The sequence below is a fragment of the Muntiacus reevesi genome, chromosome 1 (genome assembly GCF_963930625.1).
Source record: "Muntiacus reevesi chromosome 1, mMunRee1.1, whole genome shotgun sequence".
Taxonomy (NCBI): domain Eukaryota; kingdom Metazoa; phylum Chordata; class Mammalia; order Artiodactyla; family Cervidae; genus Muntiacus; species Muntiacus reevesi.
Genome location: NC_089249.1, coordinates 198,187,185 through 198,328,277, shown reverse-complemented (window position 1 = coordinate 198,328,277; position 141,093 = coordinate 198,187,185). Strand labels below are relative to the sequence as shown.

At 51.2% G+C, this 141,093-nt stretch overlaps 3 protein-coding genes, 1 long non-coding RNA gene and 4 other non-coding genes across 13 annotated transcripts; 6 read left to right on the top strand and 2 right to left on the bottom strand.

Moving 5' to 3' along the window:
- The first annotated feature begins 18,013 nt into the window (after positions 1 to 18,013).
- TNFAIP8L1 (TNF alpha induced protein 8 like 1) lies at positions 18,014 to 38,637 on the top strand. Of its 3 annotated transcripts, XM_065918001.1 has the most exons (4): positions 18,014 to 18,121; positions 18,408 to 18,635; positions 29,135 to 29,368; positions 34,996 to 38,637. In XM_065918001.1, the coding sequence occupies exon 4, from the start codon at positions 35,001 to 35,003 to the stop codon at positions 35,559 to 35,561; it is 561 nt and encodes a 186-aa protein (XP_065774073.1). In that variant the 5' UTR covers positions 18,014 to 18,121; positions 18,408 to 18,635; positions 29,135 to 29,368; positions 34,996 to 35,000; the 3' UTR covers positions 35,562 to 38,637. The 3 variants fall into 3 exon arrangements, with proteins under 3 accessions (XP_065774073.1, XP_065774072.1, XP_065774071.1); XM_065918000.1 differs by lacking the exon at positions 18,408 to 18,635 and having other exon boundaries at positions 18,016 to 18,121; XM_065917999.1 differs by lacking the exons at positions 18,408 to 18,635; positions 29,135 to 29,368 and having other exon boundaries at positions 18,021 to 18,121.
- Positions 38,638 to 39,692: 1,055 nt separating this feature from the next.
- MYDGF (myeloid derived growth factor) lies at positions 39,693 to 51,598 on the bottom strand. Its single transcript, XM_065917998.1, has 6 exons — positions 51,357 to 51,598; positions 49,927 to 49,977; positions 44,447 to 44,508; positions 42,854 to 42,935; positions 41,281 to 41,353; positions 39,693 to 39,965 (listed from the first exon to the last, which is right to left on the bottom strand). Exons 1-6 carry the CDS (start codon positions 51,531 to 51,533, stop codon positions 39,886 to 39,888), a joined length of 525 nt encoding a protein of 174 aa, XP_065774070.1. The 5' UTR covers positions 51,534 to 51,598; the 3' UTR covers positions 39,693 to 39,885.
- A 72-nt stretch (positions 51,599 to 51,670) lies between these two features.
- LOC136155843 (uncharacterized) lies at positions 51,671 to 60,203 on the top strand. Of its 2 annotated transcripts, XR_010660871.1 has the most exons (5): positions 51,671 to 51,764; positions 52,462 to 52,623; positions 54,100 to 54,476; positions 58,750 to 58,802; positions 59,454 to 60,203. It is a non-coding gene; the product is annotated as an uncharacterized lncRNA (long non-coding RNA). The 2 variants fall into 2 exon arrangements; XR_010660870.1 differs by lacking the exons at positions 58,750 to 58,802; positions 59,454 to 60,203 and having other exon boundaries at positions 54,100 to 55,842.
- DPP9 (dipeptidyl peptidase 9) lies at positions 55,945 to 94,231 on the bottom strand. 3 transcript variants are annotated; one of them, XM_065917991.1, is made up of 22 exons: positions 94,068 to 94,231; positions 93,077 to 93,129; positions 90,101 to 90,188; positions 85,752 to 86,005; positions 80,417 to 80,529; positions 79,186 to 79,359; positions 78,875 to 79,043; positions 77,990 to 78,103; positions 75,559 to 75,687; positions 74,021 to 74,082; positions 72,369 to 72,469; positions 71,291 to 71,468; positions 70,888 to 71,050; positions 68,999 to 69,078; positions 66,320 to 66,493; positions 65,825 to 65,960; positions 63,663 to 63,808; positions 62,756 to 62,902; positions 61,721 to 61,873; positions 60,990 to 61,132; positions 59,664 to 59,775; positions 55,945 to 57,073 (listed from the first exon to the last, which is right to left on the bottom strand). In XM_065917991.1, the coding sequence occupies exons 3-22, from the start codon at positions 90,154 to 90,156 to the stop codon at positions 56,981 to 56,983; spliced, it is 2,697 nt and encodes an 898-aa protein (XP_065774063.1). In that variant the 5' UTR covers positions 90,157 to 90,188; positions 93,077 to 93,129; positions 94,068 to 94,231; the 3' UTR covers positions 55,945 to 56,980. The 3 variants fall into 3 exon arrangements, with proteins under 3 accessions (XP_065774063.1, XP_065774064.1, XP_065774065.1); XM_065917992.1 differs by having other exon boundaries at positions 66,320 to 66,472; XM_065917993.1 differs by lacking the exons at positions 55,945 to 57,073; positions 59,664 to 59,775 and adding an exon at positions 61,468 to 61,602 and having other exon boundaries at positions 60,995 to 61,132.
- On the top strand, positions 92,178 to 92,250 carry TRNAG-CCC (transfer RNA glycine (anticodon CCC)). The gene has a single exon. It is a non-coding gene; the product is annotated as a tRNA-Gly (tRNA).
- Positions 94,232 to 94,490: 259 nt separating the features above from the next.
- TRNAG-UCC (transfer RNA glycine (anticodon UCC)) lies at positions 94,491 to 94,562 on the top strand. The gene has a single exon. It is a non-coding gene; the product is annotated as a tRNA-Gly (tRNA).
- A 3,221-nt stretch (positions 94,563 to 97,783) lies between these two features.
- LOC136156390 (small nucleolar RNA SNORD116) lies at positions 97,784 to 97,876 on the top strand. The gene has a single exon (XR_010660955.1). It is a non-coding gene; the product is annotated as a small nucleolar RNA SNORD116 (small nucleolar RNA).
- A 346-nt stretch (positions 97,877 to 98,222) lies between these two features.
- Positions 98,223 to 98,329, top strand: LOC136156594 (U6 spliceosomal RNA). Its single transcript, XR_010661089.1, has one exon. It is a non-coding gene; the product is annotated as a U6 spliceosomal RNA (small nuclear RNA).
- Positions 98,330 to 141,093: the final 42,764 nt, after the last annotated feature.

Here is a 141,093-nt window from a genome sequence, read left to right as displayed (position 1 = left end):
CCTCAGACTCACTTCTCAGCAACAGAATATAGCAAAATGTGATGGGATGGTACTTCTGAAGTTCATTAAATTACATGAGATTGTAAATTCAGCTTTGCTATTTCTTTCTGTCTCGCCACAAGCCTGCCCCAATGGAAAAGGCCCCTGGCAGGACTCTGAACACCACTAACAGCATGCAACCAGTCTGCAGGGCTGAACCTGTCCCAGTTGTGCTGCGGATGAGATGGGGTCCTCAGGTGTCTCCTTGAAGGAAGTCTCACCAGGCCCTAAAGAAAGGCATCTGGTTAAGCCGAGCTGGGTTCCCGACCCACAGAAACTACAGGCAGTGACGTGCGTTGCTTACAGTCTTTACATTTGGGGTCATTTCTTGGTCGCCAGCATGTGTGGTTTCTTTAGACTGGAAGGCGGTTTTCCCAATCCGGGGCGGGAACACAGCGTGGGGCGAGGAGAGAGGAGTTTGTGTCTTGCTGGCAAGGGCAGTGGGGAACCTTGGGCGTTTGGGGGCAGCGTGGGATGGGATGGAGCTGGATTTTAACTTGGTCATTCTCATTACTCGTTATGTCTGTGCAGGGACAGAGCTGTCAGTGGGGCAGCACTGGAGAAGGTGGGGAATCCAGGATGGGACCCCTGAAGCCTTCTGTCCCTGCAGGCCATATCGTATAGTTCCTCTCGGAGTTTTACATCTTCCTCATCCTCCAACCCACCCCACCTCCATCTCTCCCTGCTCCACTCCCTCTGCTGCTGCCCATGACGGAAAATGGAATTATATTTTTATAACTCCTTGTTTTTCCCCTGAACTGCGTTCCATGAGCACTGGGCTAAATTTAAAATCAGATGGATATAGGGTGATCGTGTTCACGCTCGCTCTCCTTTGGGGGAAAAAAATAAGCGCTTCTATTCAGGTGCTGTTTCTCTCAAGAATGTGGGGAAGTGGGAAGGGGGCATTTTTGCTGTGGTGGGCTGAATTGCCACCCCTAGAGACCCCCAGCACGGCCCTGCTCACCGTGTGCTGCAAACCACCAGTTTATATGTTTGTTGCTTCCTCAGGGCCTCCGCCCTTGCTGTTCCCTCTGCCTGGCACACATTTCCCACACATCTCCAGGGCCAGCTCCCCCTTCAGGTCTCAGCTCAAGTGTCACCTCCTCCGGGAAGCTCTCCCTGACCAGCTGGCTCAAAAGGCTGCTCGGCTGCTTCCTATCCCATCATCTTCTTGCATTTTCTTTCTTTCTTTTGTTAAACAATTTAACAAGAACAATTTATTATTTAAAATGTTATCAACAGACATTGAAGAAGATATGATTAATTTCATTATTATCTGCATTTTCTTTACAGCACTTGTTATCACCTGGAATTCTCTTAGGTTGATGATGGCCTCTCCCAAGTCCAAATGACAGGCTGGCAGAGGCCTGTCCATCCCCCTCAGCTTCTCTATGACTCTCAGCAAACAGGTATTAAGTGGCTACTGCACTAGACTGTGTATTCAGTGGTTCCCAACAATGTGCGCATGCTAGAATCACCTGGGACATGTTAAACGCTGCCACTGTCCTCCACCCCGCCCCTGCTTGCCCTCAGATTCTGAGTTAATTGGTCTGAAGTGGGGGGTGGGTACATGATCCAAGGGTGCCACCAGGGTGTGGAATGAGAGGTTCTAGGTTTCCTCATTGCCCCAAAAGACCAAGCTCACTGCTGCCTTCAGGCCTTTGTGAAGCTGGTGCCTCTGCCTGGAACCTCCTTCCACTTGCTCCTTTCCCATTTAAGTCCTCCACCGCTGACTTTCTCTCTTCCTTATAATCATTTATTTTTCATTTTGAGAAAAGTGCAAAGATGAATATAGCAAACACCTGTGTGTCTCCCACCCAGGGCTGACAATGGATGGTTAATGTTTGTCATATTTGCTTCAGGTCATTTTTCATTTTTTAAGAAACAAACAAAATGTGGGAGTGCTTATATCTGTATGTTCTCTCAAGCACACTTATATCTAGGAACAGTGAATAGGATTATTTTGTGCATTTAAAAAATGCAGGGAATTCCCTGGTGGTCCGGTGGTTAGGACTCTGCATTTTCACTGCCAAGGGCCTGGGTTCAATCTTTGGCTGGGAAACTAAGATCCCACAAATTGTGCAGTGCTGTGAGAAAAAAAAGACATTAATGTACTCATGGTATATATAATTGTGTGACTTATTATTATTATTTTACTAATGTTGTATTTTTGACTGCCTGGGTTCGAATTCAAGCTCTGCCATGTGAAGACTCTGCGACTTTGGGAAAGTTTCTTAACCTCTCTGTGTCTCGGTTTCCTCACCATCTATTGCAGAATAACGAAATATTCTGAAACATAACAGTTTAAAACAATAAACACTTATTATTGTCTCATTTCTAAGGGTCAGAAATCTGAAAGTGGTTTAGCCAGATGGTTCTGGGTTGGGGTCCCTCATGAGGTTGCAGTCAAGACATTGATTGGGGCTGCATCATCTGGAGGCTCAACTGGGGCTGAAGGAGCCACTTTCAAGGCAGTCCGTGCACACCGCTGCTGGCAGGAGGCTTCAGTTCCTCTCCACATGGACCTTGCCATAGTGCTGCTTGAGCATCCTCACAATATGGTGGCCGGCTCCCCCCACCTGCCCGCATCCATTGTGTGATCCAAGAAAGACACCAAGAAGGAAGTCAGAGAGTCTTTTACATCCTAGTCAATCCTGCCTTATTTTATGCATTAAAAGCCAATCAGAGTCCACTCACCCTCAGAAAGAGGAGGATTGGGCTCCACCTCTTGAATAAACTGTCAAAGAGTTCATGGACTTATTTTAAAATTGCTACATTTGGAAAAATACAGATAGTAATACTCTCTCCTTTTTAGTGGGTATTTTTTAGTAGTCGTTTCAGGATTGCTTTCTAAGAGTTGCTATGTGTTATCACACATAGCGTGCTTAGCGCAGTACCTAAGTAGGTGCTCAATAAATGTTAGAAATCATTATTTTTAAAAAATTCTTTTTATTTATTTAATGAATTTATTTGGCTGTACCAGGTATTTGTTGCGCCATACGGGATCTTAGTTTCCTGACCAGGGATTGAACCCAGGCCCCCTGCATTGGGAGCATGGAGTCTTAGCCCTTGGACCACCAGGGAAGTCCCTAGAAGTCATTACTGTATGGATTTAATTATGTCCTTTTTGACTATTCCACACTATTGTATTGTTAGAATATGCCCTAATTTACTCAATGGATTTTTTAGGTCAATTTCTGCTTTTCTGTTATTGTTGTTTTAGTTAATGAAGTTCCTTTATTATTATTATTAAACCTTTTATTTTTCTATTGGAGTATAGCTGATTAATGGAGAAGGAAATGGCAACCCACTCCAGTATTCTTGCCTGGAGAATCTCATGGACAGAGGAGCCTGGTGGGCCACAGTCCTCAGAGATGCAAAGAGTCAGGCACAAGTGAAACGACTTAGCACACACACCTCTCTTTATGTATTAGGCCAAGTGTTTCTCTGAGGACTATGACTAAATATGGAATCAGCGGGTCATTGACTGGATGCACTCGACAACATCAACCCTCCTCCATCATTTCCCAAATCCATGGCTCACCAGTGTTAATGCCTCAAGGCCTTTGCACATGTGTTGCCTCTGCCCGGATGTCTACACAGCTCCCTCCTCACTTCCTTTAGGTCTCTGCTCAAATGTCATCTCAGAGAAGCCTTGCATAATCACTCTGTCCCTCCAGCAATCGGCTTCATGTTTGATGAGCGAACTTGCCATTGTATTGTGCATTTTATTGGACTGTTGATTATATGTCTTCCCCACTGGAATGTCAGCCCTTTGAGGGCAGGGATTTATCTTTGTTTCCTCCACTGCTGCAGTCCCAGCATCCAGAACAACGCCTGGGAGTAAATACTGGCTGAGTGGACACCAGTTCTGGGTACAGCTCTCCCAGGTCCTGACTCCTCTTCTCTTTCCACTGGGTTCCATCCTAAGCTCCCCTGAACTGAAATTAAGGATTTTACTCCTTCTGGAGGCTCTAGGAAAGAACCCACGTTCTGGCTCTCCCAACTTCTAGAGACTGCCTGCATTCCTTGGTCCATGGCCTCTTTCTCCATCTTCAAAGTCAGCCAAGACTGATCATGTCTCTCTCAAACTATTGCTCTCTTTCTCACTTTGCCTTTGTTGCTTCTATTATCACATCTCGTTCTCAGGCTCTGGCATTTCTGCCTCCCTCCTGGGGTGACACTGAGCTCACCCAGGTAATCCTAGATCACCTCCCCATCTCAAGATCCTTAACTTAATTGCATCTGCAAAAAGTCACTTTTGCCACATAAAGTGATATATGCAGAGGTTGTGGGGATTAAGATGGGGACCTCTTTTTTGAGGGGGAGTTATTATCCTGCCAGCCACAAAGAGATGCAGACATGGATACATTCATTAATTCCACCAACGTTATTGAGCACCTACTGTATGCCAAGCTGTCTTGGGTACTGAAGACAGCAGGTGACAAGGCAGACAACCATTCTGGCCTTTGTGAAACATAAGTTCTACTGAGAGAGACAGAAAACACAGTCAGGGAAGCAGACAGAATATCTGATGTTTGCTACCAGGATGAGTCTGCCTGAGGGAGTGATATCTTGGCACCTGACCCTAGAATGGGGGGTCAGTGTTGCCCAGAGCTGCATGCCCCTTGTTCAAGAACAACATGACTTCAGAGGGTGCTCAGCAGAAATAACCTCAAACTCCAGTTGCAAAGAGACTCTTCTTAAACGTCATATCCATCTTCCCCAAGTCTCAGTTGGGCCCTGGGGGAGGGGGTATCTGTAACACATTTTCTACCTGCTAATCCCGTCACAGGATCTTGCAGGCATCAGTAACCAATGAGATTCAGATTAAATTGGATTTTCAGTTACCTTCTAGATATGATGAGAAATGCTGATCTTTCTTTTATGTTTGTGATTAAGAGAAAAGGACTTTGAAAAACTCATACAGGGAATTTCTTGGCAGTCCAGTGGTTAAGACTTTGCCTTCCAACGCAGGAAGTGCTGGTTCGATCCTTGGTCGAAGGAGCTAAGATCCCACATACCTTCTAGCCAAAAACATAAAACATAAAACAGAAGCAATACTGTCACAAATTCAACAAACATTTTTTAAAAAAACCTTAAAAAAATCCATACAGGTATTGATGTTTCCATGTGAGTGGGTATAAAGGAAAATATTAATCAAACACTTATGGGTGTAGGGAAAATTGAATATGTAAGAAGTCATTGGCACAGGTTTGTGAAATATTACCTGTCCATTTTACAGATCCCTATATTAGAGATTCCCTGATAGCTCAGTCGGTAAAGAGTCTGCCTGCAGTGCTGGAGACCCAGGTCAATCCCTGGGCTGGGAAGATCCCCTGGAGAAGGAAATGGCAACCCATTGCAGTATTCTTGCCTGAAAAATCTCATGGATGGAGGAACCTTACAGGCTACAGTCCACGGGGTTGCAAAGAGTTGAACATGATTGAGTGACTTCACTTTACTTTAACCCTATCACAGATCCAATACTTCGGCTATTGGAAAAGACCCTGATGCTGGAAAAGACTGAAAGTAGGAAGAGAAGGGGATGACAGAGGACGAGGTGGTTGGATGGCATCATTGACTCAATGGACATGAGTTTGAGCAAACTCCAGGAGATGGTGAAGGACAGGGAAGCCTGGTGTGCTGCAGTCTATGAGGGCGCAAAGAGTTGGACACAGCTGAACGACTGAACAACAGCCTGCCCATTTTACAGATTGAAAAAGAGAGTCCTGAGAAAGAGGAAGGACTTCCTATGATCACAACCCACTGGTGGGCGGAAGGTCTTTTCTCCAGGAGGGGAAGGGTGAAGGAGCAAGAAGCTTGGGCTTTGACCTCCGGGCGGTGTTGGACCTGGAGGGCTGTGGGCAGAGGAGCCGAGCGGCCTCACGCAGGTGCTCATGGGCGCCCTCTAGCAGGCGCGGGGGAAATGCATGGAAGAGGAAGCGCAATGGCCGAGGGGAGACCAGTCGCAGCTCTGTCTCATTTGCTCTGTATCCCCAGGCGAGTGAAATCCCTCTCTGGGCTCAGTTTTTATCTGCTGACGATGGACCATAACAACTCCTCCTTCCTGGGGCTGCGGCAGGGACTCTGAGATAACGCGCAGAAGGTGCCTGTTGTCCCAGATTCCGGCTGGGTGTGCTGCCACTGAGTTATTTTAGGGTGTCAAGGTTATGCTCACACACCCTCCCGAAGGTGGGAGGATGAGGTCAGCGGCACCCCCAGCGCAGGCCCCGATGAAGTCACCAAGACAGACGGGTGGGTGTAAGGACAGCGGTGGAAATAGATTTCCCACCTGCGCCCCGTGTCTGCCGGAGAGGTGAGGATGAACAAACATCACACCCCACAGGCTGTGAGACGCACCCTCAGCACACTTCGCTGCCCAGGAGACCCCTCCTGCAGGAAGCCTTCCCAGTTGCCCTGACTCTCAGGGGTCTTGCAGGGAGCTGTTAGGGGGAGGATCTCAGAGAAACAGTAGGGACCCAGAGGCTGGTCAGATGGGGGAAAGGATAGTCAGAGGACCGCGAGAAGTGCCCAGAACGCGGGAAAGCAGGATCAGAAGTTAGGCAGGTTTGAGTTAGAATCCTAGTTCAGACTCATTCGCTTTGAAACTCCAGACCAGTCCTTTCTGGACTCTGCTTTCTCAGCCACAAAGTGGAAAGAAAAGTCTCCTTAAGGAGCTTAACAAATATTTAGTGAGTGCCTATTGTGTACTAAGCGCTGTTGTGGGCACCAGGGACACAGGAGTGAACAAGATAGACCCAGCTCTGCCTTCCCAGGGCTCTCAGGCTGGGGGAGACAGACATGTCACTGGGCTGCTAAAATACTGGGGGACTATGGTTGTGGTAGGGGGCACCTAGGGTTCTGTGAACCCCAGCAGAGGACCAGATTCAGCTTGGGGAAGGAGATCAGGGAAAAAAGCTCCTTCTAAGATGACCCCTGGGGAGTGAACAGTTCTCCAGGCCAAGGGGTGCAGAAGAGGGTATCTGGCAGCAGGCTCAGCATGGGCAAAGGCCTGGAGAGGAGAGAGAAATTCTGGATGATGTGGTGATGTGAACGCACCTGAAAGAGAGCAATGGATGAAGTTGTGCCTGGTCACGGACAGATTTTTTTTTTTTTTTTTTAACTGTACTGGGTCTTCGTTGGGGCACATCCCATGGCATGTGGGATCTTAGTTCCTTCAACCAGGAATCAAACCCACATCCTCTGGCTTGGAAGGTGGAGTCTTTTTTTTTTTTTTTTTTCTTTTTTTAGTTGGAGGCTAATTACTTTACAATATTGTAGTGGTTTTTGCCATACATTGACATGGATCAGCCATGAATTTACATGTGTTCCCCATCCTGAACCCCCCTCCTACATCCCTCCCCATTCCATCCCTCTGGGTCATTCCAATGCACCAACCCTGAGCACTTGTCTCATGCATCCTTCCTGGTCTGGCGATCTGTTTCACACTTGATAATATACATGTTTCAATGCTGTTCTCTCAGATCACCCCACCTTCGCCTTCTCCCATAGAGTCCAAAAGTCTATTCTATACATCTGTGTCTCTTTTTCTGTCTTGCATATAGGGTTGTCGTTACCATCTTTCTAAATTCCATATATATGCATTAGTATAGTGTATTGGTGTTTATCTTTCTGACTTACTTCACTCTGTATAATGGGCTCCAGTTTCATCCATCTCATTAGAACTGATTCAAATGTATTCTTTTTAATGACTGAGTAATATTCCATTGTGTATAGGAAGGTGGATTCTTGACCTCTGGATCACCAGGGAAGTCCTCACGGGGCAGATTAAACAAGATCATCCTCAAGTGCCCAGCTCACAGCAGCAGCCCCGGTTTCTAGGCTGTGAGCTTGCCCAGAGCAGAGGCTGTCCCCAGCTCTGTCCCCAGAGACTGTACTTCCAGCCAATACCAGGCCTAGCACACTAAGTGCTCATTGTACAGATGAGAAAATTGAGGCTCAGAGAGCACAAATGATTTGTCCGGGACATACAGCAAGTAGCTGGCAGAGCAGGGATTTGAACCCATCTAATGACGGTTTGTTCAGGGAAGAAATGATTATGGGTTCACGGTGATTATGGGCTGTACTTGGTGCCCATTTAGAGCCCCTAAATGATTATGGGCTCTACTTCCATTTGAACTCCTTTGAGGCTCCCTTTTGTGTTGAGATTAAATCTCAGGTCAAGAGTTCTGTGGTTCCTGTGGATCATTTAACTCAACCATTGTGAGTGAATTGCTGTTTTCACACCGTTAAGCCTTTTGCCTGGGATGTCCCCTCTTCCTGGAACACTCTCCTTTTCTGCTTCTATTTTATCTTCAAAAACTCCTATTCAAACATCAAAACCCTAGCTCCCATGCCCCTGCTTCCTTGCAGCCCACTAGAACATTCACAAACTCTTTCTCCCTTCTACCACCTGAACTCTGGAGCCTCCCTCTGCAGGAAGAGTCTGAGTAGAGCTCCATTTTCCCCAAGAGTGGGGAATCTTTGAAGCCTACGTCTGGAGAATAAAGCCACTCTGGCTCTGTAATCTCCTAGCACAAGGCTGGGTACATAAAGAGAAAGGGAATTTACAGTGTGAAAATGAAATGAATAAAGACAGTTTTAAGGTTTTTTTATTCTGGAGGTCTATAGTGCTACCAACCTTTTCCCTGATTCACAGCTCCTGCCCTCTACCCTATGCATACATCCTATGAAGTGCCAAGATGATGTCCTTGGCTGGATCTACAGGTTCTAGGTGCTAGAACGTCCAGGGCCTTCAGGCATAGTTTGATCAAGAGCCTCAGAACTCGGTCTCCTTCTCTGCCTTGCTTCTGCTGTCCTCCATTGGCTTCTGTGTCTAGCAGACCAGCCTCTCAGCTGACCTTTAGCAGCTCCCAGCTCTTGTTTCCCCAGTTTAGAGATTCCCGTCTTATAGTTATCAATCACGTCCTAGGGTGGGTTCCCCTTGACTAATACTGAGCTACAGCAGATGCCCTTGGAGCCCTATGTCTCCGCGGCACTGGCAAACACTTATAAAGCTCATCCTGGAGTTTTCACTCTGCCCACAGCCAACATTCCTGGCAGCAGCCCTCAGGCAGTGCTGGTTTAGGGCTGGAAGATGACTATCCCAGCTCCCTTGCTCTTGGGGTGGAACAACTCTGTGGGGTAGTCTACATTGTCTTCCAGAAGCTCAGCACGACTGAACCTCAAGTGGCTCGTGACAAGCCATGTATCAACTGACCTCTCTATCTAATTTTCTACTCTCCTACCAGTGCTGAGCAGACACCAAGGCAAGGCTGCAGGCAGTTTATGTGGGAGGTGGTGGCGTTTTAAAAATATGCCCGAAGGGACTTCCCTGGTGATCCAGTGGCTAAGACTCCACACTCCCAATGCAGGGGGCCTGGGGTCTATCCCTGGTGGGAGAACTAGATCCCACAAGCCGCATCTAAGAGTTTGCATGGCGCAACTAAAGATCCCACACGCTGCAACTAAGACCCGGTGCAGCCAAATAAATAAATAAATAAAAATATTAAAATACACAGTTACTTTTAAAAATAAATTTAAAATGCCCCCAAATTCTTTAACACACCTCCCTTCAGAAAGTGAAGCTTAATTCCCCTCCTCTTGAGTGTAGGCTGAATTGAGTGATTCACTTCTAAAAAATAGAACATGGCAGAGGTGACAGTGTGACTTCTGAGATGAGGTCACACACACAGAAAACCAGGGCTTTCTCTTGGCTCCCTCTTGCTCTCTTTCTGATCATCCATTCTGGGGAAAGCCAGCTGCCATGTTGAAAGGACACTCAAGCAGCGCATGGGATGCGCAAGTGGCAAAGAATTGAGGCCCTCCTGCCAACAGCCAAGTGCGGAAGTCAGCTTGGAGGCACAGCACAGACACGGGGCCATACACACCAGCCATGTGACACGCTCTCATGTGTGCACACAGGCCACCTCCAGCCTCATATCCACCCCACACCAGAGACATGTCATGACATGGACTGCCAGATCAGGGTCTGTGGGGAGGCCTGGAGGTCCCAGAGGAGCAGCTGACATTGAAAGCTGAGGGTGTGCCCAGGCAGGAGAGAGATCATCTGATGAATTTCAGAGTCGCACCTACCTCCCCACCCCAGCCACACCAGTGCTCTGCTAAAAGCACTCACGGCCCCCTGATCTTTGCCTTTCTTTTTCTCTTCTGGCATAATTTAGATTTACAGGAAAGTTGTAGTGATAGTACAGACAGTTTCAACTCGTCACTCAGCTTTCCCTAATGTTAAAACCTTAACATCTGTCCCAATGAACAAAGCAGCCTGGGCACGCTCAGATGCACAGATGCTCCCGATGTCCTTTGGATGTCTCCCTTTATTCCATGAGTGCCCTTTTTTCTGCTCCAGGTTCCAATCCAGGATCCCACATTGCACTGAGTGTTCACTCCCTTTTAGAATTGCACGATGCAGTTTTTTTGTTTAAGATATATTTATTTATTTTTATTTTTGGCTGTGCTAGGTCTTCCTTATTGCCCACAGGCTTTCTCTAGTTGCAGAGTTTGGGGACTATTTTCCGAGCAATGTGCAGGCTTCTCATTGTGGTGACTTCTCTTACTGTGGTACGGGGTTAGTTGCACCGTCAAGTGAGATCTTCCTAGCCCAGGGACTGAACCCGTGTCCCCTACACTGGCAGGCGGATTCTTAAGCACTAGACCACCAGTGAAGCCCACGATTGCAGTTTTGAAATGCTTCACATTATTCCTATTTCAAGCCCCTCTGGGAAGTCAGCTTTGTGAAGGCGGTGGATAAAAGAAACCGAGGCTGATGGGACTTCCCCAGCAGTCCAGTGGTTAAGACTCCAACACTTCCAATGTAGGAAACACAGGTTAGATCCCTAGTCAGAGAAGTTCTCCATGGCCACCCTCCCCCTCCCCACCCCACTGGAAAAAAAGGAAAAGAAAGGAACTGAGGCTGATCGACAGATAGGAAGCCACTCCAGTCTGAGCCAGAAACAGCTGGGTCTGTGTGATGATTCAGGAGCTACACCTGCTCCCTTGCGGAGCTATCTCACCCGCCGAGGAGAAGGCTGCGAGGAGGGTTCTGAGGGTGGAGAGAACTGCATGAGCACTGGTGTAGCAGTGTGTCCTCGGCAAACCAGGAGAACACTATCAGGCGGCAGGGTGATGGGGGGTGATGGGGTGGTGGGTGGGGGGAGGGGAGGGGATGCGCTGGGCACTCCGGGATAAGGTCTGTAGGACCCTGTTACAGCGCTGCAGGTGATGATCTGAACAAGGGCGGTGGATCTTGGGAGTTTCTTATCTTCTTGCTGATCAGGGCCAGTCTAGATCTCTGGGAGGAGGGAGTAACGGGAGGGCAGGGAGGCAGATTCTTTGGATGTGGGGTTGACACAGCCCCGGGAGGGAAGTAGGTGGCCTGCGACGATCTGGAAGAGGTAAATCCTGGGGAGATTGTGGAATCTGGGATCCCTAGAGTCTGGGACCAGGGGTGGGTGGTGGGGCGGAAATCACAGAGGAAACAGGCTGAGCCCCAAACTCCACCCTTTACCTCCCTCTCTCTGCCTTTACCTTATCCTCACCTCCAGTCATGTCTTCAAACATCTGGATTCCAAATCTTGCCAGTGACCTCCCAACTGTCCCTCACCCCAACTATCTCTCCCAGGAGAGACAGCTCAGACAGGTCCTCTGCACCCTGGTGCTGCCTGCCAGCTACCCTCCCCAAGATCTCCAGCAACTTTTCCTCCTCCCCTCGGGTGCAATGGGGGCAGGGCATCCCAGGGCAGCCCCCTTCTTCCCCACAGCCCCCTCCTTCCTTGCCCCCCAACTCCAGTCTTGCACACTGCTGTCTACCCACACTGGCCAGTAGAGAGATATTCCAATATTCTCATCTCACCCAAGCTCTGACATCTTCTGAGGCTCCCTATTGCCCTCAGGATGAATTCTGGATTATTATTATTATTATTATTTATCTTTTGGCCACCCGCGTGGCATGTGGGATCTTAGTTTCCGGACCAGGGATTGAACATGTGCTCTCTGCCTTGGCAGCGAGGAGTCTTAACTACTGGACTGCCAGAAAATCCTGAATTCTGGATTTTTATATCCAACGTTGGATGTCCTGAAGGTCTCTGTGGTCCCATCAGCACACACACTTTTCCCTGTCAGCCCCTAGAACTTCCTAACCCCCTCTCCCTTGTTCACACCTGGGGAGCCTTTCCATCATCAGCACTTCAGCCCTTTCTACTGTCCTTATTCCTCCTGAGCCTGGGAGTTCCTGGGGGCAGATGATTATCACCCATCCTCACACTGGGTTGAGTACATCCCTACATCCTCTCAGGACAGTCTTGGCAACTGTCCTGCAAGGTGGGTATCATGAGTCTGATTCACAGATGAAGACACAGTGGCTCAAGGACTTCCATGGTGGTCCAGTGGTTAAGAATCTGCCTTGCAACTCAGGGGATGTTGGGGAACTAAGATCCTACATGCAGAGGAACTAAGCCTGTTCACTCCAATTACTAAGCCCTTAGGCCACAACTAGAGTCCTGTTCCACAACAAAAGATCCTGCATGAGGCAATGAAGATCCCTCAGGCTGAGACTAAGAACCCGAGCAAACCAAATAAATGAATAGTTAAAAAAATAAAAACAAAAACAAAAACGGGGGCGGTGGGAAGAAAGTAAGAGAAACAGAGGCTCAGAGTGGACCTATGAGATGCCCAAGATCAGTAAGCCAAGAATAAAAGAGACCCTCCTTCCAGTTTCTTCCCTGTGACTGACTCCTGCTTTCTTTTTCAGCTCAGCTGTCACCTCTCCCTGGAAGCCACCCTGGTTGCCAGATGGGGTCAGGTACCTCCTGTGGGCCCCCAAAGCTGCCTGTGTTTCCCCATCACAGCTCTGACATGATTGCCCGGGGCTGTGACTCTGTGCACCCGTCTTCCAGATGGAGCAACTGAGACTCCAAGAAGTGAAGCTTCCTCCAGCCGAGAATAACGGAGGGAGGGTGGGGCTCACCACCCTCAGAAGCAGCTGCAGATCCGGCCCTCCCCTCCCCCACTACCCGCGTACCCACAGACCCACACCTGACCGTTTATCTCCGCAGACGCCTGCCTCCCACACGCAGGCGGCCGACTGGCGTCTGAGCGGCGGAAGCTTGTAAACACATGCTAACGCTGGGACCGACTCGTTGCTGCGCTCCTTCACTGCCACGGGGAGGGAGATGCGGGGAATGCGGGGTGGGGGGACGCAGGCAGAGGGCTGAAATATGGTTCTTAGGACCTTGCGGTCCCACTTTCCTTCTGCTTCCCTGATAGTTGGGCCGGGGGTGGGGGGTATGGGGAGACGGGCCCTGAGCCCCCACTCCTGGCTGAGCCCGTGACCCTGGGATGAAGACAGCTTCCCACGCTCAGTGCCCTTGGAAAAGTTCCACGGGACTTCCTGGCCTGGTCTGGAGGCTCAAGTAAGGTACGCCCCTCCTCCCGTCCCCCATCTGTGTCCGACCACCCTCTCCCTTTCCTAAGTGGCGTTGGGAGGGGTCTTGCGGGGACAGATTGATAGGTTGGGGACAGATGGATCGCGGCACGTGGGAGTTACGCCTGTGTTTGGAGCGGGGAAGGGTGCCGCGCTGGTCACCGCCACCATCGGCCCCTGGAGCGCTCCGGCTGCGGGGAAATCGCCAGGCGGAGGAGAAGGGGCTCCCGGAGGTTCCTGGAGAACAGGCTTTCCTACCTCCCATCCTTCCATCGCCCCCGCCACTACTGTGGTCCCATTGCGCAGGCGCGAGGGAGAGGCCCAGAGAAGGGGGTCGGCCGTCGCGAAACACACAGCACCGCCGGGTGCGAGGTCTGATCTCGGGGTGCAGATGACGCTGGGTGGGTCTAGGATCTGGGATGACTTAGACTTGGGGACCCTGTGTCGTGCATTGCGTATCCCGCCCACCAGGGCGACCCATTCCGGGGAAAGCCAGAGCTCAGCCCGCCCTGGCTGTGGGCAGAGCACGCCCCCTGCTGGGCACGGCCGGAATCCGCGCAGCTACGAACATTGGTACCCTGGATAGAGCCCCCCACTCAAAATTGAGCACCCACCCAGCTCCCCGTTCCCCGGCTGAAACTGACCCCTGATACAGAGTTCCCGACGCTGCGCTGAGCCCAACTCTGAGCTAAGCTCTAGACCCCGAGTCAGTGGTCCCCAGGCTTAGCCTCCAACCCCGGATAGAGACCCTGGTCTGTTCAGACCATCGCTCCCTAAGGATGTCCGACCACCTAGAGGAGCTGTACCGATTGCTCCCAACTCACTAATTCCACCTCTGCCATGACCTGTCTGAGTGGCCTGGGACAGGTTGCTTGTTTTTCATCATCTGTGAAATGAGACACCTGTAGGGTGTCACAGCATTGTAGGGTTGCTGTGAGAATTTGGTGAGTTAATGCATGTAAAGTCCTCACAGTGACTGGAACATACTAGGTGCTGAGTAAATATTAACTATAGTAGTAGTAATGTCAGTCACTCTGTCGTATCCAACTCTTTGCGACTCCATGGACTGTAGCCCACTAGACTCCTCTGTCCATAGAATTCTCCAGGCAAGAATACTGGAGTAGGTAGCCATTCCCTTCTCCAGCGGATCTTCCTGATCCAGGGATCAAATTCAGGTATCCTGCACGGCAGGCAGATTCTCTATGGTCTGAGCCACAATGGAAGTCATCAACTATAGTATTGTTATTATTGCCCGATATACTGCTAGGCACTTTAAAAGAAAAATAACTTTGTCGAGACATAATTTATATACCACACAATTCGCCCACTTAAAGCATACAATTCAGTGGTTTGGGATGTTACAGTATTCATTTTCTAAAATTATGGCAAATATATAATAAAAATTACCATTGTAAGCCTTTTTAAATACACAGTTCAGTGGCATGAAGTACCTTCACAATGTCGTGAATCCCCACCATCATCTCCAGAACTTTTCCATCAGCCACAACACAAACTCTGTCCTCATGAAACCCTAACTCCCCATTCCTGTCCCCCCAGCCTCTGGTCACCTCTATTCTACTTTCTGTCTGTGGATTCTCTCCTTCAAGGACCCTCATATAAGTGGATCATACAATATTTATCATCTACTTTTTTTTCTTAAAATTTGACTGCACCTCACGGCATGCAGATCTTCCCTGACCAGGGATCGAACCTGTGCCCCATGTAGTGAAATCGAGGAGTCTTAACCACTAGACCACCAAAGAAGTACCGAATGTTGATCATCTTATGATTGGCACCTTAAACCTATTTTTAAGGTTCATTCATGTTAGCATGAATAACTTCCTTCCTTTTTATGACTGAATTATATTTCACTGTTTGGAGAAGGAAATGACAACCCACTCCAGTATTCTTGCCTGGAGAATCCCATGAGCAGAGGAGCCTGGCTAGCTACAGTCCATGGGGTCATAAGAGTAGGACACGACTTAGTGACTAAACCACCACCACCACCATATTTCACTGTATGGATGGATTGGGTTTTCCAGGTGGCTCAGTGGTAAAGAACCTGCCTGCCAATGCAAGAGACGTGGGTTTGATCCCTGGATGGGGAAGATCCCCTGCGGAAGGAAATGGCAACCCACTCCAGTATTCTTCCCTGGGAAAGTCCATGGACAGAGGAGCCTGGTGAGCTATAGTCCATGAGGTCACAAAGGCTTAGCAACTGAACAATAACAAATGGATGGATCACATTTTGTTTATCTATTCCTCTGTCGATGGACATTTGGGTTATTTTGTCTTTAGGCTAGTGTAAATCATACTGCTATTAAAATTGTTATGAAAAAATATACTTGTTAAAGTCCTTCCTTTCAACTCCTTGGGGTATATACCTAGGAGTGGAATTGCTGGATAATATGGTAATTCTATGTTTACTTTTCTGAGAAATGACCAAGCTGTTTTCCACAGAAGTTTCACCATTTTGTATCCCTACCACAAAGTATGAAGGTTCTAATTTCTTCATATCCTCCTGGACACTTTTCTTTTTTAGCTGCACTGCCCAGCATGTGGAATCTTAGTTTCCCAGGATCGAACCCATGCCCCCTGCAGTTAAAGTATGGAGTCTTACCCACTGTACCACCAGGGAAGTCCCTCCTGGGCACTTCTTATTCATTCTTTAATTTTTTTGGCCTCATTGCTTGTGCGATACTAATTTCCTGACCAAGGATTTAACCTGTGTCCTCCTTTGTGAAATCACGGAGTCCTAGTCACTGGACCACCAAGGAATTCCCTTTATTCATTCTTATTTGTGGGCTTGTAGGCTTTATTTTTTTTTTTAATTTTATTGTTTTAAATTATGAAAGTATGATAACACATTTATAGGAAACTTGGAAAATGAGAACAAGGTTACATATAGTTCCACTATATATTACAATTATCTTTTTAAGTAGATAAAGATTTTTAGTTGGAGTTTCAATATCAAACTCTCAAAAATTAACAGAATGAATATACAGAAGAGTAGAAGGATATGAAGTGAAGAAGTGAAGTGAAGTCGCTCAGTAGTGTCCGACTCTTTGTGACTCCATAAACTGTAGCCTACAAGGCTCCTCTGTCCATGGAATTTTCCAGGCAAGAGTACTAGAGTGGGTCGCCATTTCCTTCTCCAAGGGATCTTCCCAAGCTAGGGATCAAGCCTGGGTCGCCCGCATTGTAGGCAGACACTTCACCGTCTGAGACACCAGGGAAGCCCCTGTAGAAGGATATAATAGACCTGAAAATCTATGAACCAATTCAACAGAATTAAGATTTATACAATTTCCACACAACAGTAGGATGCAAACTCTATTATTATTTCCATGTCAGTGCATAGGAACGCCAATACAGAGCGTCCGGGATGAGAAACTAGTACCTGGCTGTGAATTGGAGAGGTGGGACAAAAATTACTGGGTTAAAATCCTGGACCTGCCACTTTCGCTTGCAGGTCCTCATGCAAGTCACTTCCAGTCTCTGGGTCTCAGTCAACAACAAAACAACAACAACAAAAAAAGGATGGGATAAAGAGACATTTCATCTCTTTTTGCCTCCTGAAGTCCGTGCCAGGGTTGTGTGTGCCCCATGTAGAGGACAGAACTCAAGCTGCACTGGTTGTGCAAGCCTGCTCTGGCTGTCCCTGGTCCTAGCTGCAACTGGGACCCAGGGGTTGGAGATTCAGGGAGGAAATGGAGCGGCAGGGGCTCTGGGAGCTGCTCCTGGATTCTGTTCCCAGGACTCACAGCTGCATCCTCTGGGGGCCCCAGCTGGCCCCACCGCCCCACCCGCCAGCGGCCTGGAGGCTCCTGCAGATCTCGCTGGCTCATTCCCACGGACATCGTGCCTGGATCTGGGAAGTCCCCTGGTGGGATCTCCAGGGTCCATCCGCGTAGCGACTGCATTAAACTTAACCTGGAGAAGTTATCTACAACCCCGAAAGATGTATCTTTAACATTGGGTTAGATTCAGCCCGTCTGGAGGGTACAGCAATCTACAATTTTTATCTACTTTTTTTTTTTCATTTTTTATCTACATTTTTAATAGACTCCCTGGTCATTCTGTAGTAAAGGGTTCCCCGGGGCCGTACTTTAAACGGAGTCCCAGTGGGAGAAAGGGGCAGTCCCAGAGCCACAGAGTTGTTTTTCTTTTTGGCTCGCTTTGTCTCCATGGTCCTTATATCTCTGTTTTTGACTCTAAGACTCCTTCCTCTCCTTTCTTGGACTGGCCCCGGGGTTGGCCTCTCCCCTGGCATCCGGCCCCTTTCGTGATTCCGGAGGAATCCCCCGAGCCGCCTGGCCCCGCCCTAGGCCCCACCCCCGCCGCGCGGCGATCTGCTTCCATTGGACTCTTCGTACACCGCCCGCGCTGCCATTGGCTGAGCCTACGTCCTCGCTCGCCCCCACCTCTGCCGGCCCCACTGCCGTCCTTTCCGGGCGGGCGGGGGCGGGGCGGGGCCGCAAGAAGGGCGGGGCAATTGGAGGGCGGGACCGAGCTTCCTGCTCCGCCCCGCCGGGTCCCAGTCCTCAGCCACGAGTCTCGCAGCCACAGCAACGGCCTCTCAGAGGCGGCCGGACAGAACCTCGACGGTCGAACCAACGACTGAATCCCAGAGAACAGGTAAGCGAGAGGTGCTGGGGCGCCCCGCATCTCAGCATACCTCGGGGGCCACTTGGTCTCTCTGTTTCTGTCGCTCCCTCTACTCTGACAACCCCCCGTCGATCAGTATTCCTGCCTCAGTTTCCATCTCCCTCTCTGTTTCTCCCTTTCCATCTGTCTCTTTTGCTGTGTGGGTCAGGGGAGGCGGACTGGATCTGATCTGCCTCCCCCCACCCCCCGCATGGGTAGTGCTCTGAGACCAGAGCACACCCAACAAGGACTCTGATGGACTCTGCCCGTTTCACAGTGCAGGGCGCCAAGCCCCAGGGCCAGATTTCAGAGCCAGGAGGGCATTCCAGGTGTGGGCAGCCAGGCCAAAGACGTGGAGGTGAGGATGTGTGTGACTTCTGGCTGATCCAGGCAGCTGAGGGCGTCCGGAGCCAGGCCTACCCAGACTGGCCACCTGGGAGTTCCCCAATAGCCTGAAGCCTTGGGCTCAGTTTTGTCAGCTGTGAACTGGGACTTCGTCACTGAGGTAATTGGTAGTTGACCTGACCCAGATCTGTGTGCATCACAACCCCCTCTATCCTGGGGGGGGCTCAGCTGGAGGAGGGGCAGCCCCATCTGTAAACAGGCCTCTGAGGTTACTTCCTGAGCAGGTCTCAGCCCAGCTGGGGGAAGTGAACGTCCTGGGTTTGGGGGTGGGTGGGTAGCATGGGTGAGGGCAGTTCAGCCCAGTGGTTGGGGAGCTAGGACTTTGGAATCAGACAAACCGGAGTTCCTGCTCGGCTGCTCACCACCAGTACCTTGAACAAGTTGATTCCGTTCTCCCAGCTTCAGTTTCCTGTCTGAGGGACATAACAACTCCCCCAGGGGTGAGGGCAACTTGCAGGATTAAATGCAGGAACATGGGCCCTGAGTGTCTCTCCCCTGATCCCCACCTCCTCCTTCTCACCCCCCTCACTCACTCTGCTTCAGCCACACAGCCGCCACACTCCACCAACGCACCAGGCACTCTCCTGCCTCAGGGACTTTGCAGGAGCTGTTCCCACTACCTGAATGCCAGGTGCCCAGGAGCCAACTTTAAAACATAACAAGTTGCTAGATGGGCTGGGCCAAGGGCCGGCGGGGCCAGGGCTGGGCAGCTGGGTGGCTGGGAGGGGCGGAGGAGGAGCCGACCCAGGGACGCTGTACCTATGGAAACCAGAACAAAGAACTGTCATCCCAGCCACAGGAACACCTGGGCTGAGCTTCTCCCACTTGGCAGGCCTAGTGGCCTGGGACGCCAGTGGTGGGTGAGTGCCCAGATCTCTTGGGGGAGGCAAAGTGGGGACTCAAACCCCACTCTGATGGAGGGTGGGGGTTCCTAAGTTAAAAGACCAGTCAGGCAGGCCCCGTGGAGGCCCCATGGTATCCCCTTCTGCTGTGTGGCCTTAGGCAGGTCAGGGGCTGCCTGAGCCTTAGTTTCCTCACCTGAGACCTGGGGAGGGGAGGAGCCTTTTGGTTGCTTGGTGATCTGAAGTGATGGGTTCAGAAGGCCTCAATGTCCCTGTCTGTCAAATGGGGCCACAGCAGGGTGCCTAGGACATAACTCCTGCTATTGTCATGGAAATAGCTCCAGAGGCAGGTGCTGAAGAAATGACTCATGCTTGTGCAGGTGTTACAGACTGAGATGACCTAGAGACAGGCAGGACTTGGCCTTACAGAGAATTCGTGCTTTCACCCCAGAATCCGCGACATATACCCCTCCATCAGATGACTTCCTCTAGCATCTCACCATGTGAGGCATTCAGGACTGGTCTTGGCATCCTCTGGTCAAGTCCTTGGGATCTTCCAAGGCTCTATCCTGCAGGTCTCACTTTTCCCTTCTGTCCAAAGGGGCGGTGGAGGTTGGGGAGTGTCCACCTGGAAGAGACCCTTCCAGAAGTGTTCGTGCTTTGCTTCTATGTGACCTTAGGATATCTGTCTTTCTCTTTGCCTCAGTTTCCCTGGCTGGATAGTGGGGCCCTTGGATGACATCTCTGACTTCCTTTCTGGCACTGAAAGGCCATCTATTCATTCAACAACCTGGTTCTGGGTGCCTACTGTAAGCCAAGCCTGGTGCAGGGTGCCCAGAACCCAGCAATGACCCAAGTCCATGTGGTGCAACCCTTCCTGCCCCCCGGATTCAGCTCACATTCATCCAGAGAAAGTCATTAGGCTTAGCTGTAATTGCATGAAGGACTGGAGAGGCAGATGGATGGGGAAGTTAGTTGAGATGGGGAATTTGGGAGGGACTCCTGAGGAAGTGACATTTGAATTGAAGCTCAATGGCAAGAAATAAATAGCCATGCAGAGACGAGGGGCAATCCAGGCAGAGGGCACAACCCATGCAAAGGCCCTGGGGCAGCACCAGGCTCCATGTGCTGGTGGAACAACCAGGAGGCCTGTGTGTCAGGAGCAAAGTGAGTGAGGGGGAGAGAGGAAGGAGGGGAGGGCAGGGAGGGGACGGAGTAGGTCGTGCATGGCCTCGTGGGCCCCGGGAGGACTTGGGATTTTACTTTGAGGGAGGTGGGAGCCCTGAAGGCCTGTGGGCAGAGGAGGGGAGGACTAAGGTGTTCGCTGGCGCCCTCTGGCGGCTTCTCCAGAGAGGAACCCGGACCGGGGACGAGGACCAGAGACAGGATGGAGGCTGCGGAGAGGTGAGAAGTGGGTGGAGCCAGGACTCTAAAGGGCTGTGTTCACAGTCCTGCCAGGTGACCCTCGGACCTCTGCTACTTGCTGTTAAAAATCAACCTGAGTCCCAGCCTCTCCTGTCCTCTGCAGTGGGGTGGGCTTCGGTCTCCCAACATTCATTTTTGCCCATCCGTGCCTTACCCCCAACCCCCGTCCCTCGCCCAATCCCTGCTCTTTCTTCAGTGGAGATCTGACCACCATGGAAAGTCTCCTAGTTCTTGCCGCTGTCTGGCAGGCAGGCAGACCCTGCCCATCTTTGGGGTGGCCCCCGAAGGCTCTGGAAAACCCCGTTTGAGAACCACTGGTATCCCCTCCCCCACCCCCACCTCAGACAAACAGGTAGCCCCCAGCCCCGCTTTCTCCATATCCAAATGGGCGCCAGATGTGAGGTCTGAGTGATGGGTGATAAAGGGCTGGAAGCAGCGGGTACCCTGGTGTTGGCTGGAAGCAGCAGGTGCTCTGGTGTTAGCGAAGAGTATGGAATGGGAACAAAGACCGTGGGGCATTTACCATGGCGAGCAGAGACCCGGAGTCCCCCGCCACCCAACCCCACACCAGGCTGCCCTGGGCCCCTGCAGCCAGGGCTGAGGGAGAAAGGTGGGGCGGCAGCCCTGGCCCCGCTGAGCGGGCCCATCAATTATTGATGCCCTTTGTTGGGACATGAAGAATTCATGTGGAGGGCAGGCTGCTCCGTGGACCAGTGGCATGCCGGAGCCGGCCTCACCCCAATCATCAGTCACGTGCTGTATTGTTGGGAATTTTGCCACCCAGTTGTTAATATCCCCGTTATTAAAAATGACAGACTGTCAATAAAACTGGAAGAAAAAATAAATTAAAAAAAAAATGACAGGCTGTGAACTTACAGTCAAATACATTATGTTTAAAATAAAGGTATGGATGGGAATTCCCTGGTGGTCCAGTGGTTAGGGCTCCCAGCTTTCACTGCAGGGGACCCAGGTTCCATCCCTGGTGGATAAATGAATCGCACAAGGTGTGTGGCACTGCCAGAAAGAAGAAAAACACCCACAGAGCTACAGAATACTGTCCATCCATAAAAAGGAGTGAAGGGCTGACACTCGTTACAATGCTGATAAACCTTGAAAGCGGGATGCCCAGTGAGAGAAGCCAGACACAGAAGGACACAGAGTGTGTGATTCCATTTATATGAGAAAACAGGCAAATCCATAGAGATGGAAAGTAAATTAGTGGTTGCCAGGACCTGGGGGAGGGGATGGGAAGTGACTGCTGATGGGGATGGGGTTTATTATTTTTTTTTTAAATGGGACTTCCCTGGTGGTCCAGTGGTTAAGAATCTGCCTCTTAATGCAGAGGACACTGGTTTGATCTCAGGTCCAGGACGATCCATATGCCTCAGGGCAACTAAACCCGTGCACCACAGCACTGAGCCAGCTCTCCAGAGCCTGTGAGTGGCAACTACTGAAGCCTGAGCATCTAGAGCCTATGAGCCCCACCAAGAGGAGCCACTGCAGTGAGAAGCCCACGCCCTGCAACAAAGAGTAGCCCCCGCTTGCCGCAACTAGAGAAAGCCGAGGTGCAGCAATGCAGACCCACCATTCCTTCCCCCCAGATAAGAATAATAAATAAAATATATAGATATTTTATTTACTGGGTTGCACTGGGATCTCTGAACTTTGTTGTGGCTTAAAGATTCTTATATGCCATGCATGCGGGATCCAGTTCCCTGAGCAGGAATTGAACCTGGGTCCCATTCTTGGAATCTTAACCACTGGACAACCAGGGAAGTTCAAGGGATGGGGTTTCTTTCTGGAGGGATGAGAATGTTTTGGAATTAAATAGTGGTGATGGTTACCCAGGTCAGTGAATATATAAAACCCACTGAATTGTACACTTTAAAAGCATGGATTTGATGGTATGTGACTTAAATACTTCAAAATAACTTATAAAAAAGCAAAGGTCATAAATGGTCAAAAATCCTAACTTTCAGGACTTCCTTGGTGGTCCAGTGCTTAAGACTCTGACCTTCCAATGAAGGGGGCACAGGTTCCATCTCTGGTCTGGAAACTAAGATCCCACATGCCAGGCAGTGCAGCCAAAAAAAGAAAAAATATATCCTTTCTAATTATTTTACTGCATTGCACAATGACCTCTATGCTCTCGAGGTTATTTCTGTTTGGTGGAAATGGTGAGCAGTTTGTTCCAACTCCGTGGTCAAGCTGGAAGCTTGAAACTGGCCATGGCAAGAGAATTTACACCATGGATATTGGCAGATGCTACAAATCAGGGTTTGATATATTGTTCAGTCATCCTCTAATCCAGAGGCTGGCCAGCCTTTTTCTATAAAGGGCCAGATAGTAAATATTTTTGGCTTTGCAAGCCACACGGCCTCTGTTGCCTCTATTCAAGGCTGTGCTTTGATATGTACACAAGTGGGCATGGCTGAGTGCCAACAAAACTTTACAAAAACAGGCAGCCAGCCAGAGTTTGCCACTCCCAGTATAATTCCAAGTAATGTCAATAATGAAAATTAAATGTTAAAGGGTGGTGTGTCTCTATCTTTTGAATAGCACAAAAAAACCTTGAGGGGATATTCCCTCACTATTGGAAAACCACTGTTGGATTCTGCAAAAAAAGTCACTCACTTGGCCAATGAGTAAGTGAAGTCCAAGTTTTCTCTTCTATGAAAGAGAAGATCCAGCGACATCCATGTCAGAACTGCTTTCATTTATCCATAGCAACCATAGATTGGCTATTGGAACCAGTTTTACAACTGGGCTTCCCTCGTGGCTCAGTGGTAAAGAACCCGTCTGCCAATGCAGGAGACATGGGTTCAATCCCTGGGTCAAGAAGATACCCTGGAGGAGGAAACGGCAACCCACTCCAGTATTCTTGCCTGGGTAATCCCATGGACAGAGGAGCCTGATGGTCTGTAGTCCATGGAGTCACAAAACAGACACGACTTAGCGACTAACCACCACCACCACCACCAGTTAGGCAAAACTCACTGAGAACATTTATCAAGCATCGATTGGCTGCGTGAAATTTACAACGAGGTTTGCTATTTTCTTAAGTTGCACGGCACACATCCTTTATGTCAGTAAAGTTTATGGAAAACATACGTATGTACCTACATGCCTACTTCCTGCCCCCCGGAGAGCTGGTGGCTAAGAACTTTTCAGCAGGTGGTGAATGGGATGAGATGTAGCATTCCCAGTGCACCTGGGGAGAGTGGGGCCCCTGGGAGTCGGGGTGGAATCCCCATCACTCCTACGCCTAGCGTCCAGCACTGGGAATGTGTGGGTGGAGAGGCCACCCCCACCTGGTGGAGACCCCGAGGCTGGACCATGCCTAGCATGTTGCAGGGACAGTGAGAGAGGAGATGAAGTGGGGAAGGTCACTGATGGGGCAGGGGTGGGGGTTGGCCCTCCCCAGAGTTTGGGGACTGAAAGGATTGGGAGGAACAGATCTGCTGGGCCGAGTGCCCTTCCCCTCTGGGAGGGCTCACATAGAGTCCTGCCTCCCCGCCTCTGCCTGGGCAAGGAAAGGATGCTGTCATGTCTAGAGCAACCCGAGGCTCCAGGTCAATGTCTGGTCAGTTTAGGAGCTGGAGTGTCCAAAATGGGGACAGGGACAAAGGTCAGAGCCGAAGAGACAAAGTGGGGTTGGCAGACGGCAAAAGTCTGAGGTGGGGATGGAGGCCAGGGTTCTGGGAAGAACATGGAGTATAGGAGTTGACAGAGTCAGAGATTCAGCAACTGGACACACATTTCACAGATGGGAAAGCTGCCCTCGGGGGCTGGGGCTGGTCTGGGGTCTTGGTGGGGAGACTCAGAGCTGTGGGAGACTTGTACAGTGGGCTCCTGGGAGGCTGGGGACCATTCTCCGGTCTCCTCTCTGCACTGCCGTGCCCCAGGGCCTTTGTACCTGCTGTCCCCTCTGCCTGGCTCATCTTGCCTCAGGCCCCGCCCTTCCAGTCCCAGCTACAGGGGCTCCTCCTCCAGGAAGACCTCCTGACCGCTGGCCTAGGTCACCTGCTGTCCCTGGCTGTCACTGACCCCCACCCAGGCCTTAACTGTCTCTGAAATTATCCTGTTTATTCCACATTCATTGGTTCCTGCTGTCTCCTCCTTCCAGCAGGGGTGACCCCTCTTAGGCGGCTGTTTTGGAAATTCAGAGGACTTTTTCCCCCACTTGTGATAATAACAGGATGTGCTTGCATTTCAAGGGCAGGGGCTAGGGACTCTAGGCATCCAGCTATGCTCAGGGCAGCCCCTCAGCCCACAACTTCCTAATGTCCTGCCAGAAATGTAAACCAATGACCGGGAGTTTTAATTTTCAATGAACATACCTGAAATGCAACTCCTGGGCAAATCAGGAGAAGATGGAGTTTTGGTCTGTTTGTTTGTCTGTTATGTTTTTGTATTATGGTACAAGTCACATAATATAAATCATACTATTTTAACCACGTTTAACTTGTACATTTCAGTGCTACTAAGTACATTCACGTTGTTACGCAACCGTCACCATCATTGGTCGCCCGAATCTTTCACTTTTCCTAAACTGAAACTCAGTCCCCATTAAACACTAAATCCCCATTCTGCTCCCCACCTCCCTACTCCATGGCCCCTGGCATCTACCAATGTACTTTCTATGAATTTGACTATTCTAGGTATAATGGAGTCAAACAGTATTTGTCTGCACCTGATGTATACTGGAATGCATTTTTAAGGTTAACCTGCGATATGTCCTACAAACAGATGGTACCTTTGGAGTTCTTTCTGTGATAGAAGTTTGTATCTACATGTTCACTGCAATGCTCCATCAAGGGGCAAACCTCTGACAGATTCACTCCGTCATTGAGTGCAGTGGGCCTGAGGTTTTCTTTTTTGAAGATTTCTGTTCTCTTATGTGGACCATTTTCATTTATTTTATAATTTTATTTATTTTTGGCTGTGCTGTGTCTTCGTTGCTGTGTGGGCTTTTCTCTAGTTGCTCTAGTGCTCGGGCTTATTGCAGTGACTTCCCCTGTTGCGGAGGATGGGCCCTGCGGCGCTCGGGCTTCAGTAATTGCAGTGCCCGGGCTCCAGAGCACAGGCTCGATGGTCATGGCTCATGGGCTTAGTTGCTTCGCAGCATGTGGGGTCTTCCCACACCAGGGATCAAACCCATGTCTCCTGCATTGGCAGGCAGATTTGTTATCACTGAGCCACCAGGGGAAGCCCTTAAAGTCTTTGTTGGAATTTTGTTACAATATTGGTTTTATGTTTTGGGGTTCTTTTTTGGCCATGAGACATGTGGGGTCTTAGCTCCCCAGCTAGAGATTGAACCCACATCTCCAGGATTAGAAGCACAGAGTGTTAACCACTGGACCTCCAGGGAAGTCCCAATGTATTTAACATTTTTAAAAAATTATTTATTATTTTTGGTTGTGCTGTGCCTTTGTTGCTGTGTGGGCTTTCTCTAGTTGGGGCAAGCAGGGGCTCCTCTCTAGTTGAGGTATGCAGGCTTCTCATTACGGTGGCTTCTCTTGTTGCAGAGCACGGGCTCTAGGGCACACAGGCTTCAGTAGTTGTGGCTCGTGGGCTCAGCAGTCACAGTTCTCAGGCTCTAGAACACAGGCTCATAATTGTGGCACATGGGCTGAGTTGCTCCCAGATCAGGGATCGAACCTATCTCTCCTGTATTGGCAAGCAGATTCTTTACCACTGAGACATCAGGAAAATCCTATTTAACATGTTTAAAGTGAGGCATTATATATATATATATATATATATATATATATATATATATATATATATATATATATATATATATATGCTTCCCTGGTGGCTCAGCGGTAAAGAATCCGCCTGTCAATGCAGGAGATGCCGGTTTGATTCCTGGGTTGGGAAGATCCCCTGGAGAAGGAAATGGCAATCCACTCCAGTATTCTTGCTTGGGAAATCCCCTGGACAGAGACACCTGGTGGCCTATAGTCCAGGTGTCACAAAGAGTCAGACACGACTTAGTGACTAAACAACAAATATACAGTAAGGGGCACAAAGGTATAAAATATGTCCACTGGATATAGGTGCAATGAGTGTCAGCTTGATGATGTATAATTCACATATTGTAAAATTCACTAAAGTGTTCACATCCCAAAATATTCTTCAATTGCCAAAAGACATCCTGTCTCCATTAGCAGTCAGTCTCCATTCTGTGCTCCCCAGCCCCTGACAACAGGAACCCACTCTCTGTGTCTGTGGATCTTCCTGTTCTGGACGTTTCCCGTCAGTGGAATCACACCCTGTGCGTCCTTCTGTGTCTGCGTCTCTCACTGAGCATCATGTCCTCAGGGTCAGTCCATGTGGTAGCGAGTGTCAGGGCTTCACCGCTTTTCAGGGCTGAGTGATGCTCCCGTGTGTGGAGGGACCACATTTGTTTGTCCGTCTATATGTGGGTGGGTGTTTGTGTCATTTCCATGTTTTGGCTAGTACAAATGTGCTTCTATCTATGCCCATGTGTGTTTACGTTTTTATGCGGACATATATTTTCATTTCTTGTGGGGGTTGATGCTTAGGAGCGGAATTGCTGGGTCATGTGGTAACTGTGTTTGTTTGAGGACCTGCCAGAAAACTGTTCCCCACGGTAGCTGCACCATCTTCTGTTTCTACCAGCCTTGGATGAGGGCTTGTTTCTCCCAACCTCGCCAGCCCTGCTTCTTGTCTGTATTTCTGGCAGTAGCCATTCTTGTGGGGTAAGGTATTATATTATTATGAGCTCGACTTCCATTTTCCTCCTAGCCAGTGATGTTGAGCATCTTTTCACCTGCTTATCGGCCATTTATATACCTTCTTTGGAGAAATGTTAGATTTTTTTAACTGAGATCTAATTCATACACCATAAAATTCACCCCTTGAAAGTTGACAATTTGCTGGGTTTTAGTGTATTCGCATTGCTTTGCAGCCACCCAGCTCGATGACTTTTTACATTTGTGTAGACCCAGATCAAGGCACAGAACTGGAAACACTCCATGGACTCCCCTGGTGGCCCAGTGGCTAAGATGCCAAACTGCAAACGCTGGGGGCACAGGTTCTCTCCCTGTTTGGGGAACTAGGGTCCCGCATCCTGTGTGGCATGGCAAAAAAAAAATTTTTTTTTTTTAAAGAAATATTCCAGAGTTTGCCTGTACAATCCTGCTCATTGTTCTCACCACCTATTAATTTTATTTTTATACCGGCAGGTGGAGATAGACAGTGCTGCCTGTGGACTCTGTTTCAGGGAAGTGAGGGCACCCAAATTATTTTGGAACAAGGAGGTGGCATGGGGTCTAGCAGGCCAGGATCCCTGGGGTGGCGGGGACCCAATCTCTTTTGGTCCAGGTATAGAAACTGCCTGATGAGCAGGAGAATCAGGTTCAATCCCTGGGTCAGGAAGATCCCCTAAAGGAGGAAATGGCAACCCACTCTAGTATTCTTGCCTGCAAAATCCCCTGGAAAGAGGAGCCTGGCAGGTTACAGTCCATGGGGTCACAAAGAGTCAGACACAACTGAAGTGACTTAGCACACACATATTCCCAGCCCTGAGACACAGCTGGTGCTCTATAAACACTCATTGAGAACCTGAATGAGCATCCCAGCCGAGCCCTGGAAGCTTCATCGGGCATTTCTGGCTCGTGACGATAGTGGGGTGATCTGGCATTGGGTCCGCTGGGCAGTCCCTGGGAAGGCCCTGCCCCCGCCAGGCCCCTCCCGCTGGCCTGCCCTTGGTCCTGGATGAGCACAGCTGGCAGGAAGGAAGGCTGGGGTCTATTTTGGTCCCCAGAGTGCTCCCCCGGGGAAGCAGTCATCTCCCTGCCTGGCTGTTTGGAGGGGGGCGCGTTTCTGATAGAACAATGGACAGAGGAGAAGAGGGGTGGGCCACCGTGCAGCTGGGCTGGTCCAGGTGTCACAGATCCGGGGACTGGCCCGAGGGGCTGAGTGTGGAGTTGCCCCCTCCACCCCCACCCCTCTTCCTCCTATGCTTGGCAGGGTGGCGGTCGGGCAGCGCTGCTGCTGTGGGCCCAGGCTCTTCCTAAAGCCAGTCAGTAGGACCAGCCTCCCCTCTGAACCAACACGCACAAGCTCAGGACTTGCAGACGGGAAGGTCAAGGCCCAGGGAGGGGCAGAGCCCTGCCTGGGGCCACACAGTAACGGAATAGGGCAGAAAGACCTGAGCGCCAGGGTTCTTGGGATCCAGGGAAAGGCTTTCTCCTCTCTCTGAGACTCAGTTTGTCCATCTGTAAACTGGGGGACCCAGGGTGTTGGGAGTTCCCTCCGGGTTTCAATGTCTGCAGACATCCCCCCCCCCTTATTCATTCAGCAAACACTTAATGGGTGCCTGTTGAGTACCAGGCCCCAGGCTGGCCACCAGAGCAAGAAACATACAGCTGCTGCCCACGCCGTCAGGCCTGGTGTGAAGGACACTGAAACCAAGTGCTCAGGACTGCAATGGAGGACGGACGCCGGGGAACCAGCACAGCCTGGGACATCCGGAAGTCTTCCGGGAGGAGGTGACAGTCACTCTGAGACTTGAATGAGGAGCAGGAGTTTACAGGTGATGAGACCAGGAGGGGTCCACATAGAGGGAACAGAATAGAATGCCCTAGGGACTTCCCTGGCGGTCCAGTGGTTAAGACTCTGTGCTTCCAATGCAGGGGGTGTGGATTTGATCCCAAGTTGGGAAGCTAAGATCCCATATGCCACCTAGTGTGACCAAAAAGAAAAATAAAGAATAGAATGTTCTAGAGAAATTGGTGAGAAGGCATCCTTGCTGAGAACATAGCGGAGAAATAGGTCTGTTCAGAGAGCTAAAGGACGCAGAGCCTGAAGGTCAGAAGTCGGGACAGTGGTCCAGCCTCTTGCACAGGGAAGTCTCACAGCCTGGGGGGCCCTCAGGTTGGCCACACGTTTCTGTCCTGAGATGGAGTCAGTTCTCTATCCTGACAGTCACCATCCTCCATTTTACAGATGGGAAAACTGAGGCATAGGGCAGTTATGTTGCTTGACCATGTGGTCAGAGCCAGAAGCAAGCCCCAGATATCAGGGCTGGTTTTCTCACGGGGGATATCTCCCAGCGCCCCAAGACTGAGGGCGACTCCCGGGCATCAGCTAGGGAAGGCAGACGTAGCTGGGGTGCAGAGAGGGTGGGGCAGGCGGTCCCTGTGTTGCTGTGTGGCCTTGGGGAAATGGCTAAGCCTCTCTGAGCCTGGTCTGAGCCATTCTGCAAATGGGCAGCCAGCTCAGGACAATATCAGGCAGAAGTGATGAAATAGGCACCAGCCACTGCTCAGGGCCTGCCATGTGGTGCTGAGTCACCCGCACCCCGCTCTGGCCCCAGCCTGTGGACAGGGTCTGGGACTGGTGTAGGGGGCAGGGAGGCCGGGATCATTCATCACCAGGCCTGTCCTGACCTCTGTGGGCAGCAAGAGGGCGGCTGAGGGTTGGGACTTCTCCCAGCATCTGAGTTCACACAAAGAGGGGCTTTGTGGGGGCTCCCATGGCTGAGTGGGCACCCACATGGCATTCCTGGTCTGGCTGGCCCGCAGCTGGGGTGGCGGTAGATTCTGACCAGAGCCTGGGGCAGCAGTGGGGGAGGGCTGGGGGTGGGCCTCAGGCTCCCTCATTCATTGGGCAGATGCTTCTGGAGTCTCCAGAAACAGAGTGGATAGGGAATCAGGCCATTATCTCCCCTGGGGCCTGTGGTGACGCAGACCACTGAGGCAGCAAAGCCAGAGTGTGGGGCAGGGGTGGGGGATGCCTGGGGTGCTGGGTGACTCATAGGAGGTGCCTCACTGTCAGTTTGGCTGTTCAGGGATGGCTTCCCAGAGGTGGTGTTCAGGCTGAGTTGAGGGATGAAGCTGCCAGGGGAAGAGGCAGGGGCTTGGAGGCCAGGGCTTTGGGGCATATATATGAGTCTGCCAAGGAAGAGGCAGGGGTTTGGGGGCTAAGGTATTGAGGGATGTATAGGAGTTCACCAGGGAAGAGGCATGGACACAAATGGAGTGTGGGGCTTGGTTTCAAGAGCCATGAGGAGCTTCCAGCTGGTTCTTAGAAGGAAAGGACTATGCCCAGATGTGCAGTTTAGGAAGAATTCTGGTGCTGAGGGGGAGGCTTCAGAGCCTGGGAAATCTGGAAGACGGCCATGGCAGGAAGGACATAAGGGACAGGCAGAGGTCCAGGTTTCTGCAGTCGGAGGCGTGGTTGCTGTTCCAAGAGCACCAGCCTGCCACTCACCTCGGCCACCTGCCCAGTCCTTTCCTGGGCGGAAGCTGATGCATGTCAGTGTTTCTATATCAGAGGAGTCATCAGAACACTGTGCTTCCCAAAACCCCACAAATGGCCCTGGGGAACCCCCACCCAGCTGCTGCCCCCCTGAGTCATCTAGGGCTTGACTAAAGCCTCAGGGGTGTCTGCTATAAACTCACGGGGCTGGGGAGATGGGGGTTGCTAACTGCGCTCCTCCTCCACCCTGAACAGCCTGAGGCGGGGGCTGGGACCCTGTGTCATGGAGCTGTGGAATGAGGCCAGGACCCCCGGTGCTCACGCAGCCTGAGCCCTTCTCAGCTCAGAGCAAGGCTACAGTGGGTTTGCGAGGCTGGAGCCAGGGCCCACACGTAGTGGGATTCAGAAAGCCCTACTCATTAATATCCAAAATATATAATCAGTTCATACAACTCAGTAACAGAAAAAACAAACATCCCAATCAGAAAATGGACAGACCTAAATAGACATTTCTTCAAAGACATACATATGACCAATAGGCAGAAGAAAAGATGTTCAACATTGCTAATAGAAGAGAAATGCAAATCAAAACTACAGTGAGGTATCACCCCACACCTCTTAGAATCAGTTCAGTTCAGTTGCTCAGTCGTGTCCAACTCTTGGTGACCCCCATAGACTGCAGCACGCCAGGCTTCCCTGTCCATCACCAACTCCCAGACCTTAAACTCATGTCCATTGAGTTGGTGGTGCCATCCAACCAACTCATCCTCTGTCATCCTCTTAGAATGGCCATCGTTAAAAAGTCTATAAATAACAAATGCTGGACAGGGTGTGGAGAAAAGGGAACCCTTCCATACTATTAGTGGAAATGGAAATTGGTGCAGTCACTATGGAGAACAGTATGCAGGGTCCTCAAAAATCTAAAAATAGTACTGCCAAATGATCTAGCAATCTCACTCCTGGGCATATACCTGGACAAAACTATAACTCAAAAAGATACATGCACTCCTATGTTAATATCAGCACTATTTACAATAGCCAGGACATGGGAGCAACCTAAATGTCCATCAACAGATGAGTGGATAAAGATGTGGTGTATATATATAATGGACTGCCACTCAGCCATAAAAAGAATGAAATAATGCCATATGCAGCAACATGGACGGACCCAGAGATTCTCATACTAAGAGGACTAAGTCAGAGAAAGACAAATACCATATATGATATCACTTATATGTGGAACCTAAAGTATGGCACAAATGAACTTATCTACGAAACAGAAATACCAAAGGAACATTTAGAGATACCAAGGGAACATTTCATGCAAAGATGGGCACAAAAAAGGACAGATCTAGTATGGACCTAACAGAAGCAGAAGATATTAAGAAGAGGTAGCAAGAATACACAGGAGAGCTATACAAAAAAGATCTTTATGACCCAGAAAACCACGATGGTGTGATCACTCATCTAGAGCCAGACATCCTGGAATGCGAAGTCAAGTGGGACTTAGGAAGCATCATTACAAACAAAGCTAGTGGAGGTGATGGAATTCCAGTTGAGCTATTTCACATCCTAAAAGATGATGCTATGAAAGCGCTGCACTCAATACGCCAGCAAATTTGGAAAACTCAGCAGTGGTCACAGGACTGGAAAAGGTCAGTTTTCATTCCAATCCCAAAGAAAGGCAATGCCAAAGAATGCTCAAACTACCATACAATTGCACTCATCTCACACTCTGGTAAAGAAATGCTCAAAATTCTCCAAGTCAGGCTTCAACAGTATGTGAACTGTGAACTTCAAGCTGGATTTAGAAAAAGCAGAGGAACCAGAGATCAAATTGCCAACATCCACTGGATCATCGAAAAAGCAAGAGAGTTCCAGAAAAACATCTACTACTGCTTTATTGACTATGCCAAAGCCTTTGACTGTGTGGATCACAACAAACTGTGGAAAATTCTTCAGGAGATGGGAATACCAGACCACTTTACCTGCCTCCTGAGAAATCTGTATGCAGGTCAAAAAGCATCAAGTAGAACTGGACATGGAACAACAGACTGGTTCCAAATCAGGAAAGGAATACGTTAAGGCTGTATATTGTCACCCTGCTTATTTAACTTATATGCAGAGCATATCATGTGAAATGCTGGGCTGGACGAAGCACAAGTTGGAGTCAAGATCACCAGGAGAAATATCAATAACCTCAGATATGCAGATAACACCACCCTCATGGCAGAAAGTAAAGAATTCAAGAGCCTCTTGATGAAAGTGAAAGAGGAGAGTGAAAAAGCTGGCTTAAAACTCAACATTCAGAAAACTAAGATCATAGCATCTAGTCCCATCACTTCATGGCAAACAGATGGGGAACATGGAAACAGTGACAGACTTTATTTTGGGGGCTCCAAAATCACTGCAGATAGCGACTGCAGCCATGAAATTTAAAAGATGCTTGCTCCTTGGAAGAAAACCTATGACCAACCTAGACAGCATATTAAAAAGCAGAGACATTACTTTGCCAACAAAGGTTTGTCTAGTCAAAGCTATGGTTTTTCCAGTGGTCATGTATGGATGTGAGAGTTGGACTATAAAGAAAGCTGAGCGCCTTTTGAACTGTGGTGTTGGAGAAGATTCTTGAGAGTCCCTTGGACTGCACGGAGATCCAACCAGTCCATCCTAAAGGAAATCGGTCCTGAATATTCATTGGAAGGACTAATGCTGAAGCTGAAGCTCCAGTACTTTGGCCACCTGTTGCAAGAACTGACTCACTGGAAAAGACCCTGATGCTGGGAAAGACTGAAGGCAGGAGAAGGGGATGACAGAGGATGAGATGGTTGGATGGCATCATTAACTCGATGGACAAGAGTCTGAGCAAGCTCTGGGAGTTGGTGACGGACAGGGAAGCCTGGCAGTGCTGCAGTCCATGGGGTTGCAAAGATCGGACATAAGTGAGCGACTGAACTGAACTGAATGAAACAGAAACAGACCCACAGACATAGAGAACAGGACTTCCCTGGTGGCGCAGTTTAAGAATCTGCCTGCTAATGCAGGAGACGCAGGTTCAATACCTGATCTTGGAAGATCCCACATGCCACGGAGCAACTAAGCCTGTCTGTCACAACTACTGAAGCCTATGCGCCTAGAGCCCAAGCTCAGAAACGAGAGAAGTCACCACAATGAGAAGTCCACGATCCAAAACTAGAGAGTAGCCCCCACCTTCTACAACTAGAGAAAGCCCACGTAGCAACAAAGACCCACAACAACCAAAAATAAAGACATAGACAACAGACTTGCAGTTGCAAGTCTGGGATTAGTTGGGAGTTTGGGAGGTGCAAAGTATTGTTTACAGAAATGGCTAAACCACAGGTCCTAGGGTATAACACAGGGATCTATATTCTGTAATAAACCATAACAGAAGGCCCTGTCCAGATTTCACCACTACACATTAATTCCTTTAAGAAACAAATTCCCTTAGGTCCCATCATCTCTTCAGTATGAATGTTGTTTGTTTTTACAAGCTTTTCCTAAAAATAGGTTTTGCTATTTGTTCATAAGTTTCTGCATCCGGTCCTCCAACAACTCTGAATTTCCCTTCCCTAGGCCTTGGAGCCTGTGATTCCTTCCCCATCTCGTTACCTGTCCTCTTGTCCAGGGCCTTCCTGGGCCTTCTTGATCTGCTCGGGAGTCCCTGCTAAGGGCTCTTGCAGAATCTCCGATGGCGGCACTTGGTGTTTGGTGGAGGGGGGCGGGGGGGGGGGGGTGTTGGAAGGGTCTAGAGGTCAGCTCTGCGACCCAGTACGTCTGTGGAGTGGGCACATGGGCTCCCCTGGGGATAGGCTGGTGGCGCGCGTGCCCATTTCTCCCATGAGGAAGACAGAGGTCGCCAGCATTAGCCGCCCACCCGTGCAAGGCCCCCACAGCTGGGCACCGTGGGCTGATGGCGGGTCTGTGTGTCTCCCCACACAGGACAGATGGACACCTTCAGCACCAAGAGCCTGGCCCTCCAGGCCCAGAAGAAGCTCCTGAGCAAGATGGCCTCCCGGGCAGTGGCGTCCGCCTTCATCGACGACACCAGCAGCGAGGTGCTGGACGAGCTGTACCGCGCCACCAAGGAGTTCACCCGCAGCCGCAAGGAGGCCCAGAAGCTGGTCAAGAACCTGGTCAAGGTGGCAGTGAAGCTGGGCGTTCTGCTGCGCGCCGGGCAGCTGGGCGCCGAGGAGCTGGTGCGGCTGCAGCGCTTGCGGCAGCAGGCGCGCCGCCTGGCCATGACCGCTGTCAGCTTCCACCAGGTGGACTTCACCTTCGACAGGCGCGTGCTGGCCGCCGCCCTGCTTGAGTGCCGGGACCTGCTGCACCAGGCGGCCGGCGCGCACCTAACCGCCAAGTCCCACGGCCGCATCAACCACGTGTTCGGCCACCTGGCAGACTGCGACTTCCTGGCGGCGCTCTACAGCCCCGTGGAGCCCTACCGCTCCCACCTGCGCCGGATCTGCGATGGCCTCACCCGGATGCTGGATGAGGACAGCATATGATGACCTCCGACCCCGCTGCGGTTGCCGGCGGGGGGGCGGGGCTCGAAGTGGGGCGGAGCTAACCCTTTCCTTCCTGTCTGACTCTGGCCAATCACCCCTCCTCCAACACATACACAAAGGTGACTGCAGCTCCAAGGACCCGGGTCCCCATCCTCGGGCCCAATCTCACCGGGCTCAGAGCCCGGCTCAGTCTGCCTGTGCCTGCGGCCTCCCCCAGGCACCTGGAGACCTCTGCCTGCTGTGGCACCATCTGAACAATGCCCCTTGAGCCACTGTCTGTATCCCTCAAATCACTGGGTGTATCTGACAGCTGGGGATTTCTCACTTTTTCATTCCCGCAGAGAGGGTTACAGGGAACCAGGAGGGGATGCCACAGAGTGAGCTGTCTCACCCTATCCCACCTCCCATTTCCCAGATGGAAGTCCTAACCCCTGGGACCTGTGAATATGACCTGATCTGAAAATAGGGTGATTGCTGATGTGATTGGTTGTAATGAGTTCATATCAGAACTGGGCGGCCCCTAATCCACCATGACTGGGTCCTTTTGAGAAGGGGCCATGTGGACACAGGCTCACAGGGAGAATGCTATGTGAAGGTGGACGCAGAGACTGGGCGGATGTGTCTACAAGACAAGGAATGCCAAGAGCTGCAAGCCAGCACCAGAAGCTGGGAGAGAGCCTGGGACACTGGCCCGGCCCACACCTTGATGTTGGGCCTCCCGAGCTGAGCAAACAAGCTTCCGTTGTCTCAGCCTCCCAGGCTGGGCACTTTGCTCCACACCTCAGGAAATGAGGCCAGGGAGCCGTGGTGAGAGCTGTGGTGGGCTCAGGCCTACTGGCGAGGATGCCCCTCTGTCTCCTTGGCATCGTGGCCCTGACTCCCAGGAGGGAGGGGTTGGAGTGCACCTCTGATGGGAGGCCGTCGGGAAAGCCATCTTAGACACATGCCTGTTTTTAAAGGATCATTTCATATTTGGGAAACAAATACACATAAACACTTGTTTTTATAAGACAGGCCTCAGAGACAAAGCTCAACAAACCTTGGCTTTGGTAACACCCGGCAGGTGGGACAATGCTTAACTTGGGGCACGGAGGGACACGTGGGGGTGTGGGGGGTGTATTTGCAATTTGTCGGTCAGAAGTGGGCAAAGGTTTTAAAAGATTGCAAAACCCCGCTGCAGGTCTGGCTGTGTCAAGTGGTTCTGAGCACCCTGGGGGGAGGGGGGAACAGTGTCCGTTTCTGTAGAACCTGGTCTGTTTTTACGGGGAACGTTGCCAACAGGAGGTCCGCAGGCCGTATCAGGTGAGACGATGGGTTTGCTTAGCCTCAGTGTTTGAAACATTTGGAATTAGTTGCCAACACCTGAAACCAAGGAAATTGCATGTCCCAGTCTATCAATAGATCATGAAAACTAGAAAACCGACCTGCACTGCCCACTGGTGAAGCTGCAGAGGTGGCCCATCTTTGCTTCGCCACAGTCCTCACCACTCCCTTTTGCCTTTCCATGGCATGCTGGGCTGACTGGTACATTAGGACCCCAGATCCAGGGCAGCATTTCTGTTTGGTTTCAGCTGCCTTGAAAAAGCCAAAGGCTTCCACCCAATAGTCAGCTGTTCCCCTACCTTCCACTTCCAAAGCAAACTTCCCCTCTTCTTGTGTGTCAAGAGATAGATCCTCCAATTCAAGAACAAACGTGTATTTTGATTACACCAAGAAGCCCCAGATGAAATCCTTTGCCCTCTGCTCTGCTGGCTGAAGGACATTCATGTGACAAGGCTTTGGACTTGTTGTCTTGACTCTTTTCATACACTTGAGATTTAATTTAGGGAAAAAAAAAAAAGAACCGGGACTTCCCTGGTGGTCCAGTGGCTAAGACTCACCCTTCCAATGCAGGGGGCCTGGGTTCAATCCCTGGTCATGGTACTAGATCCCACATGCCACAACAAAGACCTGGTGCAGCCAAATAAAAAGAATTTTTAAAAAAAGAACCAAAGAGAACTATGTAAATAGAAGAATCTTATAGCTTTTTCTCACCTGCCCAGGGTTTCCACCTATTAAAAATCAAGGTTGGGGTCTTCCCTGGCGGTCCAGTGGTTGAGAATCTGCCTTCCAATGCAGGGGACACAGCCTCCATCTGCGGTCCAGGAACTAAGATCCCACCTGTTACGGGGCAACTTAAGCTTGAGCGTGGCAATGAAGATGCAGCACAGCCAAAATAAAAGAAAAGAACTCCAGGTTGCACACAAATGTTATAGGTTTGCAGCCTGCTGGCAGGCTTTATTCCTGCTGAGCTTGATGACAGCCTAGCAGCGGTGGCAGAGCTTGGCTTTGGCAGCCCAGAGGTGGCTTGGTCCTGCTCCTCATCGTGACCTGGGGCCGGGCGGCTCTGTTCACCAGGCCCTTGGAGTAAAGGGGAGGCTTCTTTGTGTCCAGAGATGCTCTGCCCTGCCCCACCACATCATGCCCACCACTCTGCATCTCTGCCAGCGCCCAGGATGTGGAAGTGGTAAGTGATTCCCAATGATGGTATAAAATCAATATTCCTCTTGGCTGGGGTCTGGCCCTCACACAGCTCAGGGCCCAGGGAGCACCACTGCCTCTGCCTGTGTCCTGCTGCCTAGTTTCTGCAGGCAGCCCCAGGCAAGCATCTCCTGGGCCCTGTTGAGACCTGTAGGTTGCCATGCTCGGTGGAGAGAGCGTCCCCTAGGACATGTGTGCGTCCAGAGCTGCTCTGGACTTGTGTGCTGTCCAGCAGGCAAGACAGGACAGAGGACGAGATGGTTGGATGGCATCACTGAATCAACGGACGGGAGTTTGAACAAGCTCCAGGAGACGGTGAAGGACAGGGAAGCCTGTCATGCTGGGGAACGTGGAGTCGCAAAGAGTCAGACATAACTGAGCAACTGAACAAAAAGAGGGCTGCTCCTGAAGTGGCGCAGGTCGTGTGCACTTGACCACTGAGGCTGCTGGTTCTTTCCTCAAGTCCTGTGGGCCCAAGGTCCCTGTCAGTTATTACTGGTTCTGAGCGCAGCTGTTTTTCTTGCTTGCGCCTCCCCTGGAATGGCTCCTATACCCGTAGTGCTGGAGCCCTGGGGCTGGACCCCATGCCCTTGGTCAGCTGGCTTCTTCTCTGGCTGGCGGGGTCCCAGCAGCACCTGACTCCTTGATCGCACGAGGGGCGGGCCAGGTGAGTGACAGACACAGAGAGGCCTCAGCCAGCCCAATGCGGTGACTCTGATCATCAAGGACCCAATTCACAGCCACAGGTTTCTTTCCTCCTGGTCAGAGGCCAGGCAGACAGTCCACTGGGGGTCAGACTCCCAGGCCCTGCTGCTAGGACTGGCTGAGGCATTTGGGGATTTCATTTATTTATTTTTGTTTGCCTGTGGGTTTTTCGTTATTTTTTTTAAGTCACCGAGTTTGCAATCCAGCTTCAAAAAATTAGCAGAGCCAACTATAGGGTGCAGAACAGTTGGTCTGGGAACTTCCCTGGTGGTCCAGTGGTTAAGACTCCACACATCCAAAGCAGGGGACGCTGGTTCAATCCCTGGTTGGGAAAGTAAGATCCCACATGCCATGCCAAAAATAAAAAGAGCCAGGCTTCCCCAGTGCGTTCCCCTTCGGCTAGGAGTGGCCCCACAGGTGAGGCCATGTGAGCCTTGGTGAGGCTGCCTCGGGTCCGGCATGTCTGCGCCTGCAGGAAAGTCTTGCCAGAAGGTTCCCTCTGCCAGGGAGTGACTCAGTTCGCCCGTCTTCAGCAGCAAAGAAAAGTAGGGGACCCCAGCCCTGCAAGCCCAGTCAGTGGGGGGGGCACCAGCGCCAGACGCCAAGACTGTGGGTGCTTTTTAGTTGTCTTATTTATTTAAATATGAAAGAACATTTCATTTCTGCCCAGTCTGAAAGTTGGTCCCCTGGGGAGTGAGAAGGCGGCTGGTGTGGGATCACAGGCGGCGGGGGGCTCCCCCGCAGAACATCCTGGAGCCTGGCCTGATCCCAGCGGGGAGGAGGGGATGCTCTGGCTTCAGAAAAGCCATGATCCTGGGAGACGCCCCCCCCGGCCCCCCACTATGTGTCCTGATGCCTCTTCTGATGAGAAGAACTGTGGGTCTCAGACCCACAATCTTCGGGGTGAGGGAAGGTGGGAGCCAGGTGAGTCATAGCCCTCCAGACTCTACCCTGGGGCCTTAGCTGTCCTCCAAATGGGGCAACGTCAGCTGGGACAGAAAACCAAGAGCCCCCCAATCCCACCTAGAAAACAAGCACTGGGCCCTCTTGGGGTCCAGCACCTTGCATGGAGAGGAGCCGCCCTCAGAGGGGCTTCAGGTCACAGTTCACTGCGTGCTGCCTTGGCCACGATCACCAGCTTGGACAGCTCAGCCTTGAAGGCCCCAGGCCTGTGGGACACTGCAAAGGAAGAGACCCTGGGTTGGTGCTCGCCTCTGCAAGACCTCTGGGTCCTGAGTTGGGGGGTGGGGTGGGGGCAACGATGGGGGCAGGGCAGGGGAGGGGCCTCCAAGTGGACTCCATAAGGAAAGGCTCCTGGCCCTGAGAGGCTTATGGGTGATGGACAGGGGAAAGGTGGCGAAGTTGAGGGCCTGTCTGGAGGGCAACGAGAGGCCACGGGAGAGGCTGAGGTGGGAAGAGTTGTGATCACTTCTGCCACGTTGAGAATAGCTGAGGGTCGGAGGTTTACCCTGACAAACTTGTCTGGCCGTGCGCTGCTCTGCAGCCCCAGCCTGTCTCCCGCTCCCTGTCTATCCTCCCCATTTGCACTCCCTGGGGCTCAGGGTCTGCCAGCATCCTAGGCCCCTCTGTCCTTGATCTACACTCGGAACAGGCCCTGTGCCCTGGAGGACCTCAGGGCAGGGCAGGCCTCCTTCCAGGCCCTCCTAAAACCCCCAATTACACTACCACCTTCCCTCCCCTCCCACTTTCCACTGTGGTGTCTGGTGACACCCATGGCCACATGGGTTCCTCATCTCACTTCTCCCCTGTCCCTCAGGACTCTCAGGCTCCCTGACTCAGCTCAACTCCACATCCACTGTCTCACTCACTCATCCCCCATTGCTCTCACCCCTCCGAGCCCCAACTCTAGCACCTACTCTTTCTGCTCTGCATTTGGCCTGCATGGCGGTAGCTGAACAGGGGTCAGAGGCCACAGGGGTCTCAGAGCCTCAGGATGTGACCCCCTGCCTCTCCCGTCACGTGGCATACACGAGGTCCCAACTTCGATGCCTGAACCTGTCACAGGGCCCAGGACGCCCCCTCCCCCACACCTCACTGTAGAGCTGAGCAGACTTTCACACCCTCTGTTCTCTGCAAGGGACAGGCCAAGTGTGCCTGCCACCTGTAAACAAAAAGTGGCTTCTACGTTTATAAACAGAAATCAAAGGGAAAACTGCATCCTGTGATACGGGAATGTAGTATGACATTCACATGTCAGTGTTCACAGAACAAGGTCTCATTAGCATGCAGCCACCACATGCACTGATGTGTGGTTCATGCCTGCCTTGGCCCTGCGGGGGCAGGCCGAGTTATTTCAGAGGGGGTGTCTGCCCCTAAAGCTGAAAATATTTACCAGATGGCCCTTTTTACAGGAAGTATAGGAGCCTCCTCTCACCAGTGGCCCCTGGATCGACCCCTCATGGGGGTCTTGTCCCCTCTCTCACCTTCCCTGCTGGAGAACCTGGGTTACAGCCCCACAAACTCCTCCACCTACCTGCTGTTTTGGTCACCTCAAACTCCTCATTTTTCAGGGGAACATCGCTCTCTTTCTCAAAAGCAGCTTTCGACTGAAAGGGAACAAATGGAAACTTTTCTAATCAGGAAAGAACATGGCTCAGTTTGCTTCCTGGAGCAACAGAGATGACAGACTCGAGATGCTTTTTTAAGCACAGAAAAGAGAATCCAGTGGAAGTAGCGGGTTAATCCACTTACGAGATCGTCAACTGGCTTCAAACCTCATGCCTTGCTGCAAATTCGAGGAGGGAGGCATCTAATTCAGTTTTTCCCTTTAACTGATGTATGGAAATGGCATACAAGCGTGGCAGTCTTTTGAATATAATTTTTACAAATCAGAACTGTGTCTTTCTCAGATCAGTTAGAGTAATGGAGTTTTACAGTAAGAGTTTTACAGTAAGAGTTTTACAGTAAGAATAGATTACTTTAGACACAATTTTGTGGTTGTAGTTTGGTTGCTAAGTCGTGTCTGACTCTTGCAACCCCATAGACTATAGCCTGCCAGGCTCCTGTTCTTTAAGAAGTGGAGATTCCCAGGTGACGCAGGGGAAAGACTCCACCTGCCAATGCAGGAGAGGTAAGAGATGTGGGTTCAATTCCCTGAGTCGGGAAGATCCCCTGGAGGAGGGCATGGCAACTCACTCCAGTATTCTTGCTTGGAGACTCCTCATGGACAGAGGGGCCTGGCAGGCTACAGTCCATGGGGTTCCAAAAGATTTGGACATGACTGAGCGATGGAGCATGAATGCATGCGAAGTAAGAAGAGACCCAAGAGAGTGATGAATTAACAGACTGATGGTCAGTCTGATGTGTCAACTGGGAGGAGCCATGGTAGCATTAGGCAATCAGACCCTGGTGGGGGCTGCTGGGGGGGCCACTGCTATGACAGAGGTTCATCCTGAGCTGACTTTAAGTCAAAGAGATGGTCCTTGATGACCTGGGGATGCCTAGGGGAAGAGCTGAGGCTTCCCTGGACGAAACCCCACCAACAGCCAGGCCCCCACAGTGGAAGCTAGTTTCTACAGTGAATCTCTCATGTCTGTCTCTTGTTGGTTCTGCTTCTTGGGCTGATAAAGTAGTTTTCACACTGTTCCTGACTCAGATGCAGAAGCAGGCATGGGCTCTGCAGAGTGGCCGGGCTCTGAAGGGGGTTGTGGGGGTCAGGAGCATGGCGGAAGGTGCTGGCAGAGCTGTGAACCACAGGTCACTGGCGCCAAAGGATGTGGGGCCCTCCCAATACCAGTGAGTCTGCCCCCTGGGCCCACTTCCGCCCCATCCCCAGGGCTGAGCCCCCCTGCCTCCTGGCTTCCTGCCAGCTTGGCCAGCAGGGGACATAAGTGGGAGGCTGGTAAAGCCTTACTGGAGGAAGATCGGTCTCTAGGGGCCAACTGGGATCCCCTCTGGGTACTGCAACCTGCAACCCCCAGGCCTCCCTCTAAGGGCTTGGTATCCATCTCCTCATTATTGCCGCCTCCCCACCCCCAACCTGGGGGTCTTCAAGGCACAGTCCATGGTGGGCCAGCCAGGAAGCCCCCAGTCTGGGCAACACTCACGTAGGCCATGCCGTACTCGATCTCGGCGCCCCGCACCTCTGCCCTGAACTGTGTGAAGTACAGGTAGGACTTGCCCTGGGGCCTGCGAAGAAAGGTCGGGAGACAGATCAACCTGGGGCTACGTGTCCTCCATTCCCTAAGAATCTACTTGGGGATTCCATTTTTGGGAAGGACAGACTGGGTGCCCTCAACATGATCTGCTCTTTGCCAGAACATTCTTCCAGCTCCATGATGGACAAGCCTCTTCCCTTTCTGCACGGGAGCTGTTTGAGGACAGGAACACTTGCGTCCATTTGCTGAACACTTCTCATCCCTTGGACAACATCCCAGGTTTGCAGTGGGGGCGGGGCAGGGCAACATCCCCAGAGGGTGAGAAGTACAGCGGTTACCTAGGTGGCAGAGGAGGGTGCCTACAGCTGAGTGTGCCCCTAAGGGGGTGCTGCTGGGTGGGTCAGCTAAGAGGCGGCAGGATGAGGACCCTGCTCTGGGCCTGTGTGGCCCAAGTCTGTGCCACCTGGAGGGCTGGCACTCCCAAGCCCATGTGAGATGATGGTCTACAGGCAGGGGGATGCAGCTTGGATGACTAACCTGTAATGAGGGGGCCCCACCCCAGCTCCCCTCCTCTGGATGCTTTCCTCTGAGGCCAGGAAGGGGCACAGACAGGCTCTCAACAGGGCTGGCGGTGGCACATTGAGGACGTGGGGCTCCCACCCTCACACTGCTCGGTACCCTGCAGTGGGGTGCTACTGCTGTAAGGTACCTTGCAGGAGACGGGGACTGTGCACTGAGGCCAGCACACATTTTCTTAGATTAAGTGTCACCCTCCCTGTTCTCTATCGTATCCCATTTCTTGATCTGTCCCCTGCATTGACGCCGGTCCCTGAGGGTGAGAGCGTAGCTGGGAATTCTGCTGTGTCGGACACGTGTCGATGCTTGAGAAATCGGTTCTGTGGGACCTCTCTGGAAGTCCAGTGATTAAGAATCCACCCGCCAATGCAGGGGATGCCGGTTCAATCCCACATTCCATGGAGCAACTGAGCCTGTGTGCCACAAGAGAAGCCCCCGCACCGTAACAAAGATCCTACATGCAGAAACTAAGACCCAACATAGCTAAATAAAAAAAAAAAAAAATCAGTTCTGCTCAGGCGATCCATTCCAGGCCATGGGGCCCAGAGGAGAAGGGCCAGGATCCAATGACACTGTAGACCCTCCTCCCCATCAGGGGGCTGAGCGCCTCCTTCTCAGGCTCCTCAAGCTGGGCTCCAGGCCGTGGGGTTACGAGAAGGGTGGGCATGGTGTCAGCCCCAGGGTGGGAGGTTAAGCCCTTGAATGATGAATGTAACTGAGGGTGATGAAGAAGGGGGCGGCGTCTGCGGAGCCCGGCCCCTTTCCCGGGACTGCGGCCACTGCCTGAACGCTCCTGCCCCCCCCGCCCCCCAACCCCCTCTTGGCCTCAGTGTCAACGTGATCTCCTGGAGAGCCCCCCCAGGGAGCTCTCCCCACCCCAGAAGGTCTCAGGACTCTGTGGGCTGCCTAGAGCAAAGGTGCCTCATCTGAGGAGGGGGAGCTCCCACCCCCAGGACCCTGGCTTACCTCCAGATGGTGCAGGTAAAGTGCTGGTGGTCTTCGCTGGTCCCCAGACTCATCTGCCACTTCTGGGGAGAGAGGACAGCAGGTCAACCCAGGACACGCAGCCTCACCATCACGCACACAGCCCGGAGCGCACTGGGAATGAACCCCGATGGACTTGGGGCGCTGATGTGTCAGTGCAGGGTCACTGGCCCTCACAAATCCAAGTGGCTGCACTCTGATCAGGGGTGATGGGTGAGGGGAACGGGCATACGGGAAATCCCTGGGCCTCCCGCTCAATTTTGCTGTAAAAAATAAAGTCCATTGGGAAAAATAAAAACAAAAATAAAAGAAGGAAAGACTATGCTCATGCTTGCTTGTGTAAGTGCAGAGCAGTTCTTAGAGAAGATGCAAGACTGTGATAACCATGGCAACACGCAGGATGTGGGTGGGGGCTGGGCAGATGGAAGGTGCCAGAGAGCTTTTCATGTTTTTTTTCTTCTTTTCCCTTTCTGAATGACATGTATTAGCTTTTTTAAAAAATTTAATTAAGAAAATAATACTTTAGGGACTTGCCTGGTGGACCAGTACTTAGGTCTTTGTGCTTCCACTGCAGGGGCACAGGTTCCATCCCTGGTCAGGGAACTAGGATCCCACATACCACTCGGTGTGGCCAAAACATTTTTAAAATTAATAATAATACTTTATGACGGTTCCAAAACATACCACTACCAGTTTATTCTCATTTTCAGGGCCTCCAAAAAGTTGGCCAAATGCAAGGTCTGGTGGCCTGAGGTGTTTCTGAGCTTAGTAAAATGAGAGTGTCTTGTCTTTCCGAAAGAGTAAAGATGGACTCCGATCACTGATAATTTGTTTTAACACTAGAGCTTTTCCACTAATAAAAACAAGGCCGTTTTTATGTTAATTATGATGGGAGTAAATGGTCACTTATAAGCTTCCTGCCTGCAGCATGAAGGCCTGAGCCAATTACTTAGGTGGGGCAGGCAAGGCAAGTGGACCCATATATTTATTTTCTATTTAAAAACTACTGGGACTTCCCTGGGGGTCCAGTGGTTAAGACTCTGCACTTCTACTGCAGAGGGTGTGGATTTGATCTCTGGTCGGCAAACTAAGAACCCTCATGCTGCACGGTGTGGCCAAAAAATAAAATTGAACAAAAAAACAGAAAAAAAAACTCCTGCTCACAGTTTCAAGGGCTCACAGTTTTATGCTGTGAAATATATCTGGGATGGTCTTCCATAGCTCTTAAAAGCTCCATGACAAGTAAATCTTTAAACTTTTTTTAAGACTATGAAAGCAAACTAAATTAAAACCAAGAGTTTCTTAGCAATACGGCCAACCTCCCTCTGAGTGGTCTGTTAAACGAACTTGACTGTGGTCTTGAGGCTGCAGGCTAGGGTGGGCGGTAGGCGCCCTTGGTGAGGCTCAGATTTTGGCATCAGATACGCACATGAGGGTGTGTTTTGGGGCAGTCTGTTCAGACGGAGACTCTGTGACCTTCTCCAGGAGGCTGCGGAGATCACGATCTAAGTGACCGGGTGTAAGTGATACACGTAAATGGTCACTGCTGTTGTTTTTCATTAAGCTATATTGATAAGTAACAGATGGTGAAATGGACCCCTTTGTGTATTTTTTTTTTTTTTTTTTTTAGTGGAGTGCAGTTTATTACACCGGCGGGGCCAAGGCAGAGTCACTTCTTAGCCAAGGACCCTGTCCACCATTTGTGTATTTTTTAAAGATTTTTTTATGTAGACCATTTTTAACCATTTGTTACAATATTGCTTTTGTTTTATGTTTTGGTTTTTTGGTCAGGAGGCATGTGGGATCCTAGTTCCCCAACCAGGGATTGAACACTCACCCCCTGTATTGGAAGGCGAAATCTTAACCAGGATCACCAGGGAAGTCCCTGTGTCTGTTCTGAGTTACCCTACTGCGACACAGATCAGTTGTCTCTGCAGTTGTCTATTCACCATCCCTGTGGAGTCAGTCCCTTCCTGCAAATTCCCAGTAATCACTGATCTGCTCTCTCCTCATAGTTGTGCCTTTGCACAATGCCGCCTGAGTGGAATCACAGCCGCGATCTCCTGAGTTGGTCAGTCTCACTCCGCCTAACACATGTCTGGTTAATCTGAGTGGCTGCATGTGTATCAACAGTTCACTTACCTTTAACAGCTTTATTGAGAAACAGTTTATATAATACACAATATGCTCTTTTTAATTGCACACTTCAGTGTTTCCTAGTACTTTCAGAGCTGTGCAACCATCACCTGTATAGCCACTCCCTTTTCCCAGGGATCTTCCCTGCCCAGGGATCAAACCCAGGTCTCCTGCATTGCAGGCAGATTCTTTGCTGTTTGAGCCACAAAGGAAACCCCTACCTAATTCTCATCATCCCCCAAAGAAGTCCTGAACCCATGAGCAGTCAACCCCACTCTCTCCCCCAGGCCCTGACAACCAGGAAACCACTGTGTCTGTGGATCGGCCTGTTCCGGACGTTTCCCATCAGTGGATCACACCTTGTGTGCCCTTCTGTGCCTGCTTCTCTCACTGAGCGTCGTGTTCTCAGGATCTGTCCACACGGTAGCGAGCATCTGGGCCTCACCCCTTTCCATTGCAGTGATGCTCCTGTGTGTGAAGGACCACGCTGTGTTCATTCATCACCTGCTGAGGGACACTTGGGTGGCTTCCACTTGTTGGCTATGACGAATCATGCTGCTCTGAACAGTCACGTGCGAGCTTTGTGTGGACTTAAGTTCTCATTTCTAACAGGCGGATACAGAGGATCCAGTGGGCTGTTTCCTGCCAACGGGGCAGTGGGCCAGCAGCCAGAGAGCCGGCGGGTCACACTGCCGTGTTCCCGTGCTCCGCTGGTGGCCCATGGTCTCTGATGATCATAGTTCTGGCTGGTGCTGCTGGAACAGGTCGTGCTGGACACGTCTGCTCTGAGGTGTTTCCCTTGGGAAGAATTCCCTCATCCGAAATGGAAGAACTGAGCCTGTCGCTGGCTCAGAATTTGTGACCTAGCCGCTGTCCCAGGAGTGAGCCTGGCTCTCCCGTGAACTGTCCACCCGCAGGATCCTGTCAGGGAGGCGCTGTTGGTGATGCAGGCTGTGTCCTGCCTCAGGGTAGTGGTCAAAGGGCTGCACCTTGGGGACTTCAGTCACATTCCAGTTGAGGGGACCTGGGTCCTCAGCCTCAGGGGCTGCCATGTCCTTGTGTGCGAAGTGGGGGTAATGACAGCCTCCCAGGGTTCTGAAGATGAAACATGATATGTGCCTGGCTTAGCACCGCTCGGGGTGCCTGGTAAACTGCAAGGTGGGTGGGGATATCATGTTTTTATTATCTGATGAACTGACCATGGACACAACCATGGGCTTCCCTGGTAGCTCGGATGGTAAAGAATCCACCTGCAATGCAGGAAATGTGGTTTCGTTCCCTGGGTCGGGAAGATGCCCTGGAGAAGGAAATGGCAACCCATGCCAGTATTCTTGCCTGGAGAATTCCACGGACAGAGGAGCCTAGCGGGTTACAGTCCATGGGGTAGCAAAGAATCGGACATGACTGAGTGACTAACAGTTTCACTTTCACAACCAAAGAGGCAGGGAATGCGCTGATGAGGAGAAGGTGCTTTGGGACTAATCAGGAGCCCGAGATGGGGCATGGCTCTACCAAGAGGTATGGACCGGGGTAGAATGTTCTACCACCTGTCACCACCCCACAGTGGACTGGACTGCTTGGAGAAGCAGTGAGGCCTGGAGGTGTCCGAGGGAGCGGTGAACAATCCCAGGATGCCTGTGGTCCTGGTGGCAGGAGGAAGGGCTGCAACAACCCTTGGTTCCATTGGGAAGGGTGTCACCAGATGTTCACTACATTTCATTACAATACTGTTGCTAGGAGTCATTTACTTTTATTTACAAATCGGATGTATCCAAAATAAGGAAAGTGGATTTCATGTCACTCTTTTATTTTAATTATCTATTTATTTATTTGGCTGCGCTGGGTCATAGTTGGGGCTTGTGGGATCTAGTTCCCTGACAAGAGATTGAACCTGGGTCTCCTGCATTCAGAGCGCAGAGTCTTAGTCACTGGACCACCAGGGAAGCCCCAACTTCATATCATCCTTGCCCAGTGGCTTTCGCCTGGGGGTAATTTTGTCCTCCAGCAGACACTGAAGAACACTTAGACATTGTCTAAATTCACAGGTTCTAGGAAGTAGGATGTGAACACATCTATTTTGGAGGACCTCATTCAACTCACTACATTATGTGAAGAATTACCACAAATTTAGTAGCTTAAAAGCACGCCCATTCATTAGCTTACAGCTCTGTAGGTCAGAAGTCTGGGTGTGGCAGGGCTGGGTCCTTTGTTCAGTCTCACAAGCTAAATCAGTGTCAGCCAGGGGCTTCCCTGATGGTCCAGTGGTTAAGACTCTGCCTTGCAATGCAGGGGATGCGGGTTTGATCCCTGGTTGGGGAACTGAGATCCCACATGCTGCATGGCATGGTCAATAAAAAAAGTGAAATAAAAGTGGAAGCCAGACTGCATTCCCACCTAAAAATCTGGAGATTGGGGTCCTCTTCTAACTCACCTGGTTGTGGTGGGGTTCAGTTCCTTGTGATTGGAGGGCTGAAGTCCCGATCTCCCTGCCACCAGCCAGGGGCTGCTCTGTGCTTCTAGAGGCCATACATCCTACCTCCTCAAAGTCAGCTGTGGTGCTCTGGTGCACTACGCCTGTCTTATGCTTCCAATCTCTCTCACTCCGTCTTACCAACCAGCAAGGAACTGGGGACCTCAGTCGCACACCGAAAGGAATTCTGCCAACAACTTAGATCAGTCTGGACGAGGGCTCTCCCCAGAGCCTGCAGGTGAGAGCCCAGCCGGGCTGACACCTGGATCTTGGCTTTGTGAAGCATCCAGCTGAGCCGACAGGGACTTCTGACCTTCAGAACTGTGGGATAGATACTTCCTCTGTGGTCCAGTGGATAAGACTGTGCTCCCAATGCAGGGAGCCTGGGTTCCATCCCAGGTTGGGGAACTAAGATCTCACACACTGTAACTAAGTCCTCATGCCACAACTACTGAGCCCTCGTGCTCCAGAGTCCATGCACCACAATTAGAGAAGCCCATAGGCCCCAACAAAGACCCAGGGTAGCCAAAATAAATAACTGGAAAAAAAAAAAAGAATGATGCGATAATAATTGGGCACTGTTTTAAGCTGTTCAGTCCGTGTTACTCAACACAGAAGACAAACATGATACTGCTCACAGAGGCTCATGAGAATGGCAGATTCAGGTCTCACATCCCTCTTTCTGTCCATATGTCTGTTCACTCTATGGAATTATGAGTAGAATCTGCCATCACCATTGGACTTGAGCACTATCTTTTACTGCTTAGGCAAGAATAGTCCAGTGTCCTCTAGAGAGCAGGTCTGTATGACAATGGATGCTGTTGTACTAAACTACATGGAGTTTTGAACAACTCACCTCATTGGTCCCTCCTTGAGATGCATAGGTGAACACACAGGAATATTTGTCCTAGAGAATTGAAGGGAAAACGTCTCAGTAGCAGATAACTCAGCAGTAAATAGCATTGGAGGTTCAGGGTCTCAGAATGTCCCTCTGAGATCCAGAATCAAGAAGATCCTGCTTTTGAGTATCTACACTCAGAGGAAGGAGGCAGAGTCAGAGCCTTCTGGCTGATCTCCCTGGAGGCCAATATCCTTGGAGACCTGGAACTTCCCCACCAGCCTCCCCACTTGGGGAGCTTCTGGCTCTGGACAAACAACCCATGTGGCTTCCAGAAGGGGGAGATCACATCCCCTCCACCACCCACCCATTTATGAACATAAAATCCGGAAGTAGGGACACCTGGGGTCCATCTCTGCTCCACTGTGGGCCTTGGGCAAGTGCAAAGCTTTCTGTTTCTTCACCTGGAAAATGGGCCTCACATAAAGAGTCTGGCACAATATCGGGTTGTAAGGAAGTAATAAACAAATAATGACTATTGATACTGTTGTTAGACTGGAAAGCAGGACTGGGAGAGGAAGCAATTTCTCCAACAAGCTGAGGATCGGCTAGACTAGACCTAGGCCTGCTGCCTCTAGATAAGGAGGGTCTGGCCTCAGATTTCAATGAAAAAGATGGGGGACCTTGTGCAATGGAAGAAAAGAGCAACATCTGTCTACTTCCTTCCTGGTTAGAGCTGAGGCAGAATAACCTTCTGTGGGGCCTGGAGGCATATGCCCCAGGACTTCCAGCTCTCCTCTCCCCACCTCTGGATGCATCATGCCCTCCAATAAGGAGGGGCTCACTTGAGTCTAAACCAGACAATCCTGAAGGAAATCAACCCTGAATACTCATTGGAAGGACGAATGACTGATACTGAAGCTGAAGCTCCAGTACTTTGGCCACCTGATGTGAAGAGCCGACTCATTAGAAAAGACCCTGATGCTGGGAAAGACAGAATGCAGGAGGAGAAGGGGACGACGGACGACGAGATGGTTGGATAGTATCACTGACTCAATGGACAAGAGTTTGCGCAAACTGCGGGAGATCGTATAGGAAAGGGAAACTTGGCATGTTGCAGTCCATGGGGTCGCAGACTCGGACACAACTGAGCGACTGAAGAACAACACTTGGGTCTGAGGGATGGGGCTGCTTGGGCACGATGGGCAAGTGAGATGAGTTAGGGACTGAGGTTAGTGACCCAGCCCCCTCAAAGAAGCCAGCCCCCAGGAGCCTCGCCTCCTCTTCATTCATTCCAGCTTCCCTACCAAGTCCCGCCCCCTAACCTCAGGCCCTGCCCCTACCGGGGCGCCCCTCCTGGTCCCGCCCCCACCGGTCAGCACCCCCTCCCCAGGCCATGCCCCACCTAGCACCATCCCTCAAGCCCCCGGGGTGTCTGAGGCACGTACCCCAGGGCCCACGTTCTGGGAGAAAGAATGCACCACGCCGCCAGGCCGCACGTCAAACGCCACCGTCGTGGGCTCGGACACCGCCTCCACCGGCCTCAGCGCCACGGCCGCCAGGAGCAACGAGACCCACAAGTTCGCGCCGCCGCTGCCATTCCTTCTTCCGCTGGGCGCTGCCATCTTGGGATCAGGTTCACGGGGGCAGGGACGGCGGACGGAGCGCGGTGAGGGACACGTAGGGAGTCTGGCGGAGGCCACGTCGTCGTCGGCGCGACCACGTGATCTGGAGGGCCCCGCCCCTCCTACCCGGGCTGCCATCTTGGGGGCGGGGCTTGGAAGTCCCAGGAACGTTCTGGGGTTGATGGAATTGAAACAGGTTTCTTGGTTTGGGGTCCATTCGTCCCTCACTAGGTAAGTGACTGACCCTTCAACTCTTCTAGTTAGTACGTGTACAACGAATGAAGGATATAAAGGAGCACCACTGAAATTCAGGTTAATGCATGTAGGCAGAATGAGGGAAATGGAAGATCACCATTGAGCAAACAACTCTTTGATTGTTACTCCGAGATTCGTGGATCCATGCTAAAAACTGGTGGGGAAGAGGATTTTTGCATTATCTCAAAGTATTTCCCCCCGAGATATATGATAGCTACAAAGAGAAAAGTAATTTTAGAGGGGCTACACCATCTTTAGCCCACTGAGCAAAGTCAACGTCGTTACAAAAGACAGTGACTTCATGGAGCCACCATGGGATACAGAGAAGGACATTCTGAGTGGCATCTCCGTGGAATTTCTGTGCAAAATGCACGGCCTCAATCTGATCAGAGCAGATACCAGAGGGACCCAAGTTGAGGGACATTCGACCTAGGTAGCTGGCAGTTAGTTCTCTTTAAAAATGTCATGAAAGACAAAGGCTGAGGAACCATCACAGAATGAGGAGACCAAGACGTCGAAAGGCAACTGGGATCCAGGATTGGATCCTTGCCTTAGTCTGGGTTATTACAACAATATCTTGCAGACTGGCTGGCTTAAACAACACATTTATTTCTTACAGCCTGTTCTGAGTGGGGGTACCTGCTCATGTTAAGAAATGCTTCCCTCTTTGCAGCTGGCTGCCGTGGACCTGTTAGGAATTGGCTCCATAAATCGGAGGACAGCAGACTATTTGGTGTTTCACACAGCGCAGTTCTTTTGATGTCTCTATTTCCCTACCTCCTGTGTTTGACCTTCAGCATGTCCATATGAAGGATTCAATTAGTGGCCAAACGCTGTAGGTAACAAGGTATTTGGTTGTGAGTAGTTTTGAGTTTCCTACTCAAGAGGGGTAGGTGTGTGTATGTGTGTTGTCTTCTCAGACTGAACCCCAGGCTCTTGTTTCTGTTTTTCCTTTTTGCCTATAAAGCAAAACCCAAAATAGAAACAAACAAAAAACTAAAGGGATTTAAAGAAAAAAACCATCATTCCCAAGATTCTGCTTTTTAGTCATGACATGAAATCTAGCAGTCAAAAAAGATTTGGTAACACAACTGCCATGGCTTCTGTCTCCATGGTCAGGACACCATAAACAGGGTGAGTGTGGACATCATAGAGGGTGCATGAAGGAACTCCTTTGTGGTAAATTAACAGCTCTGTGTGTGTGTGTATATATATATATATTTTTTTTTTTTTTTTAATTTTTTTTCTGGATATGAGGCATGTGGGATCCTCGTTCCCTGGCCCAGGGATCAAACCTGGGTCCCTTGAAGTGGAAGCTCAGTCTTAACCAACAGACTGACCACCAGGGGATTTCCCAACAGCTCTGTATTTTGACTGTGGTGGTGGTTCTAGGAATCTGTACAGGTGACAGAGTGAAATAGAACTACACACATATATGAGTGCCTGTGAAAGCTGATAAAATCTGAATAAGGTCTAGAGTTTAGTTCATTGTGCTGTATTCACATCATGTTCTTGGCATGACAGTGTATTAGGGTTAGGTAAGATGTAAGCTTAGTACATGAGACTCTGCACTGTTTTTTGCAAATTCTTATGTGTCTATGGTTAATTTAAAAGAAACAGGAACTTCCCTGGTGGTCCAGTGCATAGAATTCGAATGCTTACACTGCAGGGGGCACTTGTTTGATCCTTGGTCAGGGAACTAGGATCCAGCATGCCACAAGGCAGCACCCCCCCCCCCCCAAAAAAAAGTTTCTGCTTGAGATGGTTGTGGGTTGCCAACTGCCAAGCCTCCTGGGCAACCCTAGTGACTCCTTTCTCATCAACTTCTGTCATTCTGTGACTTGTGATTAGTTGCCTCTCCACTTTCACAGTGGATTATGGGCAAGATATATTCTTATTCCTGAGATGATTCTTAACATTCATTGGCTGAGCTTCCTACCCATCAAACATTTTGAAATCAGCAACATTGTTCAGTTTGCAACATGTATGACAGTGTGCTTATTTCCTTCATATATGGAGAGTGTCTACAAATGAATGAGGCCAACATATCAAAAGAAAGATGGGCAAGGAATTCCCTGGTGGTCCAGTGGTTAGGACTCTGAGCTGTCACTACCAAGGGCTTGGATTCCATCCCTGACTGGGGAACTAAGATCCTGCAAGCCAAAAAAAAAAATTTAAAAAGGTTGGCAAATGATTAGCAGTAAACAAGTGCCTTAAAGCATGAAAATATTCATACACACATAAAAGAAATATGAGTTCAGATTACAGTGAGCTGCTGTGTTTCACTCCCTAAGCTTTTCAAAAATAACAGGTGGTACTGAAGACTCTTGAGAGTCCCTTGGACTGCAAGGAGATCGAACCAGTCAATCCTAAAGGAAAGCAACCCTGATATTCACTGGAATGACTGATATTGAGGCTAAAGTCCCAGTACTTTGACCACCTTTTCCAGCCAACTCACTGGAAAAGACTCTGATGGTGGGAAACATTGAAGGCAAAAGGAGAAAGGGATGATAGAGGATGGCATCATTGACTCAATGGACATGAACTTGGGCAAACACCAGGAGATAGTGAAGGACAGGGAAGCCTGGCGTACTGCAGTCCATGGGATCACAAAGAGTCAGACATGACCTAGTGACTGAACAAGAGCAACACTGAAGGAATGGAGCAAGGGGCGCACTTCACCAAGAGGTGTGTACATGGAGGCATTCTCCTTAGAAGGCAATGTTGCAATATTCTTCAAAATTAAAAATGAATATGCCTTTCAATAATTCTAGGAAATTACCCTATAAATTCAGACATGCCCAAAACATGTATAAGGCTGTTTGTTGCAGGATCTTTGGTAGTAGAGGTTGGTCAATGACAACCTGTGGGCCAAATTTGGCCAGCTGTGTGGCTTTGTAAATAAAGTTTTATTGGCACACAGCCACATCCACTCATTTACACATACCCTTGGCTACTTTTGAGTTGCAAGGGCCAGAGCTGAGCAACTGGAACGGAGACTGCCTGGCCTACAAACCGAAATATTTACTCTCTGGTCCTTGACAGTCTGTTGACCCCTGATTTATACAAAAAGCCCAGAATAATCCTATCCCTTGATAAGTGCCTGGCAAAATAAATTATGGCATTCCTAGAGCAAAACAGAAGGCAGGTATTAAAAAGAGAGACTGGGGGACTTCCCTATGGTCCAGTGGTTAAGAATTTTCCTGCCAATGAGGGTGACACAGGTTCAATCCCTGGTCTGGGAAGATTCCACGTAACATGGGACAGCTAAGCCTGTGAGCCAAACTGCTGAGCCCAGGTGCTGCAACTACATAAGCCTGCATGTTCTAGAGCCCATGCTCCACAAGAGAAGCCACTGCAACTAGAGAGTAGCCATTGCTTGCCACAACCAGAGACACCCTGAGCACATAAACAAAGACCCAGCACAGCCGAAAATAATTTTTCTGACGAGAGACTGGGGAGGGCATCGTTTTCCTCTCTGTACCCTTTTGTACTGGTTTATTTTTGGCCACACTGCAGCATGTGGAACTTCCCCATCCAAGGATCAAACTTGTGCCCCCTGCAGTGGATGCATGGTTTCTTAACCACTGGACCACCCAGGGGAGTCCCTGGTTTATTCTTTAAGCCATTGAAAATAAAAGTGGACCTTCGCAAAGGATGGAGCGGGTGGTGGCCCTGGGGCTGAGGTCTTTGTACCATTAGACACTCAAGTACCACGAGTGCACTCGGCACGGGCAGGGTCTCCAGCCTCCTCTCTCAGCTGTTGGGACAGACGAAGAGTCTGCCCCCTGCCCCCACTTGTCGGTGTGTCCTGATGCTCCAACCACCAAATCAAGCCTTTGGACAAGAAAAGATGCAAAAGGAAGTCAGGGCCAGGCTGCCCATGACAGCCTGGGCTGGGTCCCTCAGTGGCACCCACGAGCTGCCTCAGGACCTCTGAGACTGTCCTTTGGGCATCTTCTAGCTGTGGCATGGGGCCCCCTGCTATTTTGTGCCAGGGCAGCAAGGCTGAGCAAGCAACCCCTCTCCCACCACTGCCAAGACTGCCCTGCCCTTGGCTCAGTCGCCTCCTGGGACTTCCCTGCCCACCCACGGAACCCCCATCACCAGCCCTGGGGAGTTTAGCTTGGAAGGAACCTCAGGCAGGTGGCAGCGCTTCCATCTGGAATTGTTTAATGTGTCTACTTCTTACACGCATAATTATAAAAGAATAAGAATTGACAAAAATATTTTCTTTCCATAATATGTAGAGGTGGTTTGTCTCTCTGGTGGGATTTTTTTTGTTGTTGGGTTTTCTTTTTTTTTTTTTTAACCCGCCCCTGGCAGAACTCTTGGCGGGAGGGAAAGGAAGAGTAAGGATAACCCTGAGGCGGGGACGGTTCCACTCCCAACCCTGGAAGCCCGGTTAGTGCGGGCCAGGCAGAAACGTGGGACCAGATGGCCGGGCTGGAGAGGGGGCAGCAGTTGCTGGCTAGCAGAGCCCCAGCCGGTCACATTTCAGAGCCTGCCTAAAAGCCGAGGGAGAGCCGGGCCGAAGGGCTGCCTGCTCCCCTGCGCACTACTTGCGCCTGTTGGGTGCACGGCTCCCGTTCTGAGTGCTGGATGGGGTGAACCCAGCAGCCAGCGGCAGACCCAGATTCTAGATTTAGGCACCCCTAGCTTTCTGTCTTTTAAATAATAAAACGCGCCCCACACCCCACCAAAGAAAAAAAAAAATCACAAGAAGTGGGCGCAGGTGGGGAGGACAGGCAACTGCATACTTCTGCACCAGTGGCTGGGCGAGCCAAGGCCTGGCCACCCCCCACCCGACCCTGCCCCTGGGGTGAGTGGTGCAAAGGCCAGGCTTCTCTGAGTCTCTTCAGGCCTCCAATGCCCAGTGGAGTTGAGGCTCCCAGACAATGGGGAGTGGAGGGATGGCTTAAGGAAGTGCTTTGTGGACGTTGGCCTCAGTGCTCCATCCTGGCAACCCAGAAGCAGCAGGCAAAAAACCCAGGAGCGTGAACAAAAACGATCAAAGGTGTGGGGGCGAAGGTGGTGGCTCCCGGGGCAGGCAGTTCTGCGGGCTGGTGGGAGGAGGTGCGGTGCGGGGCCTGCGAGGCCACTCGGTCCCTCCTGCCCCCAGCATGCGCGATGGCGGCTGCGGAGCCACTTGTGCTCTGACTGTGCAGGCCCCTCCCAAGGCGGCCCCGGGCTCAGAGGTGTTCCTGAAGAAAGTGCAGCAGTGTGACTTCATAGTGCTCGCCGGACTCGGGGCAGCGGATGCTGTGTCTCTCGTTGGGGTATATCTGGGTGGAAAGAGAAGGCAGGCTGGTGGCACCGAGGACCCTGCACCCCAAACCTCACCCCCTGAGTCTGGCTCCCAGCATCTCCCCTCAGGGCCTTGGTCCCACCCTTGCCACCCTGGGAAGAGGTGTTGCTCTGGAACTGAGGGATCCAGGTTCGAATCCCCCCTCCACAGACAACTTGCTGGGCAAGTGATTCTGGGCAAGTGACAGCCTCCCCCCATGAGAGCTGAGTGAAAAACTCAGACCTTGTAGGGTCTGTGTGGCCTGGGCCAGCTAATGCAGATACGTAAGCACACATGAAAGCCTTGAGAAGCTGTGCTGCTCCTCTGTCCCCCAAACCCAGGGAGCGTGAGGAACTCATACCCGCAGAGGGGCTGGGGCTTCAAATCATGGAGACATTTGCTGCCCTGCACTTGAGCCACTGCATTTTACCAACAGGCCCCACTGGGGATTGGACACATGGAGGCTACAGGAAGGCCTCGCTCTAGGAGGGCCTCCCCCCAGGCTTTGCAAAGTGCTTCCTGGGCCCTCTCAGTAACCAAGGGTGGGGCCATCCCCTGAGAGAAGTGGCAGTGTGCTGGTGACAGGGGCCATGCCCAAGGAATCACCCAGTCCAGACCTGGCTGAGTAGCAGCAGGTGGATGGTGACAGCAAGGCGGATCTTGCCTCTCTGGCCATGGAGTGAGGGTTCCTGGGGCAGGTGTGAGACCTGCTTCACACCCTAGGAATGCATCTAACTGCTCAGAGATCTCCCCTCCTCCACCCTTGCCTTGAGTAATCCATCCTGGATGAGTCACAAGTCTTATCATACTGTCCCCAGCTCAGAGGAGTTGCCAGGCTGAGATCAAGACCTGGATTCCTGGGTCCTACTGCTCCCACAGCTTCATAGGTCCCACTCTTTCAGGGCCCAGGGCAGTGGCATGCCCTGGGACAGACACCCACCCCTCTACGCCACCCTGGGTCCTGGGTGCCTGGTCACTTCCTCCTCCTGGGCTGTGAGGGCAAGGAGAAGCTCATCTGGTTCCCCACTATGCTCCCAACCCCCAGTCACGGGCCTGGTCTGTGGCAACAATGTGACGTGGGAACAAGTTTGGCCTGTCAGCCTCCAGGCCAAGTGTTTCTGGGTGTCTGAAGTGGAAAGTGGGTATGCTCCATCCCCCCTCTCCCACCCTCCAAGGGAGCATCCTGTCTCACTTTCAACTTCCCCTGGGAGGCAGAGGCACAAGTCTCCAGGCCCCCATGTGCCAAATGTTTTTCCTGAGAGCACTCATTTGACCCTCAACACTTCTCAGAGACAGGGATTATCAAGCCCATTTCATAGATGAGGAAACCAGGCCCAAGGTTAAAGGACCTGTCACCTGTGGTCACTCAGGGAGAGAGGGGCTACCCCAGCCAGGAGACTCAGGCCTTCAGGCTACGAAGGGACACTTGAGGATCCACCCTGGCCCTGCCTGACTCCTCAGCTCTGATGCGCAGCTGCCGCTGGCCTGTGCTGGAGGCGCATGTGAGGCTGGGGTGGGGCTGCTCCCAACAACTCTTCACCCTGTGGGAGCCCCGCTGCCCCCTGTCTTGTAGGCCCGCGCATGCGCAGCCACAGATCCCTGAGGCCTGTCCCTCCTGCCCGGGGACCCTCAGCGTTTCCATCTGTTGAATGGCAACGTGTCCTCCCCTGACAGGACTGAGCACGTGAAGGCGTCCAGGAAGCAGAAAGACTGCGTGGCAGCAGCAGGTAATCAAATCTGTCCTCCTTACCTCCAGCATCAGGCCTCCGCCAACCAACCCCTCGACCACATTCCGCCCCTGGAGTCCACCAGGCCTCTCGCTCCCCACTCCCGGCCCCTTTCCTGCCGGGACAACTGACTGGTGCATGTCCCACTGGCCCCATGGGCCTGTCTACATGGCTGCCTGAAAGATGACCCTCTTTCCCTCACCCTTAGGAAAAAACACAGCCCTCCCCTGAGACCCACTCCCAAAGCCCAGCCCTTTACCACAAAAGCCCCACCCTCTCGTGAGGCCCCGCCCTTACTGCTTAAGCCCCGCCCACCACCAGAGGGCCCACCGGCCTGGTCACCTGGCCCTGGTCCTCAGCTCTTCTGCTGGCTGCAACCACGCTGGTCTCTTGTCCCTGAGCTGCTCCCTTTCACTAATTTCCTGTGTCTAGTGTCCTCCACAGCCGACCCCTAGGCCTAGCTGAGTCCCCACTCATTAGCATCCTTAAATGTCACCTCCTCAGGGAATTCCTCTCTGACCCCTGTTCAAGGTAACCCACCCCCCCACCACCATGTCTCATACTTTCTGGGTGGGGTTCTGAACTTCAAAGCAAGCTTCTTGGTTTAAAATAACGCGTGTGCTCCTGCAGTAAGAGCGTGTGCTCCCCCAGTTCCCAGAGGTGGCCAGCAGAGGGCGGAGTGGACCGCGAGACATCTACTGAATGGACTCGGGGACCCAGAGGGTCAGGGTAATTACCAATTACCGTGAGGAGCCAGGCAGTCAGATGTGAGGATGGGGCCAGGGACATGGGTTCCCCCTACTGCCCCCTCCCCACACACGCTGCTGCCCACGCTGGGAGCTCCTGGAAGGAGCCACTCACCTGAAGCTGGTAAGGCTTTCCTGCGCGGATCAGCTGGGAGACAAGGAAATTTGTATGGAAAAAGTGCACGTTCTCATCCAGGAAGCCGTGCAGGATGAGCAGGCGGTTGGGCCTGAAAGACAAGGTTGGGGTGAGGGTCTGAGGCTGAACCCCCTTCTCCCACCCTGCCCCATGGCAGTGAGGAGGCAGCAGCAGCAACTTGGCAGCAGATGGTGGAGCAACCCAATGATCTGGAGTGACTGGCACGTCTGGGAGATGCTTGGCCAGGAGGGGAGTGTGTGGCTGGTGGTACCTGGAATGCCCTGAGGTCCCAGAAGCTTCTGGAATGTGCTAGGCCTGCCAAACCCAACACCACCAGTGGCTACCAAGCACTTGACATGTGGCATGGGTGGTGAAGGATTTTTTTGAAATTTTGACATAAAAATAGCTTACTGAGGTGACACATGATTTAAAATTCACTCATTTTAAAGAGAACAATTCAGGGGCACTTGGTGCATTCATCATGTCATGTAGCCATCACCTGGATCCTAAGTTACAGGACATTTCCATCACTCTGAAGCAAACTCTATGCCCATGAGCAGTTGCTCCCAGCCCCTGGCAACCACCAGGCTTCTGTCTTTTATTATTCCATGAAGTGAGATGAACGCAAAAGTGAATGGAAGTGGCTGCAGAGCTGTGGGTTCTGAGCTTGGCTGCACCATGGCAGCCCCTGGGGTCCAGGTCACCCTCTAGACTGAAGAGAATGGCCTCGCAGGGAGAGAAGCCAGGACGGGGTCAGTCTGGGACAAGAACCTTGGTACTAAAGGTGGGGCCAGGGTGGACGTTCACCAGACAGGAGGCACATGAGAAATGGCCCCGCCATTTTCTTTCTGATGGGAGAATCAGAAACCTGTGCCCAAAGCACACATGGCATATCAGAGCTGGGCCAACACACGTAGGTTTTACAACCATTGTGGATGTGGGTTCTGAGGCAGAACCCGCAAGACAGAAGCAGTTAGGATTCAAAACCGACGCATGGGGCCCACGGCAGGCCACGTGCTTAGGAGGTGAGGGGCGCCAGGGCAGCCAAAGCAGTGTCACTGTAGATCTTCCTCTCCATGTTTCTGGGGGCAGGGCTGGGGGGCTTCCCTCCCTCCTTGGTCCAAGAGGACCTGGGGGCCTGCTTTCTGTGAGGAGCGGTGAGGGAGGGAGGATAGAGGAAGGGGAGGGGGCAACGGCGCAGACAGAGAGGGGGTGTGGAAGCCATGCCCACCCGGCCCCAGGAGAACCCAGCTTCAGTGGAGGGCCGGCCTTGGTGACCAGGCAGGCGGGCAGAAGGGGCCTTACTCATTGGGCAGCTTCTCCACGTGCAGGGCCACAGAACCCGCCTCGTAGCCAAGCTGGTTGTTCTCTGGGACATCCATGTAGCGTTCTGTGTAGCCCGTGTCGTAGGCCATCCACACTGTGACCGGGGCGCCTGCGATGGCCACCTGGGGGCCACCGTGGGTGAAGGGGTGGCGGGAGAAAGAGACACACACACAGAGGTCACGTCCTGGGAGCCTGCGTTTGGCCTGTGGTCCCGGGGCCTCCCCCGGAGGACATGAGGAGCGGGCATGCACACGGGGGCTGGCGGGGAGGGGCCCTCTGACGTGTCTCCCCCGTGGACCGTGCACTGTCGTGGGAGGGTGGGTGAGCTGGGCGAGCGCTCAGGCTGGACTCGGCCCCTCCCTGGGCCCACTGCCTTCCTGCCTCCTCCTCCTCATCGCCCTGGCAGCGCCGCCGGCCTGGGGGCCCCTCCCCCGACGCTCTCCACACCATGCCCCACCTCTGCCCGTCCGGGGCCGGGGTCCCGAGCTCAGCCTCCCACAGAGAGCTGCTGGCGGGGTTTTGTGCAGCCGGACGCCATCCTGGGGTCAGCAGTGGCGGGCAATGAGGAGGGGGGCTCGGCCCCGTGGGGCTGCTGCGGGGAGAAACAGCCACGTGGCAAGGCCCCTGCCGAGATGCCTCCCCCAGGGGGGGCGGGCTCCAAGGGGCACGGGGGCGCTGGCAGATGGGGGAGAAGGCGGTGCGGGACCCACCTTGAACACCTGGGGCTTGTGGATCAGCCCCATGAGCGAGAGGAAGCCTCCGTAGGACCAGCCGTGGATGGCCACCCGACTCAGGTCAATGAAGCCGTACTTCTCGGCCACAAACTGCAAGCCTTCCACCTGGTCCTCGATTTCCACCTGGCCCTGGGGGATGAGGCCAGGTACCCCTCAGTGGCCTCCTCCCAGGCCCATGCCCCACTGTCTCCCTTCCTTCGCAGGAGGCCCTCTCTGGAAGTCACCCTCTCTCCAGGCCCCATGCAAACCTCTCAGGGTGGTGGTCAGCCAGACCTGGCACCAACCCTGCCCTGCCATCTCCTGGCTGGCTCTGATACAGTCACATCCCCTCTCTGGGCCTCAGTTTCCCCATCCCCAAAATGAGGAGGTTACCATGAAGATTTTACAGTGGGTGTGAGGATGAAATGAAATGCGAGGTGCCCTGTATTCAGAGGCCTGGTGTGTGCCAAGACTCAAACAGCTGGTGTTTCAGCACGACCACCTCCATCCTCACCACCACCTCCATCCTCATCACCACCACTATCACCATCAAATTCCTCATCACCAGCATCACCCCCACCACCATCAGTACCCCCACCATCACCACCACTATCACCATCAAATTCCTCCTCATCACCACCATCAGTACCCCCACCACCATCAGTACCCCCACCACCATCGGTACCCCCACCACCATCTATCCCCACCATCACCACCCTCGCCACCACCGCTAGCACCACTTCCACAGCCACCAGTGCCTGTCTGGCCTAGCCCTTGGGGCTTCCTGCTGATCGGGCCTATACTGACATGCCTGGCTGCATCTGGGTCTTAGGCACCAGGTGGGGCATATGTGTATCTGTCTCCCCACGGGGCACCGCTCAGAGCTGAGCATCGGAGTGGACATTTCTCTAGTTCCATAGGCCGCCACTTAGGACTGACACCCTGTCCTTGAGGAAAATGCCTCAGGGCCGCCCCCAAACCCCAGGTCCCCCCACTTTCACCACACAAGAAGGGAGTGGGAAGAGACATTACCATCTGGTTTTTCAGAGCCCCTTCGAATCGAAGCCCTCGCTGACAGGAGCCCCTGCCGTCAATCACAACCACGGCATAGCCCAGGGAGGCCAGGGTGTTGAGCCGCAAGTACTTGATTCCTTTGAAGGAGTTATTGACCAGCTGCACCTGTGGGGAAGGCAAGGCAGATGTGACTCTAAAGAGGAGGCCTGCACTCCATCATGAAGCCTGTGGATGCCCTGAGAGGAGGCCGCTGCCCCGGGCCCTCCCTGGGATTACCCCCTCTTCTCTTCAGCTACGTTTGCCTCCTTTCCACCCCCGTTATATCTAGAAATAGACACAAAAGCTGAAAGGGAGGCTGGCAGGCTGGTGGTGCCGGGCGGTGTATCCCTCAAGTAATGTGGCTTATGCTGGTCCCCTACTTCAGCACAATTCATGTTTGGGCCTCATCAAGTTCTGGGTGGTGTCCTGCTGGCTGTAGGGTGTTGACAGCACCTCCAGCCTCTACCCACTAGATGCGAGGAGCACCCCCACCCCAGCTGTGATGACTACAAATGTCCCCAGATGTCACCAAGTGTCTCCTGGGGGACAGCCACCCCAGCTGAGAACCACTGTCTTAGATGCACCTGCTTGCCAACCTGCCTGCCTGGCCTGTCCCCTTCTCAGAGGGCTGGGCCCAGGGCTCCAAGCTGGTGACCAAGGGTAAGAGTGGGTCACTGCTGGGTGGGTGGCCCAGACACATAGACAGGGTTTGGGGGGCTTCCCAGAGGGACACAGAGTATCAGCAGGTGGAGGGTGGGAGAAGGCTGTGCAGCGAGCGGATGGTCCCCAAGAATCCCGTGTGGCCAGTGGGGACGGGAAGCAGCACTAGGAGGGGCCCCTCGAGCCCTGGGTGGAGAGGGGGAGTACGGGGGAAGGGCGTGCCCACCTGTGGGCCTCCATACACAAAGAGAACAGTGGGGTGCTTCTTCCCCGGCTGCACGGCGTGGGGCTTGTAGATCATGCCGTAGAGCCGCACGTCTGACCGCGTGTGGAAATGGAAGATTTCTGGAGGCACATAATCCGGGGGGCAGCCTGTGGAGACAGAGTGGCTGTGGCTCTGAGGGCCAGCATGAGCCAAGGCAGGCTCAAATCTGAGCGGGGCCCATGTCTGGCCAAACCCACCCTCCCCCAAACCCAGAAGGTGGGCCAGAAGCACCCCGTCTTCTGTGCTTCCTGGCAGTTACAGAGTCTGTAGGCTGGAAGTGACCTGCACCCTGGGTGCCTGCTCAGGCCAGGCCACAGTCTGGTCTGGGACCCTCTCCGGAGCCCCCGACACTGGTCCCTCTCCCTTGGAGGTGACAGCAGCTCTGGGATCTGATTAAGATCAATTTTATGGTGGGGGGAGGGGTCTTCTCTCTGATTTTTATGGTTACCTCTGTTTTTGCAAAGCAACACTGGCTTTTCAATCCAGTGGTGAAGAGATTTTAAGTTTCTTGAAGTAAATAGGGTGTCAATTTAAAAGGCAAATGAGTCAACAGTGATATAGGCCAGGGGTCCACAGTGTTTACTACAAAAGGCCAGGTAATATTTTTGGTTTTACGTGCAAAAGAGACATTCTTTGTGTCTGGGGTGTCACCACACTTGTCCCTTTGTATCCTCAGGGGACTGGGTCCAGGGCAACCACCCCCCCAATACCAAAAGCCACAGATACTCAAGTCCCTCATATAAGATGGCATACACACACCCTCCCGTGTGCTTTCAGTCACCTGAGTTACTTATTATACCTGGTACAACACAAACGCTATGTAACTAGTTGTAAACACAGTGTAAGTGCACAAGTCAGGTTTTGCCTTTTGGCATGCTCTGTGGCTGGCTGAATCTGTGGCTGGCGGACCTGTGGCCATGAAGGGCTGTGTGCACTTGACTCTGCTGCGGCAGCCCAGAGCGGCCACAGATGAAGCCGAAATGACTCAGCGTGGTCAGGTGTGGCCAGAGGGCCAGTCTGCCCACTTCTCACAGAGGTGACCCACAAACACAGCCAGATTAGGCTTTGGGGGAAAACAGTGCCCCCATGGGCCTGCCTGCACATCCAGGGCTGGGCATCAGGACGCCTGAGCCCCCTTCGTTGCCCCTGTTCAGTGCTGGGTGGCACCTTGTCAGGCCCCTCTCTTCCCTCAGTTTCCTCATCTGTGAACCAGGGCCAAGTTCCGGGACTGCGCTGTCAGATGGAGGAGGCTGCTTATTTACTCATGTTTTGGGAGCAGTGATGGTAAGAGACTGCTTTCCAGCCCATTCAAAGTGTTGAAAGTATTAGTCGCTCGGTCGTATCTGATTCTTTGTGACCCCATGGGCTATGGCCTGCCAGGTTCCTCTGTCCACGGAATTCTCCAGGCAAGAATACTGGAGTGTGTTGCCATTTCCTGCCCCAGGGGATCTTCCCAACCCAAGGACTAAAACTGGGTCTCCTGCATTGCAGGCAGATTCTTTACCGTCTGAGCCACAGGAAAGCCTGTTAACACCCACAACCCCCAGGGATCTTATGTCCTACGGTGTCCTGGAAATCTACAAGGGGCAGCCCTGCGCAGGAGAGGGCAGCCTTATTAGTGAGTGATCCCCATGGCGGGGTGCTCTGCAGAACGTTGTTTACATCTCATGGGCTGCCACGGGGCCACTCAGTAGGTAATGAAGCATTTAAGAGAGATGAACTGAACTGACTGGCCTTTGCTTCTGCAGCTAGAATTGGAACCCGGGGTCACCCAGGTGGAGGCCTGGCCACCCTGGAGGCTCCTGGGTTAACTGACCAGCTGCCTCCCACTCCCTGAGGCCCCTAGTGACCAACCCCAGGTAGGGGCCATCTGCTCTGCACAGGTGTACTTGGCCCTGTGTAGGGACCCCTCCGCCTGGCAGAGCTGTGTGCTCTCTCTGCGACAGCAGCACAGGAACTTGAGGCTGTCTTGGGGGCCCCACGGGACAGTTCGGGGCTGTGGTTACACTTGATCGGTTCTTGGGGCTCTGGGCCGCTTGCTGCCTTGCGCTCACCCACGTTATTCACCAGGGCTTGGGCAGCGATGCACTCGGTCAAGGTCTCGGGGGTCTGGGGTTACTCACTGGCTGCCTCCATCATGCTGGCCCAGAACCGGGGCTGCTTGTGCAGAGGGTCATCGTCAGGGCCGCTCAGCTTGTAGACGTGCACGCAGGGTGGCGTACCCACACTGCTATAGTGGCTGATGAACATGTCGAAGTTCTGCAGGCAGGATGGGGCGCTGAGACCGCGGGGTGCCTCGCATCACCCACGCTGTGCCGGCACCTTCCCCCATCACCCCCACCTGCATTAACTGCCTGCCATCTATACCCCGTGCGGTGTGTTTGCTCGTGTGACCCTACTGTTACCACCACCCCTACCCTGAGAGGTGAGAAGAGCCTGTCCCCTGATCAGGGGGGCCCTGGGTGCTGACTGAGGGACCTGCCCATCTTGCTGGTCCTACAGCCAGCAGACTACACTGGCTACTTGTCTGGGTCAAGGGTGGCCCTGTGGTCATGTTCCAGATTGCTGCCTGATATCCTGGAATGTTCCAAGGGAGGGCACATTGGGGAGGGGCCCACCTGGCTCATGGAGCAGCTGTGGGAGAAGCCAGGCGTGGTGAGGCGCACGATCTCGCCAGCCACCTCGTAGCTGACCACATAAAGGTGATGCTCCAGGGGCGTGTCCTTCGTGCCTTGGAAGTACACCAGCTTCGTCTCCTCGTTGACCCAGATCTGCAGGTGGCACGGGGGCTCCTGGTGACATGGCCCCCGGGGCCTCCCTCCCCGCCCCCTGGGAGGGCTCAGTGTTCTGTGAACAGGGAGGACCGTTCTCCCAGAGCTGGCTTCAGCCCGCCGGCTGGAGAACTGTCTGGGAGACGGTCCTGGATCCCGCGGGGAAGAAGCCCACTCCACTAGAGCTGGGCTAACCACATGTCCTTGGTCCGACTTGGAATCAGAACTCCCAGTCTGGACAGCTCCTTCCAGACAGGCCCAGAGCTGCCGGAGGGGGACTGAAGGTCTAGAGTGTGGGGGGTACCGAGGCTGAGGGAGGGCCTGTCCTGGGTCCAGCAGGCCCCAGTCCTGGTCCCCGGTGGGGACAGCCCACCCTCTTACCCAAGTGCTCAGGGTTAAGAAGTGTTAACTCCCTGCCCCGCTATTTCCTGGAGGAAAAGCCCATCAGACCTGGGCGTGGTTCTCAGGCAGTGACCTCAGGAGGAGGAAGAAAGAACCTCGTTCTGGGGACGGAAGAGGCACTGCCTTGTGGGGCTGACCATGCAGCAGATGTTCTGAACAGGCCTTTGTGCCTGGGGACTGCTCCCAAGGATGGCAGTGGAGGGGCAAATTCCATATGAAGGCACAGCGATGCCCCAAGTGCTCTTCAGATGAGAGAGCTGACAGCTGGAATGTCCTAAAGACAGGCTGGCTCCACTCTTACAGAACACCTCCCTGGGGCCACAAGAAGCCGTGCAACCCTACAAACCCTCTAAAATACTCATGTTCCTGTGCAAACAGGAAAGACCTATAGTGATTCCCCACTGTGGTCACGTCTGAGGACGGAGGCAGGTCACGGGAGCCTGGGGTGAGGATGGAAGGGGACCGTATAGAGAAGTTCAATTTTTACAACAAATGCTGATATGGTGGTTGTCATGTGCTCACTGGAAAATAAATGCAGGTTTTCTGAAAATGGAGGATGTCATCGGAAAATCCCAAACCACCTGTAGTTAAGTCGTGTGCTGGTTTTGTCACCAAGACTCTGCAAGAAGCTGTGTGGGTGGGAAGCAGGGTCTGCAGGTGAGGGACCCACTCAAGACCCGGGGCACAAGGGTGGAGCATGTGGCTGTGGGCAGGTATGGCAAAGGGCATTCTTTCCTTTTTTCTTTCTTATAATGTTGCTTTTTTATTTTAAAGAAAATTTCTAGGTAAAAAGATAGGGTGTGCAGAGTGTTAAACTTTGACCACGAAGAAAAGTTTTTTGTTTTTTTTTTCCAGCCATGAGCAAGGCATGTGGGATCTTAGTTCCCCTACCAGGGACTGAACCCAGGCCCTGGCAGAGAGAGCACTGAGTCCTAACCACTGGACCACCCAGCAAGTCCCGAGAGAAAGATTTTAATACTGTCCTGTGTGTCTGCCAACTGCTAAAGGCCTTCAAAGTACTTTAAAGCGGGGTTCTCACTCGGGGCGCTCTGCACCCCGGGCCATTTGGCAGCCACTGGACACATCTGTGGTCATCACAGCTGGGGTGGGGGCCAGGGAGGCTGCTCCACACCCACAGTGCCCACAGTTGCCCCGAGTGTCCACAGTGCTGAGGGAGATACTGCTGTGGAGATGGGAGGGTTGGAGCTGTTTGATGGCCCCATGTCACAGCAAGGAAACCCAGTCTTAGTGCCTGGCTGGCTGGACCGAGTGAGGCCATGAGCCCATGAGCAAGACTCAAGCACAGCAGAGCCACCCAGTAGGGACAGCTGTGGTCCCACTGTCATGGGCACAGTGCCTTACATTACCCAGGCCCAAGGAGGTCACTTGTCTCCTGACCGAGTGTTTTCAAACTGCTATTTTCTACCGTATAAACAGTGCACATCTGTGTGCTAACCTGGGTGTGCCTTGGGTGCTCTTGCCTAGAATGGGGGCTGTCAGGTCAAATGAGGTGCAGGTTGACACTGTAATGGATGCCCTCTCTGCCCCCTGCCCAGGAGTGCCCAAACCCCTTCTCTTGGCAGCACACAGGCCACCCAGCTCTGGGCTTTAAAAAGGTCAGCCTATATCTCCTCTTGGGCACTTGGACAGTTTAGGTCTGTCTGAGTCTTTGGACCAGGAGACCTTTATAAAAACTGGGAGGGCAGGAGGGCTCCAGGATGTCTGATTAAGGGGTCTCTCCATAAAATCGAAAATTCTGCAGACCTGGCCCCCAGTGATGAATGCAGGGTGGTTCCATGGCGGGCCCCACCATTGTCCACAGGTAGCTTCATGCAGCCGAAGGAGGCCAAGTGGACACTCCTGGTGGCAGGGAGAATGGGCCAGGCCCCAACCACCAGGATCCAACAAAGGAAACGCAGACAACCCTGCTTCCGGACCCAGGATCTCCTGCTGGTGGGAAGTGCAGCCCCCATGGCCCTGAGTTGCAGAGCAGGAGAGGGTGGCCAGGCGGGGGGCGTGGGGGTGGAGGAGAAGCCACAGGCTGTCAGGGTCTGAAGGGGTCAGGACTGTGTGTGTGTGTCTGTGCACGTGTATGTATACAGGTGTGTGTGGAGACTCGGGTACCTTGGAGCCGTGCCTCGCCAAAACCTCCCACTCGCCGCTGGTCAGTGCGATCTCCTCCTTGATGGGGCATTTAAATTCATCTGGAAGGATAGGAAAAGAGGTGAAAGGGGCCCGGGGAAGCTGTGACACGGACTCAAAGCACAAAATGGACTCACTGCAAAGCCCAAGCAGCTGGGGGACAGGCAGGTGGAACAGCCGGGCCCCCGGCATGGGACGCAGACTTGAGATCGGCATTTTTATCAAAAACATCCAATTTTCAGGACTTCCCTGGCTGCCCAGTGGTTAGGACTCTGAGTTTCTCCTGACTCCAAGCTTCCACTGCAGGCGGTGTAGATTTGATTCCTTATCAGGGAACTATTATAGAACCCTGCGGGCCAAACTACCTCCTTCCAGGCCTTGGACTTGTGACTGGTTACGACAGGTTGGGAACCAGGTCTTGACTAAACTCTGGGGCTGAGCAAAGGCTCAGTGGAGTTACAGTAGGTTTTTGGGGGTTTTTTTTGGGGGGGTAGGTATGTATCTCCATTTTTATACACTTATTTACTTATTTTTGGTCGCGCTTGGTGTTTGCTGCTACACGTGGGCCCTCTCTAGTTGTGGTGAGCGGGCTCCTCACTGTGCTGAGAAGCACGGGCTCCAGGGCACACAGGCCTAGTTGCTCCGCAGCATGTGGAACCCTCCTGGCCCAGGGATTGAACCTGTGTCCCCTGCATTGGCAGGTGGATTCTCAACGACTAGACCACCAGGGAAGTCCTCGCTTTAGAGTTCTTATCAGGTAAATAACAGTATGTAACATTTCTTGCCATGTGTTAGAAATTTTATATTAAAAACAGTTTATGAGCAGTGGTTACAGATCTTTTCTATTCTCTTGGGTCTGAAGCAAACTACTGTCAACGTCTCCTATGGAGGGTCAGATGTCCCTACACAGATCCACAGGGTGTACAGAACAGAGACCTGGGCTGAGCGACCATCACCAGAGGACCCAGGAGAGACAGACACTCCTCTGCCCCTCACTCACTGCGAGGTGGGTGTGCCACTGCCTGCCCCCACACCTTCCCCGATGCCTTCACTGCTGGGCCCACATGGGGAGCCGAGTTGCACAGGCCTCCTCTGGGGCTGGTGGCCCTGCCGATGATGCACTGCTCTGGCTCTATAGCCTCTGTGCCTCTCGTTACCAATCCGCCCCGAGACCCCCAGTGGGCCTGGGTGATGGCACAGCCTGCTGGTTCCCCTGCCTTGCTCCAGCTCACTCTGAGCTCCTGAGCCTTCTGGGTTCAAGCCCATGCTTCTCACGGTCCAGAGGGTCCCACCGACCACACCAGGCCTTCCCTCCCTTGCCCCCCAAGTACTCTGCACCAGCCACACGGGCCTCCTCACTGTCCCTCCCCCACACCAGGCCCGGTCCTACCCCAAGGCCTTTGCACCAGCTGTGCTCTCCGCCTGGGGCACTGTGTGGCCACCTCTGCTATAGGTCTCTGCCCTGTGTCACGTTATCCACTGATGTGCTCCGGACCTCCTGGTGTCTTTCACAGTCTCTGGATGTCTGCCTGCCTCCCCTCTACAGCAGAGATGTCCACACTTGTCTCTTTCTACAGTGACCCTCCCTGTGTGCAGGGCAGGGCAGCTTCTCCTATAAAGGGTCAGATGGCACAGCCTTGGTACACAAAGGGCCTTGGCATGCAGTCGGTGCTGGATGAACCCTGCTGCCAAAAGAAACAGTCGTGGCTGTGGTAGCCCTTCCAGACCAGGAACGGCATTAGGAAAGGCCAGTTTCTTAATCATAAACACCCACTCCCTGTGGGGTGGGACCCGTGAACAAGCTATGCACTGAACCACCTGCTTGAACCGCAGGCAAGAGTGGTGAGTAAGTATCAGTTGGGCTTGCTCACCTTCCCCAGGGCTGAAGGGCTGGGTCCAGTCGTAGCCGCGGGGCTGCAGGACAGCGGTGACTTTGTACAGGTGGCAGAAGCCAGTCTTGCACTCGTTGGCGCGGATGAAGCAGAGCTCGTCCGCTCCCTCTGCTTGGGGGAAGGGGTAGAAGATGTCGTGAACCTGTTCGGGCAGAGAGAGGACATGTCATAAGTGGGGGCTGTGGCAGGAGTGGGTGGGGGGAAACTTGGGCTGTGTCTCCTTGAGAAAGGGGAGGCTTGGACAGCCAGGCCAGAGGGCGGTCCCTGCCAACCCTCCCTCCTGAGCTGGCTTCTCCACATTGAGGAGCTGGGGACCTGGGCGCGGGGGACATGGGAAACCAGGAGGTGCGGTAGGACAGAGCCTGCACACCCCAGCTCTTACATTGATCCACACGTCGGTGACCTCCTCATATACCACGTATGGCTGGACATCCCTGGGCACAGCCCTGGTGAAGGCCGCCCGCTGCTCCTCGTTGTCAGTGGTAGGGATGAACAGGGCTGGGGGCAGGAGGACCAGCTGGAGGTGCTGCTGGGGCCGGTCTAGGAACATGGCCCAGGCGCTGGAGGGCGAGATGGGAGGACAGGAAGCTCAGGGCCTGGTGCAGGCCAGCTGGGGCCAGACGCCCCCTGCCCGTCCGTGTGCATGATCAGAATGGCTCCTCCTGTCGGCTTCAGGGACACAAGCAAGTGACTACACAGCACATAAAGCCTCCCTGGCTGGCAGGCATGCCCAGGAGGGAGACGGGGGTGGTGGGGAGGTGGGTGGGGTGGGTGCTGACAAAACTGTACGATCCAGCTGTTCTGCAAACACCTTGCATCACTGGTGAACTTAGGCGACTTCTCCCAAATCTTCAGCCCTTATTTGTCCTTTGTTTCATATCTTGCTCTAAGTGGACAGTTAGTTTAAATCTTTTTTCTGTTTGTTTCTTTTTTTGTCGCAATGCACAGCATGCAGAATTTTAGTTCTCAGACCAGGGATTGAACCCTTGCCCTCTTGCAGTGAAAGTGCGGAGTCCTAACCACTGGACCACCAGGGAAGTCCCAACTTCAATGTATTGTATACAAAGATCTGTTGGGGCCAGAGATGGAAAAGTTGACTCTCAACAGAAAGACAGACCAGATACCCTCATCACGGGCCACTGTTCCTTTCTCAACTACTCAACCCTGCCTGTGTGGGGTGAGTGGCCACAGAGGTGTGGCCATGTGCCAATAAAGCTTTATCTCTGGACACTGAAATATGGCTTTCCTATCATTTCCATGTAATGAAATACTCCTCTTTGGACCCCCGGCCCCCGCCTCACTGAAAAACGGAAAAGCCATTCTTATGAGCTGCATGGTGATGGGCAGCCGGCCACGTCTGGCCCCCGGTGTGCTTTGGGGCTCTGGTGTAGTGTGTCTGCCCCAACCCAGGGCAGAAGTGACTGTGAGGGGTATCCTGGACTCTGAGGGATGACACTCACTATTTGCCGTCCTGGGTCCAGCCGGCCCTGGCGAGGTACTCGACCTTCGGGAAGAGCAAGCTGAATGGCTGCACCAGCTCCTTCTCCTGCGTCGACACAATCTAGAGGGGAACAGACAGACGTGGGTTACCATCCAGCCTGGCCATGTGCTGCCACTGCCGTGAGGCGCTGTAACTCCCCAGAGCCACACACTGAAGCCCTAACTCCTGGGACCCAAGGAGGGAGCCTGACTTGGAAACAGGGCAGTTACAGATGTAATCAGTTAAGATGAGGTCATACTGGGGTGTGGGGGCCCACAGGATGAGTATCCTTATAAAAAGGGGAGATGTGTACACAGGTACCATGCATCCCGTCTTGTGACACGATGCAGGGAGAAGGTGGCATCCCCAGGCCTCGGACAGCCAGGGACAGGTCTTTTGCCAGGTCTCTGGAGGAAGCCGCCCTGTCAACACTTTAGTTTCAGACCTTCAGCCTCCAGAACAAATGACAGACTTTGGGGACTGAAGCCTCCCAGGGGTCTCTGCTATGACAGCCTGTTGACTGGAAACTAAGGGTTCTGGCATGGCTGTTGCTGAAGAGCCAGGTGGCCTTGGACAAGACAAGCCTCTGATCCCTGGGGCATCCTGGCGGTGACACAAGGCTAGTGGGGCATCTCCTGGGGAGGGTGGATGGCAGAGAGGCCAGCAGGGCCCAGCACATCCCACACTCAGGCATGCCCCCAACCTCTGCATCCCTCAGCTGTGGGTTAGTGGGCAAAATCTCCCAGCCATCTCAGGACCCTGCTCGTCTGAGGGGGGCCTGGAACCATTTGCAACAGCTGGTGGGGCTCGGCAAAGCCACTTAGCACAGTTCCCTGGAGGATCCACCAGAACATTCTGGTCAGGAGTGGGGAAGGGGTTTGGTTAGGTCCTACTCGTGCCCAAACCAAAACCAACCCCTAGATCATGCAAATAAGTGTAGTTTATCTCAGGCACTTTTCTGAAACATTACATAAGAAGCCGTTCTGGCTAAAATACGAAGGGGCTTCTCAGCTCACCAGCCTGCTCTGATCTCTGCCATGAGAGGCACCACCCAACATCCTCACGTGGAGTTGGGTGTCCCCCCTCCCACCCTTCTCCCCACAGCCTCCTCTGCCCTCCTGGCTATGGATCCTGAAGAGTGACTCCCTGGGTGATGATGACCCCCATCCATGCTGACTAGGTGATAGAGAGAAGGATCCCAGAACACTGATGCATCTGCTGAGGTGATGGATAAGGAACTGCCCAGAGGCGGGGGCAGGGGTACCCTTGGTCTAAGGTCAGGTCCCCCAGGTGACTGCACCCCCGCTCCCTGGATTCTCTGTTCCAGAAGCTCTGCAAGCCACCACCTTTCTGGGCAGCCCAACCCCTGAAGGGCCTCCGCTCGAAGCTCACTCACAGGGGTCCCCTCTCCACACCTCAGGGCCACTCCCTGTCTGAGTCCAGGTTCAGGGTGATGGGTGGAAGGGTGCGGCCTGGAAGCCGGGGCTCCGGGTGGAGCCTCTTTTGAGTTCAGTTGGCCAGAGAAGCACCTGACCTGGAATGGGGGGTGAGGGCCCACCTGATCTCCCAGTTCAGACCCCGGCTTCCCCTCCTCATCTGGACACTTCTTCCAGGCACCCCGGCCACACTTACCTTGCCCTGACTGTCGGTCTGGAACTCAGCCAGTTTCAAGGCGATCTTGGGGTTCTTGCTGCCTGCAGAAATGAAAGCGAGGTGGACCTGGCAGGTGGACCAAGAGGGCTGACAGCAGGAGTTGGGGCAGCGGCTGGCAGCGGGGGGTTCAAGTGATGCTCACGGGCTGTGACCCAGCTGACATGGGCGGAGGGAAGGCACCAACTGTCCAAAGGTCCCTCTGTGGGTGTGTCACCCTCTCTGGCCTGGGGAACAAAGGCCGCCAGGCAGGACTGACTGTGAGCCTGGACCATGGTCCCAATGGGGACGTGGCTACATCTTTGCTGTGTAAGAACAGATATCAGACCTGGGCTGGTTGGGGATCACAGGGGGACACAAGACAGGAGGAAGACATCTCCCTGCCTCGGGAGACCCTGAAAGCTGGGTGTAAAGATAGCACATGCCCCTAATGAAAGCACCCATGACGCAGAAACAGGGCCCATGTCTGGCAACAGCTGGTGCTCAGCAGTCAGGAGGCAGGCAGCCTATAGGCTGGGGTGGCCGAGACAGGCTCTCCAGGGCGGGATTCAGTTCCTATGACATGTCTCAGCTCTGGCCTCATGGCTCTAGCACTCTGGCAGGTGCTATCTTGGAGCTCTGCTTCCTCACCTTTCCAGCAGGGGAAGGGAAAGACTGACCTCCCCATTCATACCAGGGCCTGGAAGTTTTGCCAGGAAGGCTCTGCCTAGCACGGCCCACAGTCAGCAGGAACAAGTCTATCAGAGGCTTCCACGGGGGCCCCGAAGATGCTAAACCTGGCCTGCATGAGTATCTTGTGTGGCTCACCAAGTTCATTTTTCTTTTTTAAAATTGTGTGACTGCGCCTAGTGTGGCATGTGGGATCTTAGCTCTCCAACCAGGGATCGAACCTGCACCCCCTTGCATTAGAAGGCAAAGTCTTAACCACTGGACGCCAAGGAAGTTCTGCTAAAAGTATTTTTAAATAATTTGAGACATGTTTAAGAACTGGTAGATTTCTGGGTTCAGTGGTTAAGACTCGGAGCTTCCAATGCAGGGGGAGCAGGTTTAATCCCTGGTCGGGGGGCTAAGATCCCACAAGCCTCTTGGCCAAAAACTGAAATATAAAACAGAAGCAATGTTATTAAAAAATTCAATAAAAACTTTAAAAATGGTCCACATTAAAAAAAATAAATAGGGAGATTTCGTGGGTGAGTCTGGATTTCTGGCTTCTCTTGAGACACGGGGCAAACTCTGTACTCTCACAAGGCAGTGAGCGTCCCCCGCGCTGTCAGAGGGGCCACACCCTCCACTACCTCCCCAGGGCTCTGTTGTCTCCTGGGCCCCAAGGCAGGATGCCAGTCACCACTGATGGTGGCGCTGGCCCGGCTGTTGTTCCCGAGCCCAGCCTGCTTCTCTGGGTCTATCCCTGCCTGGGTCCTGTGGGCCCATCCTGGTTGGTGCCTTACCATGTTCCACGAGGCTTCAGACATCTCCGAGCCCTGACCTGTCCTGGGCCCTGACCTATCCCAGGCCCTCACCTGTCCGGGGGTACCGGTAGGAGTCCGTCTTCCTTTCCTCCAGCGCAGGGGAGGGCACGTGGATGATCTCCACCTCAGACTCATCCACTTCCTCGTACAGGATCCGCAGTGTCTTGCAGCCTTCTGACCCTGGGAAGGAGCGGGGTACCTGCTGAGGGTGCCAGGCATTCCCCTGCTGTCACCCACTCCTGCCCACACAGGACTCTGCTCCTCTACAGTGGGGTCCAGACACCCAAAGTTGCCAATGCCTCCACCTAGGATATCCAGTCTCCAAGCTGTGATGTCCAAGCTGCCCCATCGGTGGGACTTGGTCATACCCACCCAAGCAGACCAGCACTCAGGGCTGGGGCAAGAAAGGGTGCCATGAACATTGTCACAAGAAGGAAGTGAGTAGCCAGGAGCTGCTGGCTTAGCAAGCGGCATGGGGGCTGCCAGTGCCAAGGTCAATGGGACGGAGCCCACAGCCACTGCTTTCTCAGTTGCTGAGAAGGGTCCCCTCTGCATCTTATACCCTCGTCTAACTCGCTAGGGTGGACCAACAACATCCGTCAAATGTGGTTAAGCCCCACTTGGCCTGCAGATCTCCACAGCTGCTCTGTAGGGTGCTGGTTACAGCAAGTGGAGTGAGTGCCCCTGGGCTCCTGCATGTGGGGGGCATTATCTGAGGGGTTCTGAGCTGCTGAGAATAGCAGAGTAAGAATCCTGATGTCATCAAGGCCAGCGGATGACAGCAGGGGTCAATCTGTGTCCCCAAGGTACCTATGCCATGTCTGGAGACATCTGTGGTTGTCATGAAAGCTCAGGAGACCACAGCCCCCCAGAGAGAAGAAGCCCACCTCCATGCCCACAGGAATAAAGGGAGGAGACCTCATTTTATAGACCATGAAGTTGAAGGGTGGGACAGTCACCTGCTTCTGGTAGGCAGAGTCATGAGCAGAGTGACCAGACCTGACCCCGACTTCTGACCTGGAGCCCTTCTCCCTGGTGGGCCTCAGGCACACCAGGTGTTGCGATGGTGAAAATCACTGGCCAGACGGAGGAGTGTGGACAGTGTCCTCCCCAGAAACATGCCGATCCCTGCCAGGTCTCAGGAGTGCCAGCAGCCTACCCAACCCTGACAATTCAACCTCTACCTGGGTGCTGGCTAGAGTGTATGACACTGGTTTCTCCCCACTGCACAATTTTCAGGCCGACCTTGTATTCATGGTTGGACCATGAAGCTTTCTTTACAAATCAACTTAAGGAAAAGGTGAGCTGATGTAAAGGTGGGAGTGGATGGCCGATGGGGCGGTGCATGGCTACGGCAGTGGACACCAAAGCCTGGTCCCCAGGATCCTGGGTTTTGTGGCCCCATGCCCAATGGCACTCAGGTCAGAGGGACTCTGGGCAGCAGAGGCCTGGGCCAGTTCTGCTTATGCTGTGGAGGGTCTGACGCTACTCACAGGCCCCAGAAATGACTGTTCCCTCACTCAGAAGACAGACTGTGCTCTGCTGAACAAGGAAGAGGTGACACATCCTGACCTTAGGCAGTGCGAAGAAACACAGATACAAAAGGGCCCACTGCTCCGGCTTCTTCCTAACTCGCTGGCAAAACCCATCAAACTTCCAGGTGCATGTAACTTCAACTCACCTCTCTTCCAGCTGGGAAATTCTCTAAGGCGGGATTTTCTCTTCTTTCCTCTTTGTATTTTAAATCAATTCATAGCTGTGATGGGTCTTTACTGCTGCAAATGGGCTTTCTCAAGTTTCAGCTAGTGGGGCTACTCTCTAGACACTCAAGACATCCACAGGTAGAGGACCGATTCTCTGTGTTCTGATTACAATGGACTAAATGTGTGCATCCCCCCAGAATTCAAATGGCAGATCCTAGCTCCCCACTACTCAGTGTGATGTATTGGGAAGTAGGGCCTTCGGGACATGATCCGGTCATGAGGGTGGAGCCCTCATGAAGGGGATCAGTACCCTTACAAAAAGGAGACCCCAGAAAACTCCCTGCCCCTTCAGCACATGAGGACAGGGAGATAAGACGGCACCCGGGAGCCACGGAAAGTCCCTCACAGACAACGAATCTGCCTTGGTCGTGGACTCCCAGGCCCTGCAACAGTGAGAAATAAATATCCATTGTTTATAAGCTGCCCTGGCTGTGGCATTCTGTAACAGCGGCCTGAGTGTCAACAGCAAGCTGGCCAAGGCTAACATTAAATGAAAAGCGTGAAGGGTAGATTAGCACGTATACTGTGCTTCTGTTAATAGAAGAGCATTTGTAGAAGTGTGTTTATTTATTTTTTGCAGCACCTTGCAGCATGAGGGATCTTAGTTCCCCAGCCAGGAATCAAACCCGCACCCCCTGCAGTAGAAGCACAGAGTCTCAACCCCCGGATCACCAGGGAAGTCCCTTGTGATTAAGTGTGTTTAAACCAGAGGCACTTACCCTCCCAGGAGGCTGTGGGGCACCACCAGTAGCCAGTGAAGCGGTCAAATTCCTCCTGGATGACAAAGGTGGCCACACCCGCAGACTTGGGGTCATCGAGGACACTGGACAAGCCTGGAGGGGACACAGCCAGGTGGGAGATGAGGGTCTGGTTCAGAGGAGGGCTGCTTTCCTGGCGCTGCTGATGTTGGGGACCATCCTGGGGGCTGTACTGGGCGCCATGGGGTATACAGCAGTATCGCCACCCCACCCACTCCATGCCAGGAACATCCTTGCCCCGCTGTGACAGCTAACGTCTCAGCACATGGCCAGTGTCCCAGGCACCCCAGCTGAGCGGCTCAGGCTTATCGAGAGGGCACCAGGCCCTGGGGCAGGATGGTAGGTGGGAGCAGCCACAGCCCTCAGATTTCCACCGGCTTCTGCACAGGGGTGACATCACCCTGGGCAGGCAGGGGCCTGAGGCAAGCCCGGGTCTGGTGAGCTCTGGGCTGGAAGTGTGGAGGAGGACAGAGGGGCAGGGGTACGAAGGCTGAGATGGGCAGCATCTAGCGGGCAGGCCAGGCCCCCATGGCCTGGGTGATTCACACAGAGGAAAGCCAGGCAGCAGGACTCTGTGGGATTACTATGGGGGTGGGGTGGGGAGTTGTGGTGGCTGGCCTGGGAGACCAGGCTCTGAGCAGGTGCTGGTGGTCTGGTGGGGGTGCATGGTGGGGCAAGGGTCTCTAGCAGAAGTTGGAGTGGTGGCTGTGGGGACTGATCACAAGGTATAGCGGGTTCCCATCCGCCCCACCCTCCACACAGGGGCACAGGGAGGGGGCTGGTAGGTAGTGGTGGTGGTGTTCCGTCGTCCCCGCGTCTCCCTCCCCACCGCCCACCCGGCCTCACCCTTGTGGCAGAAGGTCAGCCTCCGCTCCTCGCCCGTCTCGATGTTGGCCACCCACAAGTCGCTGTTGTTGATAAAGGAGAAGAAGGCAGGGTCGGCAGGACAGATCTTAGGGTCCATCCGTGGCCCCGAACACTGGGTCTTAATCTCCAGGGGCTTCATGGGGGACACCTGCAGACAGAGAGGCCTGGCTCAGTGGGGCAGGAGGCCCCAGCCATTTCCCTGCCGTCCCCACCAGCAAGTGCAGCTCACCATGAAGCCATTCCTGCCGCCGTCCCCCCAAACACCCTCCCCACCAGCAAGTGCGGCTCACCATGAAGCCATTCTTGCCGCCATCCCGGCAGTGGAAGAGGCTGTTGCTGGCCTGGAAAAGGAAGAGGCCGCTCTCGCTGTGGAAGTCGTAGGAGGTGATGCCGAAGACACCCAGGCGTTTCCGCTCCCGCAGCAGTTCCTCCTCCCGGGAGTAGACCCCGTGGTGCGGCGTGGCCTGAGGACACAAGGAGGACATCAGTGTCAGCAGCCGGGGCCCCGGCCCCCTTTCCCCACCAACTCTCTCCCAGACAGATAGGGCCAGGCCCCCAACCAGTGCCACCCTACAGACCCCCACCCTCTGTCCTGGATCACAGCCCCTTCCTGTGAGAACATTTGAGCTCATTCCACCCACCACCACATGTTCCCACTCTCTGTGCAGGGGAAGGGACGGGCAGATTCAGGACCACCCAGATGCCTGACCTGGGGTGGGAGGGCAGTGGGCGGGTGAGCAGGTGCTCTATGGGGGACACCATGAAGCTGACCCATGGAGAATTCTGAACACCACATGGGAATTCAGAGAAACATTAAAAGGAAGAAACACATTTTTATTTTTTAAATTTCTTTTTTTCTGGCCGTGCTGCGAGGTGTGCAGGATCTTAGTTCCCCAACTAGATATCGACCCTTTGCCCCCTGCAGTGGAAGCGTGGAGTCCTAACCACTAGACCGCAGAAGGGAGATCCCAGAAATGTGTTTTTAAAGAGCAGAATCCAAAGCAAAATGAGCACACACACACCCCCTCCCCCGCTGCAAGGAAAGCCATGCAGATAGGAGTTGGTGAGCCTGGCAACTTCTGTCCAGGACAGGCAACAAGCAAAGGGAAGAGGGCTGCGTGGGTCCTCTCCCTGGAGTACTGTCATATATTTACGATCCAAAAGCAGTCAATGTAAACCAGTACAAACGGCACTCTCCCTGCTCACCAGTCACATCCTCTTTTGGAAGCGAGGTGACTTGGACCACATGGGTCATTAGCTAAACGTCTATAGAAGGGCCTCAAGCCCAAGTTACTCTCACGCTTTTGATGAGGCTTTTAAAGGGAGAGGTGCTTCCAGCCGGCGCTGTCATCACAAGCCTGCGCTGCAGTTCGGGTGCCCCGGGGGAAGGGGAGGGCGGGCGTAGGGCAGGTGTCCAGGGCCGGGCACTCCTCCTGGGGGGTAAGGCTGGGACCCCTCGGAGGCCAAGTGCACCTGCCTGCCTCAGCCACGGGGAGGGCCCGACTCAATCACGAGGCTCACCTGGAAGTGATCCAGCATCTGCTTCCACGACAGGAGCAGCAGCGCCTCCTTGCGGACCTTCCTGGGGATCTCGGAGTAGAGGAGGGAGTTCTCTCGGCTGCCGTAAGGCATCCCTTGTAGGGGAGAGAAAAGCAGAGTGGCTGCCCTTGCCAACTCTAGCCTAGCCCAGCGCTAGAGGAGAGCCTCAGGTGGGACAGGCCTAGGACCGAGACTCCCCACGGCTCCTGGGGACTGGGCCTGGCTGGCTCCTCCTGCTTCTCCAGCCCCTAGGTCGCACATCCCTCCCCAGAGAATCCATAGATAGAATTTACACTGGCCAGCTGGAGCAGCAGGCTTCTCCACCTGAAATGTTAGAGCCAAATATGTCAGCCTCGGTTACTGAACAAAAAGCACCCAAGAGGACAAAAAATGGGGGCTCAGTGATCCCCAACTCCTCACAGGTTGGGCTCAGGTCGTGTATCCTGCTATACTATGGACTCTTGCAAAGGCCAGGAATTAGTCCTGGATCAGAGGAAGGGCAAAGCTCCAGAATGACAGGGAGAAGTGTATTCAAGCCCAGCCCCTCCCCCTCTGCAGTGCTGACACCAGGTTAGTCAGCTTCTGCAGGGCCATCCTGGGCACAGGAGGGTGTGAAGCAGCCTCCCTGGCCCTACCTGCTGGATGCCAAGAGCCCCATCAGTGTGACAACCACAAGATGTCCCCAGACACGACTGAGCATCATCTCCTGGGGCAGGAGCACCTGACTGAGAGCCGCTGATCTGTAGACCAGAGTGGCTGCCTGGGGAGAACTCCATGTGGGTGAGTGAGGGAAGAAATATATAGTGCTCAGCACAGATAGCAGCCAATATGGCAAGGACACATCTTCCAACCCAGTGTCTTTGCCTTGATGGACAATGGCATGATGGCTGTTAAGAATGTTAGCAGTGGGAACAAGATGGTTCTCTCGGGGAGTGTGGGGGTCCCAGCTCTCCAGGTACCAAGATGGGGGACTGGAGCAGGGCTCCCTGGAAGCAGGTTGTGGCCCAGGAATGCACCATGACCAACAGCAGATCACACAGAGTGGGCACCTCTCTTTGACCCCTTGCAATCCCAAACTCCTCCAGGAGGAAGACTGGGTTTGGTACTGGTCTCCTGTCCTCATACAGAGCTTCACAAGTAATACCCGTCCCACTGCAGTAACTCTTACAGGTAGCTTCTCAATACAGCAAGCGACTTGCATTTTCGACTCGTGACAGTTTGTTCATGAAGTATAGTTGGAAAAGAAGTGAAAATGCAGAGCTAACTTGGATGTACAAGGGAGAAGTGTTCACAATTCAACATCTAAGGACTTTAAGCCAGGGGTCCCTAGCCCCGTTTGGAGCCAGGCCTCACATCAGGAGGGGAGCACTAGTGAGCAAAGCCTCATCTGTGTTTACAGTCGCTCCTTTAGCTTGTGTTACCACCTGGGCCCCGCCCCCGTCAGATGAGCGGCACTATTCTCTCAGGAGCAAATCCTACTGTGAACTGCACACGAGAAGAACCCAGGTTACAAGCTCCTCATGAGAATCTTCCTAAAACCATCCCACCTCCAGTCGGTGGAAAAACTGTCTTCCATGAAACTGGTCCCTGGTGCCAAAATCACTGGGGACCGCTGCTCTAAGCTGCTGCAGTTAGACTCACTCCCAGCTAGAGGCATGGACTTGACCCGCCCACCCGGGCCACCCATGGGGCCATCTTCCTTCCCAAGTTCACAAGACAAGTGGGGATGGGAATCATGTGGTGGGTGACTCCTTTCTTCTAAAATGTCCAGAACAGGCAAGTCCAGAGACAGGAAGCAAGTCAGTGGTTGCCGGGGCTGGGGGCTGGGATGGGGAGTGACCGCTCACGGGGATGGGGACTGCCTTGGGTGATGGAATGTTCTGGAACTAGACAGTGAGGATGGTTGCACAATCCTGTGACTGTACCCAAAACCACCATGCTGTCTGCCTTTAAGAGAAGGGATTTGATGGGACGTGAATTACTTCTCAATTAAACAACAAACAAGGCCCAGTGTGGACAGCTGGGTGGGGGTAGGTAGCCATTCTCAACTAAGCGCCGTGGGCTCTGAACAGCCCCGGTCCACAGACTCTCTGGGAGCCCAAGCCTTCCAGACAGGAAGTTGGTGGTGCAGTCCTACCAAAGAACACCAGAGACACCTCCCCTCCCCACTGACTAAGAAGCACGGACATGAAAAGGGACACACGCTCTGGCACATTCCCTGAGGCAGCTGCCAGGCCCTGGTGCTGATGGGGATCTGTGTGCACAGTGAGGGTCTGGGATGGCTGAGCATGGCCCCTGACTTCTGCTGTCGCTTCTCGTACCGGCTCCACCATCTCAGCACCCCACCCCAGAGCCCCCCCAGCATGTCAGGTGGCCCAGGACCTGGACCCAGAATATGAGAGATCTCCCTTATGCCCGAAGGGACTCCCAGTGCCATCTGGGGCCCCGTGCCCTCCTCCACTGGACATGCAACACCCATCTGCAGCAGGGAAGAGCTGACCCACTAGGAGCAGTGAAGCCCTGGAACCGGAGCCCGTCTTCCGAGACAGCAGCAGGCACATTCCCTTCTCTGCTCTGTCCCACATGCATTGGGCTCCAAGAGAGACTTCCCAAAGGGGTGTGATGGGGCCCGCCAGGGAGGCAGGGGTCCCGGAGGAACAGGGGGACAGGCCACATGCTCAGGGCACCAGAGCAGGCTGGCCATCAACCTGGGAGGTCCTTTCTGTTCAATCCATAAAAGTGTCTTACTACCAGCACTCCCCCAGCACTGAGCTATAAATGCATGGGGGCCTGGGGGAGACCTGATCCAGGAACCTGGACGTGATGTGAGGTCAAGGGCACCCCAGGGTGCTGAGTGATACAGACTGGATCAGCTCAAGGGTGATCTAGTCCAAGAGAAGCAGGATGGCTCTAGGCTGTTCTAGGCACGTTTTGGGGTCTCAGTGGCTCTATAGCCCTTGTCTGAAGCCGGCCCAGACCTCTGGGGTGGGCTCTCAGAACCTTCTGCAGACCCCAGGCCCAGACCCATGCACAGGTCAAGGCCGACCAGAGGAGCGGACATCTGACCTACATCGAGCCCATCATATTCAAAGAAAGGTGGTCCGTTTCTGCTGGTGGCTGGAACCAGACGTGTGACCCTGGGAGTGTGGCAGCAGAAGGCAGGTGGGAAGTGAGGGTGGAGCCGCAGAGAGAAACACGTGAAGCAGATGCCTGGACTCCATTTAGCTCAGGCTTTTCAGTGTCAGGAGGCAAGGGGCAGGCTGGAAGAGGTCCCTGACACACCCACGTCTTTACTATGAGGCTGAGTAACTCAGAGCGTTTCTGCCCTTTCAGCAGCTCTGTGGTTGGCTTAATGATGGCTCCCAAAGACGCCTGGATCCTAACTCCAGGAGCTGGTGAACATGGTACCTGCCTGGCAAGAGGGCCTTTACCAATAGGATTACAGTAAAGAGCTGGGGAGATCAGGCTGGATTATGCAGGTGGCCCTAATGAGTCTGATAAGAGGGAGGCAGGGAGATTTCAGACACACAGGAGAGGAGAAGGTAATGTGACCAGGGAGGCAAAAACTGCAGCAATGCAGCCACAAGCCGAGGAATACCGATGGCTGCCAAGAGCCGGAAGCGCAAAGAACACATCCCCCCACCCCTTGAGCCTCAGGAAGATGACCAGCCCTGCAGACACCCGGCTCTTGGCCGAGAAACTGTTTTCAGCCTTCTGGCCTCCAGCACTGAGACAAAATACACTTCTGTCATTTTAAACCACCAGGTCAGTGGTCACTAGTGTCAGCATCTGTCCTGGGACACTCTTACAAGTACCTTGACCTGGGAGGGCAACTTGAACTTGAGCGAGCGAGGGACCCAAGTGAGACTGCATGCAGGACAGGGGAGGGACTGGGGAACACAGAACCACAGGAAAAAGAAAAAGAGAGGCTGTGGCTTGCCACAGTCAGAGTCTGGGCCGCACTCAGTCCTCTCTTTTTCCTCTCCCCGGGGTAAATGAAACCTGAAGCCCGCCCTAATCTCTCCTAGGCTAAAGCTGGCAAACTTTTTTCCACAGGGGCCAGAGACAGTAAGTATTTTTGGCTGTGCAGCCCACATAACCTCTGTCCCAGTTACGCCTGAAAGCCGCCCGATATGGTCTGTACACCCACGGGTGTGGCCGCACACCAGCACAACTGGATTTCTAAAAACAGCGGCTGCCGCGCACCGACCCTTCTAGACCACTCCTCTCTGACTCCGCCTGCCAAGCTGCCATCTGGCCTGCACGCGGGCCCCTGTGGTGGGGGGGGGAGCCCCGGCAGCCCCTGCGGTCACTGTCACGGGCCTTGGCGTGAGGGCAGCATGGGGCGGGGGGTGACCTTCACTTGTACGTTCGCTCCATCACTCATTCCAATACTGACCGAGGGCTGACCAGGGTCAGGCTGAGGGTATGTGGAGGGTGACCTGGCCCCGGAGGTTCAGAGCTGGGGTTAAAAACCTGCCTCGGAGCAACAATCACGGGTCAGGCTGTGTCCAAACGAACATGACTGGCGCCATTCCTTCTTGGCCTGGAAGACCCTCAGGCAATATTCATTTCTTCAGCAGGTATCTGTCATCCATCTCCGAGGAGCCAGGCTGGGGCCCGGCTGTCGGCTGTCGAGGCCACAGGTGTGTGTGTGAGGCCACACCATGCCCCAAAGGCCAGCGGGGAACACAAGCGCAGAAGTAACTGCTGATGACGTAGGAAGCCCTGCATCGAGGCACACCCCAGGGGGCGGAAGTGAGCAGCAACTGACATGCTTATCCAGGAATCCAGGGCTGGGGGAGCAAACCCCCAACCACCCGCCCATGGTGATGCAGTTGTGCCACCTCTCTGCGAGCCTCAAGGTCCTTCTCAACACACCACGAGCCGGCAGCCTCCACGGGAGTGACCTTCTGCTCCCACTGTGGGGAGTCACGTTGCTCACCAGCCACCCCGGCCCAGCCCAGGCTGCTGGGAAGTGACTCAGGGGGCGGGCCTAGCTGACAGGCATTGGAAACAATTCCAGGGCCTTGCACCCACCTACCAGGCCCAAACCTGGAACTGCTACTACATGGATGGGGCAGGACTGCCCTCTGTGCTGGCCACCACACAGCTGAGGCCCTGGGGAACCCTGGTCCCAGGCTGTCACTGTTCACAGCTGTCACCTGTGGGTGGGACCACATCATTGGTGGAACAGCTTGCCCCAGGCCCAGGCCTCTGTCTGGACCTTCTGACTCACTGATCTCTGGGGATGAGAGGACGTCTTAACAGCTGGCCCGGAAACGTGGCGTGGGGGCGGGGAGTCCAGGGGCCTTACCCAAGTAGTAGAGGCGGTGGGAGTGGGGGCCTGACTCGTCAGTCTTCTGCACAAACTGGAAGTCGTGCGGCGCCTTGTTGACCACGAGGCCCGAGTTCTTGCGGCTACCGTGGATGATGCTGCGGAGCCCCTCCCACGAGTGCTTCTGCACCTGGAAGCGGGACGCTGGGTCCTCCGTCTCCGCCGCGTCGCCCCGCTCAGACGTCGGCACCCCGGTGGCCATCCTCTCCACCCCCTGGGAATTCAGCGAGAAGCTACGAGGAGGGTGGGGGAGAGAGGGAAGGACAGGCGGGAAGATGATGAGAAGCAGGGTGGCACCCAAGTTCCGCTCACAAGCTGCCCCCTACCCCCAACTCCCCTGGTCAGGTCCCACCTCTGGGCACCCTGCCTCGCCCCCTGAGGATGCCTCAAATTCCTCCACTTCTTTCAAGCCACGAACCCGCAGACCCCCACCACCAGCACCTCCTGGCTGAAACACTGCCACTGTCTCCCAGCTCAACCTCACACATGTTGCAAACCTGATCCTGCGACTTAAAACCCTTCCTTGGTTTTCCGCACTCAGCTGGGGTAAAACCAAGCACTCACATGGCCGTTGCTGGCTTTTGCCCTCTGACCTCTGCCAGGCATTCAAACCTCACCCACCTTCATCAATCTAGGCCTTCTGTCAGCTTCGAAAACAAGCCAGGCTCCTTCCCACCCCAGAGCCTTTGTCTGTGCTGGCCTTCTGCCTGGAACACCTCTGCCCCACTCCATACTGGACTAGCTTCTAATCAGATCTCAGTGTAAATGTCTGTCAGGGCTGTGGATGGCCATCTGGACCAAAACTGTCCATCCATCTTTCACTTGCCCCCTAGCGGCTCCACCCTCAGAGTGTTTCGTCATGGTGACTGTTCACGGATCTCTTGCCTGTTCCTGCCCAGGACCACCCCCCCCCACACTGTGTCTGTCCTGGCCGCGGCAGTGTCCCTGGAACCTCACACGGCCCCTGGCGCACAGGAGGAGTTCCTTGGAGAGCCACAGGGTAATGATCTCCGCCAGGAGACACTCTCTCATTCCCCAAGAACTGAGAATAAGGGGCAGGTGGGCAAACCTCGTGGCCCATGCTATCAGCTCACCAGCCAGCAGGGGAAGCTGTCCCGTCTCACCAGAGGGGCTCAGAGAGCCAGGCAGACATCTGCTGGTCATCCGAGAGCCTCAGGTGAGAGGATGGACAGGCACCCCTTCCCCAGAGGCCACTCCACTCGCTCCGCCCACTCCAGGAAAGGTTGCTGCTGTGTTAACACCCTCCCCACCCCCTGCACTAGCGGCTTCTTGACTGAACTAGACTGGCCAGGCAAATATTTATTTTATGGAAATCTAAACACAGCCTTGGTGACCTGATTCTAGAAGAGCCAGGGTCATCTGGTGAGGCCAGCCAACATGGGCAGGCCAGCCTGGATTTCCTGTGAGGGTACCAAAGAGCCAAAGGTCTTGCTTAGACTCCTGGATACCTCATCCTGTGGGATCAGTGCCTCTGCGGGCACACGTACATGTTCCCTTTTAGGAGGAACTGGCTTTCAAGAAGTCGTGGACAGAGATAGGGCTCCACCTTCACGTGGGGGCCTTAAGACTTCCAGAAGGCTTTGCCCTTTACTAGTACAAGATCCCTGCCCGCTGTGAGAGGCGACAGGAGAAAGAGACACGGGGAGGCACCCATGGCTGCTGACCACCCACTGTAGGCTGATTTTCAGACTCCTCTTTCCAACTGGGCCCCTGCTTGGTCCTTTCTGACCCAGCTGAGCTGGGGGAGGGGCAACAAACTGACATGGCCTGCCACCCCAAACACTTCAGCTGCCCCCACACTGGCTCTGAAGACATGGACCACAGACCATCAGAGCCTTTGGGGCCCTCGGGTCAAATAAAGCAAACCCTGGCAGGATGGCACCCTTGCTGAGGGGCACCCATGGCCTGTCCTGGCCTGTCACAGAGCCGCGGTTTACCTTGAGGGCAGCAGGGGCCACAGGCAGGGCTGGGAAGGGGCCGGGCCAGGACCAGCTGGGCGCTACAGAGCCCACGCGGCCCCGGCACTGTTGGCAACAAGCTCAGAAAACCAAGGCAGGGCAAGTCCCCTAACCACCAAGCCCCGCACCCCCCCCCCCCAATGCTGCCACCACAATTCCAGCTGCGATCACAGCAGAAAAACAAACTGGCCTCGGGTGCTCCCATGGGGAGCCCCAGAGGCAGAAAGTAAGCCTGGCAAAAACCCTCATGGAATCTCATGGCTTATGTCCACAGCAAAGGAAAATAAAAATGATCTTGCCTCCGATCAGTGCAGAGAGCCCAGGAAGCAAAAACACGATCCAGGAGATGAGAAACGAAATGAAACATCGGGAGGACCTTCAAGGAACCTTCTAGACGTGGCTGGGCAGCCCAAGCTTGCAGGCAGGCCAACACTTGCTGCTGGGCCCTGGCCCTCAGCTCGCCTCTCTCCTCCCAAGGGGCAGAAAGAGAGGCTTGGAGAGGGGAACAGGTGAACAGAATGCAGCCCTCGGGAAGCAAGCCTGTGCCGGCCCTCCTCATTCAGCGCCAGCTGGGACTCAGCTTCTTGAGTCAAGAGTTTACACAGCTGGGGAAATGAAAGTGGATTCCAAGCCACCTAGGTCAGACCCACCTACGCCTTCCTTCTGCCAATCGATAGGACGGCCCACAGCCCATACCACCCACCACCAGCACCCAGGTCAGGACCTGCCAGCAGGGTCGCTGTCAAGGCCCGCTCGGCTTCTGAGATGGGAGCTTGTTGCCAACAGTGCTGGGGCCGCATGGGCTCTGTAGCGCCCAGAGCCTCTCAAGCTGGGACCACCTGCCCCCGGGGTATCAGCCAGAGTCCCAGGTGATGAGGGAAGCAGGCAGAGGCAAGAAGGCAGGAGGGGCCAGGAGAAGGGAGGTGGGGGCCACGGCCACCATGCTCAGAAACGCCTGGGAGCGGCCTAGGGACCTCATAGCACCCCTCCTGCTGGGGGCTCCCCCGGAACAGCAGGCCATCCTCCACTCTATGAGGGCCACCCCCTGCACCGCCCAGGCCTTCAGCTTCTACCAGTCCATGAGCAGCCCAGCCCATGCCCACCCCAGACCTGGTGCACAGGGGAGAGGAGACTCCAGCCCCATTAGGAACTGACGCCCGAATGCGCGGGCACCACACAAGCTCAGAGTCACATCTGGGAAACAAATCACGCACTTAATGCCAGCCCTGTCTTCCAGAACCATCTTTTGTTCCCTTCCTGCCCACCCCATCCCGATCCTTGCACTCATGGAAAGCAGGTGAGCCTGCAGATCAGAAAAGAAAGCAATGGCACCCCACTCCAGTACTTTTGCCTGGAAAATCCCATGGACAGAGGAGCCTGGTGGGCTGCAGTCCATGGGGTTGCTGGGAGTCGGACACGACTGACAGACTTCACTTTCATTGTTCACGTTCATGCATTGGAGAAGGAAGTGGCAACCCACTCCAGTGTTCTTGCCTGCAGAATCCCAGGAACGGGGGAGCCTGGTGGGCTGCCATCTATGGGGTTGCACAAGAGTCAGACACGACTGAAGCAACTTAGCAGCAGCAGCAGCAGCAGCTGCAGATCAGAAAACTGATACTGACTGAGATCGGCTCAGCTGAGGAATTTTCATGGTCCCTTCCTCTCGTGTCAGGCCCCACACGTAGAACAGACGAGTGACTGAGCCTTGTGAGGATAATTGTATTTGATCCTCACTGAAACCTTGGGAAGTGAGTTCTGGGCTCTTCCCTAAAGGTGACTGGAAAGCAGGTTCTGAGGTCAAGTGGCCCACCCAACCTTCCCCACAAGAAAGGGCAGGAGCCCCAAGCCCACATCCTGACCATCTGGCCAGTGGTTCTCAGTCCCCTCCCCAGGGGACACTGGGTGATGTATGGGGACACCTGGGGTTGTCATGATTGGGGGTGGGGGTGGATGCTCCACTCCTGCAATGCCAGGGCAGGCACTGAAGGACCTAGTCCAGTGGCGAAAATATCAAGGCTAGAACTTCCACATTCCCAATGGCGGGGGCCCGAGTCGATCCTTGGTCAGGGAACTATATCCCTTATGCCTCAACTAAGAGTTTGAAGGCCACAACTAAGACCCGGCATGGCCAGATAAATAAATAAAAATCTATTTTTTAAATGCTGAGGCAGAGTAACCCTGCCAGCCCACACTGCTGCCCTCACAGAAGAGCCAGAAGCACACTGTGGGGAAAACCAGAAAGCTGGGAACAGCCAGTTTGTCTTAGACCCTCCAGACCTATGATTCCATTAGAAATTTGGGAACCTCTGCGATGTCGCCTCCGACCAGGGATCCCCAAGCGCCCCTTACCTTCTCCAATGTCCTGTGTTCACGTTGTCCAGCCGCAGCTTCTTAACCTTCCGCATTAACCACTTGACTGACCTCGAGGTGGGGCAGCCTGCGAGGGGGGAGACCGCAGGGCTGAAGCTCTGGCAGTGTGGAGGGGTGAGGCCTCGCTCCCCTTCAAACGCAGCCCTCCCGGGACTTTCTCGGCTATACAGTGGGCTCAAGTTTGATCCCCAGTCAGGGAACTGAGATCCCACATGCCATATGGGGTGACCAAAAAAAAACCCAGAAAAACCAAAGCCAGCCCTCTGGTTTGCAAGGAACACTCAACGCCAAGGGCCTTCTCGTGCTCAGTTGTGTCTGACTCTTTGCCACCCAATGGACTATAGCCCGCCAGGCTCCTCTGTCCGTGGGATCTTCAGGTAAGAATACTGGAGTGGGCAGCCATTTTCCTTCTCCAGGGGATCTTCCCGACGCAGGGATAGAACCTGTGTCTTTGCATCTCCTGCATATACAGGGGGATTCTTTATCACTGCACCACCAGGGAAGTCCCTCTCATGGGGCAGATGTTAAGAAATCTGAAGGCCTATCCAGATGTTTGCCAGGAAGCGGGCAGTTCTCCCCAGCTAAGAGTCCTGAGAAGATGCAAGTTTCACATGACTAGGGAGATACCACCCACAGCACTTTTGGGGAATCAAATAAACCCACATTCCCCACTGCAGTTGCTCCCCGATGGCTGTCCCAACCCCACTCCTCCCAGATCTTGACCACCGTCTCCAACCACACTGGCCTTAACATCCCTAAACACACAGACAAGCCCACCTCCAGGATTTGCACTCCCCAGCCCCTCTGCCTAGAACACTCCTGCCCTGCTTTTTGTGAGACCTGCTCCCTCTTATCCTTTGGGTCCCAGTATCAGCTCTTCAGGGGTCATTCCTGGCACTCAGTTCAGAGTGCTACCCTGTCAGCCCCATCTCAATGCCTGGGCATTTCTGCAGGTACTCATTCTAAGACAGCAGTTTTCAGTGAGAGTAACTTCTGCCCTCCACCCCTGCCCAGGGCATCTTTGGTGATGTCTGTTGATATTTTTTGTTGTTCTGAAGGGGGGGCGGTTTCCGACACCCAGTGGGCGGGGTCTAGGATGCTACTTGTCACCCTAGGGTGTCCAGGACAGCCCACTCCCACTCTCTCCAAGAATGATCTGGTCTCAGTGTCCTAAGTGCCAAGGGGGAGAAACTGTGTTTACTGTCTGGGGGGCAAAAACTGAGGGAGATTCTTAGACTCACACTAGACACCAAAGTGACACTAGACACTAGACACTGAGCTTCCCTTGTAGCTCGGTCAGTAAAGAATCCGCCTGCAGTGCAGGAGACCCAGATTCGATCCCTGAGTTGGGAAGATCCCCTGGAGAAGGAAATGGCAACCCACTCCAGTATCCTTGCCTGGAAAATCTCATGGACAGAGGAGCCTGGTGGGCTGCAGTCCACGCGGTCGCAAAGACTCAGGCATGACTGAGCAACTAACACTTAGACACCAAAGTAAATCACCTGTGGTTTAGGTGGTATACCAGGGTGGCCCCCAGGCCTGTGAGTTACCCCTTCTCTGTTTGTGTTTAGATGTGTGCAGCCTCCCAGGGCCTCTGCAGGTCAGGTAATCCTGGTACACAGATGCCTCTCAACGAGGCCCAGTGTCCCCAGGGGACAGTTTTGGTTGTCAGGACTGGGAGGCAAGCAGGTGGCATCTGGTGGGTGACCAGGGATGCTGCTAAGCCCCCACAATAAGCAGGATAAACCCCCTCCCACCGCAAAGAATAATCTGGCCCCTAACACCACTAGAGCTGAGGCTGAGAACCCCTCTCTGGGTAGATGACCACTCCCAACAGGATGTCAGCTCCATGGAAGCAGACCTTCACCTGTCTCTTCCCATTGTGGCCCTGACAGACAGGATGCACTCAACAGACATCTCAGGTTGAATGAGCACGTCCTTGTCCTCACTTGAATGCTGTCTAAAGTCAAAGGGACCGTTGGTGTGGGGGACACTCCACCACCTTCTTGACAAGACAGGTGCCCCGATGGTTAAAGAAAAATAAAGCAGTGGAATTTCCCTGGTGGTCCAGTGGCTAAGATTCTGTGCTCCCAACACAGAGATCCCGGGTTCGATCCCCGGTCAGGGAACTAGATCCTGCACGCAGTGAAGATCCAGCGCAGTCAAGTAAATATTTGAAAGAGAAAAAGAAAGCAGCGCCTGGTCCCAGGATAATCACCTGGAAGTGAAGCAAACTGTCACTAGAAAGCAGCACCGATTTCACCGCAGACCAGGGAAGAAAACTGTGGGCTCTGGTGTCAGAGAGGTTTGGGGTCAAATCCTGATTCCACTACTTGCCGGTTCTGTGACCTTGAAGGAGTCGCCTAACATCCCTGTGCCTCAATTTCCCCAGTTGTAAAACAGGACCAACGCCCTGTTTGTTGGCAGGGCCAACACCTAAGACTACTGTGAGGATTGAATGAGATTACAGGGGCAAAATCACACACATAGAAACCACAGGGCAGCTAATACTGTCATCTGAACAAATTATTTAAAATCAATAGTTACTTAAATAACAAGTACTTAATAACAAAGTAACAAGTTACTTAAAATCTCCAAGAGGAGTACTGGACTCAAGCCCCTTTCAGAGCAAGAATCCACACCATGCCAGAACCGAGTGCCAGGCACCCTATTAGATGGGGGGTGGGGGGTGGGGGGTGGGCGTGGTGTGTGTGTCTACATGTGTAGCCACACATCCATAAAATACTTTTTTTCTCCTCCTGGATAGAAAGAAAAGTCTCCAACCAGAGCAAAGCTGAAGCCACTAGCCTGGGGCCAGGCTAACTGTCCCCCAGGGCAAGTGACACCAGGGCTGTAGAAAACCACTTCCTCCCAGATTCTATATCCTGGAACAGACAAATGAATCCCAGTCACCCGTACCCAGCAGTTCAGCCACCCCACCCCATCGCCACTGACCTTCTAAAGGGTCCAGAGAGCCTCCATTTCAGCTGCAGATGTGGTTCACAGACCTTGACAGAGTAAATGTGTCATTAACACGGCAACTTAACAGAAGGACTGACTAACCCCCTCACGCTCCTGCCATTGGCGAGTCCCCAGTGGTTGAGCCTGATTCACTGTACCCAGTAGATCTTAATGATGCCTCACTGCCCCGCAGCGCTGTTTGCACGCCCTGGACCACACCCCGCAGGAAAGTCCTGCCACCAGGCGCCAATTCGACCAGGATCCAACAAGGGACTACAGGGACTGGTGACCACACTGCACCCTTCCTGGGTTTTTAGTCCCAGCTCCTGTAAAGGTTTATGCTTGCCGCTCAGGCAAGTGACTTCCTCACAGTCGGGGGCAGGGATGAGCTCAAAGGGAAAGGGGCCACTTCTGCCGCACAGATGGGGAAGTGTCAAGACTTTGTTGGAAGAGGGTGGATGGCTGGACATGGCTGGGAAGGGGGCTCAGAGAAGCGGGCTGGACCCAGTGGGGATGTGGGGTGAAGGAGTGGGGGCCGGACGCAAGGCGGGGCGGTGGCCTCTGCTCTCATATAGGTAGCATGTGTCTGCATGAAAAGAGGACAAGGTAGGGACCTCCAGAGCCGACGGGGAAGAGAAGGCGTTATTGAGTGCGGCCACCCCGGGAAAGGGGTCAGAGCCCAGTGGCCCGGGCAGCAACGGGATGGGAGAGGACGTCGGGTCAGGGTGGGGAAAGGAGAGATTGAGAGCTGGCCGGGCAAGCGGAGGGAACGCGCGGGCGAGGAGTGAGGAGAGACGCGGGGCGAAGGGGAAACGGAGGCGGGGACTGGAGGAACCGCGCGTAAGGTCAACGGCAGGGCCGGGGAGCGCGGAGGCCGGGATGGAGGGTTCCACGTAGGGTGCAGAGTCGGGAATGAAGCGGGGCGGGTCAATGGCGGGTTCAGGGTTGCGGCCGAGGCCGGACGGGGCGTGGGGGTGCTGCTTACCGGGACTTGGGGCCGGCACGAGGGAGGCGGCCGAGCTGGGCAGGGCGTCCCGGGGCCGGCGGCACCTCAAACTCGCGGCTCCATGCCCGGGACTGCGGCCCCGGAAGTGGCGGGCGCGGGGCACAGCGGCGCCGGCGGACACGGGGTACCCGGCAGCCCAGGCCCCTTTGACCCGGAAGTCGAGCGGCCCAGGCGGCGGCCTGGGATTGGTCGTGGCCCGGCCGGTACCAAGAAGCCAGGGGCGCTTGGGGGAGACGCGTCAGCAGGGCCCCCCGCAGTAAGTGGGGTGAGACGTGCCACGGGTGGCGTCTTCCTGTGCGAAGAAGGGACACTGGGAAGAGACACCCCTGGTAACTTGGTATCACCCAACCAAACCGCTAAGACTTTTACTAAGGGCATTGTGAGATATCTTACGCTGCCCAGGCGTTGGTGGTATAGTGGTTAGCATAGCTGCCTTCCAAGCAGTTGACCCGGGTTCGATTCCCGGCCAACGCAACAGTTTCTTGCTTCATTTTTGAAAGCTTCTCTTACTGTCTATTTAAAATTTCATAAACATCAAGCTAGTATTTCTATCACTTTGCAATAACTTCTACAATTCCAGAATAGCTTTAAAAAAGAATAAATTTTAAAAGCGCCTAATCTGAATTTCTACTGTAGTAAACTTTAAAGTCCCATAGTAAAAATATCTAAGTGTTTCCATCTGGGCTTTGAACCAGGGATCTTTCTTGTGGGAGGTGAAAGTGATAACCGCTACACTAGGGAAATGGACAAGAGTCACACTTCTTGAGTTTACTATAGGCAATATTACAGAAGTTGTTACATTGTAGCTCCTGAAATGACTATTATTTGGCTCCGTCCCCCCCACGTTGATTTCCACTCTTCCTAAATGTCCATCACTCTGTCTGATGTGGAAGCTAGAAGGAGGAAAATAACCCCCTCTCAACAAGCACAAACACACTATTGAAACAATCTAAGACAGAAATTGCTCTCAAACCTATCCTGAAGTCAACGTTTCATTAGTTCGTCTCATAGATTCCTTATTTTAAACTCTTTCCTGCCTACAAATATTAACCATGCTGTTTCAGCCCAAACCACTTTCTAGAGTAATTTTCTGTAAAAGATCTCGCTGCTGGGTGCATCGAATTTGGAAGTGGGGGGGGGAGGGAATCAGGACATAGGCAGAAGTTAATTGAAGATAATTTAAATGAGTTTTCATCTTACCTGGAGTTAACTCATTTTAGAGCATTTCTTTTTTTAAGAGAGATAGTGGAAGGAAGGGAGGTAATCATAAGGATTTAGATTCAAGTAACTGTAAAATCTGCTTTTTTTTTTTTTTTTTGCCCCTTGCAGGGCCAGGATTAGAAGGAGAGTGAGGCGGCACAGACCTCTGGTGCAAAAATTAAGGTGGCTCTAAAAAACTCAACAATCAAGATAAATAATATTTTAATACATTATCCCAAGATATTAATATCAAATTAATGACAAAAAGCAACCTCACAGTGGACAAAATATCAAAATCTTAAATCAAGACAGGTTTTGGCAGTGTCTTACCAAGCTGTATTGCAGTCTGAGGCAAGAACAAAAATGTGTGCCCTTCTATGTCTGGTTTTACATATTTTTAAGTCCTATTTCCCCCCAGAACATCATTGAGAATATTGAAACTCAAAAGTAGGTATATTAAAATTCACAACATTAAGAACTTACAATTTTATGTTTCTGTGTTTAATGGAAGCAAACATATTGATAACACTTTCCACATAGGCTCGAGGCGGGGATTTACTATTAAAAATTACTTAAAACATACTGAGGAACTTCCCCGGTGGTCCAGTGGCTAACTCTCCAAGCTCCCTGTGCAGGGGGCCCTGATTTGATCCCTAGTCAGGGCACTAGATCTCACATGCTGCACATAAAAGTTTCAACATGCTGCAACTAAGACACAGGACAGCAAAATATATAATTTTTTTTTAATCATATTGAGAAGTACACAGTTTTCCTTTTCCTGCACTAGGTCTTAGTTGCAGCACACAAGATTTTTGATCTTTGTTGTGACATGTGAACTCTTAGTCACAACAAGCAGGGTCTAGTTCCCTGACCAGGGATTGAACCTGTGCCCCCTGCTTTGGGGGTATGGAGTCTTAACCACTGGACCCCTAGGGAAGTCCCCTCTTCTCCTTACAAGGATCCCTTTGATTACAGTAGGCCCACTCAGATAATGCAAAATAATCGCTCCAGCTCAAGACCCTGAACTTAATCTCACCTGCAAAGTACCTTGTGCCATGGAAGGAAGCATCTTCATAGGTTCTGGACATTAGCATGTGGACATTGTGGGGGGTATTATTCTGCCAACTACACCTCCCCCTGCCATTAAAAATTCCTTTGCGGCATCCTTTTTGACAGCTGCATAGTATTCCATCTATTCATTCATTCAATAAGTACTGACTACATACTATATGACCATCTCTCTCATCCTCCCCCTCATGGCCCACATGGACCAATGTGGTCACCTGCATCCTCTCAACCCCCACAGCATGTGATTTCTTGCAGCAGCCACTGCACCTGTGATCACCTGACTGAGGCCCCACCCCTCCCCTGCCCACAGCCCTCCGGGACTCCCATTTCCCTTGGGATAAAAGACCACATCCTCCCATGGCTCATAAGGTCCCGCATGACCTGCCCCATCCTCTCCCTGCCCTCCTCTCCTTCCCCCTCACTCTGCTCCAGTCACATGGGCCTGCTCGCTGCCCCTCCACCATACTAGGTATGGTCCTGCCCCAAGGACCATACAGCTTTGCACAAGCTGTGCCTGCCACATTCTCCCACTTATTTCCAGGGCTTGCTCCTCCTTCTCCTCCAAGTCTTGGTTTTAATGCTACCTCTGAAGAGGGGCCTTCCTTGAGCCCAGCTAACCTTAATCTTCTCCCCTAACTTTGGCAGCCATAAATTCAGTCCCTATCACGTCACTGTTCCTTCAATGACTTATCAGTCTCTGAAACAACCCCATATGTAGATCTGTTTACTTCTTTCTCCTCTGTCTACCCCACTGTACTGTGAGCTTCACCAGTTCAGGGGTTTTGTTGTTGTTACTTGTTTGTTTAAATCTATTTTGTTCCCTACATGTCACTATGGGCTCAGGAAACATGTGTTGAAATTACAAACAAATGAATAGCTGCTCAGAGGAGAGAAAATACCAAGGGATGGCGTGAAAATACCTGGTTTTGGGGATGGAGTAACACAGGTGGCTTCCTGGTGAAGGACAAAACCTTGCAAAGCCTGTTCTTTCCTGCGTCAAGGTCTGAGAGGTCATTTATCTGCAAACAAAACAAAAACAAAAAGCAACAAAAAGAAAACCTTCTTTAAAATTATTTCTTGTACTTCCCTGATGGTCCAGTGGTTAAGAATCCACCTGCTGGGGCTTCCCTAGTGGCTCAGTAGTGAAGAGTCCACCTGCCAATGTAGGAGACTCCAGTTGGATCCCTGATCCGGGAGGATCCCACATGCCGCAGAGCGACTCAGCTCATTGGCCACAACAACTGAGCCTGTGCTGTAGGTCCTGGGAACTGCAACTATTGAAGTTCGGGGCCCTCAAGCCTCTGCTCCACAATGGGGGAGCCCACTGCAATAAGAAGCCTGCGCAGTGCAATGAAGAGTAGCCTCTGCTCAATGCAAGTAGAGAAAAGCCCACACAGCAGTAAAGGCCTGCATAAAAGAATCTGCCCAGATCGATGACGACACCCTCTCATGCATTCCTTGGAAAATCTGAACAACATGAGTGAGAACTCACTACCATCTCCTCATCGAAACTGAGGTCCAGCACGTTGAAGAAAAAAAAAAAAAAGAATCTGCCTGCCAGTGCAGGGGATACAGGTTCGCTCCCTGGTCCAGAAAGTTTCCACATGTCACAGGACAACTAAGCCCACGTGCCACAACTACTAAAGCCTGCATGCCTAGAACCTGTGCTCTGCAACAAGAGAAGCCACTAAATGAGAAGCCCACCTATCCCAACTAGAGAGCAGCCCCCACTTGCTGCAACTAGAGAAAGTCTGAGCACAGCAATGAAGATGCAGCCCAGCCAAAATATAAATAATTTTTAAAAATAAAAATAAAACATTCACTTAAAAAAGCGCGTTGAAGGAATACATTAAAAAATCATTTCTTGTGCTCGCTTCGGCAGCACATATACTAAAATTGGAACGATACAGAGAAGATTAGCATGGCCCCTGCGCAAGGATGACACGCAAATTCGTGAAGCGTTCCATATTTTTGGTAACGATAACCCTATATGCAAAACAGAAAAAGAGACACAGAAGTACAGAACAGACTTTTGAACTCTGTGGGAGAAGGTGAGGGTGGGATGTTTTGAAAGAACAGCATGTATATTATCTATGGTGAAACAGATCACCAGCCCAGGTGGGATGCATGAGGCAAGTGCTCGGGCCTGGTGCACTGGGAAGACCCAGAGGAATCAGGTGGAGAGGGAGGTGGGAGGGGGGATCGGGATGGGAAATACGTGTAACTCTATGGCTGATTCATATCAATGTAGGACAAAACCCACTGAAAAAATAAAAAATTAAAAATTAAAAAAAAATCATTTCTTGTGTCCTTCAAACTGACTCAAGGCAGCCAGTCTGCTGTGTGACGCCCAGAAAGTTGCTCCCCTTCTCTGAGTCTGTGTCCAATAGATGTCCTTGAGGAGGCTAGAAACTCAGGTGCCTCGAATGAAAACGATGATAATTCCATCTTTCCACTAGGTGTCAGCAGGGGCCCAGACCACAGGCACCTTGCAGTATCCATACCACCCCACCATTATCCCCTTCCTACCACACATCCCATCCTTCCTTCTAGCTCCTCACTGAGGCCCAGATTTCTCTCCCCTAACACCCACCTCCAGTATTTACAGAAGTGTCCTTGTCCCCAAGCAGGCAGCCTCAGCAGGCAGAGTCTGTTCTACCAAAGTGCTCAGCCTTCCAGGGGCCTTCAGGAAGGTTGAAGGGAAGACGAGGAAAGAGGAAAGAAAGAAGGGAAGTGGGTAAGGATTCAGTGTTTCCAGTCTGGGAAACATCTCTTGTAAAGGCTGTCTGCAACAGATCCTTTTGTACTTCCAGCAAATGTGAGCTGAGAAACTTTCTAAGAAAATGCCACATTTTACACTCTTTTAGGGGACTTCCCAAGTAGTCTAGTGGCTAAGACTACAAACTCCCAATGCAGAGGACCCAGGTTCCATCCCTGGTCAGGGAACTGGATCCCACACACCACAACTAAGATCTGGCACAGCCAAGTAAATAAATATACTCCCAACAACCCCCTAGCAGCCCCCTTTTTAATAGGGGAAGAGACCCAGGTATGGAGAGTATAGTAACATGCTCAAGGAGACACAGAGAGGTTAAGTAACTTGCCCAAGGTCACACAGCTTATAAGTAGTAGATGATAGATTCAGTTGTTTCCCAGGTGGCTCAGTGGTAAAGAATCCGCCTGCCAATGCAGAAGACGTGGTTTCAGTCCCTGGGTTGGGGAAGATCCCCTGGAGGAGGAAACGGCAATCCACTCCAGTGTTCTTGCCTGGGAAATTCCATGGACAGAGGAGCCTGGTGGGCTATAGTCCACGGGGGTCTCAAGAGTCGGACATGCCTTAGTGACTAAACAACAACAACTTGATGATAGACGAGAGATTCAAAGACAGGTGGTCTGGCTCCAAAGTTCATGGCACAAAACTAGACTGCATACTACATAGATGAAGTTCAAGGTAATCAAGATGACTAAAGATAAAAGCTCACTGAACAGGAATCAGCCACTAGAACATTCGGCCTGGGCCATACCAGGGTCATTCATGAATATATTAAGACATAGTAGACCAAGAGCTTCCTGGGCAAAAGAACAGAAACCAGGACTTCCCAAGTGGCATTGTGGCTAAGACTTCGTGCTCCCAATGCAGGGGCCCTGAATTTGATCCCTGGTCAGGGAACTAGATTCCGTATGCCACAACAAAGTTTGATGATCCCACGTGTCACAACTAAGATCCAGTATAGCCAAATAAGTTTTTTTTTTTGAAGAGCAGAAACAGCCCAATTGTCCATCCATAGCTGTGTGATAAATGAGAAGATCCTTTATGTTCTGAACTGGGGCAGTCTGGGGAACTCTATGGCCTATGCCAGCATTTATCAAAATAATCACAACCCAGAAAGGGCACCAATGTATATGAACATAGTGGGGTGTGCCCACAAAATAGCCCTGGAAGGAACCTGTTAAATGGGCAGCAAGGATGACTGCCTATGACCTCTGGGTGAGAGGCTCCTGGAGGCTGGGGGCTGGGGGTTTGGGCAAGACTGACTTACTACTCCTCAGCTTGTTTACAAGTTGCATCTCTATTTTGGAAACCATTCCAAACATACAGAAAAACTTGTGGGACAGAAGAATCGTGGCTCTAATACAAAAACCTTTTTTTTTTCTTCTTTTTTGGCTGCATCACTTGGCAGGTAAGACCTTAGTTCCCAGACCAGGGATCAATCACATTTTCAATTAGAAATTAGTTTACAAACATCATGATAGTGAACTACTAGCTAATGAATTGGTTAACTAGTAATTAAATAATGATAGTTAAGGTGCCAGGTCCTGAACTAGGGTTTTGTTTGTTTGTTTGTTTGTTTGCTGTTAAATAACTTTATTTATTTATTTTTGGCTGTGCCGAGTCTTCATTGCTCTAGTCACAGAGAGCGGGGACTCTTCTCTAGCTGTGGTCGAGGGCTTCTCACCGCGCTGGCTTCTCTTGTGGATCATGGGCTCTAGGGCTCGTCGGCTTCAGCAGGGTCTAGGGCATGTCGGCTTCAGCAGCTGTAGTGCTTAATTGCTCCGAGGCATGTGAGATCCTCCCAGACCAGAGATCGAACCCACATCTCCTGCCTTGGCAGGCAGATTCTTTACCACCAAGCCACCAGGGAAGCCCCTGAAGTATGTGTTTCCATAATTTCTTTATAACAACTCTCATTATGTCCATTTTACAGATGGGAAAACTAGGCTTGGTGATTTAAGTTACACAAGAAGCAGTGTACTGGGGAGACAGACACACAGAGAGATTAACTTCATAAACAACCTCGCTCACTTGTTTTTTTGCTATTGAGAAATATTTTTAAACTGTTTATTCCATAAGTGTTGGAACCACAACAGTCATGTTTGAATGAATCAATTCTTTGACTGATTACCTGGGGAGGTTTCCAGTAGCTGGGAACTTCCCTGCCCACCTTATCTTTATAATTTTCATCAATTTATGAAATGATGCCTTCTTGCCTGCAGCCCATGTGGATTCCTCCTCCCCCACCCCCACCCCCACCATCTGAACACAATCCCTAGCACTGGGGGGTGGGTCCCATAAATTCTTTTTTTTTTTAGATTTTTTTTAATTGGAGTATAATCGCTTTACAATGTTGTTAGTATCTGCTGTACCACAATGTGTCAGTCATCCTTGTGACACTGAGACGTATGATCATTAATCCCATTGTATAGATGGGGAAACTGAGGCCCAAAGAGATGAAGTCATCTGTCAGCCAGCTGGGGAGCACCGATTCTAACCTGGCATTCTGACTCCAGAACACACAATTCTAAACCTCTCCATGGCTAACCCAGCGCCTATAAATAGAGAAAGGACCTTCTCCATCAGGAGATGATGACACAGTGAGCTTGTTATTTCTGTCATGGGGATGCAGGGATGGTTGATGAGAGAAGCAGAAGCCTTGGGCTGCTGGCAGAGCTGCAGAATGGAGAGCTTCTGGCACAGGGGTAGGGGGCATGTGTGGATGAGACCTGCCCCTTTCCCTGCCTCATTCCTACAGGCTCTGCCTCTCACCTCCCTGCATCTCCAGGGCACTTTACAGTTGAGGTTATTCTTAGCTCTGCACAATCAAACCGTCATTCTCTGAAGGCTAAACATAGGGGGAGATGGGATGTGGTGGGGGCAGGGTATAGAGGGATGTGAGAAAGATTTTCTCATCCCCCAGATCTGTCTCCCCGACCCTCACACACACACACACACACACACACACATATCCTACTGGAGTTTCCCCATAACTACACTCCTCTCCCACTCTCTCTTGGGCAGCCTGGTGAACTCAGCCTCACTGTGTGCCACTGGGCAAGTGGTTTTCCCTCTCTGAGCCTCAACTTTCTCACCTCTGAAATGGAGATGATAAAAATAGTGCTCCCTCATGGAGGGTCGTGTGTGTGTGTGTGTATGAATTGTGTTCAACTCTTTCTGACCCCATGAACTGCAGCCTGTCAGGGGATTCTCCATGTCCATGGGATTCTCCTGTCCATGGGATTCTCCAGGCAAGGCAGTGGGGTGCTATTTCATTCTCCAAGGGATCTTCCCAACTCAGGGATCAAACCTGAGTCTCTTGCATCTCTCACGTTGGCAGGCAGGTTCTTTACCACTAGCGCTACCTGGGAAGCGGTGAGTTCACAGTAAAGTGCAGGAAGGGTTTCCTTGCGCTGGCTCCCTGGCTCCTGGCGAGTCAGTGGAGTCCCTTCTCCTGTTGCTCACCTCAGTCCCCTTCCCACTTGTGCCCTGACCTGTCCCCGCTCAGGCAGGGAAACACCTCAGTCTCCACATTGTCCCTCAAATATCTCCTTGTCATTTCTGCTTCTCCCCAAGCCTTGCCTACCCATACGAGCCATGGCTCTGTCCACAGTACACAGCCTGCGGTATTCAGGAAGGACTGAATGTGAATGAATGTGAATTCACATAAACTATGTGAATGAATGAATGTTTTGTGACTTCCTTCTAGAAATCTCTTTCCTTTAGCCAGCTTGCCCTTGAGTCTACTACATTTAAAGTTCATCCCCAGGACCCCTGATGGTCCAGTGTCCAAGACTCCTTGATCTCAATCCAGGGGGCCTGGGTTTGATCCCTGCTTAGGGAGCTAGATCTCACAAGCCACAACTAAAGATCCCACATGCTGAAATGAAGACCCTGCGCAGTCAAGTAAATAAATATTGAAAAATAAAAACAACCCCCCTAAAACAAAACCCATTCCCTAAGGCAAGTCCATCCTCTAAGTTACTATAGCATGGTGATTAGGAACATGGGCATTGAATCCCTAAAGTCTTGGTTCAAATCTCAACCTTGCCCACATCCCCCACCTCTTTTTTTTTGGCAGCACTATGCAGCCTGTGGGACCTTAGTTTCTGACCAGGGATAAACCCCACACCTCCTACCATGGGAACTCGGAGTCCTGATCACTGGACATTGGACCTCCAGGGAATTCCCTCAACCTTGCCCCTTAATTGCTGTGTGACATCAAATAGGTGTCTCACCCTCCCTGTGCTTCAAGCCATCATCAGGAGTGGTTTCATGTCAGGGTTAATTTATGTGAGGGGAGGAGTACCCAGTCTGGTGGGTCCACAGTCCTTTCCCAGATTCCCAGACCTTGACCTTGAATTGGGCGGGATGGAGTAAGAGAGATTCCACTAAAGAACGGGGCACATTGGTGTGCCAGGACATGGCGGGGTGCTGATGTGAGCAAGCTACTGCTGCCCACACCCAACTCAAGGTGCAGGGGAGATGGATGGGCACCAGCTCCTGGGGACCCATGCAATAACCGTTTCCTAGATGGTTGAAAGGAGGTCCAACTAGTCCATCCTAAAGGAAATTAGTCCTGAATATTCATTGGAAGGAGTGATGCTGAAGCTGAAACTCCAATACTTTGTCCACCTGATATGAAGAACTGACTAATTGGAAAAGACCCTGATACTGGGAAAGATTGAAGGCGGGAGGAGGAGACAACAGAAGATGAGATGGTTGGATGGCATCACTGATGCAATGAACATGAGTTTGAGTAAACTCTGGGAGTTGGTGATGGACAGGGAGGCCTGGTGTGCTGCAGTCCATGTGGTCGCAGAGTCAAATATGACTGAGCGACTGAACAGAACTGAACTGAGATGGCAAAACTGAGGCTTGGAGGCCCTGTCTGTTTTCTTGCCCTCTCCTAGCTGTGGGAAGGGAGAGGAACAGAGCAGCTGGGGGGAAGGGTGGAAGCAGGATGGCAGGAAGCATGAGACAAAGGAGGGTTGGGGTCTATTTATTAGCTGTAATCGCTGTCTCCGGGGCTGAATTAGACCAAATTACAGCAGCCCGCCCCTAAGGACAGCAGGCTTCCAGCATTGTCTGCGGGAGCAAGCAGACTGCAGCGGGAGTGGGCGGTGGCTGGGGGGGCCTCCTCTCGACAATGAAGCCCCCCAATTAGCCAGGGAGGGAGGCGGGAGAGGCAGTTGGGCCCCACCTCGCAGGGCTGTGCAGCGAGCGTCCCAGTGAATTCAGCTCCACAAAAGCCAATTAAAGACAGCAGGGAGCCGAGTGGGCCGAGGAGGAAGGAGGAGGGAACGGGGGAAGGGGACCACGTGATCCAGGGTGGGGGCACCTGGGCTGGGACTCCCAGGCCCACAGGGACCTGTGCAGTGGGGGCAGCTGAACGACCGCCGCAAAGCACAGAAGGAACAAGTTCTGTCCTTGGCCAGGCCTATTCCCTCAGACATTATTAGGAAGACAGGGATGCCCTGGACCTGGAAGGGCAACAGGGCCCCTTGGGGATAGGTCCACAGGACAGCCTTGGGACGTACACACACACACAGACACACACATACCCCTGAACAGGCCACTGGCTTTCTTTGGTCAACAAGGGTCAGCTGGTCAGTCCCTTGGTCATTAGCTGGTGGGCTCTGGGGTCCACTCCTTCAGGCTGGGAGGTGGGGTGGGAAGGACTCTCCCAGGGGGAAGTAGGCCAGGCCTCCTGGAAGCTCTCCAGGATTGCTGCGGGCCCTCTCTTGGGAGTCTTCAATCCTGGGTGCTGTCCCCTCCCCACTCTGATCCTCGCTTTCAGAGCCCCCTCCCATTCTCTGAGCTCCTCTCTGACTTCTCCTCTCTCTGTGCCCCCTCCACTCCAAGTCCCCTCTGTTTCCAGAGCCCCTTCCCTCCTCTTCCTCCTCCTCTTGAACGCCCCACCACCACCACCAGCCTCCCTCCCTGGGATCCTAAAGATGGGAGTCCTCAGCCTGGCCTAGCTTGAGAGGCCCCATGATCCTTCCTCGGCCAGGTTTTGGGGGTTTTGAGGGAGATGGGCTCCCATCCATTTTCCCTTCTCGGTGTCAGAGCAGGCCACTTGTGGGTCTGCAGTCCACACTTGGTGGGTGAGATGGGGTGGGGGCTGCCATTTACCACACTGTGACTGTCAGCCGTGGGTGAGTCCTCCTGGGGATTCAGTGGCGGGGGCAGAGGAACTCCGATGTGAATGAGTATGTGTGAGGCATCAGCCGCTGCCACGGGGACCCCACCCCCAAGGAGGTGCCTTCTGTGCCAACATACGCCCAACACTGGCTGCCAGGGAGATGCAGAGACTCCAAAACAAGAGATAGAGAGACAGGGGGAAAGCTGGGAGACCCAGGATGGGGAAGAGAGACTGGGAGAGAGGAGAAAGGACGCTCACCCGGCCATAAGGCCAAACTGCTGCATCCACGCAGGGCACTCACGTGCATGTGCACGCACACTGGTACATCTCAGCGCCCTCTCATGCATGCTCTGTACCCAGGTGCCTAGATTTGGAGTCTTGCTGCTTCGCCCCTTTCCCTGATCAGCATCAGTGTCTGATGATCTCATGGGCATTCCCCAGCCACCTACGTATTCAAAGCATGTACTAGGGACCTGGGACAAGTCTGTCTCCATCCATTGCTTTCTCTATAATCCCTCTCTGTTTCTCTTTCCTTGATTCTTTCTCTGTCCCCACCTCCCCGCTTTGACCACATCATGGGGCATACAAGAGCTTAGTTCTCTCACCAGGGATGGAACCCATGCCCCTGCAGTTGAAGTGAGCAGTCTTAACCACTGGACCACCAGGAAGTCTCTCCCACTGCTTTTTCATTCTTACATTGACTCTGTCTCTCCCCATATCTGGCGCCCCTGCCCTGAATTCTCAACCCAGACTGCTAGGTGCTAGGGATCACAGGAGGTGACATTCAAGCACACAGCTGTGTCACAAGAAGCAGCCTCCATGACTATCTGGAGGTGGGGCTGGAGCCAGACGATCTGGCTTCAAATTTAGCCCAGATGACTTCAACACTCCATGTAGTATCTTCCCCATCTATAAAATGGGTGTAACAAGCATTGCTGTTTAGTTCCTAAGTCGTGTCCAACTTTTTGAGACCCCATGAGCTGTAGCCCACCCGGCTCCTCTGTCCATAGGGATTCTCCAGGCAAGAATACTGGAGTGGGTTTCCATGCCCTCCTCCAGAGATTGAACCTGTCTCTATTGCAGGCGGATTCTTTACCATCTGAGCCACCAGGGAAGCCTAAGAATACTGGAGTGGGTAGCCTACCCCTTCTCCAGGGGATCTTCCCAACCCAGGAATTGAACTGGGGTTTCCTGTGTTGCAGGTGGATTTTTTACCAGCTGAACTACCAGGGAATCCCTGTGTCCAAAGGATATCAGGAGGGAAAGGCAGTCCATGCAGACAAACTCTTTGCGGCAGATCAAGTGCCTGATGTACACTGAGTGCTGTCATCATGGTGATGATTATGAGTTTGATCCTCATGGTGATGGGACATGGAAAGATTTAGGTGAAGGAGGATAGGACCACGCTTCTCGTTTAAAAGATTTCCCAGGAGCCCTCTGGGGGAGCCCCAGAATGTTCCACACAACCAGCTGGATGGTGGTTACAACGTCTACACACATGTATGGACTCAGTGTGCTGAACACGCAAGATTTGTCTGCCTCGTATGAGCAGGTGATGTCTCCATCCAAAGTAAAAGAAATACAACAAAAGGTATTCCTTCATACAAAGAGAGCCGTTTGGCACCAGGGAGAAAATGGGAGTAGTGTCCCTAGAATCTCAACGTCCTTGCCTCGTTTGGTTATTTCTATGTCCCCATCCTGAGTTTGGGGGGGTTGGAAGTGTCAGAAACCCACAGTGCAGGAGGAGCCTAGAAACCTGGAGCTGTGAAGCCAGGCTCCTTTCCTGACTGCGTTGCCAATGATCTGGGGCCATCTGTCCACACGTCCCACTTCCCTGCTCTCACTACCCCCAGCCCAGAAACTCGGCCCCATCTTGGTCAGAGGAGTCAGGTCCAGGGCTCTAGGGGCATCAGGCTATGGAGAATAGGTGAAGGGGGGGGTCCTCCTTTCTGCCTTTTTGGGTCTAAAATGCAAACTGTGCTAAGATTTCATTGTTCCCAACACAGGGGGCCCGGGTGCAATCCCCAGTCAGGGAACTAGATCCCACCTGCCACAGCTAAAAATCAAGCATGCTGCAACAAAGATGAAGATCATGTGTGCCGCAAGTAAGACCCAGTGTGGCCAAATACATAAATAAATATTTTTAAAAGTTAACCCTATATAGTGGGTTCAATGTGTCCCCCCCAAAAAATCTGTAGCCACCTCGAACCTCCAAGTGTGACCATTTTTTGGAAATTAGGTCTTTGCAGATGTAATTAGTTGAGACCAGGTCATGCTGGATTTGGAATTGGCTCTGAATCCAAGGGCCTGGTGGCTCAGACGGTAAAGAGTCTGCCTGCGATACAGGAGACCTAGGTTCAATCCCTAAGTCTGATCTCTGGGTCAGGAAGATCCCTGGGAGGAGGAAATGGCAACCCACTCCAGTATTCTTTTCTGGAGAATTCCAAGGACAGAGGAGTCTGAAGGCAGACTACAGTCCATAGGGTCCCAAAGAGTTGGTCACGACCGCAGATCTAATGACTTGTGTCCATCTAAAAGGAGGGGACCCCTAGGGAGACACAGAGGAGAAGATGATGCTAAGTTGGAGGCAGATTTGACAGGTACATCTATATACCAAGAAACACCGAGGATTTGGCGAAAGCACCAGAAGTTAGGAGAAAAAGAAAAAAAGAAAGTGAAGTCATGTCCAACTCTTTGCAACCCCATGGACTATATAGCCTACCAGGTTCCTCCGTCCATGGGATGTTCCAGGCAAGAATACTGGAGTGGGTTGCCATTTCCTTCTCTAGGAGGTCTTCCCAACCCTGGGATTGAACCCAGGTCTCCCACATTGTAGGCAGACGCTTTACCATCTGAGCCACCAGGGAAGTTCAGTTAGGATGAAGGCATGGGACAATTTCTCCCCCACACCCTCCAGAAAGAGCCAACCCTCCCGGCACCTTGATGTGGGACTTCTGGTCCCCAGAGCTGTGAGAAGAGACGTTTCTGTTGTTGTAAGCCACCGAGTTTGGGATCATTTGTTACAGCAGCCACAGGAGATGAATACACCCTGTTTTCCCCTAAAGTCATAGATATTTGTTGTACTAATAGAATCTTTAGGGAATACAGATTTTATTTATTTATTTAAATTTTAAAAAAATTATTTATTTATTTGGTTTTGCCAGGTCTTGGTTGTGGAATTGCAGCACAGGATCTTTTTTTTTTTTTTTTAAGTTATGTCATGTGCGATTTTTAGCTGCAGCATGCAAACTCTTAGTTGTAGCATGTAGGATCTAGTTCCCTGACAAGGGATTGAACCCAGGCCCCTTGCATTGGGAATGGAGAGTCTTAGCCACTGGACCACCAGGGAGGTCCCAGATTTGACTTAGAAATACAGCTGGGCACACCTGGGCTCCCAACCTGGCCCCTGTCTCCAGCTGGGTGTCCCCGAGGACAAGTCATTTCACCTCTCTGAGCCTCAGTTTCCTCATCTGCAAAATGGGATAACCATGCCTGCTACAGGGGGCGGTTGTCCAGATTAAATAAGATAAACTGTGTACTGAAGGGCTTGGTGCTGAGAACACAGCAAACACTCAGATAGTAATAAAAGCTTAAAGTCTACAGCTGACAGACACTGAGGTAAGCACATTTTAAAAATAAAGTTTAACGAACATTATTACCAGCTATACCCAGAAGAAAACAGCAGGGACTCCTAATTCCACTTCCCACTGATAACTTCCCCCCACACACACACCCCCACATACACAACCACACTGGTAACTTTTTGGTGAGCATTCCTATCTAAAGGAAAAAAAAAAAAAATTCCAGCACCATATGTGGGCTATTTGAACAAACCAATCGTGCAAAAATGTTATGAGCTCTAACAGGCTCCTAGTCCACACTATTAAGTTTATTAAAGACTATTGCTAGCTTTAAAAAAAAAAAAAAAAGACTATTGCTAGCTTTTAAAAGAGTGGTGATAATATTGGGATTACATTTTTTAAAGAGTCCTTATCTTTTATAGACCATTAGGATATTTGCAAATGAGATGTAATGCCTGGGAATAGCCACAAAGGCTTCCCAGGTGGCTCAGTGGTAAGGAATCCAGCTGCCAACACAGAAGATATGGGTTAGATTCTTGGGTAGGAGAACCCCTAGAGTAGAAAATGGCAACCCACTCCAGTATTCTTGCTTAGAAAATCCCTTGGACAGAGGAGCCTCGTGAGCTACAGTCCATGGTGTTGCAAAAGAGTTGGACACAACTCAGCAATTAAACAACAACAAATAGCCACAAATTTGAGACAGGGACAGGGGATGGGAACTCATTATTCTGTACTCTTCCTTTTGCATGTATTTTGAAAGTTCCTCAAATCAAATGCTTTTAAAATGCCTTGACCCAGGGACTTCCCTGGTGGTCCAGTGGTTAAGACCTTTCCTTCTATTCCAGAGGGTATGGGTTCAATCCCTAGTTAGGGAGCTAAGATCTCGCATGCCTCAAGACCAGAAAAAACAAAAAAACAAAAAACCCACAACTCATAAAACAGAAACAATATTGTAACAAGTTCAATAAAATTGTTAAAATACATGGTCCATGTAAAAAAAAAAAAAAGAAACTTTTAAAAATGCCATGACTATCTTTTTACTCCTATGTAATAATATTTAACGAAGAGAAAAGGGAATTTATGTTCATATAAAGACTTGTGTTCATGAGGTTCTCAATCCTTTGGCCACCTGATTTGAAGAGCCAACTCACTGGAAAAGACCCTGGTGCTGGGAAAGATTGAAGACAGGAAGAGAAGCGGGCAACAGAGGATGAGATGGTTAGACAGCATCACTGACTCAGTGGGCATGAGTTTGAGAAAACTCTGGGGGATAGTGAAGGACAGGGAAGCCTGGTGTGCTGCCGTCAATGGGGTCGCAAAGAGTCGGACACAATTTAGCAACTGAACAACAAAAAAGACTTGTATGCAAATGTTCATAGAAACTTTATTCATAACCAACTGCTGTATTGTTAAAAAAAAAAATGTATCTGGTCTTTGTCCCAGGTTCCTGAAAGATAATCTCTAGATCCTTGGGTTTTCCATGAACAATAGAAGTGTCTATTGTTAACGGTGGGGCTTGACCACATCTGAGTTTATACAAATGGGACGACTCAGGATGGGGACTGGTCAGGCAGGAAACACTGACTGACCTTAAGGGATGGAAGGGGAGGGTGACTGGAGATTAAGTTCAGTCTCACAGCCAATGATTTGATCATTCATACCTATGTAATGAAACTCCAATTAAAACTCTGAGCACCAAAGCTCAGTAGAGCTTCTTGGCTGGTAAATGAATCTGAAGTGAGAACAGTATTGTTGGCGACTGCGCCCTTAACTTATGGGGTCTGCCTTAACTCCAAGTGGTTAGTGTCAGAACTGTATTGTACTGTATTACAAAAAGCCTAGGAATGACGGAGATATCATCCTAGGTAAACGGAGAGATTGTAGTACATCCACACAATGGAATACTATGCACTAAGAAAAGAAAAGAAACTATACATCCACACAACACATGGATGAATCTCATACAGTTATCCATAGTGAAATGAACCGGACAAAAAGAGTACAGATGGCTGGATTCCATTTACAGAAGACTCCAGAAAGTGCAAACTCACTTTAGCGACAGATGACAGGTCAGTGGTTGCCTGGGAATTGAGGGGGAGAGTAGGAGGGAGTGATGACAAAGGACAGGAGGAAACTTTTGGGGGTGATAGATGTGTTCACTATTTTGATGGTGGTGATGGCTTCATGGATGTCAATACCTAGCAAGTTGTACACTTTAAAAAAAAATCACTTCATTGTTTGTTTTTCGGTTAAATAGTAATCTTTTTTCGAATTTTATTTATTTATTTATTTTTGGCTGTGCTGCATCTTCATTGCTTTCAGGGCTTTCTCTAGGTGTGGACAGCAGGGGCTACTTTTCATCGCAGAGCTTGGGCTTCTCATGCAGCAGGCTCTCTCGTTTTAGAACATGGGCTCTAAGGTGCATGGGCTCAGTAGTTGTGGCTCCCAGACTCTAGGGCATAGACTCAATAGTTGTGGCTCACCAGGTTAGTTGCCCCAAGACACACGGGATCTTCCCTGACTAGGGGTCAAACCCATGTCTCCTACATGGGCAAGTGGGTTCTTTACCACTGAGCCGCCAGGGAAGCCCTGTAAGTTGTACACTTTAAATGCAGTTCATCCTATGTCAGTTATACCACAAGATAGCTTTTAAAAACTGTGTCCATCAGGGACTTGCCTGGCAGTCCGGTGGTTAAGACTTCATCCTCCCAATACTGGGGGTGAGGATTCAATCCCCAGTTGAGGAACCAGGATCCCACATGCTATGTGGCCAAAAAAGAAATGCGTCTATTGGTTCTTTCTTTGTCCACCAGTAAATATTTATTGAGCACCTACTGTGTGCCAATCTCTCTCTTTGGAGCTAGGGGACATAGCTGTGAACAAGAGAGATCAAGACACCTGCCCATGTGATAATTTAGCTGGGGAATACAGACAGCAATAATGCAATTTAAATACACGTTCCTTGGGGGCTTTTTCTTTTTCTGGCCACAATAAGCAGCAAGCAGGATCTCAGTCCCATGACCAGGGACAAGGATGGAACCTGTGCCCCCTGCACTAGAAGCACAGAGTCCCAGCCACTGGACAACTGCCAGGGAATTCCCTGGATACACATTCTTTATAGTCAATCCTCATTATTTTCAGGCTTGAAAATGAAGTGTTAGTCACTCAGTCATGTTAGACTCTTTTTTTTTTTTTCATTTATTTTTATTAGTTGGAGGCTAATTACTTTATAATATTGTAGTGGTTTTTGCCATACATTGACTTGAATCAGCCATGGATTTACACATGTTCGACTTTTTGTGACGTCATGGACTGTAGCCCTCTAGGCTCCTCTGTCCGTGGAATTCTCCAGGCAAGAATACTGGAGTGGATAGCCACTCCCTTCTCCAGGGGATCTTCTCGATCTAGGGATCAAACCCAGATCTCCTACACTGCAGGCAGATTCTTTACTGTCTGAACTGTGCGGAAGATCCATTTTCAGGTTTGGTATATGCAAAATCACCTCGTTGCTAACATTTTTTTTTTGTAGCTCCAAAGCAAATACGCTTAACTCTCACGGTCATTCCTGGACGTGTGCAGAATGGTGAAAAATGCGTCACCACCACGTGTTTTCCCTGCGGAGGCTGAACCAGGCAATTCCTGTCTTCTGACTTCACTCAGATTGTCAACAAGTGTCCTTTGGGAATGATCTGAGTGCCGTATCTTCTGCGCCATTGGCGGTGGTGATGGCGGTGGTGGCTTGGTTGTCTAAAATGGCTCCAAGCAGACCAGCGGCACTCAGAGATGGGAGCAGGGTTGGGATGCAGCTCCTGGGATAGGGACCCCACCCAAGCAAGAGGGATGGAGTGGCCTCGCTTCAAGAAGATGAAGATCCAGTTTAGGCAGGGGTGGGTCTCAGAACGGCCCCACCCTACCACCCACTCCAAACATCTGCCCAGGACACATGGAACCACACACCTGTGAGCTCATGGCTCATGCCGGCACGTAGGCAAAGGTACACATGCAAATGCAGGCACACCAGTCACCTGCATGCACGCACCCACCCACCCACCCACCCACACACACACACACACATTTCTCTGCAGATTCTTCAAAATCAAAGACCCTGTGAGAACTCAGGTCAGTCCAGCGGCCTCTCTGCCTCCTGGCTGGGACTCCAGGCCACTTGTGTGAGTGTGTGTGTGTGTGTGTGTGTGTGTGTGTGTGCATGTGACAGAAAGACACAGAAAGGGTAGGACCCAGCAGAGGAGCAGAGGTAGGCAGGCACGGAGAGACGCAGAGTGCAGGAGGCGCTCCCTCTGTCCCATGGCTGAGTTGGCATCATGCCACAGTCCTCACATCAGGCCTGGGACAGGAGGTTCTTTCTGACGGAGTTTTCTAGAAGAGCAGGTGTGTGTGTTAGTCACTCAGTCGTGTCCAACTCTGCATCCCCATGGACAGTAACCCATCATGCTCCTCCGTCCATGGAATTCTCCAGGCAAGAATACTGGAGTGAGTTGCCATTTCCTTCTCCAGGGGATCTTCCTGACCCAGGGACTAAAGGTGGAGGCCTGGAAAGGCCTAGGGGTTGCCCAGCTATTCATGGTGTGGCTGGGGGCCTTTGAAAATAGAGGCTAAGGTTAGACCATCAGTTCTGCTGGTCTGGGAAGCACACACTCTTTTTTGTCTCCTTTGGCCACACCTCATGTGGAACTTCCTTGACCAGGGATCAGACCTGCACCCCCTGCAGTGGAGGGGCAGAGTCTTAACCACTGGAGCCCCAGGGAAGTCCCAGGGTGGCACATACTTTATCCTCTTTTTAAGTGGTTTCACATAAAAATCCAGATCTCAGGCTTCTCCGGAAAAAATGGTTGGATCTGGCCAAGCTAGACTTACTGTTCTGTGGTGACGCGTGGCCGTGAGCAGAGGCTGGGGTGAGACATGGCTGGCTGTGGTTGTACCTGTCGTTTTTCTCTGATGCTGCCGCTTCTGCGGGTGTCCACAGCTTTGTGAATCTGTGGGTCTGTGTAGAATGGATTGTGCCTGACCGTGGTGTGAGGGTGTGTGATGGGATTGGTGGACCATGTATATGGGATGTGGTCACCGTGTCTTTTCCATGCTCCCGCAGCCCGCAAGTGTGTGTCTGGTTGTGTGTGAGAGGTTTCTTCGTGAGCGCCCCTCCTTTTCAGTTCCCCACATGTCTCAGTGCTCTGTGTGAGCGTGAGTGTGCGCGTGACCTGTACAACCATGACCATTGGTGAGGGTCTGCGCCTGTCCTGGTGCGTGGGTGTGCTGATGACGTCTGTGATGGTAAGGGGTGGGGGACGGGGTGGGGGCGCGGCGTGCGGTGTCCCTGAGTGGAACCTATAGGTGGCGCTCTCTGGGGTGTGCAAGTTGTGTGTACAAGGGATGGCCCTGCTCCTGGGGTCTAGGGTCCAGCCTAGCATAGTTTTCCAGGACCTACCAGGCCTGAGATGAAGAGGCATTTTCCTCCTTTCCTTCCTCCCTCCCTCCCCCCTCTTCCTCCTCCTCTCTCTCCCGCCCTCTCCCTCTCTCCACTGCTCCCCCCTCGCTCCCAGTCCCTGCTTGCTCCCTCTCTCCCCTCTCTCAGCTCTCTCCCTGAAAGCAGCAGGGGAAAAGTGGCCGCAGGCTGCTATCAGCTCCAATAGGCTTAAGTGGCCCATTTCCTGGGCCGGCTGGGTGCCCACCGCAGACACCATTAGGGTAATGAGCCCACAGCCCCTCCCAGGCTCCAGCACCCTGGCAACCAAGGAGGGGGTGTCCCCAGGCCCACGGGGCTGCTGTTCCCTCCTGTGTGCACTTAACGGGGGATGGGAACAGAGAGGAGGGGAAGGACAGCCCCAGAGAGAGGCAGACACGGAGGACAAAGATGCGCACGGGGTCACATAGGGCAGAAAGGCAGAGACAGAGGCAGAGAGAAAGCGAGCAGGAGAGCCAGAGACACAAAAGTTCAGAGACGGAGAGATAGAAGGAGACGGAGGGGAAGAGGCAAAGAAGCTGAAGACAGAACGCAAGTCTAGCGGGGAGGGAGAAAGTGGAAAGATAAAGGCAGACAAAGATGGACAGACACAACAGTCTCCAAGGGGGAGAGCCCCAGAGGACCAGGAGAAAAAAGACAGAGAGAGGGACGGGTCAGAGTTGGGGGGGGCGGGGGAGAGAAATGCAAGAAAAAGATAGAAAAACAGAGAGAGAAAGAGAGGAGAAAGATGCAAACAACCCAACAGCAAAAGAGAGAAAGTGATCCAGGCCAATGAACCGACAAGTGACATCTGTCAGAGGGAGATGGGGGGTGCACCATAGAGAAAGCCTGGGAGATCCTCCCAGGGAGGGAGGCAGGAGTGGTCGGGGGGGGGGGGGGGGGGCGGGTGGTGAGGAGGAGACTAAACACAGACTCAGGTGGGGACACAAGCGATAGAACCAGCCCAGGACCTTCCCTCCGCCCCGCCCCTAAGGTATTCTGGCGGTGAAACCAGTAGTTACAGGTACCCTGTGTTCACAAGCTCTCAGACCCTGCACTGAGCCCTGGATGGTCCTCATTTTGATCTTTAACTTATTTACCCAACACCTGCTGCATGCCAGGCACTGGGAGCTAGACCCTGGGGACAATGCGGCAGTGAAAAAAAAAACAGGAGGAAACCCCTGTCCTGATGGTGCTGACCTTCCAGTGGGAGAGACAAACCAAAAAGTCTGTAAGAAACAATCAGAGACAGCGCTTGCAATTGCTCAGCCTCAGGCTTGGAGCACCCCCTCCTCAATAAGGTGCCACATGATCCAGTGAGTCCACCCAAGACAAATTACAGTACAGGAAAATGTACCCACCAGGGTTTGTAATAGCATTATTCATAACAGCTAGAAAGTGCAAGCAATCCACATGTCCATCAATGGATGAATGGACACACAAAATGTGGTCCACCCAGACAATAGAATACTATTCAGCCTTAAAAAGGAACACGGTTTCCCTGGTGGCTCAGGCAGTGAAAGAATCTGCCCACAATGTGAGAGACCTGGATTTGATCCCTGGGTTGGGACGATCCCCTAGAGGAGGGTATGGCCAACCTACTTCAGTATTCTTGCCCGGAGAATCCCCATGGACAGAAGAGTGTGGCGGGCTACAGTCCATGGGGTTGCAAAGAGTCGGACACGACTGAGCGGCTAAGCACACAGCACAAAAACGAACAAAGCACCGATTCATGTGACACGTGGACGAACCTTGAAAACTTGATGCCTGTGATGAAAGAAGCCAGACACAAAAGGCCACATAGTGTCTGAGTCCATTTATATGAGACATCCAGAACAGGCAGATCCGTGGGGACCGGAAATGGATGAGTGGTTGCCAGGAGCTGGTGGGGGGGTAATGGGGAGGGTCTGCTGATGAGGACGGGATTTCCTTCCAGGGGAGGGAAAGTGTCCTGAATTAGACTGTGGCTGCACAACTCTGTGAATATATTAAAAACAGAAGAAAAAGAAACCCAGTATGAATTGTATATTTAAAGGGGTGAATTGTACAGCATGTGAATTATATCTTAATAAAGCTGTTTTAAGGGCTTCCCAGGTGGTTCAGAGGTAAAGAATCCACCTGCCAATGCAGGAGACACAAGAGACATGGGTTTGATCGCTGGGTCAGGTAGATCTCCTGGAGGAGGAAATGGCAACCCACTCCAGTATTCTTGCCTGGAAAATTCCATGGACAGTGGAGCCTGGTGAGCTGCAGTCCATGGAGCTGTAAAGAGTCGACACAACTCAGCATGCACACTCTTCTAAAGCTGTTTTAGAGAGAGAAAAAAAAATCTTTGTATCCAAGCTGGAGGTCATAAGAATGCCTTAAACACCAGTTCTTTGCAGCTCCAGAGACAAGATCTGGGGACTGACAGGGAATTCCCTGGTAGTCCAGTGGCTAAGACTCCATGCTCCCAATGCAGGGACCCTGGGTTCAGATCCCAGGTCCAGGAACTATTAATAGATCCCACATGCCACATCTCAACACATGCATCAAAACTAAGACCCGGTGCAGCCAAATAAATAAGTTAAAATATTTTTTTAAAAAAAGATCTGAAGACTGATAGCTCATGTGGGAGCAGAGGAAGCCCCAGAAGCAGGGAGGGAAGAGAGACAGAGCAGGCACGGGCCATGGCAGAAGGTGTTCCAATAGGATGCACCTTGGAGTTGCCTCTTCCTTAATCAATCAATACCTTAATCAATCAATCCAGGGTCCCTCCTGGGGTAGTGGCTCCCTGACATGCTGACCAAGTTCAGTGCCCAACCAGAGAACACCCCCAGTGTACCACATTCCTGAACTAAGAACAGGTGACATTTGAGGTGGGCAAAGGGGATATGGATGAGGCACTGACGATGCCAGAGTTGGAAACTTGGGGATGTCCTGTTGGTTTGATCCTCCACATTCATCCATATGCTCAAATTGTCAGGTTATGTGCATCATCTTGTTGTATCTTCCCCAGGATACTTGTGAGTTACAAAGGGAAAGATGGTAACTTTCCAGTGGGGAGTCCTGGTTAGCACCCCTGTAATCAAGAGATTAAGGTGAACATCATCAGTGATGATACAACTTGACATTACATGCCTCTCCAGAAGATGCCCTGAGAGTACACTGCTTCTGTGGCATCCTTTCCCCCAAATGCCTAACTTCAATCTAGTTACGAGCAAACTTCAGGCAAACCCAGACTGGGGGACATTATACAAAACTATTTGACCCATGCTCTTCAAAAATATCAAGGTTGTGAAAGACAAGACAGGAGGAGATGAAATCCCATGAGGGAGCCTGAACCAGAATCCTATTAATATTTGAGAAGATTAAGTTAATATTTATAATAATAGGATTAATCATCCAATAATATTAATCCCATTAAGAGGAAAAATCGGTGAAATCTGAGTAAGATCTGTTGTTATTGTTCAGTTGCTCAGTCATGTCCGACTTTTTGCGACCCCATGGACTGCTGCATGCCCGGCTTCTCTGTCCTTCACCATCTCCTGGAGTTTGCTCAAATTCGTGTCCATTAAGTTGGTAATGCTATCTAACCATCTCATCCTCTGCCGCTGTCTTCTCCTTCCGCCCTCAACCTTTCCCAGCATCAGAGTCTTTTCCAATGAGTTGGGTCTTTGCATCAGGTGGCCAAAGTATTGGAGCTTCAGCAACAGTTTTTCCAGTGAATATTCAGGGCTGATTTCCTTTAGGATTGACTGGTTGGATCTCCTTGCAGTCCAAGAGACTCTCAAGAGTCTTCTCCAACACCACAATTGAAAAACATCAATTATTTGGTGCTTACCTTCTTTATGGTCCAACTTTCACACCCATACATGACTACTGGAAAAACCATTGTTTTGACTATACAGACCTTTGTCAGCAAAGTGATGTCTTTCCTTTTAACATGCTATCTAGGTTTGTCATAACTTTCCTTCCAAGGAGCAAGCATCTTTAATTTCATGGCAGCAGTCATAGTCCGCAGTGATTTTGGAGCCCAAGAAAAGAAAATCTGTCACTGCTTCCACTTTTTCCTCATCTATGTGCCATGAAGTGATGGGACCGGATGCCATGATCTTAGTTTTTTTGAATGTTGAGTTTCAAGCCAGCTTTTTCACTCTTCTCTTTCATCCTCATCAAGAGGTTCTTTAGTTCCTTTTCACTTTCTACCATTAGAGTGGTATCCTCTGCATATCTGAGGTTGCTGATATTTCTTCCAGCTATCTTAATTCCAGCTTGTGATTCATCAAAGCTGTATATTGTCACCTTGCTTATTTAATTTATAGGCAGAGTACATCATGCTGAATGCCAGGCCGGATGAATCTCAAAATCTATATAGTTCAGTTAAATAGTATTCAATGGGACTATCAGGGAAACTCGAATAAGATCTTAAATCAGTTCAGTATGTTGTATAAGTGGCAATTTCCTGCAGTTATCGACAGTATTAGATTAGAAGATGAGTCAAGGGTAGAGAGGTATTCTGTGTACTATTTCCACAATATTTTGTAAGTCTAAAATTATTTCAAAGGAAAAAGGAAAAAAAATCTGAATACCATCCAGGATTTTGCCAACAAATGTATATGCAATCTGAGAAGTAGATCCTCTAGTCCCAGTCAAACCTTCAGATCATACAACCCTGGCCAAGAATTTGACTGGAACATCATGAGGGACACTGAGCCTGGACCAGTCAGCTAAGCTTGTCTGGATTCCTGGCCCACAGAAGCTGTGAGATGACACACGTTCATTGTTTCAAATGGCGACACTTTAGGGAAACTTGTTACAGAGCAATAGCTGACTGTTACAGCAGGAGAGGGACTGCTACAAAGGAAATGTTTCAAAGGCAGCCGCTAAGATTTTGGAGGCTTAAATATCCATTGGTTTGTGGTGGCCATCTAGAATCCTGTGGGCAGCTTCAGATCTCAGAGAGAGATCCACTCACTCATTTAACCAACATTTGCTGAGTTATCTACTGTATACCAGGCGCTATTATAGGAATAAGGACACAGCATGCACGAAGCAAGTAAAAAAAAAAAAAAAAATCACTGCCTGGTAGAGTTCACACTGTTGTGGGGGAAATAGTTAAGAAACAGTATCAGTACATAAATATATCATATTAGATGGTGTTAAATGATACAGAGAAAAATAAATTAAGGAAAAGAGATGGGATATAAGATGGGAGTTGTGTGAAAAATCTTAAATAAGTTGCCCAAAGAAAGCCTCGTTGAGAGGTCAACATTTGAGCAGAGGTTTAAAGTAGTGAGGGAATGAGACATGTAGAGTCTACAGTAAGAGCATTTTTTTTTTTGCCACACAGCATGTGGGATCTTAGTCCCCCAACCAGGGATTGAACACATGCCCCCTGCATTGGGAGCACAGAGACTTAACCAGTGGATTACCAGGGAAATCCTGGGAAGAGCATTTTTTTTTTTTAATTGGAGGATACTTGCTTTACAATGTTATGTTAGTTTTTGCTGTATGTGAATAAGTATACATATACCCCCTCCCTCTTGAGGCTCCCTCCCATCCCTCTAGTTTATCAAGCGAAAAGCATTTTTAAAAAAAAATATTTATTTATTTATTTATTTGGCTGAGGCAGGTCTTAGTTTTGGCATGCGGGATCCTCACTGGTAAGCCGGTTTCTTTCTATGTGCCTTGAAGTCTCAGAAGTTGTAGTGCATGGGCTTAGTTCCCCAACCAGGGATTGAACCCATGTCCACTGCGTTGGAAGGCAGATTCTTAACCATTGGACCACCAGAGAAGTCCCCAAGAGAAGAGGCTTTTCAGCAGAGCAAACAGCCACTGCAAAGACTCTTAATGGAAACATTTCACCCACATGCGCATACACACATGATCAACTGGTAACAAATCATTACGCACTTTGCTTTATTCATTTAATAATAACATCCTGAAGGTATTTCTCAGTACATAAAGAGCTTTCTTGTTGCTTTCACTCACTGTATAATATCTCATGGCATGTATTTCTCATAATTGATTTAACCAGCCCCTAGTTGATGGGCGTTTATGTGGTTTACACTCTTTTGTTACACACACACACACACACACACACACACACACACTCTGCTGTGAGAAACAGTCTTCTACATGTGTCACTTGGCACGTGTGTGGCCCCATCTGGAGTGTAAATTCTCAGCAGTGCGATTATAGAGTCTGAGGGCAGGCTTATTTGTAATTTTGGTAGATGTCATCCGATTGCCCTCATGGGAAGTTGCCACTTTTAAACAGCTTTCTTTCGATTGGCAATGACAGATAAAGCTGCTATAAACATGTATGGACATATCTTCATACGGACATATGTTTCTCTTTCTCTGGGGTAAGTATCAAGGATTGCAAGGGCTCCTAAGGGAGGTGTATGTTTAACATTTTTAAAAGCTGTCAAGTGGTTCTCCCAAGAGGTGGTGCCATTTTCTGTTCTCATGGGAAGGTTTTATGCAGGAGAGTGACTAGCTCAGGCTGACATTTCCCAGAGCTGCCTGGGGACATGGGAGTGGGAGGCAGCTGTGTCACAGGGAGCCAGGAAAACTTCAGAGGGCTTCCTGGTGGTCCAGTGGTTAGGAATCCAGCTGCCAATGCAGGGGACACAGGTTTGATCCCTGGTCTGGGAAGATCGCACATGCTGCGGAAGAACCACGCCCGGGTGACACAACTATTGAGCCTGCCTGCTGAAATTACTGAAGACGGGATAAGGGATAGTCAGGGAGCTTGGGATGAACGTGTACACACTGCTATGTTTAAAATGATAACCAACAAGGACCTATCGTATGGCGCCTGAAATGCTGCTCCGTGCTGAGTGGCAGCCTGGATGGGAGGGGAGTTTGGGGGGGAGAATGGATACTAAAGCACGAACACCTAGAGTCTGTGTCCCACGAGAGAAGCCACGGCATTAAGGAGCTTGAGCACCACAACGAAGGGTAACCCCCACTCTCCACAACTAGAGAAAGCCTGTGCAGCAATGAAGACTCCAGAACAGTCACTAAATAAAGAAAGAAATAAAAAGGGGAAAAAAGAGGACATGGGAGCATCATCCAAACAAGTGACACTGGCAGCATGGACCACATGTGTGATGGGAGGATGGAGAAGCATCGGGAGCGGGAAGGAGAACACTTGGCAACTGATGAGAAGCTAGGCTCAGGGTTCTGCTGAAGGTCCACAGCAGAGATGTGGGGGGACTCCTTGGTCCCCTTGGGTACCCTGGAAAGAGCCAGGTGGGAAGGCAGTCAGGTCTTTCCCAGGCTCTTAGGGGCAGTTGCAGAAGCTGGGCTGGGTAGTTGAGCAGTGGACCTTAACTTCAAGGACAACCCTATGTGCAGTCACCGTCATTTCAAGGTAGAACTCTTTTTTAAAATTTGGCTGCATCAGGCCATTACAAAGAATGAAACAATGCCGTTTGCAGCAACATAGATAGACCTATTCTGAGTGAAGTAAGTCAAACAGAGAAGGAGAAATATCATATGCCATCCCTTATATGTGGAATCTAAAAAGAAATGATACAAGTGAACTCACAAAACAGAAAGAGACAGACTTAGAGAATTAATTTCTGGGAACTTATGCTTGCTGGGGGGAAGGATGGGGGGAAGGGGTAGTTAGGGAGTCTGGGCCGACATGTGCACACTGTTTCATTTAAAATGGATAACCAACAAGGACCTACAGTATAGCACATGGAACCCTGCTCAATGTTGTGTGGAAGCCTGGATGGGAGGGGAGTCTGGGGGAGAATGGATACATGTATACATATGGCTGGGTCCCTTCGCTGTTTACCTGAAACCGCCACAACATTGTTTGTTAACTGGCCATGTGCTTGTGCTAAGTCCCTTAGTCATGTCCGACTCTGTGTGACCCTGTGGACTGTAGCCCGCCAGGCTCCTCTGTCTATGGGGATTCTCCAGGCAAGAATACTGGAGTGAGTTGCCACGTATAAGGGATATGATATTTCTCCTCCTCTCTCTGACTTACTTCACTCAGCATGACAATCTCTAGGTTCATTCATGTTGCCACAAATGGCATTATTTCATTCTTTGTAATGGCCTGGTGCAGCCAAATTAAAAAAAAAAAAAGTTATACCTTGAAATTGGCTGTACCCCAATACAAAATAAAAACTTTCTTCTAAAATTGGCTGCACTGAGTCTTCGTTGCAGCCTAAGGCATGGGATCTTCGATCTTCATTGCAGCATGTGGGGTTTGTTAGTTGTGGCATTCAGGATCTTTAATTGCAACATGCAAACTCTTAGTTGCAGCATGTGGGATCTAATTCCCTGACCAGGGATCAAACCCAGGTCCCCTGCATTGGGAGCACAGAGTCTTAGCCACTGGACCACCAGGGCAGTCTTAAGGTGGAACATCGTGGATGCATAGGCAGGTGTGGCCCCCTATTGGGAGACTGTCCTTGACTGTTCTCCTTGGCTTTCACTGGCTCCACCTACCTGGTTCCCACCTCCTCTGCACCAGCTAGACCTGGCTCCCAAACCATCTTCTAATCCTGCAATTCAGCCCACATGGAACCCATTCGCCTCCCCAGTATATCAGTTCTCTGTGGTGGTGGTTGTTGCTCAGTCGCTCAATCACATCCAACTCTTTGTGATCCCATGGACTGCAGCATGCCAGGCTTCCCTGCCCTTCATCATCTCCCAGAGTTTGCTCCAACTCACGTTCATTGAGTCAATGATGCAATCCAAATATTTCATCCTCTTTCACCCCCTTCTCCTTCCGTCCTCAATCTTTCCCAGTATCAGGGTATTTTCCAATGAGTCAGTGCTTCACATCAGGTGGTCAAAGTATTAAAACTTCAGCTTCAGCATCAGTCCTTCCAATGAGTATTCAGGGTTGATTTCCTTCAGGATTGACTGATTTGATCTCCTTGTTATCCAAGGTAACAAATTCTCCCCAAACATTAAAGCTTCAAACAATAAATATTTATGGTCTTATTGTTTCTGAGGATCGAAGTCCAGGATAGACTCATAGGATGATGCTTGCTGAGAGCCTCTTATGAGGTTCCAGTCAGATTGTTGCCAGGACTAAACAAATGTTTGGTGGGAATTGGAGAATGATGCCCTTGCAAGACTGTGGGTAGGATGCCCCAGTTCTTCACCAAGTGGGTCCCTCCAAAGGGCTGCCCAAGCATAAGAGAGCTGAGGCACAGAAAGGATAAGTTCCTGACCTAAAGTCACACAGCTAAGAGGCAGACAAGCCAGGGTTTGAGTCTGCATGGTCCAAAGCCCCTGGGTCTAACCACAGACCCATGTTCAAAGCTCTCTTGGTCCAAGGCCTCTGTACAAATGTCTTCCACATCTTAAGTGAATGCAAACATCTTTTCACAGCTTTCCTGTGCCTGCCCTGCTCAGAAATGTTCCAGTGTCCCCAAAGTTTATCCTAACATTCTCAAGTGTGTTACCTTTGTCCTTGGGCTGGTTGTCACCTTGAGAATCCTTAGGGGCTCCTATGTGGTCCAACAGCCACTGACATCTCTTGGCCTCTTTTTTTTTTAACCCTGAAGTCTTCTCTGGATTTGAGGCATTATAGGGTAGTGCTTAAATCCACCAGCTTTAGAGTCACACTGCTTGGTTTCAAATCCCTACCTCTGCTACTTCAGAATTGGGGTTCTTAGGACAGTTCTTGGGTTCTTAGTATACCTAACCAAACTTTCTGGGCTGTTTCCTTATCTGTCATGGAGTTGTCATGAGAATTAAATTAGTTAAGTCGTATCAAATGCTTAGAATAGAGCAAATATTCAAGAGCCTTAGAAACAGTTAGTCTTAAAAAAAAAAAAACTGGTATGAGTGGGGTTTTCCTGGTGGTCAAGTGGCTAAGACTGTGCACTCCCAAAGCAGGAGGCCCAGGTTTAATCTCTGGTCAGGAAACTAGATCCCACATGCTGCAACTAAGGGTCTGTGTGATCATAACTAAAGATCCCATGTGTTGCAATTAAGACCTGGACAAATAAATACATTCATTAAAAAAAAAAAAAAAAACTGGCATGAGTGTCTCATTTCTAGAGAACATTTCCCCATCTCTCAAGTTAACCAAAAATGCTGTTTCCCTAAAATTTCCAGTCTTCTTCCAGGCAGAATTGCACTTCCCTGCCCGCCATGAAGTCAGCTGGGGGCCATGAGATTGCCTTGAGCCAGTTAAATGTGAGCTTAAGTGACATGTGCCCCGTCTTTGTGTGTGTGCTAAGTTGCTTCAGTCCTATCTGACTCTTTGGGACCCTATGGACTGTAGCCTGCCAGACTCCTCTGTCCAAGGAATTCTATAGGCAAGAACACTGAAGTGGATTGCCACGCCTTTCTCTAGGGGATCACCGAGGGGTTGAACCCATGTCTCTTATGTTTCCTGCATTGGCAGGCAGATTCTTAACCACTAGCACTACCTCAGGGGGCTGCTCTTTCTAGGTGGAGGCTCCAGTAGCCAGAGTACAACTCATCACATTGTCTCTTTCTTTCAACTAATGAACGGTAAAGTTTGAGATGGTGGTGACTCCATCAACCTGTGTCCTGAAGAAGTCCATATACAGCCCTCAGCCAAATCCCAATAGAGAGGCTGGCACAAGCAAGAGGTACATCTTGAGGTTTTGAGCCTCTGAGATTTAGGAGATGTTTGTTACAGCAGCAAAACCTTAGCCTTCCCTAACTGATACATCCCTGGTTTTTCTGAAATCTCACTGTTTCCACCACAGAAACAAGCAGAGATTTTTCATTACCTGATAAAATATGCCATGCTGTAACTGTTGGTATGGCCACCCCTAGGACAATAGAGGCCATTTTTGCACCCCCGGGATCCTGGCAATATCAGCTACTGTGTGCTCTTCATCCAGGAATTCAGAGACTAAATTGAGAGCTTGAAAAACAGTCATCATCCATGCCACCATCTCACCTGATGTCTGTCTGCACATCTCTCCATCTTTTCTCAGAGCTGGCCCTTCCCAGACCAGTGACATTTTAAGGCTCTATCTCTCAGTTATCTTGCTGATGACACATTTGCTATTCCTGTTCTAATAGCAGTTTTGCACACAGAGAAATTTCCTCCCATTCCCTCCTACATCTTTTCTCCCCCCCAGCCACAAGCAGGAAAAGAGCTTCATCTGGCATCACTATGTGATCCTGGGCAAGCCTCTCTGACCCTGCTGGACTCAGTTTTCCTTGCTGTGGTTCCAGTAACATTTTTCTGAAGGCTATTCTGTCTCTGCTATCCCATGTGGCTCGAGCATTTTTGCTCTTTGCTCTGATTTAGCTGGGAACCTGACCTCATGGAAATTATTTTCCTTAAACTAATTCCTCTGCTTCCTTGTGTATAAAATATCCATCCGTGAATACTTCACTTTCCTCACCACATCAGTTGGGATTCTTTGGATTGCAAGTCACAGGAAACACATCTCAAACAGGTTGTTATTGGTCATTAAATGTCCATGAAAACAGCAACAAAAATTGATTCCCCTATGTCCTGCCTTTCAATGCCAACAAAAAAAAAATGGTACCTGGACTTCCATGCCTCTGTTCATATCATATAACCACCCTGTTTTCCAAGAAATACAGCATAGGTGTGGCAGAAACACAGCCTCAGGTTTCCCTGATGGCTCAGTAGTAAATAATCCGTCTGCCAGTGCAGGAGGCACAGGTTCGATCCCTCATCCGGGAAGATCTCACATACCGTAGAGCAACTAAGCCCATGCCCCACAACTATTGATCCTGTGTACTCTAGAGCCTGGAAGCCACAACTGCTGAGCCCATGTGCCGCAACTACTAAAGCCTGAGTGCCCTAGTGCCCATGCTCCACAACAAAGAGAAGCCACTGCAAGGAGAAGCCTGAACACTGCAACTAGAGAGTAGCCTCTACTCTCTGAAACTCCATGCAGCAACAAAGACCCAGCACAGCCAAAAATAAATAAATAAATAAAACAGAAATACAGCCTCTGCATCACTATATTCCCTTAACAGAATTTAGTTGCACCCAAAGTTTAGCTGCATGGGATTCTGGGAAATGTAGTTTCTAAGCTTCCAGACCCAGAAGTAGAAAGAGAGAGACTCCAGGCTTCCAGAAACCCCATGATGCCCCAGACATGTGGATGAGACCATTTTAGAACTTCAGCCCAACTTGTTGCCCTTTGAGTACAGTTGCATGAATGATCCCAGGCAAGAACCACCCAGCCATACCACAGAATAATTGAAAAATAATAAACTGTTGTTGTTTGAGACTTTAAGTTTTGGGATGGTTTGTTATGTAGCAATAGATAACTGATAAATTACTGGCCTATTGCGAGAATGCCACTGATGGATCAATTAATTGATCTATCCTTTTAGGCAAGGAAACAAAGGCTCAACAGAGACAACAAAAGGTTCCTTTCTCTATGCCTCTCCCTCTCTCTTTCTCGTCTCTCTCTGTGTGTCTCTGCCTTTCTCTCTGTCTGTTTCCCTGCTCTGCCTGGCCTCTGTCTCTCTCCCTCTCTTTCACATTCTCTCTCTGTATCTCCATGTTATCTCCATGTCTCTGCCTCCCCCTGTACCCCAACACCCACTCAACTCGGGACCCTGGGGTCTAGGGAGGACCTCCACTAAGGCAGGTGGTCAGACAACCTGAAACCCAGGGATTAGCTGCTCTGCCCCTCCTTCTCCTGCCAACCCAAGCAATTTGACACTGCTGACTTGTCCGCTCCGCCTTGATTAAATTTCCTCGCCTTCACCTGTGAAGTCCCGCGTGTTCGCCAATGCTGCCTTTCACTGTGCATGTTCCCAGTCCCCATCCAGGTCACTAGACAGCCACAGGCTTGTGAACACTGACTGCACCTGCCTGGGTCCAGTCTGAGCCTCTCCACCTCCCCAACCTCCCCAGCACATATGCCTGTATCGCCATCCCCCACCCAGGAGACGGGGACATCAACCATGTTCCCAGATAAAACCTCACTTAAAAGAAATCTTTGGTTGGCAGCTTAGGTTTTCTCCATTTTTCTACTGCTTGTTTTGAGGAGACAAGAAAATATGTGAAATTCATGTTTCTCATCTTCAGATTTTTTAAAAAAAAGTGTTTTCTAAATAATTATAGGCTTTACAGGAAGTTGCAAAAATAGCACAGACATTCTTTTGTACCCCTCCTTCCCCCTCCACCAAGTAGTAACATCTTACATAACTCTAGTACATTCGCAAAATCAGGAACTTGGCATGGGGACCAGTTGTTAGGTAGGATGTGGGTCTTCACTTTTCCAATTATCACTTTAAGCTCCCCTTTGGCACTCACATCTAAACATGTACAGACACACTTCTGGTGTTGAACACACATGCTACATACACACACCTGAATCCATGGGCACGAGTCACTCACACAGCGCTGCACACACACATATGTACAGGCCGATTCAGATGCCTTCACAGATGTATATGTGCACACAGTTGATTACACAGTCATGGAAAGGGGCGCTCGAACACACATAGGACTCTACACACCTACGTGAAAGCGCACGCTCATGCAGTCACACCCATGCACAACACACACAAGCCACACACCTGCAATCCACATGCACAACAGTCACTCACACACACACACAGACACCTATGCAAAGGTGCATACACACAGAGCCCCATCCATGCATGCATGCACACACGCACACACAGACACACACACACACACAGGCAAACATGTTGTCTTGCCCTTACAATACTCATGTTGGAAAAATCCACACAAGCTCACAGGGATTTATTATTAATATCATCAGCAGCCCCCCAAGTCATTATTCTGGTCACCATGCTTTCAGGAGGACACAGTCTGCATTTGCCAGTTTCTCTCCCTCTCTCCACCCCTTTTTCTCTCTCTCTGTTTAAAGAAGACATTTGATACCTTGATATAAGTTTTACTGGCTTTGGGGATTTCCCTGGAGGTCCAGTGGCTAAGATTCCATGCTTCCAATGCAGGAGGCCCAGATTCGATCCCTGGTTGGGGAACTAAGATCCCTCATGCCATGTGGTACAGCCAAAAAGAATTTTTTTAAGTTTTACAGGCTTTGGATTTAACTGACATAGACAAATATTCAAAGTTGTAGGAGAGAGAAAGGAGGCTGTTATCAAGGTCTGCAATTTGAACCCTCACAGACCCCCAACCCATGATCCATCCCCTGTAAACCTGGCCTTCATCCATCCTGACAGGGTCTTGGGAGTCCCCCAACACTTCCACTGCTCGCATCTGAAATTCCACCTCCCCACACCCAGTTTAATCTCTGCCAGTGTCACAGTCAGGACGCTTCCAGCAACATGGGCACCTGCTACTTACTCACAGTATCCTATACTTCTCTCCAATGCTCGGTGTTAGAAGGCTTCCTTGTTCAGTGTCTGTCTCCCTTTCTGAGTTGTAACCTCTACGAAGGCACGGATCTTTGTCTGTCTTGTTCACTGCTCATCTAGAATAATGTCCAGCACATGGCAGATGCTCAGTAAACATGTGGTGGGTAAATGGATGAATGGATGGGGACATTTTCCACCCTCAGGTCACACCACCTGAGAAAAGTGAGAATCAGATGGGTGTATGATTTTGAAGTGATTAGGAGATGAAAAGGGGGGGTGGAAATGGTCTTACTCATCTTAGGATTTTTTACTAGGGTCCAGCTGCTTTACAGGGTTGTGTTAGTTTCTGCTGTACGAGGAAGTGAATCAGCTGTAAGGACACATATATCCCCTCTCTACCACTCCCTCACCCCACCCCACCAGCTCATCACAGACGCTGAGCTGAGCTTTCCGCAAGCTATGTTACACATGGTAGTATATACATGTTGGTGCTACTCTCTCAATTCGTCCCATCCTCCCCTTCCCAAACTCAATGTATCCATTCTCTGTCTGTGTCTCTATTCCTGCCCGGCAAATAGCTTCTTCTTTATCATTTTTCTGGAGTTTTATAGTTAGGAACAGAGCAAGCTCACATTTTATAGACGTGAAGTTGCTGAACATAGGTTTGTGTCCTTGTAGAAAAAGCTTTGGTAAGGTGTGCTCCAAACTGGCTAGAGAGACGGTACTAAGAGGTGGAGCTAACTGAAACATTTACTTTCCTGCTTCATATCCTTCTTTAATTTTTTTTACAATTGCATTGTAGTAAACAATGTAATTATCAACTGCCTTGCAGTTATAGGTAGCAGATAAGTTGTCATTTAAAAAATGCTTTAAAATGAGCATGTTTGTTAATATGGCAATTCAGCCTCCAACTGCTTATCTTAAGGAAATAGATATGAACCACTATAAAGAGTTAGTCCCAAAGAACTTTGTCACAAAGGTGCATTAACCCTAAACTGTGACCAACTGGAATCTCCAATGATGAGGCTCCTACTTAAGTGGCAACGTGGCCATATCAGAAAATAGAATGTAGCAGAGAATTTCAATATGCAAAAGATCAGGACTACCCTGGCAATCCAGCGGTTAAGACTCTGCCTTCCACTACAGAGGGTGCAGGTTCCATCCCTGGTCAAGGAACTAAGTTCCCCATGTGCTAAGGGGTGCTGTCAAAAAATAATTTTTTTTAAGATGCAAAAAGATTTTCCCATCTATTATGTGAAATAGTGTGCTGAATGAATGATTCAAAAAATTGAATGATTCAATTTTTGTAAATATATGAATAAGAACACAGATATATTAGGGGTGAGGATATTAAAAAATTGCCCGCAGCAATTCCCTCTGCATGGGGTATTTGTGGGTGACTTTTATGCTCTCTGTTGTTCTTCTCTAATCTTTAAATTATCTGCAGGCAACTTGCACTCATGTAATAAGAAGAAGACAACAAGGAAGGCTATTTTTGAGAAGATGAGATGAAATGAGCCCCTTTCCATCTTCACAGATCAGGGTTCCTCCCACTCAGTACTACTGACATTTGGGGTCAGATGAGTCTTGTTTTTAGGGATGGTCCTGTGCATTGTAGGATGTTTAGGGACATCCCAGGCCTCTACCTATTATATGCCAGCAACACCGCCATCAAAAATATCTCTAGGGCTTCCCTGGTGACTTAGTGGTAAAGAATCCACCTGCCAAAGCAAGAGACATGGGTTCGATCCCAGGGTTAGGAAAGATTCCACATGCCGCAAAGCAACTAAGCCCGAGCATCACAGCTACTGACCCTGTGCTGTAGAACTCACACGCCACAGCTGCTGAAGCCTGAGTGCCCTAGAGTCTGTGCTCCGCAACAAGAGAGCCCGCTGCAATGAGTCCACGCATCGCAATTAGAGAGCAGCCCCCGTTTGCCGCAACTAGAGAAAACATATGCACAGCAACAAAGATCCAGTATAGCCAAAATAAAATAAATAAATAAATGAAAGCATAAAAAAATTGAAATGTCTCCAGACATTGCCAAATGTCCTCTGGAGGGGGGCAAACCCCCCAGTCCAGCTGACTGCCACTGACTATTTCTATATGCTCACCCACCCACACACGCTCTCCCTGGTTCTCTGACCCCTGAGCTGGCTCTCACAGGTGACCTGGGGTACTGCAAGGGACAAGAGTGACACAGGGATTATTTGACTCTTCCTCATCAGCAGGGCCTCGCTGCCAAGTCCTTCATCTGCCCGGGGCCTCCTAGCAGCTGCTCTCAGCAGAAACCTGAGCTCCTCTTCTCGGCTGAGGCTCTGGCGATAGAGGCTGGGCAGGCAGGTGCACCCAGACCCGTAGAGGCACAGTGCGGATGAGCCAGGGGTGGAACTCTGGGGACCGGGTGGGCTGGGCAAAAAGCAGAAAGTCTGACCACAGCTTGGGAAGTCTTACCCTTGTGAAACCAGAGACCCTTGGATGCTTAGAAGTTGGCTATATTCCTCAGCAACGTTCAACACTTGGTTGAGTAGATATGTGGTGCTTGGTGTCTTAACCATGGATTGCTTCACTCATTGCATGTCTGCGTGCTTAGTCGTTTCAGTCCCGTCTGACTTTTTGCCACCCTGTGGACTGTAGCCTACCAGGCTCCTCTGTCTATGGGACTCTCCAGGCAAGAATACTGGAGTGGGTTGCCATGCCATCCTCCAGAGGATCTTCCTGACCCAGGGATCAAACCTGTGTCTCTTAGGTCTCCTGCATTGGCAGGTGTGTTCTTCATCACTAGTGCCACCTGGGAAACCCACCTGGCATGGTAGATGCTCAATAAGTGTGTGCTGGATGAATGAAATGAATTAGAGACTCCATCAGACAAATTCCATCTATGAAACAACTTTTGGACTTCCCTTGTGGTCCAGTGGTTAAGACTTGGTGTTCCCAATGCAGGGGACACAGGTTCAAACCCTGGTTGTGGAACTAAGCTCCTACATGCCATGCAGTACAACCTTAAAAAAAAAAAAGAAAACTTTTCTGCTCTCTTCAAACATCATGGAAGACAATTACAGCTGGTTGGACAGGAACACCAAATGCAATATGTGATTCTGACTACACCCCAGATTGGAAAAGGAAAGGGCTCTAACAAACACAATGCTGACTGTTGGAGAAATTTGAATATGGATTACATATATTGGATAAAAACATCGACTCGATGTTAAATTGCATGAATTTGTTGTATGATTATGTAAGAGGATGGCCTTTTTCTTAGAGGTGCCAAATCCTCTGGAGCTTGGTGACAATGCAAGATGTATCTATTAAAATGTGAACAACAAAATGTGAGGTGGAGCAATGGTACCCAAGAGGTCATGGTACCAGTCTTATAACCTCTGATATTCTTTTCAAAAGAAAAAGGGGAAATCTAATATACGGAACTACTTAGTAGTTACAAGAAACAAACGACTGATAACACAAAACAACTTGAACAAACCTTCAAAAAATGATGTTGAGTAAAGAAAGCCACTCTCCAAAGCTTACACATTGTATGCATTCCTCTAACGGACCTTCTTGAAATCACAAAACTGGAGAAATAGGAGACGTATCAGTGCTTGCCAGGGGTTTAGAGGGTGGAATTAGGGGGATCCCACGGCAGTCCAGTGGTTAAGATCCCACACCTCTAATGCAGGAGACACAGGTTTGATCCCTGGTTGGGGAACTAAGATTCCACATGCTGAGCCAAAAAAAGGATGGAGTAGAAGGAAATTGGGGGTGGCTTTAAAAGATCAACAGAAGGGCCCCCCACAGTGTCAGAAGTGTTCAGTGTCAATTTTCTGGATATACATCTATAGTTTTGCAAGATGTAGTCATTGGGTAGAGGACACCCCAGACCCTGCTGTGTTTCTAGAACTGCATATGAGCCTACAATTATCACAAAATTAAGTTTCACAAAAGGTATATAATACTATCTAAAAATTTTAGGACTTACCTGGTGGTCCAGTAGCTAAGACTCTGAACTCCCAATTCAGGGGACCCAGGTTTGATCCATGGTCAGGGAACTAGATCCCATACGTCTCAACTAAAGATCCTGTATGCCGCAACTGGAAGAAGAAGAAGAAGAAAAAAAAAAGATTCTGCATGCTGCAACTAAGATTCTGTGCAGTCAGATAAATAAATAAATGTTTCCTTAAAAAATAAAAATTTCTGGGCCCTTACCATGTCCCCAGCACTGGTTAAGCATTTGACACGTGAGTTTAAAAATATATGCACAACAAACTGTCCAACTTAGTGACTGAACAACAACAGACCTGTTGGTGAGGGTGGGGGCGGGGGGTTCGTGTCACTGCGTCCATTTCACAGAAGCAGAAATAGTTTCTGAGGCACAATGGGAGTTTTTTGAGCAGAAGGAAAGCATATCAGAACCTCTGGAGGTGTTTGAGGGGGGGATGTGAAGGCTCGCAAAAGACTATAATATCCATCATAAAGATAATTAACATCACATACATACATGCGTAGTCACTCAGTCATATCCAACTCTTTGGGACCCCATGGCCTGTTAGTCTGCCAGACTCCTCTGTCCATGGGATTCTCCAGGCAAGAATACTGGAGTGGGTAGCCATTCCATTCTTCAGGGGATCTTCCCAATCCAGGGATCAAACCCGGGTCTCCTGAACTGGCAGGTGGGTTCTTTAGCACTGAATCACCAGGGAAGCCTTTAATTATCATCATGGTCGCTTTCATTTCTTAAGTGGTGACTACATGCCTGACACTGTTTATGTGCCCTCCCTATGGTAACTCATTTTATTCTCACTGTATCCTGAGGAGGCTGATTCTATTAAAAAGAACAATAGCTCTGTTTTGCAGATGAGCAAACTGAGGCATGGAATTTATCCTGAGGACAATAGGCAGCAATGGAAGAGCTTAGAGCAGGGGAAGAACATAACCAACCTTGTAAGACTATATGACTTGGGTGACTCTGACTACAGACACTTTTCTCCTGGACGAGGGTCAGCTCTTTCCTCTTTGTCCCAGTGCCTGGGTTCCCGAGGTGGCTCAGATGGTAAAGAATCTGCCTCCAAAGAGAGAGACCTGGGTTTGATCTCTAGGTTGAGAAGATCCCCTAAAGAAGGGAATGCAACCCACTCCAGTATTCTTGCCTGGAGAATTCCATGGACAGAGAAGCCTGGAGAGCTATAGTTCATGGAGTTGCAAAGAATTGGACACGACTGAGCAATAGCTCTCTCATTTTTTCACAGCACCCAGATTTACTGCTGGGGAACACTTCCTTCCCTAGATGTTGGGTCTTGGATGGGCTGTCAATCCACACATCCCACTCAGGCGGGGGACAGTTTCATGAATCTGAGCCAATTAGCAGAAATTTCTCAGAATTTTCCCCTGAGTGGGAGGAGGTCAGGATGAATAATACCTTTGCTGCATTATTCAGTCAACCACGGTGACCAAAGCTCCCTCAAGGGGACATCCATTGATTCCTGCTCCCCAGATCCCCAGAACTGCCCTGGGTCCTATATTCAGCCAACCCTGTGAACAACCCATTCCTTCTGTGGGGCTCACTGGTGTGGCTTCTGTTGCTAGCAACCAGAGCTCCTCCATTGAAACTCCACCTGGAAGGAAGAACTCCTGTGTTTCCTCTCCAGGACTGCTCTTAATACTTCAATTCTGACACCAAAATGTGCAGGTTTTACCACACACAAAATGATCCTCAGAGACCAGTTGGGTGCCCTGAATTCAACTCAATTCTGACACAAACCCTGAGACGGCATCAGATCCCACAGTTTGGGGACTCTATCCCAAAAGACTGCCCTCTGCCTTCAGATGCTAATCGCAAGTCCTGGCCATTATCACCTGGGCCTCTGACTGACCAGCTTATAAATAAGGCTCCCTCAATGCCTTTTTCAGGTTAGGTAATTTGCTAGAGTGGCTCACAGAACTCAGGGAACTGTTTTGCTTAGTTTACTTACTAGATGACACATGTATTATGAAAAAATGCAACAGTCAGATGGAGGAGATGCACAGGGCAAGGTATGGAGGAGGGGAGGGACTTCTGTGCCCTCTCTGGGGTGTGCTGCCCGCACAGCATCTCCACGTGGTCATCAACCTGCAAGTTCTCCAGACCCATAGAGATTTTTATGGAGGTTTCATTATGTAGGCAAAACTGATAAAATTGCTGGCTATTGGGATAACACCCATTTCACCTTTAATTACTCTTACCATTTAGGAAATTCCAAGGGTTTTAGCAGCTCTGTGCCAGGAACAGGGGGAAAGACCAAATACATCCATGAACAGTAACATTCTGTATCTGTTACTGTTGTTCAGTCGCTCATTTGTGTCCAACTCTTTGTGACCCCATGGACTGCAGCATGTCAGGCCTCCCGGTCCTTCACCATCTCCCAGAGCTTGCTCAAACTCATGTCCATTGAGTTGGTGATGCCATCCAACCATCTCATCCTCTGTCATCCCCTTCTCCTCCTGCCCTCAATCTTTCCCAGCATCAGGGTCTTTTCCAACGAGTCAGCTCTTCGAATAAGGTGGCCAAAGTACTGGAGCTTCAGCTTTAGCATCAGTCCTTCCAATGAATATTCAGGGTTAATTTCCTTTAGGATTGACTGGTTTGATCTTGAAGTCCAAGGGACTCTCAAGAGTCTTCTCCAACACCACAGTTCAAAAAACCATAGCTTTGACTATATAGACCAGTAGATATCTGTATCTATCTTATGATAAATCAAAATATCAGGACTTCTCTGGCTGTCCAGGGGTTAGGACTCAGTGCTAACCCAATGCAAGGAGAGCAGATCTGATCCTTAGTCAAGGAAATAAGATCCCACATGCCAGTGGCACAGCCAAATTTTTTTTTTAATTTTTTAAATAAATCACAATATCATACCACTCCAACAGACTTTTCCAACAGCTTTCCTCTCTGCCTTTTATCCCATAATCATCTTGGTATCCTTCCACATGACCCCAAAGCTTTGGGGTGAACCTATAATGTCTATCTTATGACTAGTACGTTGATTGTTTGAGTCTCCCTGTCCTTAATCACTCGTTGTCCCTCAAGCCTTTCAAATTCACCTGGCAAGACCTTGATACAAAATGCACTCAACTGCCACACTCATTAGCATTAAAAAAAAAAAAAGAAGAAGAAAGAAAAGTAAATAGCAAGCAGAGCCTTCCCTAGCTGTTCAGTGGTTAAGACTCTACACTTCCACTGCAGGGGACACAGGTTCTACACATGGTTGGGGAATTAAGATCCCTCTGCCACATGGTGCAGCCAAAAAATAAAGTACAAATAAATAATAAAATTAATCTCTCCCCCAAAAAGAAAGAAAATAGCAAGAGTTGGCAAGGATGTAGAGAAGTTGGGCCCCTTGTGCACTGTTGGTGGTAATATAAAATGGTAAAGCCTCTGTGGAAAACTGTATGCACAGTATGTAGGTTCTTCAAAAACGCTAAAAATAGAATTACCAGATGATTCAGCAGTCCTACTTCTGGGTATATATCCAAAAGAACTGAAAGCAGAGTCTCAAAGACATATTTTCACATGTTCCTAGCAGCATTATTCACAGTAGACAAAAGGTGGAAGCAACCCAAGTGTGCACTGAGAGATGAATGGATAGACAAAATGTGAGCCACCCCTTAAAATGGAATATTATTCAGCTTTTTCAAAGGAAGGAATTCTAACACACACTACAACAGGGATGAACCTTGAAAACATTATGCTAAGTAAAATAAACCAGACAATAAAGAATATTGTAGGATTCCATTTATTATACATAGGTTCCTATAATAATCAAATTAATAGAGACAGTAGATTAGAGGTTAGGGTTTCTCCTCAGTAGGGACTAAGGAGAAAGGTGAATGGGGAGCTTTTGCTTCTGTTTGGGGGTGATAAGAAAGCTCTGGAAATAGTGGTGGTGGCTGTACCACATTTTGAATGTACTAAATGCCACTGAAACATACACTTAAACTGGTTAAAAAGTCAAATTTTGTGTTGCATATATTTTACCATAATAAGCATACACACACATAAAGTAATGAGATGTCATCTCCGTGATTAGGTTATACTATAAAAGACTCTGGCTTCCCATCTTGCCAGCAAACTGTTTCTTGTCTCCTGGGCTAATGTGCTTTAATGAAGCAATCTACTGTGTTGCAGAGACCCACAAGGCAAAGAACTGACAGCCACCTCCAGTCAACAGCCCTCTAGGAACTGAGTCTTGCCCATAACAACATGAATTAGAAGTGGATCCTTCCATAGTCAAATCTCAGATGAGACCACAGTCCTGCACAACACCTTGAATTCAGCGGGAAAGCCTCTTAGGCAGAGAACCCAGCCAAGTCACGTGCAAATTTCTGACCCACGGACACTGTGAGATGATACATATTGTTCTCAGCCACTAAGCTTGGGGTAATTTGTTACACAACAATGGCTAATACACTATCATTATTACTGTTATCATTAGCTTAATTTTATAAAGTGAAGAATTATATGGGCTTTAATAGGTACACCTTTGAAGGGTGGAGTCCCTGCCTCCTGGCTAGATGTTTGCCCTATTCGGAGCCTCAGTTTCTTCATCTATAAAATGGGATTAATATGGGCAGGTAATGAGGATGAGATGCAGGTGATGTGCTTAGCTGAGGCCCTCCAGGTGGGAGTCGTGAGGTGCATGGGCTCCTGTGATGAGAATAATGATTGGGGGCACAGAGACGTCTCATCTCTGCCTTGTCTGGTGTCACCCCTCTGAATACAGGCTATGAGGCTGGAGGGCTTTCAGCAACTGTGTGCTTGTTAATGCAGGATCTGTGCCTCTCCATTCTGCCTATATACCCTGTCTGCGCATGGGGGAGTCCGTGGCAAGGGTTCTGCGTGTCCCCTGGCTCCATCTGCGACCTTGAAACTGCTGGGTCCATCTTTATAGACGACGTGTTCCCAGGAGCCTAAGGGCGACTGGGCTGCGGGGAGGTGGGGGTAGGACTGGGCCTGGAGAGAGCTGGGGGAGAGAGGTAGCTCGCCTCGCTCTTCGGATCCCCCCTCCTCGCCTCCTGTGAGGCTCGAGACCCTCAGCATAGCCACTTCTCCCCGGCTCTTGGCAGAGAGGACACGCGGCAGGCGTTGCCTTGGCAACGCCGGGATGCCCAGCAACAAGTCCGTGGCGGGTGTCACGTGCTTGGCGCAGACCAATCTGAGCGTCCGCCGGGAAGCAGGTCAGTTTGGGCCAAAGTCCGCCTTCCTCCGTCCTCCCTCCCCCGCCTGCCGCTCGGAGCTAATTACCGTAATTGCTGTGGGAGAGCTCCCGAGTGCACGAGGGCTGGGGCTGGGGGCTGGGCAGGCCCCGAGAGGTTGAGCAGGCAGGGCAGAGAAGCAGGACCTTCTTACTTCAGCAACCTCGCCTTTACCTCCATAATTGTCATCAAAGCGCTCATTAAGCGCCTACTGTGTACAAACTACTGTAAGGGAGGAGCGCCAGCGCGCTAGCGGTGAGGGTGGGGAACCCTAGACTTTTGCTTGAGTATTTCTGAGTTTGGGGGCGCGAATCAGATCAATGGGTTTGATTCCTAAAATTCGTGGTCTCACGGAACTGTTCGATGGCGGTTGACTGTATTGAATCACACACAAACTCCCACCTCCCACCCACCCTCCGCTGAGTTTCGGTTTCCTTCTGTATGAAAAATATGGAAACTACGCTCTTGAAGGGAGTGTATACAGATTCAGTTCTGGATAGACAGGTTCGAATCCCATTGCTTCCATTCAGCATTGTGTGACTCTCCCTTAACCACTCTGAGCCTCTGATTCCCCATCAATTAAAAAGCAAGTTGGAAAATCCCAGTATCTATTCATGGGGATTTTAAGTATCATTGAGAGAATGTATGGGAGGCACATAGTAAGCATTCAGTAAAAGGAAGCTATTCATCATGGTCCCAGCTTTCAGTTATGATCTGTGAGACCTTCCAAATGTCATTCAATGGCTCTGAATTCAGTTTCTTCCATAGATAAAATGAAGGGATTGGATAAGGGACCTCATGGCGAGTTGGCTGCCACTGAAGTTCATTTCTCTGAATAATTCTTTTTAAAAGAGCCCAAATCGGAGGTTTTCAACGTGAAACACTCCTGTGGGCATTTGAGCTTTCCATTCTTCAACTAACTGATCTCTTAAGTTCCTTCCAGTTCTTTGCTTTGTTCATTCTTTCATCAACAAGCATTAATTGAGCCCCTGCTGTGTACTGGGCTCTGCTTCGGGTTTGAATCCTCGGCCTCATTACAGAGTTTGAGGCTCCACAGACCTACTCTGTCATGGACCACAGGGAGTGACCAGGATCTCAGCGGACGGGAGGGCATGTATCTGGCCTGCTCTCAGTTTCTCCAGGGCTGGTTTCCGCTCCAGGCCTTTGCACCCTCTGACTGATCAACCCTTGTGTTTTCCTGCACAGATAGCACGGAGGGGCCTCCTGAAACATGCTTATCTCTTCTTTGCCTCAGCTTTGGTGCACTCCCCTCCACCACTGTGGCAGTCAGGAGTTCTGTTCCTGTCCCCTCCTCCACAGCCACTAGGACGCTAGGTCAGGCAGTTAGAGCAAGGGCAGTTGTGGGGAGGGCTGTATGGGAAATTTTTTCCATACAGTTTCTGAAACATGTTCAAAAGCTGAGAAAGAAGAGAGCGTTAATTCAGGGTCTTTCCAGGACTCAGGGCTGAAGCGGAAACCAGGTCTTTACTGACTGGGCTATACAGCTTGACTCAGCAGCCCAAGAACTCCCCTTCAGAGACTGGGGGCTGGTCCCACTCCAGACACAAACACCAACCAGAGAATGTGGCCATGCATGTGGACTCTGGATCCAAATGGCAGCTCTCCCTTCTTCCCTGCCCTTGCGCTTGGGCAAGTGTCTCAACCTCTATGTCTGCCTCTATCTTTGGGAAAAGAGGCTACGAGCAGAGAGCTTGGTAGGTTAACATGAGGATGAGATGAAGCAGAAAGATCCCACAACTAGTAGGTGCTCAGTAAATAGAAAATTGGTTTTGAACACAGGAGGATACCAAGAGAGGAGCCATTCAAAGGAATGGCAAGATGACATATGGTGGAGACATCCAGCCCCAGCCTCACCCTTGGGTGTGACCATGAGCTAGCCATCTAGCGGCTCTGTGCTTCCCTCTCCCCTCATCTTTCAGACAGGGACGAAACTCCAAGTTCTGGCCACCTGGAAGGCAAGGATGTGAGATCAGAGCAGATAACCACCTGAGAAGGGTTCTGGGAAGTTCTGGAAGGCCCACAGAATCCCTCACAAATATCTATTGTAGCCCACTGTTTTCCAGACATTGTATTTAGTGCTAGGACTACAAGGAACTGTGGGAGAGCCAAGGAAAAGAGCACCTGAGAGAGGGCTGGGAAAGTTGGATTCTAGTCCTGGCTGGTGTCCCTGACATACTGTGTGAGCTGGAGAAAGCTCCTTTCCCTCTCTGGGCCTCCTCAAAATGAGTCGTAGGGGGTCTCTGCAATAGGAAGACCTCCCTTCAGGTCTCTCCTTTGCTCCCTACTTCCTCGGTGTCCTTGGAAGGATCTCTCCACTTCTCTGAGCCTCAGTTTCCACTTCTGAAAAAAGGGGATTCAGTAATTATGCAGCAGGGTGGCTGAGAGGAGTAAATTCGATCATTCATTCATTCACTTAATGGCTATAAATTCTGAGCACCGGAAAATACGCACTGGGGTAAAAATGGGCAAGATCAGCTGGCCCAGTGGTTAAGAATCTGCCTTGCAATGCAGAGGACGCAAGTTCAGTCTCTGGTCAGAGAGCTCGGATCCCACATGCAGCGGAGCAGCAGAGCCCACACGCCCTGGAGCCTGTGTGCCACGACTAGAGAGTCTGCGCACCACAACAGAAGATCCCATGTGCTGCAACTAAAACCCAATGCAAATAAATACATATTTTTTTTTTAAAAAAAATAATAACAAATGGGCAAGATCCTGGCCCTTATAAAGCTCTAAGCATATAATTAATAACAGATAAATGAGCACTAGTATCATTGTGATTGGACTTCCCAGGTGGCTCAGTTGTAAAGAACTACCTGTCAATGCAGGAGATGCCAGTTGGATTGCTGGGTTGTTAAGATTCCCTGGAGAAGGAAATGGCAACCCACTCTAGTATTCTCGCCTGGGAAATCCAATGGACAGAGAAGCCTGGCAGGTTACAGTCCATGGGGTCACAAAGAGTTGGACACGACTGAGTGACTAAGCACGCACACATGCACCATGCATTTATTATATATGAAGTATGCGGTGTTTGACACACAATAGATGCTCAGGAAACCCTAGGTAATATTATTGCAGTAGTTTCCAGGACACACACAGCAAGCTGTTTCCCTCTGTCACAGGGTCTGAAGTTTAAACTGCCTGACCTTTGGGGTGATTCTCCCTTGAGGGGATGGGGGCAGACTGAGACCTTCATGAGGGATTCCCCAGTGGCCTCAGGTGGGGAGGGCGACCTGTGTGTGG

Excerpts from the sequence above, each read along its gene's own strand:
- TNFAIP8L1 (XM_065918001.1), top strand. The coding sequence starts at position 35,001 with ATGGACACCTTCAGCACCAAGAGCCTGGCCCTCCAGGCCCAGAAGAAG.
- MYDGF (XM_065917998.1), bottom strand. The coding sequence starts at position 51,533 with ATGGCAGCGCCCAGCGGAAGAAGGAATGGCAGCGGCGGCGCGAACTTG. Across the intron at positions 42,936-44,446 it reads TTTACCTGCACCATCTGGAG|GCCCCAGGGCAAGTCCTACC; the intron begins GTAAGCCAGGGT and ends CTTTCTTCGCAG. Across the intron at positions 41,354-42,853 it reads TCGAGTACGGCATGGCCTAC|TCGAAAGCTGCTTTTGAGAA; the intron begins GTGAGTGTTGCC and ends GTTCCCTTTCAG.
- DPP9 (XM_065917991.1), bottom strand. The coding sequence starts at position 90,156 with ATGCGGAAGGTTAAGAAGCTGCGGCTGGACAACGTGAACACAGGACAT. Across the intron at positions 79,360-80,416 it reads AGATGCTGGATCACTTCCAG|GCCACGCCGCACCACGGGGT; the intron begins GTGAGCCTCGTG and ends TTGTGTCCTCAG. Across the intron at positions 63,809-65,824 it reads CAGCATGATGGAGGCAGCCA|GCTGCCCCCCGGATTATGTG; the intron begins GTGAGTAACCCC and ends CTGTCTCCACAG.